At 38.8% G+C, this 144,179-nt stretch overlaps 1 protein-coding gene across 6 annotated transcripts; it reads right to left on the bottom strand.

Moving 5' to 3' along the window:
* Nucleotides 1-34,995: 34,995 nt before the first annotated feature.
* On the bottom strand, nt 34,996-106,894 carry PBX1 (PBX homeobox 1). 6 transcript variants are annotated; one of them, XM_053468739.1, is made up of 10 exons: nt 106,329-106,893; nt 94,328-94,401; nt 53,267-53,511; nt 51,450-51,640; nt 50,732-50,867; nt 48,841-49,000; nt 42,971-43,042; nt 40,546-40,658; nt 38,293-38,382; nt 34,996-35,450 (listed from the first exon to the last, which is right to left on the bottom strand). In XM_053468739.1, the coding sequence occupies exons 1-10, from the start codon at nt 106,517-106,519 to the stop codon at nt 35,358-35,360; spliced, it is 1,365 nt and encodes a 454-aa protein (XP_053324714.1). In that variant the 5' UTR covers nt 106,520-106,893; the 3' UTR covers nt 34,996-35,357. The 6 variants fall into 6 exon arrangements, with proteins under 6 accessions (XP_053324714.1, XP_053324716.1, XP_053324717.1 ...); XM_053468741.1 differs by having other exon boundaries at nt 48,952-49,000; XM_053468742.1 differs by lacking the exon at nt 40,546-40,658 and having other exon boundaries at nt 106,329-106,894.
* Between the last annotated feature and the right edge of the window lie 37,285 nt (nt 106,895-144,179).

Here is a 144,179-nt window from a genome sequence, read left to right as displayed (position 1 = left end):
TTATGTTTATTATTAGAAAGCAGGCATTTCCTCTACCCCTCTATGCTTCCCTTTCAAGGTTTGGGAGGGGGGTACTTCGAGGCATTTAGCTGCCTTCTTTTACATAATTGAAAACATTAACCTTCTCATTTGATGAAAAACACATCTTTAAGCATTAGCAGTGAGAACAAGCCTGGGAGACACGGAAAGGACGTGGGGTATGTATATGATTATATAGTTAGTGATACACAACCATAGAAGCGGCACTGATAAGGTGGTGCCTGGTTTTGTCCCTGGGCAAATCACAAATGTGTCTCTGCTCTATCTGTTTGGGATGTCTTAGGCCTGTGGTCACACGGCCAGCTCAATGTGGCACTTCATTTCCACTCTAGGGATATTGAGCGATGACCATGTGAAGGCTTTTGTGCCCGGCAGACATGTCCTGCTGCCTATATATAGCCACCAACAAACATGGGACCAGGGTGAAAATAATTCACAGAGACAGATAACTGCAGCCAGTGGGCAAGGGGAGGAGTGCGAGGTGAGTAGGGGAGAAATAGGGAGAGAAACTGTAGTAGGAGGGAGGAAAGTGATGAAACAATGGATAAAGCAGTGATAGGGAGGCAAGAAAATAGGAGAACATGGGTGAAGTAGACTGGAAAAATCATAAGAAAAAACATATATGTGAAGGGCAGAGAAAGAAAAGAGAGCATGAAGGAAAGAGATATACAAGTAAGCTATACTTACATTAAAAAAGTGGCAACACTTTGCAACAATAGCTAGACAAAGAACATTTGGAGTTTCTTTTATTTTCTTTGTATGTGTTACTGAAAAATAAATAGAAGCAGCAAGGGCATTCACACAGGAACACAAGGCAAGATCAAAGAGATAAGATTTACCATTTTTCCACTTTTCTATCATCCTTGTTTTAACCAGATCCTTATCTAATTGTTAACATATACTATCTTACAATTGCTTCTGATTGCTTCCACAATCTGTCATACAGGATCATTCGGCAGAAATTCCAGGACAGCCCTCATAAAGATTAAGGAGCATATGAACGAGCCAATAAAATGTACCCGTCAATAATACTTACGTTTTCAAAATTAAAAAAAGAAGAAGAAAACATACCTGTTGGACAAATTTTTTTTTAAAAAAACATACCCTTTTCCTTCCTTCTCTTAAATATGTGAATCTATAATTAAAAGGCATACAATAACCTAAAACCCCAGCTTCCCAATTACTCTCAGTACTAAGATCTACAGACTGCAGATGGAAGCATGTGGCCCTCTAAATTCCAGGGTAATGTCAACAGAATGGCAATAATAGTCTAATTCTGCTCATTGAAGACTATACTTTGAATGAAACAGGGATGACACATATAGTTGTATAATAAAGCAACAAGGATCAAACCAAATCTTTTCATACTCTTATTTCCACGGTTCCAATCATCTATATATTTAATTCAGGGTATTGTCTTCCTTCTTTTTATGTGCAATGGAAGGTGGGCTTAGTATTTGTATTCATTGGGAAGTCTAGTTATTGGCAACTTTATGACCTAAAGTTCGAGTCCCATTGCCCACTGTGCAAATAAGTACACGACCAGCATCCATTCCTGTTATGTCTGTTATGTAAGCTTCCTGGAGAAAAGTCTTTGTAGACGATAACAGCTCCAACACATGCTGAATTTGTTTAGTATACTCTTAGCTCTCCCAATATATATTGTTTGAATGAGTCATCTTGGAGCAATAGCATCATTCTTATTTCATTTAGCAAATAAAATAACTCATGTACTCTTGGCAATCCCAATGCACTGGGAGCTCTTTGGTTTTGTCGTAGAGGTTGTAGGTCTTAGCTGCCAGCTGAATGGTCATCGACTATACAGTATAGGTCTCCAGGAATACACTATATAGCTCTACTAATTTGGAATATACTTAATAGTTATAAAATGTTTTTTATAGTGTAGGGTCCTAGTACATAAACTTAATGGATAATATATTTTGGTGGTTAAATCTGCTGAAAAAATCTTGGGGTTCATCATCCTGTCTCATGTTCCTTGCCTTCTTTTTCTACATGTCCACTTACTTTTTTTTAAAACTCTAAATGGTTTTCTACACTGGCTGCTCATACCCTTTAATTTTTCCTCCGTATTTTCTTGTAATCTCCTTGTTCCCTTCACCCGTCACCACTACTCTTCTCCCTTTATTATAGCTCTTCACTTATCTCATAACTACCCTATTAGTACCCATTTTCTCAGAAGTTCTCCTGCACTTATCAACTCTTACTTTCCTTTTTTAACTGAACCTGTCTCTCTTCACCTGACCTTTCCATCTGTGTCATTAATCTCCACTGTTTTCATCTTATTCTGACTTATTTGCCCTCTACCTCCCTGATTTTGTAACCCCACACTTACCTCTCTATCACATTTGCTTTTGTTCTCCCTTTATATTTGTCACTAGCTCTCCGATGTCCAATGTTTTGTCCACCATCCGCCTTATTCTCCTGAACTCCTACCCTCATTTCCTCTGTTCATTTTCTTCTCTCCATTGGTCCCATCTCTCCGTTATTCCACCGAGGCTTATCCTTCCTGGCATATTAGTTCCTTTCGTCTGCATGTTTCTAACAAATTATCCACTATTTTATGTTCTTGTTCTCTGTCTTTGTAAACACCCTGAACTCTACCTTCTTCTCAACTGTTCTGATGTGATTTTACCCTGATTTTTTCCTGCTTCTGTATTATTCTAGTGAGATCTCCCTTTTTTCTCTATTCCTCTCCTTCCACCTTTCCTCTGAATTCTCCCATCTTCTCATCACGTGGTGTGTTTGGTGAATGTGTCTCAGGACAATTATACATTCAGAAAGCTGTTGCTTCTGTGGGTGCAGATTGTTGAGTATTTGCATATAATAGCAGCAATTTATCGCTTGGTAGCAGTGAGTGGCTTTTAGATGAGTGCAGCTGTTTTATCTATTTAACACTGACAAACAAATAGCTTTATGTTTCAGTGGGATGTGCAGGACCCTTAACTCTCTCTCTTCTAGATGAAAACGAACACAGCTCATGTCAATCTGCCAGGGTGGTCAAGGATCTGTACATATTATTTCTGTATATTAAAAAAAGGCAAGAAAGCTAAAGCTTCAATAAAACCATTCATCTGCACCAATTCTTTTTCTAGAATGTAAATACAGCACCCCCTCAACCGCTGTTTTATAAGGACAACTCACGCTGGAAATGATCCTGCCTTTGTTTTGTATGTAAATGAAGTGTAAGCATATTAACGAGATGAGAAACCAGAGCCTAATTACCACCAGAGCCAAAGAAGCTTCAGAGACAGATTCAGCAGATAATTACTGTCATTGGACTCCAGTAACATGTTGGAACATTATTAATTAGTGTTTTTTAAAGTATAAGATACAGCAGGTTACCCTGCTTTCAGCTTGGTAAAGAATTCCAGTCCAGATCATGATAAAACACAAAAAACTAACAAAAAAGATATTTAGGTTACTTAGGGTGCCAAAATGATATGCTCACGTGGGAGATTTAGTAAGTATACATTTTCATTCCAGATCCCTATGTGGGTTTATGATGCAGGGGAATGGAGCCCGAACATATACATTTTTCCTCGCGTAAATATACATACATTCCCTCACATGAAGAGATGGCCTGGGAGGAGTGAAGCTCTCACACACATCCCCAGGCCCTGAATTCTATTCAATGAATATTTATCCAGCACACGCATCATATGCATTCTGAAGAGCAAACTCAGGTTTTTCATCCAAGAGAACAATGATTACTATGTTGATGACATAAAACGTCCTCTCGCTGCAACTCACATTACGTTACATTTTGTTTATATAACACCATCAGGAAAGTAAAAAAATAACGAAAACATTAAAATTGATAATATACTAAATTGACAATAACATTAACACGCATTGAGACATACTAACACACCCATATATTGCAACCCACCTGGCAAATCCATTCTATAGTGTATGGCTACCGCCAGTATATATACATGGATGCAAAAAGAGAGAAGTGGGAGACTGCATGCACCACGCAGGTGGCTCCACATTTGCTATTTGTCGGCTGGAGGGGAAAAAGTTTAGTCTGAGAGTTTACAATCTGTTAGGAACTCACCTATAGCTAAAAAAATCATAGCAGATCATTATCTTTACTATAAAGAATAGATAAATAATGTATATCCTCATAACAGGAAGGTTAGACATATGTTATACACATAAACTAGGTTACATTTATATTGTTTATTTGAAACTGTATACACACCGTGCCATAGTTTCATTTAGTGTACTAACATTTACTGTATGAAAGTGACATATCTTAATATCAATCTGGTGTATATATGTATAAAAAGTAGAACTCGTTATCATCTAGAATGTGACGGCTTCCTCTATAAATGATCAAGATATGAACAGGCTTGTTTTGGGACTCAGTAATCCCCATGACTGCACCAGAAGGAATTCTGTCATTAATGAAGAATAATTAGCAGTTGCCTTTGTATTTTTATTTTATTTGCCATTTTCTCGATGTCCCATAAATTAACCTGTGAAGGGAAATAATTCATTCATATTTTCAACCTTGCCTATTATATAAATAAAATAATCTCTAACTATTTAATTTAGCAGTCCAAAAGATGTTAGCACCCAGCAGTCGACATAGTATATTTCTGAATATACCTTGAATATGCACTACAATACTACTAACGGTAGAATTATTACAAGTTTCCATAAGAAATGTATAAAAGTTGAAACAATTGTTCAGTGAAACTGGATTCATGAGACATTTAATGGCAATAATCATAAAGAAGATCTATTACTATTTTTTTCTTAAATCGAAACTGTTTGAAATGAGGACGCACTGCAGACTAAAAGTACAGTATAATTACATGGCTGAAAAGACTGCAGGCTGTGTTTTTACATGATAACACTCTCCTAACACATTATCATTAGTGCAGGAAGCCCATTTAGAGATATTAATATATACCTGTGAACAGAGCAACAGAGTAAGCTGCAGGATTCCTGGAGAAGGAGGATTTTAACTCCATCATCAGATTACTTATTAGTATTACCATGAGTAATTTGTTCATTCTGCATATTCTTAGACCATGCAAAGGAACAAAATAAAAAGTAAACAACTAGTATATATGGGTGATATCACATGACTATGTCAACTAATGCCTTTGGTTTATAGGATTAATGGAGTAGCCATGACAGTAATTAAGTAGTCCCCAGTGGGGATCATGAGCCAATGAAAGTCTGAAGCTGAACGCTGTGGGGTGGCTCTATGGTGTAAAGTGGATAGGTAGCCATGCCTATGTCTATTTCCTGCATTGGCGCCACCTACTGCTAGAGATGGCACTGCTCCTTCTCACTTTTTGCTACCCCCGATCCCCATTTGGACACCCGATATGTTGCAGAGCAAACCATAGTGCAAACTATAGAAAAGTGCAATGAATGCATTTAATAATCAAATCTGAGAATTTTAGGGTCGTAATCTCAAATCTCAGGGGTTTTTTTACACTAATCTCAAGGTCAATGGGCAAATTCTCAGGGTCACAGTCCAAAGTTGATTCCTGTATGTTCTTCTTCAATTACAACTAGGTCTATTCTCACTGGTACATCACTGCTGAAGGCATGTAAATCACTTAACTCAGAATATTTTTTCTTCCCAATTAGTAATTTTTTTTTATAATGACCAATTTAAAACAATTAGGTTACTATAATTTGAGATGGCCTCTCAGGGTCTGGGAGTGGTCATCTGGCCCACTGGGCAAATAACCTTTATTATCGGTCCTTCAATGTGCGGCCGTCGGCTGGATACACGCAGCTGCCTGTGGGGAGAGTATAAAGGCGAAGCATGCAGCCGTGTATGTCAGGCCAGTGGCCTTAAAACACCAGGGACACTTTTTATCCCCAGTCGAGCTCAGCTACGTCACATATGTTTATTATGCTAAAAGGTGAAAAGGGCTGAACCACTTTAAATATCTAGCAAAGCCGCGCTGCACAGGACAATCTATGTCAAAAGCACAAATATTCAAACACATTTCAAGGGATATCACAACTAGAACTCACAGTGTATTATTGCCATGCATTAATATTCTATTTACTGAGACAAGCTTTGTTTGACTGCTGTTAATGGGCACATATCCTGAATTGCACCAAGTAGCCCATTTAATCAGCCTAAAAATTCAACAGGGCCCATCAATTTCTCTACTATGTTATTAAAATTCCTGCTTGTTAAGAATAATTAAAAGCCACAGTCTGTTTCCCCAACGGATTTCATTTTCAGTTCATATCTGTTTCTTTTTTTTTTATACTAGCAACTCAGATGCCTTAAAGGAGAAAGGAAGGTTATTTCCTAAATTATATTAAATTTACTGTCCCGTTTAACGGGTATTATGTTGTGGAGTATAGGTTTGTTATGTCTGCAGCTGTGAGCCAGGTCATGTGCTGAATCCTTTATAGTTTTCTCGATGCATATACATATTCCTATCCATTTTTACAATGTATAAGCAACATATGAGAGTATGTATCCAAATATTAGATTAAAACAATTGCCTTTAGTATACAGTCCTGGCAGCATGTTGGTAAAATAAAAATAATATTGTATTGTTTTGAAAGCAGTAGGGAAAGGAACCAGAGTAAGGGAAAAACGCCAAGAAATACACAGACGGTCCTTTGGTTTTAAGGCCAGTCGTAAAAGGTATATTATGAGACACTAGAAAACCTTACGTTCCTTCGGTGTTTGAGGTACTGTTTATTCCTTTATTCCTCTTGATCTTTACAGTGAGTTCTGTGCATTTTTTTCTAGAGGCAATAGCCATTATTTATCAATGTCAATGTAGAGACTACACATTTGAATCTTAGCAAATATAATGTTATTGTGTACATCGGAGCGACAATATATGTCATAAAACATCTCTCTTCTTTCATAAAATATTGAAAAATCCACCAATTTCCCTGCTGTAGAACCAAAACAGTTATGCACCTCTACCACCAAACTGGAGACAAATTGGGCAATCAGGCTCCCTGATGTGCCGCTGCTGAATAGGCTGGTTAAAAGTGAGATTTCCCTAACTGGCTCGTTTACACTATGGAGGGCTTTGGCAAAGTCTCAATATTGTGCTGTTTCCATAATGGTGCACCCATGTCAAAGATTGTATCTGTATACTCATCCACAGGGGCGTACCTAGAGTATTTGGCACCCCACACACAAAAAAAAACTTAATGTTGGCAAGAAATCTGAATCTGAGAATCACTGGGGCCTTGCAGACATCTATGCGGCCCGACGGCCGACTAACGCATACATTAGGAAAAAAGGTCTCTGCCACAAAGAGCTTACAGTCAAAGTAGTAGAATCTAGTGAGCGATCAGTAGTGTACCTAATAGGGGGGGGTGGCAGTCCGCCTCGGGGTGCCACTCATCATGGGGGGTGCCCGGCGGCCCAACGGCTGCCTAACACGGGCCTGCACTTACTGCAGTGGTGCCTGCGCACTGTGCAAGGAAACTCTTTTCCCACCCAGGGGGAGCAGGAACCTGGGCGGGAAAAGAGTTTCCTCTCACAGTGTGTGAGCTACGCAGTGTTAGGCAGCCATCGGCACGATGGCTGCCTAGCACCACGGCTCGCCCACTAGGTTCTACTACTTTGACTGTAAGCTCTTTGTGGCAGAGGCTTTTTTCCTAATGTATGCAGACATATTGAACCTTCATTCATGATGCGTGTATGACTGCTGTACTTATTATACCCCGTTTATTATACTGTACACTGTAAAGCAAGCACGTATGTTACAGCTAAATAAAAACTATTTTGTAAGAAATAATCTGACAAAATCAGGTCTTCCTTACAAACACACAGAAGCTGCAAAACAAGTAATTAGAGCAACAGCCACCATTCAAATGTAAATAAGGAGCTCAACTTGTGTTCAGCAACTGATTGTCAATAAAAAAACATCTGTTTAAAAAGTTACCATAAGCTTGTTATGCTGCCTATATTCTAGATCTACACCTGTTCCCAACAGCTTCTTTTACAATCAAAAATGATCCTAGATGACACTATTATCTGTGTGTTTTTGACGGACTGGCATAAGGTGATGAAACAATCAGGTTTTAGGTACATATTTGGGAATTTGCATGTGTACGTTAGGCAGTGTCAGTGCCATGGCTTGGAGTTATGTGTTGGTTTATGAGTCTGGGTTCAAACCCAGTAAGTGAAGTTTACAATGTGGGACTGGCACCTCACCTTTGTTTTCCACTACTGTCCCCAAAGGTCCAAGACTTGTGCAAATGGACCAAAACAAAACCAAAACATTCTCCAAATCATTTTTGGTCCCTTTGCACAAGTCTTGGACAATTCGGTTTGGACAAAATTTGGAGCGCTTTTTCAATTTAGAAACAAAATATGTTGTAACTCACTCATTCACTCTCTCTCACAGTCTCCCTACCTCCTCCCCCCACTGCTTTCATGTCCTTTTCCACACTTCTTGTCTTGCCTCTTCTTGTTCTTTGCTTTTCCAGTCTTCTGTAGTCTTTATTCTTTCCTGGTCTCCTTCTCCCTGCTATCTGCTCCAGGCCTCCCAGGCACCGAGGCTCCGCCCTGTTGTGGGCGCCCCACTGGGACAGCCTATGCCCCATTCTTCCAATCAGGAGGAAAGGGTGTTTGAGGAGTTTCCACCCTTTTGTAGAAGCGCTCCAGGAGGTACGGTTAACTGAGCGGGCGGCTGGGTGGAGAAGCAGACCAAGGAAGAAGAAAGAAGAAAGAAAACAGAAGAACAAAAAGAGGTAAGACAAGAAGTGGAAAAGGGCACACAGAAGACATTGAGGGAGAGAGTGAGAGAGAGTGTGAGAAAGTGAGAGTGAAAAAATTTAAGAAATACAAAGAAAAATTGGAATTGTAAAATTTAGTTAAAATAATCATTCAAACAAATCCAAATGTACGAAGTCTATATGCTAGGATGTTTCTGTGTAAGAGCAATAATGAATGTGTGTGTATGTGGGCAGGCATGTGTGTATTAGAAAAATCTATTACTATTTTTTGTTGTGGACCATTGTATACGCTAACACATTTAAATGTAGGTGAACTAGTTAAAAACGTGATTTACTTAGTACAGTAACTTTAAAAACGTCCGCCATCAACCATGTCTGCGCCTATCGCTGGACCCCAATATATTTACCTGAAAGCATATATACTTGTTTCATGATTGCTTACATGCTTATTGTATTTAACTATCTCATAGCTAGGTTGGACAAACATTTCTACGCCCACCTAAACCACAGAAAATTGTTCCTTTTTTAAGTGTTAAATTGTGATTGCAAGTCTGTCTTGGGCATTATCATGGATTTGACACTCTCGTTATCTGTCTGGGATTGAAAGACACTGGACTTCAAGCCACAGAATGAAGTGCTGTTGATGTACAAGTGCAGCTGCAGTCTGAGATAGCAGCTCTGTGAATACAAAGCCATAAACACTCTTGGCAGAGGAGGAAAGAAGCCGTTTTCACCAGAATAGTCTGTAATTTGGGACTGTGTAACCCCATTAACCATATGGCACAGAGTGTGCCAGAGCTCGAGCATACGTTGTGCAGGTAATGAGAGGAACAGGGCTCGGAGCATATGCTGAACATGAGGATGGAGCATAAGATCTGCAATAACTTCCATATTTGAACCTCAGAGGCAAAAAAACAAAACTCGTAACACTTCCTCGACCACTGATACTTTTTCAAGAGCTTCCAATGACAGTAAAATGTAATAACGTTTCAATCAGTACAGAGGACTTGCTGGAACATCGCCTCTGGAACAGAACTCCACAATCCACATTCCATAAATACAACGAGCCCAATTAATTTACAATAGAAAAAGAGTACAAATGATATGCCAAAGGAATACAGAAATGTCTGTAAAAATATTTTGTTGCCGGTTACCTTAACATGCCACTGCATGGCACTGTTTTTAATGTGTTTTCTCTGGAAAAGAAGCCACCTTTGTTAAAAAAAATACACTCTATATACTTATTATTGGTCTGACCTTAACATTTGAATGGGTTGCAGGGAAATCTGCCCCTGGTCAAAATATACTGCGGTCCAGTCATGCATTTCATAAAATGCATGACTGCATCAACATGTCCCTGTCAGAAATCTATAGAAATCTATATAGTCTATATATTGGTTATGCTTCATTGACTGTAAATAATACATGTTCCACAACAATCTTTTGTGGTGGTATTCATACCTTAGAATTAGCCACTAAAGTCACGTCACTACCAGAGATGAAGCGAGTGTACCATATTTATGCCATGATATTGTAAATGTCATATCCAGTGATTCTGAAACATTATCACATCCATTGTGCACATTTATACCAATGATTCGGTCATTAAGGTCTCTGATCTTTCTCCAGAATATGTAATTGTACCCCCCCCAACATTAGAAAAAAGAAAAACTGATCCCCAGAGTAAGAAAGGGCATTGAGGGGCAGATGCAGGGCAGGGCACGGGGGTGACACTGGCAAGCAAACACATCCAGTCACAAAACTGAATCCCTTCCCCTATGTTAAAAAGACATTCAGGCGCAAGACTGAATTCCCTCCCCAAATATTAGAAAAAATAAGAATTGATTCTCTCAGAGTAAGGAAGGGCATTGAGGCTCAGATGAATGGCAGAAAACAAGCCAGAACTAGCAGATAGACGCATCCAGCCACAAGACCGAATCCCCTCCCCATGTTAGAAAAAAGAACAACAATTTACCCTCAGAGTATGGAAGAACATTGAGGTACAGAGGAAGGGCAGGCACTAGCAAACATACTGTGCTCCCATATTAGAAAAAAGAACAAGAACTCCTCCATCTCGGTGAGGATGGACATTGGGGAGCAGGGGCAGGGCAGGGTACAGGGCAGGCACTGGCAGAAAGACACATCCAGATCACACAGGACTGAATTTCCCCTTATAATGAAAAAAAGGAATTTACTTAGTTTACTAAAGGAAAAAAGGGGCTGAGCTGCAGCAGCAGAGGCAGCGCAGGGTACAGACAGGCACTGCCAGACATACACATTCGATTACTTGGTGCAGGACTGAATATTCCCAGCAGTAAACATTAAACAGAAAGGACCACTCGAGTGCGAGGGAGAAGCAGTAGTAAAGCATGATGCAGGACTCCCTCCAATATCCAAAAAAAAATGGCCCACCCCCGAGTAAGGAAAGAGATATTAGGGTAGCAGCAGCAGTAAAGCATGTGGCTTGCACAGGCACTGGGAAATAGGCCCATTCAGCACCTTGATGCAGAACTGAATTTCCCCCAATATAAAAAAAAAATGACCACCTCAGAGTAACTATGTTTCCAGAGCTTTTATTGCGCTTTTAGGAGAAAAGCCATTTATACCACTTGTCACACAATTTGCATGAAGAAGAATGCTCCTAACGCATCATCAGCACAAAGAAAGCTGATGTCATAATTCAGGAAGTAACCGGTGGAAACAACTATGTTTCCCTGGGCTGAAATGTGCTTTATTCTGTAAAAGTTCTGAGGTGGACAGACATTTTCACAGACATTTCACCAACCTCTAGGACCAAAATTCTACCATTTATAGCAATTTGGTCAGGTATAATTTGAACGTGTTTGCAAGGGTTGTAAGAAGTTTAAACACAAGCACTTGATATAGAAAATCAAATTCACTAAGTATCTAACTTCTAAGGAATATGAAATGTGGGCTGTCATTCGAGATGAATAGGATGTATTTTTCTTTCATGGTAGTGTCCAGGCAAAGATAAGGTATATTCAATGCAACACCTTAAGGACAAAAAAGATGACATGTTAGCCTGGCTGTCAGGTTCTTGCTTCCTGCCCCTAAAATTTGAACATTCCAGCAATCAATGAGCTATTATATTCACCCTTTCAAAAATACCCCAAGAAAACATTTCCCGTTTAAGATTAAAATCTATGTTTTAATAAAAGTAATTAGAAACAGATTAATATAACATATACATTTTCTGGTGAAGTATTACTCCTCCATGTGTGTTAAAGTAAACATTGTTGGCCACAATCACAAAATTCCCGCTTTTCGTTATCCATGCTTCATGAATTCTTCACTGTCAACCCTAGTAACCATAAACCATATGAGAATTTCATAATTGATGAATAGAATATAGAATACTGTATATATTGATATAATTTAATACAAATGTATCAGAAATATAAAATTAATAGAAAATGGCACCCCTATAAAGATAAAAAAAATCTAGGTTAGAAACTCAGCTTTCCTAAAACAAACACTTTCTATTTGGCCCAAGTATTTAAGAGTTGTATTAATTCTGTCCATATGGAGATTATAACAGCGTAACCCTATACCACTTGGCCCCTATGATGTTTCTTTCTTTGGACCAAGAATCACATGCCATGAAATAATTCTTCTGAAGTCCTACACAAGATGTATTTTGTTTATTTATATAATGTTTTGGTGGAATTTTGACAGGACTGAAAGAAAAGCTCCTCAGGGAAGATTTAAAGTGCAAGGTTGAAATATTCCATAATAAAATTCAAATAATCACAACTTTGTTCCCATCCAAATATAGATGAAAAGGCTATCTTAACAGCATTGTAGACACTGTGCAAAGGAAAACATTGAGATGAGGATTAATGAACAGAAGTATGCATATGTGTATACATGTAAGGGATAGCAGGGAAGGGATAGCTGCTTTCTGGCGAGCAAGGATATGATGTCGCTCAGTGGATGCCCATACACACACATATACACATACACTGCCCTTACAAACACCTGCCCATACACACACACATATACACATACACTGCCCTTACAAACACCTGCCCATACACACACACATATACACATACACTGCCCTTACAAACACCTGCCCATACACACACACATATACACATACACTGCCCTTACAAACACCTGCCCATACACACACACATATACACATACACTGCCCTTACAAACACCTGCCCATACACACACACATATACACATACACTGCCCTTACAAACACCTGCCCATACACACACACATATACACATACACTGCCCTTACAAACACCTGCCCATCTACACACACACACACACATATACACTGCCCCTATTATACACATGTATATATATATGTGATTTATCACTGGGCCCCTAGAATGCTGGTCCCCTGGGCAACTGCACAGTGTGCCCATGCATTTAGACGGGACTGAACGCATGAGCAGGTTCTATGAATTTGTGATAAAATGCAGCTGCTTTACGTCAGCATATTATTTGTGGATGTATAGGAAGGAGCAACTGGTATGCCTCTGTCTAGTCACCTCCATGCAGGGCTGGTGCAAGGATTTTTGCCACCCTAAGACCCACTAACAGTGTAAAACAGTATGTGTAGTGATTTGGATATATGATGCAATGAAGCAGCTGAACATATCACCAAAACAATTAACAATCCTAAAGGTCTGCTCCAGCCCTGTTTTTATGTAAAATGCATATCAGAGACCATCTTTCATAGACTCACATATTAAACCAGCTGCATGTGAAAGACACCGCAAACCAACTAGAAGTTTGGTTGAATGGAATATGTTTATATGTCTGGTCAATCATCATTCACAGAATAAAGCAGTGGTATGCTTATGATTTTTTATAAGTGAAAAATAAATGTATTTTTCTGAATAAAGTATCTGCATGTAACAGAATCAAGCAGTGCTATGTGTGGTTATTTTCATGAAATAAGTTAGCCATGTGAGATGGTGACAGAATGATGCTGATCAATCCTGTGGGTGAGTGCGTAAATTTGTGTGTGTAACAGAATGAATCCTCTTAGAATTAACTCAGCAGCAGTGCTTTCCTCTTCAGATGAGGGGGCCTAAGTATTCCTATGCTTCTCTTGCACATTTCCCGTTGATCCCATTTCACGGTTAAGTCTGTGTTATGAAGCTCGCGTCTCTTTCTCTCTCCCCAAAGTGCCCTTATCGGTAATGCAACAATAGCTAATTCAATTAGCTGGTCTGAACCGCAGCCAGCTCCAGCTAAATTTGGTTTACTAGCTGCTTAATGTTACATTACAGAATTGCTAATCATACTTATCTGCAGACAATTGGAATGCACGTCTTACCCAGGATAATTCAAGGGTACACAGAGAAGGAATCTCTTCTCCATAGAGAGAAATCATGATATCTTAGTCCTTATTTCAAATTGGCTACAACCCTTATTCTAACATACACTTAAAATATTCTCCTGCTTTGAAAGTATGTGAATCCACAATGTTTTTCTTTCGCACGGTCAGATATCTCATGCACTCTGAGACCCAAACGTAATCTTGCCTTGTTATGCCTTTATTAATTTAGATAATGTGCATATTTTCTTGGAGAAAATAATTCATCCATTAATTAGTGTTCACAATTCCACTACCAGGAGGGTACAAAAGTCTGTCTGTTAGCTATTGATTCTGGGGGCGCTGGAAGTCAACTACAAGCCCACGGAAGCCATCGGTCCATATACTATATAAACAAAAGAATTTGGACACATCTCCTAATTATTGGGTTTAGGCGTTTCACTCATTGGTAGCAGAACTACCGTATTTGCTCGATTATAAGACGACCCTGATTATAAGACGACCCCCCAAAATCTGAATATTAACTTAGGAAAAAAAGAAAAAGCCTGAATATAAGACGACCCTAAAGGAAAAAAGTTTTACCAGTAAATGTTAATTCATGTAAACTATTTTTTTTAATAAAAGCTATGATTGAGAAAAATATATATTTTTTTGTTTTTATTTCTTGTATTTTCGAACCTGTCCCCCAGTTACGCACATCTGCCCCCAGGCTTGCCACACCAATATGGCACTGTGGCCCATGATATGCCTTTTAACCCTCTATATGCCACTGTGCCCCATGGTATGCCTTTTGACCCCCTATGTGCCACTCTGCCTCCAGAAATGCCTTATACCCCTATATCCCATTCTGGCATTTAGGGGGTTAAAATGCATATTATGGGGCAGAGTGGCATATAGGGAGGTATAAGGCATTCCAGGAGGCAGAGTGGCATTAAGGGAGTTAAAAGGCATTATATAGAGCACTCTGCCTCCAGAAATGCCTTATACCCCTATATGCCACTCTGGCATTTAGGGGGTTAAAAGGCATATTATGGGGCAGAGTGGCATATAGGGAGGTATAAGGCATTTCAGGAGGCAGAGTGCACTATTAAATGCCCCCTTAACGCCACTCTGCCTCCTGAAATGCCTTATACCCCCCTATATGCCACTCTGCCCCATAATATGCCTTTTAACCCCCTAAGTGCCAGAGTGGCATATAGGGGTGTAAGGCATTCCAGAAATGCCCTACACACACACACACACACACACACACACACACTTACTTACCGGTGCTTCCAATTTCCTGCTGTATTGCCGGGGCAGCGGGTTGACGTCTCATTCCGCGGCAGCCGGAAGGAGGTGGAGTTGGCAGCGGGGGTTTGTATGCGTCCGTCGCAAATACCTTCCCCGGCTGTCAGAGATCAGGAACTCTGGAACTCTGATCTCTGATAGTCGGGGAAGGTATTTGCGACGGACGCATACAAACCCCCGCTGCCAACTTCACCTCCGGAAGCACCGGTAAGTGTGTGTGTGTGTGGGGGGGGGGGTGACGACAGGAGGATCCAGGTCCCCTGCAGCGGTGCGGGGGATCTGGATCTTAGTCTCCTAATCAGACCTCTATTTGAGGTCTGATTAGAAGACGACCCCGATTATAAGACGAGGGGTATTTTTCAGAGCATTTGCTCTGAAAAAAACCTCGTCTTATAATCGAGCAAATACGGTATTAACTCAAGCACATAGGCATGCCATCTCCATGGACAAACACTGGCAGTAGAAAGGTTCATACTACTCTCTCCTTCTACTCTCTTCCTCATCTTTCTCTCCCCCCTTTCTTCTCTCTATCTTGCTCTTCCTCTCTTTATTTATCTTCTTATCCTCTTCTCTCCCTGTCTCTTTTTATTTTATCTCTCTCTCTCTCTCCTTCCCTCTTTTACTTCTCTTGTTTTGCCTCCGTAACACACAAGATCCACTCGGATTGGTCGCTATCCCACTCAGTATTGCAATTTCTATATTTGACAAGTGGTTTGTGTGTATTGCCCCTCTGTTCTCCTCAAGCAAGTTTGTGTTGCCTGCCACCAGCTGTTCTGTGAAGCTTCATAACACTGCCCCCCCGCTCACCACTTAGTCCCCCACTCCATGTGCCCTTCATCCCACCACCTCTGTCTCCCACTCTGTACGTGGGGATGTAGAAAGTTGGCTTTACCAACACTTCTATTCTGTCAGTGAAGGAAGATATGGGTGAAGAAATAAAAAAGAAACAAAAGAGAGGGAAAGGTAAGAAACATATCAAAAAATAAAGTGGAATGGATAAAAAAGAGAGAGAGAAAGAGAATGGGGATAGGGAAACTAGAAAAAAAGAAAGAGCGAATGATAAAAGAGAGCAAGTTAAGAGAGGGGAAAAAGGGAGAAAGAGAAAAAAGAGGGAGAGAAGAAACAGGGAGAGAGTTACGTTGGTAGAGAGAAAGGAAATGTCTCAATGTCTCCCTACCTTCTCCTCTGACCGCTTCTGTGTCCCTGTTTTTTTTACCCACTGCTCTGCTTCTTCTCTTGCCTCTTCTTGTTCTTCTGTCTTCCTTCTTCCTCCGCTCCTCCTTCCAGAGCTTATGCAAAAGGGCAGAGCCTCCGACACATCCTCTCTCACGATAGGAGGATTGGGGAGAGGCTGTCTCAGTGGTTCCGCCCTTTTGTGTAAGTACACACACAGGCCCGAATAATGAAGACGAATTCGTGGAGAAAGAGAAGCGTTTCTGAATCGAATATACATACAAAGTAAAGCAAGAGATCAGTGCATACCCAATAAATCGTATTTAAAAACACCTATCTGATGCATGAATACTGGGGATTCCATTACACTATATGGCAATATATTGCTTATCCCATCACTGTGTCAAAGTACCCCAATATTGCAGAGTTTTATTTTATTTTACTTACTGAGGTGCCTTCCAACCCACTGAGACTCCCATGCCATTAAACCCCATCTCTGGAAACCATTAATGAGGCACATGTGTGGTAGGTGGGGTGCTGAACCCCAAGGTTTGGTCAGAACCTGTAAATATGGAGGGAGAGAAGAGAGAGAGATATACAGTACATGCATGCACACACACACACACACACACTATATAGGCATAACAGAATTGCTGAATCTTCAAATCAAAAAGTAACAGAGGACACCTAGGATTTATATTTTAACAAACAAAAAAGTCCATAGCAGCACAGTGCTAACCATAATCTAGTGGTCACTAATCATTTAAGACTTTAATAAATGACCCCAGGATGTTAACACTGACATGATCTGGCATTTCACAAAACCAAAAAATATACGGTATCTATTTAGCAAAATAGTCATTGGGGAGGAGGACAGGGGAGCACACAAACTATTTAATTGACACACGACTCATTTATTAAATGTTAATTAACTAGAAGTACATTTGTCAGTAATGCATTAACCAAACACTCTTAGTATGTCATAATAACATTTTTTAGACATTACAATTAAGTAGATTTCAATAACCACCTCACTTTTATGAAGTTAATTACAGCTGAGTAATTAAATTAATATGACGGATAACTCAGCATAGTTTTAACATGGAATTCTTGTGTTAACACTTCTATTTCTTGCTTCTCAAAACTGCAAATAAAATTCATATCTGAAAAATGTAAAAGTAATAGTAAAAAAAAAATCACAAAACAAAAACGGCCTATAACCAGTGTTTAAATGTCATTATTTCATACAAGATGGTGATTTTTGGTTTCTTGGAAATAAGGTGTGGGAATGTATTTTGGCTGTTACAAGTGTGCACTCGTCACTCGAAAAATAATTATTTTGGCTGCCCCTCCACCTTACGTACATGGTGCCTGTGTACCATAATGAGTGCCTGGATGTGATGTGATGTCCTGACTAGGGCTGCAACTAACGATTATTTTAATAATCGATTAGTTGGCCGATTATTTTTTCGATTAATCGATTAATCGGATAAAAAAACAATATTTAATAATTTAATGAAATGCCCTGCACCACACTCTGCCCCATCAGTTTCCCACCCGGCAATCTCTCTCTCTCTCTCTCTCTCTCTCTCTCTCTCTCTCTCTCTCTCTCTCTCTCTCTCTCTCTCTCTCTCTCTCTCTCTCTCTCTCTCTCTCTCTCTGGCATTTCACAAAACCAAAAAATATACGGTATCTATTTAGCAAAATAGTCATTGGGGAGGAGGACAGGGGAGCCGCTACGCTGGCGGAGGTAAGTGAAAGGAGCCGAGCGCTCCAACGACAAATCGATCACTCGATTAATCGATAACGGAAATCGTCGACAACGATTCCCGTTATCGATTATTATCGATTTTATCGATTCGTTGTTTCAGGTCTAGTCCTGACACACTGCGTGTGTGGTGTAAAGTCACTGTGGAGGCTGTCATGTTCCATAGTGTGTATGGGCCAGCTACAAGGGAGATCTCTGATCTTCCCAACCAGCCCTAGCAGAAGTGGCGCAGAGGAGCCTGCAATCCGCCTTCAGCTGAAAGGCTGCTGCCACCTAGGTCTAGCTGGCCTCAGTGAGAACACGCCACTGTTGGTACATTTGGCCCATTTATGGCTTCACTAGCTCAGATAAGGGTCCGGCTCATTACTACCACCAGCTGGTTCACTCGCCTTCATTTACTATTTAAATAAATGTAGCTGATAGCATAATTAAAGAATTAAATTGTTAAAAGTAACCGCCAGCAATGTTCTACCGAGGACACACAGACTTATCTGGGACTGTCTACAACCTAAATGCAATACATGTGAGTTACATTTAGTGAAAGTTTCATTCATATTCATGTTTTCATAGAAAACCACATTTAGTGCAAAAATAGTAATTTCTTCACAGAATTAGGAAACATACACACATTTCCTGCAAAAAAAGCTGTTTGAATCCAAAACTCTGTGATAATTGTACTCCAATATTTTTTTTAGATTTATTGATTTCTCGGCAAGCTGCTAGCTAATTAGGTTAAATATTTGGCCATTTTGTATGGAACATTTAAAATTAAAACTCCATCTGAATATATCGAACATATTGAGTTTTCAGAACAATTAAGCCAAAATGGGTTATCGTTTTATTCCTATTACAAGCTATTGATTTGTATGGCACCATCATATTCAGCACTGAATGCTCACATCTGATTTTATTTTAAAATAAACCTATACATACCAATACGTACCATCCGATTCCACAGCCCTGGTTAAACAGGACATACCTACATGCCTAATCTTGAGGGATTGTTTGAAGGACTAAAGTCATAGGGAGAGTCTGCTTGGCCGGGGAAGGTCATTCCAGATTATGAGAGCAGCTCTTGAGAATTCTGGTAAGTGTGCATGAGAAGTGGAAATCAGAGAAGAGGACAGCCAAAGATCATCAGATGAGAGGAGACACTGGGTATTTGAATATAAGTGAGGAGATACACGTAGGGGAACTGCTACGAAGTGCTTTGAAAGTAAAAAGCTTTGAATTTACTCCTGAAACACCCCGGCAACTGACAGAGGGAAGATGGGATCTTGCAACATAACAGAATCAGCAGAAATGCTCTATACTGTCTTACATGTGCAGTTATTTAATGGCTACCAGATCTCAAAAATAATGATGTAATTTAATCTTCAGCATTTATCAGATAATATATATATATATATATATATATATATATATATATATATATATATACAGGAAAATACAAGTTCCCTTGATTTTCACTCTGACAACATGAAAAGGGCCATTTGATGAATACTACACAAGGGTCCATGATTGCTTAGGTCCATAGCCCAGAGAGGTAGGACCTCATAAGTTGTATTTAGGTCTCTCTCCCTTATAGGTAGGACAGCAGCGGTTTTATACCACTCAACATTTTTCAGAGAGACACATCTTTAGGGAGTGTGGTTAAAGGTCTGGCTGGTCTCACTAAGACTGGATCCACACAGTTGAAGGAAAGATCTGTACCACATCAGGGTCCAAATGAGTTTTATTTAGGGGAGAGGGCATCTGTGTACTAGGTCAGTCTGGCCACCTGATTTGTCATCAAGATAAGGGCTAGGAGACCAAGGTCTGTTGGTGTTAATGCCATAGATAGCAATAGTGGAGGTAGGCATGAGCTGAGACAGGAACATGCCAGCCCTGGGCCCAGGTTATTTTGCAGCCTGAGAGCTGAGCCAGACATGCCAACCCAGTAAAAAAAAGTCTCAATACTGAAGATGGGGAGATGTTTCACCCGGCTTGACTCCATCTTGCACTTTTCCATTCTTGATAACCTGGACGCAAGGATACAGGGAAGAAATCTAGTAAAATGGGATAAAACTTTTTTGTGGCTGGAGGCTGTAGTAAAGATTGAAGCTGGTAGAAGTTTTAGGATAGAAACAATAAGGATGGGCATGATAGTTAGAAACAAAGAATTTGACAGCAGATAAGAACCATTGAGCACACCTAGTAACTCCATGAAGAAATAAAACCATGGAGATACAAATATAATGAACATGAAATGTAAAACTACTATGGTAGAGTAAAGCATGAGGAATTATGAACATTTATTATTATTATGCTTTTTGATTAATTTTCTACATTTCCTGCAGTCTATTGCTGATCTCTAAGCTAATGCAATACTGGTGCCACCTGAGATGTAACATTTGTCTTGTTGGAGTGTTTATGAGGACAGAGCAGCTGGGAGCTGTGTGATATTTAGACTGGTATTAGATGGGGCGTGTTGGAAGCTGATAATGCCCACCGCTGATTTCCACGTGAATGGCCGATACAGTTAATTTCCTGCAGCAGCTGTGGCTGGGCCCGGTGATACCGTCGTGTTATTTAGAACTGAAAGGTCAGCAATGAGACTGAATAATAATTGACACAAATTCCGTGGGGACTTGATGTGCTTGAGGATGAAGCATTCTTCTTTAATTTTCTTCTGTACCCTGGACTAATATTCTATATCTTTTACTAAACAGAGTTTAACGCCTTAATGGTTCTTTTAACCTCTCAACAGAACATGGACCAATGACCATACAAATATTGAAAACTACAGGCCACAGAATATTATGGACTGTTTAGATAATGCAACTGTATAGTATAATCTAGTGTGATTTAGTATTTCTGGGGAAAACTGAGAAAACAAAATAAGATTAAACTATATATATTCATATGACGGCACTTTCTAAATCAATAAAAATAATATGTGAGAGTTTAAAACAAACATATGTCTAGAAATGTTCCTGTATAAATGTATTACATTGTATTTTTCTGGGGCAGCGCTACAGTAATATTGTTTTCTAACAACCGGTATTCAAACTCAAGGGCAGCTGTGTTTAATCAGCAGGACGTGTAGCTCATACTCAGATATACAAACTGGGAACACACAATGGAAGTGACTAGGGCAGGCTCCGGAGAGCAGGTTATGTTCTAATACCAGCTCACAGATGGCAAACAGAGGTTCACAAAAACACAACATGTGTCACAGAAAAAAGACACCATTCCATGTGCGCTTCGTTGGATCTTCCAAAGTTCTTCGTAGTTATAATCCCCTTTACAGCTGCTTATAAACTCTGTCTATATGGTTCAGTTGAAGTGTGTATCTTTTACATCTTTTCTGGCTGCAGGGCTTGAAAGCTGAAGACTTTCAGTTGTCATTCAAATGAGAATAATGATAGTTATAGAGACCTGCCAGTGTCTAGCCCTGCTTTAAGGTTTCTTTTAAACTCTGAAATCCCTGAGTTATACCTTGATATCACATAAAGAAGTTCATCTAAAACAGCGTAATAAAACTTTGGTCCTCAAGGACCGTTGACAGGTCAGAGTTTTAAGACCATTCCTGGTGGATCACAAAAATGTCAATGAAAATGAATAGGCCACTAGTAAAAATGCTTGTGTTTTAGTACAGGCCACCTCAATATTTGTCCTCTTACCATCCCTGCAGGACAAAAGTAGTTTGGCCTTGATCCGAAATAACCCTCAATAAGTTCTTCTATTGCTCTCACATAACTCGACTATAACTTTTATGACCTCATGTAAGTGATACTTATAATTTCTCCATTTCTTTTCTTTAACCCAGAAGTGTCATTGACCATAGTGAATACCGCACATTATTATTACTGAGCTGAGAGCTTGCAAGCAAAATATTAATGTTTCCATTTATATAAATTTTCTGTCCTTCACACACTACCTTTGATACTTAATGACCTCTTTATCTATGTTAGAAGATGATATGTATAGATAATATTAGTAATATTGTAGCTCATCTGTATTATGCATTCTAGTGGCCACGCTGAATTCGATTTTGGATTGTTACGTCTTCCTGTTGGTAAAAGCCTACTCACATCAGCATTAAAAAAACATTTCTATCCCTCACACCCAGATCATAGTGCCAACCACTGTCTCAATAAGATTGGGTGCAGATGGAGAACCCTCTACATAGAGCTTGGTGCCAATGGAAGCCATTGTGTTCTATATAGTTAGATCCAAACATTCCTGGCTCATTCATAAAATCCCATTCTAGCTATAACTTCGTAAAGTACTTGCAAACTAGATAATAAGATATTCATATCACGTTTTATATTTCACTCTTATAAGTAAATGTTTTTAGGTATGCTATAATATTTACAGATGGCAGTCTACTGTTGAGCTTGACTTGAATCTCTTGTGATGCCATTTTAATTCTAATAAACATGTTTCTGCCAGGTTTCTAACTCATCTGATTTTATTCGAGATCGTCATGAAGTGCAATATACATAGTGAAAAAAATGAAAGGAGCGTACTATACGATTCTAGTATAAATGCAGACACAGAGTTACTGGTTGTGGCTCATGGATTTCATTTTTAGAGAGCGGAACTTCTGTCCTTTCTGTGAGCCATATTGACTTTAGAGGGCTTTGGCAATTTAGCACTGCAAGCATTCGTTGTGCTATAGGATAGGCATATTGTCACATGTTCTGGTGATTATCAGTTTCAGAACCATCCCTAGTGGGGTGCAGGGCCCTGACTTTTGTGCCCCATCCCCGCAATTGACATGACAATATCATTAAATCGCAGTAAGACAAAACTCAAAGACTGAGAGAGGCTAATGATTTCTCATAGCTACTATCAAGCAATCAGGGGTGTTGCTCGGCTTCATACATACGGGATGAAGGCCAATAATAACTGAAATGTGCTGTACTTGCATGGCGTCACAAAAATGTTTCCTATCTTTTCCACAAATCCTTCATGGATATATGCAGCAGTGCATGTTATTAATAAATATTCCTTAGGCACTACTCCCTATAGCCTTTCTGCAGCTTCCCTCCTCGTGTCCCAGCAGGTTCACTTGTATCATTGGCAGCTTTTAGGAGTATCCAGGTGTCCCTGTAACTGCAGTGTCCTGTGCAGCTGGAAGGGGGCAGTGAAATGTGCCTCCCGTCATAAAAATCTGTGTCCTTCGTTTCTCTACATGGTAGGGCCCCCTGGCTGTTTTCAGTGGAGAGATCAGTCTACTCGCTCTAGCAACTACTCACTCAATGTAGTACCATACACTTACAAATGCACTCACTCTCCCAGGCTCCACAAACCCTAGCCTGCAATGTTCCCTCTAATTTTTAGTACTTTGTGTGCACAGAAACCTTATGTTGTGCATTTTTTTCTCCTGTTACAAAACTATGTGCACTTTAAATGTTTGCGCACATATAAACCTGAAATTGTTACCAGATACTTTTTACACAGCCTCTCTCATGGATAATATGTCCAGGACCCGGATTGCACCGCAAGGACTTGCCCCAGTACCAGTATTACACACAGACAGGGGACTTACCCAGATTGCATCCACATTAGTTACCCAGTTGCCCCTTCATCTCTAAATTTTCTCTTTATCTCTCAACCATCTCTTCGATACACCTTCTCATTATCTCTCCTCTTCTTTCTTTTCATTCTCTTTATCGTCCCACCCTTTCTCTTCCTTTACTCTCTTTCCTCCTCTATCTTTTTACGTCACCCTTTCCCCTCTTTTACCTTTCTTTCTTCCTCTTTATAGCTTATTTTTATTAGCTCTCCTTTTTCTCTCCCTCCATTTATCTGTTATCTCTCTTTTTATTTGATGTCCCATTGTCATAAGCTATCTTTCTTCCCTTTCTCTTCATCTCATCTCTCTGCCCCCCTTCTCCCTATCTCTTCCCTTATTCATTATCTCTCCTCCTTTCCCCATCTGTCATTGTTCTCTTCATCTCTCCACTTCTGTCCCCTTTCCAATTTTTTTTAATCTCCCCACCGTTTCTCTTTCCCCCTTCTGATTATCTTTCCCATTTTCCCATTCATCACTCCTTTCTTCCCATCTTTCTCATTATCTCCTCTTCTCACCTTTGCTCCCCTTTCTCATATCTCCCCTATATTTTTTCTTTATCTTTCCATTTCCTTAATTTCTCTCTCTCTTTTCTCATTATTTGTCGCTCCCCTTTCTCCCCATCTCTTGCCTTCCTGGAGTCCTGTTGTGGGAGAACGTGGTCTGTTCCTAGAGGCCTCTGTTTAACTACTCCATCAAGGTGTGTGTGGCTTCCCTTCTGAGTGCCGGGATATGATGTCCTTAGGTGACGATGGGATCAAAAAAAATTCCCAATGCTAATTCGAAAGATGCTACTTGAGTTAGATTCTTTAGTGAATATTAAATGGCATTTTGAGGGTCTAAATGAGGATTAAGTGGATATTTGGGGCAGCCTGGGAACATATTTTAATTGTGACAGTGAAAAGATGAAAATGAAAAAGATGAGTCGCAGGTTCAGTAACAGCGTATGTGTATGGGAGTATTTGATGATGGAGGTAAAAATGTGCGGAAGAGCCTTGTGAATCTCAAGAAAGGCATAAGCTTAATGCTTCTTGCCTTAGCCTGGCTCAACAGGTGAAACATGATGCGAAGCTGGAGCAAACCTAACCCCTTCCTAACCTTAGAATGTACTATTATGTCTTGAAAACAAGTGGCTGTAAAAGAGCGCTAAAATAGAATGGTGCATTCTTTCACATCAGCATCCAATTTAACATCAGCAGGAAGATCTCCCACTGATGCATGGGAAATCAGGCTGTCTGTTGACAGCATGGTCTCTCCTTTCTCAGCAGGAGTCAGAATTGCCAGCTCAGAACTTACAGAGACAATGTGACAGTGCTTGTATGAAGCACTGTTACACTAAAGGGCTTTAAATGCACAAAAACGAGGTTCAGACATTTCCTTACTGCTATATCAGAGCTGAGACATCTAGAGGGATCCTTTAACTGGACAGAGACCCCTGCTGCTAATCACAAATATCAAGATCAGGAAAACTGGGCTGTGATAAGCAGGTAGGGAGATCAGAGTGAGAACCTTTGTCTATGTCAATGGCGTGTAGTGGTTGCTTCATCACATTTCCACGGAGCGATGTTTGCTTGCCATGCTACTTCTAGACAAAGATGCAGGGAGGAAGACACTGAGACATACAGTATAAACACAATACAGTGATGAATTCAGGTGAATAAAATAAAACCTTGGGAGCTGCCCTAGGCCTGACCCAGGGCAGTATCCACAGCCACCCTGTCTGCGGTGGTCATCATTACTGATAAGCACTGGGACATTTCATAGGATTACAGTGTCTTTAATTGAATGTTACAGATGCTGTGCCCACTCAGCACAGTCCTCCCTACCATAAATTGGCTGGCTGGGGAGCCTACTCTACTTAATGGTCCATTTAGCAGCCACGCACAAAGGGTCTCAATGCCTATCAGGCCAGAATACTTCACTGGATGTGGGAAGCCTGGTAGACTGAAGAGGGAGTAGGAATAAAAAAAGGGGCTTTGTTTGATTTTTTGCCATATTAGCAGCCATGTCATTCTGTATGTGATAGAAGAAAGGAATGACCATTCATCTACACTGTGTGTAAAATTATTATGCAAGTTGTATTTTTGAGGTTTCATTTTATTATTGAACAACAGTGTTCTCAGTCAATCCAAAATGTTGAGAAACCTTAAATCTGAACATTTAAGAAAGTAAAAGTGAGGATTTATTATGCAACTAATTGAAAAATGATAATTTTCCCATCTTGTGTGTTTATTTTCATCTATTAAAGTGAGAATACTAAACAAACAACTCAAAATTTACAAATAAACATTTGTGACATTTAAAGAAAAAAAATCAGTGGCCAATAAAGCCTTCCATTCATGGAGTCTGTCAGTTTCTTGATCTGTTGACGATCAACTCTTTCAGCAGCAGCAACCGCAGCCTCCCAGACACTGTTCAGAGACATGTAGTTTTCCTTCAGTGTAAATCTGCTGTTTAAGAAGGGCCCACACGTTCTCACACTAGGGTTTAGGTCAGGTGGGGAAGGGGGGCATGTCATTATTTTTTATCGTTAAGGTCTTTACTGGTTAGCCATGCAGTGGAGTACTTTGATGCATGCGATGGAGCATTTTCCTTAAAAAAATCATGGTCTTCTTGAAAGACGCAGACTTTTCCCCTGTACCACTGCTTGAAGAAAATGTCTTCTAAAAACTGGCAGTAGGTTTAGTAGTCCCTCTTCAACCTGAAAAGGTCCAACTAGCTCATCTTTGATAATACCAGCCCATACCAGTACCCCTCCTCCACGTTGCTGGCATCTGAGTCCAAGTGGAGCTCTCTGCTTGTTATTGATCCAGCATGAGCCCATCCATCTGGACTGTCAAGAGTCACTCTCATCTCATCAGTCCATAAAACCTTTTAAGAATTGGTCTTCAGATACTTCTTGGCCCAGTCTTGATGTTTCAATTTATGTGTCTTGTTTAGTGGTGGTCGGGTTTCAGCCTTCCGTACCGTGGCCATGTCTCTGAGCACTGAATACTTTGCACTTCTGGACACTCCAGGTAGATTGCAGTTCTGGAATATGACAGCACTGGAGGATAATGGGATAAGAGAAGTTGTTCGCACAGAGTGTGAGCAACACACAGGGAAGCAGCGGCCCCTGCGGAAGTCTGTGAGTGGCACAGAGAGCTCTACAGTTCAGGTAAAGGGGTGGGGGAGGTATGTGCGATTGAGGGAGGGAATGATTATCTATGAATGAGTATATGAACGAGTGAATGAATGTTTGTGAACGAGTAAATGAATGAATATGTGTAAGCATGGATATGTAGGTGGGGCCAAACCACAGGCAGGTTATTTGGGGGCAAAGGTGGCAAGTCCTATGCTTCCAACCTGGGTGTTGGGCAGACCTGTGGATCCTGTGGAGGCTATGATACTAAAGGGGGGCATCACATAAATCAAAACTAAAGGGGGGCTGGGTGGTGGGATAAATATACAATGTGGGGCTAGCTGGGGGCAATACACAAGGGTGTCCACATCGGGTACATCAGGGTGACCACATTGGCCATGTTTTCCAGGGCACATATAACTTTTACATATTGCTGACCAGCCCAGATAAAATGCCGCCCTGCAGTATGGGGGATGTATAGACAAATGGAAGGAACCAACTAGTCAGATATACATCCCTCATACTGCAGGGCAGCATTTTATCTGCACTGACGGCATCAATACACAAGGGGGGGGAGCTGGGGCCATTATATAAATCAATACTAAAGTGGGAGGCAGGCAGGGGGCATAAATACACATATAGCCGGCTGGGGGCGATACACAAGGGGGCAAAAACACAAAGGGGGGGGGTCAATGACAGAGCAGTGTGGGACATTTTTTTTAATTGCTCAGCCCGTCCGGCTGTGAGTGCCAGTGTGGCAGAGCCTGTCCTGGTATGTGTGTTTGGGTGTCGGTGTGGAAGAGCTTGTCCTAGTGTGTGTGTGTGTGTGTGTTTGGGTCTCGGTATGGCAGAGCCTGTCTTGGTATGTTTGTTTGGGTATTGGTGTGGCAGAGCCTGTCCTGGTGTGTGTGTTTGGTCATCTGTTTCCTGGCACTTTACTTACTGTAGGAATAAACTGAACTATTTAATTTTTACTTATACAGAGATAAAACACCCTCCTGAATTTGTAGTCACTTCAGAGAACAAAACTTTCTCGGCCCAAAAATCAGTGAGAGGAAAAGTAAAGGTTTTGTGTTTACACTATTTACTCTTTCAATCTGCATATTTTATTAAAAAGGATTAGTGGCAGCAAATGGTGGCTTCAGGTGTCCCGTATATATGACTACTGACTACTGATGTACTCCCAATGCCATCACATTACATCAACATGTGTTAGAAAATCAGGAAAAGATTGGCATGGATGGTGGGCTCATTCTTTGGCGCAATGTGCCACTTCACTTCACCCCCAGGAATTAGGCTGCCAGCCTTCCCCTGGCCACACATCCCCTCATTACACAAATATACATCACCTGATATGCTTAGATCAGATAAGCAATCAAGTTTATACAGCTTAGAGTTGAAAAATATAAATAAAATTGATGATATGGTAAAAATACTCACTTGCCTAATAATTGTGCACAGTATATAATGCTAATCCTGTTCTTTTGATAACAGAAATTCTGTTTTTAACCTGACTTACCATTTACACAGTTAAATGAATAGACTTCATAGTAACAAGATAAAAAGAGGTTTATGTCATAATGAGACTTATCACCTCTTTGGCATTGTCTACCCCTCCCATAAGGCAAATGATACCTATGCAATAGAACACATAGCGGTCTTTCTTTTCAACATAAAACAGACTAGAGTAATCCGGCTCTAAGCAATATCTCTCTCTGAAAGCCTATGCAGTATAGTGCTACCAAAAATAGTGTTTGTTGTTTGAGTAACAGAGCAGTGCTGAACACGCTGCCATTAGCTGAATATTTATCTGCCATTTACAAGGTTAAAACTTAGCAAACCTCACTCATGATTTCAGGCTTGAAGTTATAACATTAAGTTTTTAGGGTATTATTGATGCAACAGCGTGATCGTACTCATGGTGGATGGGTACTTCGAAATGCATACCTTGTGTGATATTGACCTTTTTAGAGATTGACCTTTTTTATAGCTGATTTAAAATACTAACTCTAAAGTAGTGTGAACAGAATAAATGTGTAGTTTATAATGCAGCAGAAAGAGGGAGATAGTTCGGCCACGTTACAGGAGTTCAGACCACATCTGGAGTATTGTGTGCAGAAGGATATGGCTATTCTGGAGAGTGTTCAGAGGAGGGCTACTAAAATGGTGAATGGTGTGCAAGATCTCAATATGTATAGCCTGGATGAATGAAAGTGGGGACATGTGATATAATCACTTGAATATATAAATTGACATTACAAGGTACATAATCTGAAATGAGTAGTTTAGATTATACATAAGAACATTTATATATATATATATATATATATATATATATTGTATTCTATATTAGAACAATAATATTATCAGAACAACAATTAAAACAATAATGATCCCTAAATTGTAACATGGCTCCACTATACAAATATATATTATGGCTAAGACTCATTTGGGTAATCATCAGCCTTTACAGCACATACAGTAAAAGGGAAGGCTGGAGAGAGGTTAGGTTCAACCTAATGGCCTCATAATAAAGCACCCCAAAAATTAATGTGCGATCACACTGTGCTGGATGTGGAAGAACACTTTACATATTGCCACCCTTCATAAAGCCAAGTGAAAGTGAGATAGAACTGAAACCCTCCACAAAAACTTCTGTCAAATGCCTACCATTTTCAGGGTTAAATGTATTTTATGCAGGGCTAACTCATCCCTTCATAATGCATATCAATAAGATGAAATATTTAATCTTCAACTCACTCTTTAGTGAATAAACTCCCATTTCGTGAGTGAATATGGCACAGCCAATTTGAAAATTTAGGTAAATCACAATTAGAATCAACTACTCGTATGCAAGTCATCAATTCTTCACTGTCAGTTCTTAAAAAATTGATGACCATACTGGAAATAATCTTTCATCCAAACGAGGATGTACCACAACGGTACGCGATACTTAAACATCTTTTTATTGGTGCCTGTGTTTTAGACAAAACGTATAATAGTTTTGTGAGAGTAGACCTAGAGAAGGGAAACGGAATATACACTCACTGGCCACTTTATTAGGTACACCTTGCTAGTACCCTTTTGCATTCAGAACTGCCTTCATTCTTTGTGGCATGCTTTCTACAAGGTCCTAGAAACATTCCTCAGAGATTTTGGTCCATATGGATATGATGGCATCACGCAATTGCTGCAGATTTGTCGGCTGCACATTCATGATGCAAATTTTTAGTTAAACTGTTGATACAAGGTAGGATGGATCCATACTTTCATGTTGTTTACATCAAAGTCTGACCCTGCCATCTGATTGTCGCAGCTGGAATTGAGACTCATCAGACCAGGCAACGCTCTTCCATTGTTCAATTTTGGTGAACCTGTGCGAATTGTAGCCTCAGTTTCCCGTTCTTAGCTGACAGGAGTGGCACCCGGTGTGGTCTTCTGCTGCTGTAGCCCATCTGCTTCAAGGCTCGAAGTGTTGTGGGTTCAGAGATGGTATTCCTCATACCTTGGTTGTGATGAGTGGTTATTTGAGTTACTGTTGCCTTTCTGTCATCCCTGCCCATTCTACTCTGACCTCTGACATAAACAAGGTATTTTCATCCACACAACTGCTCCTCACTGGATATTTTCTTTTTTTGGACCATTCTCTGCAAACCCTAGAGATGGTTGTGCGTGAAAATCCCAGTAGATCAGCAGTTTCGGAAACACTCAGACCAGCTTGTCCGGCAATAACAACCATGCCACGTTCATAGTCACTTAAATCCCCGTTTTCCCATTCTGATGCTCAGTTTGAACTCCAGCAACTTGTCTTGACCACGTCCACATGCCTAAAAGTTGCTGCCATGTGATTGGCTGATTAACTATTTGTGCTAACAAGCAATTGAACAGGTGTAACTAATAAAGTGGCCAGTGGGTGTATATACTACTATCTGGTATGCTACTAAAACCATTGTAACACCATGTTAATTACGTCTGTCCAGTTTCCCTTTCCTATATTAACAAGAAATTGTCTATTACCATTCGTTGGCAGAGAAACACCAGAATCTTAATAAACCATTGTATCTTGGGTTCAGGTGATTAAGAAACCTGAGGAAATCAGCTTCATCATGTTCCTTTAACATCCTTCAGCACTCGTATCATAATTATACCAGGCAAAGAACCTATAATTGATTTAAAATGATTAAGGAAAAAGTGGCATTAGATCCTATGTACGAGTTTCACTGCAGAGATCCCCTAATCATATAACGTACAAAGAAACAGATGAAATATGAGCCTGATTTAGACCAGTATGGTGCCATAATTAATGGAGCAAAACTATAATTCTCTTAAAATAGACTAATATTGTAGTAGATGTGCATTTATAAGGTTTTAAAAAGAATGTTCAGAACACCGAGTATATAATGCTGCAACAAGGATTGAAAAACAATTGCTGGGGGACAAGGAAAAACACAGGGTGCCCAGATAATGCTATGGCAAGTCTTAATTGCCATATACTAATTGCCGTATACTAAAGTATAATAGCATCTCACTTCTTCATCTCCAAAATGTATGTATCAGTTTCAATTCGAATACTATTGATGTATAAAATCAGGCAACTGGGTGGCACTACCTAACAAGCAGCTGTTTAGTCCCTCTTTATATCTTGTAGTTTTAGCATAGAAAGTTTAATATTTTTTATAAATACTACATAAGACCCAAAATGTATGAATGTGTATGTGCAAATGGGTGAATGAATATTTGTGAATGAGTATCTGTGAGTGGAGTGGATGATTGAGCATGTGTGTGATAGAATGGATGTGTAAGAGGGGGCAAAGATAAAACAGTGAGGCTGTTTGGGGCAAAGATGGCACAGGCATGCTGTTTGGGGACAAAGATGGGAAGTCATATGCATCCAATCCGGGTGCTGGGCAAGTCCCATGTGTGCAATATGGGTGCAAGTTTTTCATTTAATTTATATTATACTAATTTTTCTATTTGGCTGCGTGAATTTCTTTCAGCAAGAAAAAAAATGCAACAAAATACAATAAAATGAGGGGTGGGAAATCTGGAACTATTTTAATACACCACAGCGTAGAGTCTTGTGAAACCTTAATAATTAAAAGTGCTTAGTAAAGATATCATTGCAGAGAAATGAATCAAATAGATTTTAGATATGTCACATATAACTAGAATTCTGTGAATGACAAGAAGCTCAGGGGAAACCTGTGAAGTGCAAAGCATGGAAAAACCCACAGATGTTTAAGACAGCTGTTGAGTTCCCTCTGCCTTGTGGCGAGATATTGGACTGTGGTGTATTCCTGTAGATGTGAATTTCTTCTGTAAAATGTGTTTTGGATAGAGCTGTGAAATATTCCACGGAAATGTATTTGTTCAAAGTACTGTGGCGGAATCAGTCTGTGGACTATCCCACCAGATGTGAAGATCTCTCTAACAAGTGTGGAAAGAGCTGTGGACTATTCCATAAGATGCAGATTTCTTTGCAACAAGTGGTGTGGAGAGACATCTTTGTTAAATATTTTACTGGTTGTGAATTTCTTCAGTAAAATGTTTTCTGGATAGAGCCGTCTGTAGAATATAATTACTACCCATTAATCTTGCCCACAGAGGTGGCTCTTACAGAGAGTTGATTAAGCAGTTTGGGTCTACAAGCATTGGTGTTCCAAAGAATGGAGGGATGAGGCACAGACTTCTCATTACCTTTATAACACCATAATGTATCTTTATAAAACAGATCAAATGTTCCTTTGTCTGTGTCCATATATATATATAACTTTTCTATCACTTGTATAACAAGAAAGTGCACCAAACGTATATTAGTCCTCCTAAAAACCTTAAGCCACCTTTGCCTGTTCATATTAGTGAATCCTACCCAAATCCACATTATTTATCGGGTTGTGTTGTGATTTCCTCAGACTACTCACTAGATCAGCCAATATTGTTTCTTGTTTCTTTCTTATCTATCCAATTGCCACCTCCCTTGCAACAATACAGCCAATCCCATGCAAGTTCTGTCTTTCTGCGAATGCATGTATATTAACATCTTTGAACGAATAAAACATAATATACACTCATACGGTACAATCCAGAAAAATAAGAGAACAAAACAGGAAAAAAAAAAGAATTTATTTCTGTTCTCAGAAAAGTTATTAAACGTACATTTTATGATGTACCTATGTTTGACTATTCCAACTTTTTCCCAACATTTTTTCAAACTTTTTTATTTTAGTTTACAAAATGTGTTTTGTTAGCAGAATCTTTGAATCTGCCTTACTACCCCCCTTGCTGCCAGAGGGGCAAAATACAGAATATATATCACAGACTCCTCTGGCCGTAAAGGGGTTTATATCTGGAAAAATGTCCCACCTGTTCCCCTAAAAGCATCCCAAATCTGCCCCAAACCCTGTGCCCGCCCCATCTCCCACCCTTTAGAAAATAAAAATTAAAAAGAAAACTAAAAAGGTGCCCAACTACATTTCTCTAGCATTGCGTTAACTCACAAACGCGCGGTGTCAAAAAGAATAAAATAAAATCACATGTAGGTAGTTTTGTTTTTTTGTGTTAAAACTAAGCAAGAAATATGAAAGACATAAAATAGAAATCAGCAACCTATTTCCATGCTAAATGGGTGTGATCTCTGCAACAGGACTTTAAAAAAAAAAGTTTTTTTTTTGTTTTTGTTTTTTTTTAATAATAAACGTTATTAAACCCAGAACAACTTTTTGGCTGTTTGACATTTTTTCTTTGTTTTTTTCTTTTTTTTTTTTCCATTGTTTTTTTTTTTCTTTAGAATATACAAGAACATCCAGCATCAAATGTTTATCTCAAATATAACAATCGACGATACACGAGTTATGTGAAACCGCAGTGAATGTTAATAAAGCTGAGCACTTCCCTCTGTGTCCGTCTTCCATCTGTGCGAGTACATGCGATTTTTTGGTATCAAACGTGGATTTGTGACACATCATGTGCGTGCCTTTGGATAACTGCCAGTCAGGAAGATTTATCAGGGCAAGAAATGGCGTCCATGTACGAGATGAAAGGACGGAGTAATGTCCGACTACACAAAATGTGCAATTTAGCTCTGTAATGAGTGATGATTTGGTGGAGGGAAAAGCGGTTTCCAGAGCAATCTCTGAAGGACGGAGTGTTGTTGGAGTAGGTGATGTACAGGTGATATCTTGGATAGAGGTTAAAGCAACCTACATCTGGGGAAAAGAAATATTTGACAATTGGTGCAGAGGAAGGTTCAGCAACATCAGAAGTTTTAAATGCGATCTTGTCTAATAGAGGGTGCAATGTTTCAGAGGTTCTGCTGTAAGATCAATGTTTTATATTTCACTTGAGTGAAAGATGTTTGAAATAAGCCCAGATAACTGTGGTGGAACAATGCTGTTGAAGAAACCAATGCCTTTGGATAGAGTGATGTCTTGAGGCTAGGGTCTGAATTAACGATGATCCAGTTGACAAAGCACCAACTCAAACAGTGTGGATCCTCAGAAAGCAAAGTGCTAGGTAGGGCATGTGATGACATCTAGGAGAGCAATGTACAAACAGGACATCTGAAGTTGGAAATCCCAGGAGAAATACAGCCATACATATAATAGCATAACCATCCCTCCACTTGCATATAGCACAACTCAACTATGGAATCAAATGTAGTGTTTCTTCAAGAGAGCCCAGCTTTTCTAGTTGCCAACAGCAAGGGATTGTCAAGATGCTGTGAGAAGTGTAGGTGGGAAATACCAAAGGGAGAAATGTCAAATAACCAAGAGGGTTCATAGGGCACAGGAAGGGGCAGAGTTCAGAGCTACATCTCCAAATGCAATGGAATATCTGGACATATCCAAAGAGTGCAGTCTGCGACAGGAGGAGTAGTTAAAAGACTGGAGAGCTGGATCTTTCCCCAATTTTCACCTCAGCTACTGGTTGGGGGAGCAACAGGAGGCCAACTCAAGTAAAAAAATATCATTTGAGGGATTGAACTTACAGTCTATGTTTTCTTTTATTTTTTGTGTGTTTCAATTCGCAGCTTATTTAAAGATGGCTGCTCCCGTGCAAATGGCAGCCACTTTTAAATCACCACTTCTTGATGCGGTAACCTATCCGCAGCAACCTGCCCCTCCCAAATTTTCTCTCTTCTTGTTAAATGGAGGGTGTGAACAAATCAGAATACGTTTGATAACACAGAGTGGAAAATGGTACGGAGAGGGGTGATGATCCTAGATGAAGTATTGGGGAGGCTTTAAGAGCCAATGTCACAAGAGGTCGTTCTGTTTGCTGCATTTCCACAGGGGCCGTTTGGAGTAAGAGGGAAAGGGATGGAATCTGGCTTTCAAGAGTGGAGATTCAGGAGCTGCTCAGTTGGAGGTATCGGAGTGGACACTGCCGGGTCCTTCCGTAGGGGAAGTCACAGACGAAGGGGTAGCTGCATCCTGCCACCCCCCATTAGCCTGTAAAAACACAGGGAACAATGTTGAGGGACATCACGTTCAATTAATGCACAGCAAAAAGGATATAACTAGTATTTACGTAACATTGAAAATGTAATAAAACACTCATCTGAGATAGAAATGCACAGCCTGCCAGATCTATACCTCCAGAGCATTCTCCAGAAATGAGACAATTGGACAAAATAATAACAATAAAACACATTCTGAGATCAAAGTTGCATTTAGAAGAAGCCAGCGATGAACACCAATAAAAGTGTATCCACTTGTATAATATGTTGGGTTCAGAAGAACATTTTGAGACAATATGTCATACAGGTGTCTAGATGATTTACAAATGAGCATACAGCAATAAATAAGAAAATACATTTCCTTATGAGAAAATGAATGTAGCAGCTAGTTAGAGGTCTACCTAGTTACTGAGAGTGAACACCTGTCTTGGAAAGGGCAGGTCTTCAGTACATACACCAGTGATAAGCTACCTCAGTTTCCTTTTTTTGGGGAAGTGATGAAGTCCTGAAGGGATTAGTCCCATTCCAGATGCTATGGGACAAGCCAATATGATTAGATGCCCCGTATCTATAGCGAGGAGCTAAAGCAATCAAAGTACCATGCTTTGTCCTTGGTCCTCCACTGTTTCACGGGTTCCCCATACCAGTCATGTCCAAGCTGCATGAAATATGTGACCCTGGATTTTATGCTACAGAATACTGATTCAAGGACACTGTCTGGAGTTTTGGATCCACCTCTGAGTTGAACCTGGCAGCATCTCATTTCTCAGCCTATCATTTTATGGAGGTCATTCTTTGTAATGACAATGGCCTGGTCTTGTCCCCTCCTCATGCTTCCCATTCGTTTCACATCTGTAATTGCCATGTCACAAGTTCTTTCTTTTTCTGTTCTGCTTAGTTTAATAGCAGAAATGACTCACAATGTTACGTGGGGTAATTACAAACACATAGTGTGAGCAGGGGGATGCAGGATAGAAAGTAAAGTCTTTTATTTTCATAGTAAGTTACTTTGCACCTGTGATTTATAATAAATGTCCAAAGAGTAGTGACTTATATCTTATATCATCAAATGCCACAAAGGAAAGGCATCTTTCCCTAATCACTAGATCCCAAAAGCAGTATGTCTCGCACCTTACCTTACATCTTATAGAAAGTTCAAAATATAAGGTAATGGAATTTCTATAGAAATTTTTAGCATCCTTCAAATATGTGGTCTAAGGGTTTTATAATATAGGTTTTATGTTTCAAGATTATACTCTTTTTAGTGGAATCTCATTGTTTTTCCCCTATCTTCCTGCTCCTTGGCTTGCGGGACATACATTTGACTAAATGCATCTCCTGCTTACCATCGCACCTATAGAACGTACTCACCACCAGTGCTGGCTCCAGGGGAATATTCTGACAAGGACAGGTGTGCTGCAGCTCTGGAGCCACAGGAGCTTTTTAGTAGACTTGAGTATTTTTTTTGTGGAAACTGTAGAATGCAAATTAAAGTACTTACCAAGTACTTTAATTTGCATTCTTTGTTGGTGGCACAATATGGACAATACGCAATCCCTTTAAAAAGTCAATGTGAACTTCATTTGAAGCAATAAATTGCTTTCACATTGTAAAATACACCTCTATAATAAATATTGTTCATAGGAAGCAAACAATGTAACATATACAAATATATACTTAAGAGAGAGAGAGAGAGAAAACACATAAAAAAATATTTAGAAAGGTTTGCTACATGATTGTGCACACATAAGTGTGTAATATATATATATATATATATATATATATATATATATATATATATATATATATATATATATACACACATACAGTATATATAAACTCCATCCTACCTCAAATGTGTGTATAATGGCTGCGTTTCATCGAATGCATTGTATAGAAATGTATAACTATGTACCCCAACGGCTCTCTCGTTCCCCTCCGCAGCTTTGTGTGTGTTTTCACTTTGCTTATGTCCGATCTCCCCCTCCTCCCTACACTGTCACGGCCTTTGGATGGCGGATGGCTGATCTGAGAAATGTATTTGGATTGCTGTCCCAAATCTGCAGCCGCTCTTCCTGTGTCTGTCTTATTGATTTCACTTCATACGACACGGCTTGTCGCTATGAATTTACATGTCATTCCCAGCCGCGAGCACTGCCAGGAATACGTGTTCATCTCTATCCCCCTCCAAACAAACACACAAAATGCATCTGTGTGTCTCTGTACGTGAGTATATTTAAAGGTGTAGCAGGCATTGCACCTTTAAAAACCCATGCCAAATGATTCCGCAAGCAGGCTTTTTATTAGTATATATATATAGATAGATAGATAGATAGATAGATAGATAGATAGATAGATATGTATCTCGGAACATATGATTGTGAATCTTCCTAAAACAATACACACCTAAGGTATGGAGATTTACTATTTAGGGGGAAATTTATGCCCAGGTTTAAGCATGAAGATTTTGGATATATGAAGACATTGCACTCTTTAAATTTGCTGATATGCTTGTCCAGAAATAACAGGATTAAAACAGGCCGATTCCACGCTCGTTCTGCTGTGGCCATGCTATGTGTCACCTGTTTGGCTGTTTGCCTCGGCTGACTGTAAGTGGCCGCAGGTGCCACAAGGAAGCTGATTGTGTGTGACAGGCCTTGGCTCCAGCTGCCCGCGCTGAACATTATTTGTGGACAAAGCGCTGGCCGCTGGCGTCACCGGCACTGAGAAATAGGTGACCGTGAAAGGGAGAGGAGAGTGTGCAATGTGGCAGTAAGGGCCCTGTGGACTTGAAATAATTGGGGGGAGAAGAAACAAGAGGATTCTTTGCTTACACTGATGCCCTGCGGACTGTACATCTGATTCGCTGTCAGAGTCTCACTGTATCCGCCTGTCTGACTGATAACATGGCGAAGGGTATCCACCTGAAAGACAGGAAAAGTCCAGTGTGGTTAAAGGGGAACTGCAGTCACAGAACACTCAAATACTCAACTCACAAAAAAAGTGCTGACAGAGAAAGCGGACAGAGCAAAAAACAGAAAAAGAGGCCGTGACACTTGAGAAGAGATTAGAGAATTAGAGAGGGCAGTGGCGGACAAAGAGAGAGAGAGGATATCAACAATGAATACAGGCAAAAGGAAAAAATGGAATAAGGAAAACAGAGGAAAAAGGGAAACACAAAGACATAATTTTAGTTCTAAGGTCTAATCGGACCTGCAAGCTACAGAAAGAGACTTGGTGGAGGCCTAGTAAGGATAGAATAAAAAGTAAACGAATGAGATATTCACCACAGTAAGGGGGCAGAACACGGAGGGGTTATCAAAAAATAGGGAGAAGGGGCACCGATACTGAAACACTGAAAAGCAATGTCAGGGAAATGAAAACATTTGATAATACAATGTGGAGATGAGTTTAACCATTCGCTGCACAAATCATTTATTCATTCATCAACAACCCGACTCTATGGAGAGGAAGAAAATCTACTAATAAAGGTCTATTTGCACGTCATTGCAGAATATGAGGGTAAATATGAGTAAATAGCACTAATAATAAAGTAGGGAGTTAACTTCCACAGATTTTTTAATAAACCCATCCTGAGGTGGGGTTTAGTAAAAATACCCACAATGGCTTGAAATGGTCTGCAAGATCTTCAGCTAGAGCTAGTCATTACCTTGATTTGTGGTTAGCACGAAATCGTTTTTACTATGGACCAACATGTGAAATACTGGGAAAAGACACGCAACACTCTAATTTACATATTATGTTATCATGTATATGATCTTGGGTTTTCCTAAATAGCTACATTAGTTATACTATATATTTTTTTAGTTTGGATAACATGTATTTTATATAACTTAAATATATATATTTTTTTATTAATGTACATTAACAACATTCAGACAACCCCCCAAATTATATTCAGATAAGTAATATGAGGCTTTAAAGAGCATGGAAAATATGCCTGTTACACTTAATTGGACACAGATTAGGCTCTTAATTTTGTATCCGCATCTCTAAATATAAGATACGCTTTGCTTTGGTAGCCAATAGAGATGCAGAGCCCTGTGGGTTTGTTCACTCTAGAACCCTCCTGCCAACGTCCACTTTTCTGGTTAGTCCATTCTCATTTCCAGGCTTTCTTGTTCTGCTGGAATGTATGGACCACTCCATGTGTAACTTATCTGCACTGATTCTTTTAGGCTAAATGCTTACTTCCTATGACTGTTTAGAAATAGATATTACAACGTTGCCAGTAAATAGTCAGCACCCATGTCAATGCGTGCTTTCCTATAACTTGCCAGGAACCGCTATCCACTATGGTAGTGGGTGTCTGTCTTTTTGTATCTTATCTTCCAAACAATATACCTAGGCACACTGACATCCACCTAATACAGCCGCTGGTCCTCATGTGTACCAGGACTTCTCTATCTATAACTTGTCAACACACAAAGAAAATAAAGAAATATTACTGCACCCTATGCAGGATACACATCTGTATTGGGTGTAATGTACAACATGCATTCAAGGCTGCATATCAGAATTGTATGGTTCAGAATATGGAAGACAATGTATAGTAGTAACGTGGGATGCAATCTTTAGGGATTGCTGTACCATAAGCCCCCCATTCAACAGACCTTGCTCAGCATCCATATTTGATACCTGTACATTCACAGGAACGTACTAGTTTGGACAGAATGCTAGAAATGTGGATCCTTATACTGACAGCGGTTCCAGAACTCAATAAGGTTTATCAATACAGGGTTCTGCTATCGTACACCTCTAACCTGAACGGATTACTGGACAACCATCATTGTCAGTACCATAGTGAAAGAAATCCTTGGTGTGTCTCTGGTGAGCACAGGTTTGCTTCATAAAGCAGTCAGTTAGGTGGATTCAGATATAGTTGTTAGGAGAATCTCTAAAACACACCGCACTCTCCAACTCTACCACCTCAAACAGTGCTATGCTAGTGCAGTCTTCTCTTGGTAAACCTGCACAGGATTCTGTGTGTGCTACTTCTTTCACACCACCAAATGCTGCCAACGCTTTTCTCCACCCATGGCCATGTGACATCTGATGGTCCCTACCTGTGACTGTACGTTGGCTCCAACCTGGGCACCTTGGTAAGAATCCCCATTGAGAGACTGAACGCTCATGAACAAATCTCCAGAGTTTGACATGTTAAAAGAACTGGAAGAACCTGGAAAGGAAAGAGTGAGGCACCTGTATCAAAGAAAGTAGGAAGCTCCAACCTTGGAGACAGGAGGCCTGGCATGCACAGTTAAAGAAGATGATATACGCAGGAGCAGGAGAAAGGAGAGGTAACAGAAGAGTCAGTAATATTAGTTTATGGGGTTACAAGGCAAACTGAGATAGACAAGGATCCAATAAAGCCATGGAAAGAGAGATCTGTGAGTCAAGGAAGGTTAGATGAGGCTATGTTTAGTATGATAGTATATTTATTCTCAGCCGCAGAGGATTTTGTAATTTGTTAGGGTGAAAGATTTGTTCACTGAATTTGCATCAGTACAGATGAAATATCAGACCTAATATCATGGGTGCCCAAATTGGTAAAAAATACAAAAACATGGCCAGGTGATTAATTTATGCGAGACTGATAAACCCAGAAGTCACTTTGTCATGAATATTTAATGTAAACCAACACCCTCAACAGAGTATTCTGCACGGGTCCCTTTTAGTAACAGAGAAACTATATATACAAAGTATAAAAAGCTAAAAGACTTATGGTCAAGAAGATAACTAGTCTACCAAACTTCGAGCTTCTTTCTCGTATACCATTTCACACATTGCACTGTCTAGCACTGCACTCTTATCAGCTATAGTAACCATAGAAGACTCTACTGGAATATTGCTTTCACCTCCACCAAAATATTGTCAGTGATTTTGAATCAGCCAACATCGGTATATAGAGGAATTGAATGTAAAATACAAATTCTCTAAACCAAGAGTAAGCCAAAAATAATGATAACATCACCAATTCATTTTCTAACTCTAAAAAAACATTATACCACACATATATGTTCCTGACACAAATAGAGTTAATATCCTCAAAACGTAAAACCTGTAAACACTTCCATAGATGTACAAATCAGTACAAATGACAGAAAGACCACTATTATGTTGTACGATCTACTGGATTAGGTCTCCAATGACCTATGGCTCTTATCTCTCATAGTCTGTTATTTAAGCTTGCCTATATTTTATAAATTAAAACAAAAGACAAATCAGCTCAAAATCATACCTACCCTTGTTAACAGGTTGTAATCATCAGAACTACATTCTACTACTTAATAGTAAACCCACTAAAGGAAAATAAATGGAAAAATACTATAGAGCTTTCTCATCAACTTGAAACCGTAGCTGGATTAGATAACATAGGTGCTCGATATAGCTAGGCTCGCAACAAAATTTGTTTCTAATTCCGATCGGAGCTTAAAATATATATTTGGTAGCACCGTTTATCTGCCAGTCACCGTTTTTACATATTACACCGGTTCTTATATTCATTGACCAAAGTGATCTGTAAAATATTACTTATCATACTTCTGCCTTGATGTGTTGTTAGTTCCCCTCTTATTTGAATATGGAAAGTTCCCCCCTCTCTAAACCAGAGTTCAAGTCACTCAATTATTGTTGTCATTGCATAGTCTCATTTTTGGAGGCAAAAAGGTAATTTTGAGTTTATGCCTACTGCAAAGGTGATGGACTCATAGATCACTCATAGTCTCGTAGAGAAAAAGTATCCATTATTCCAGGCTTGGCCTCGGCTATCTCACATTCCTTGTATTTTATTTTTTTAATGGGCACTATTTATTACTTTCTTCCTGATTTTTTGCGAGGAAGAATATGACTTGGTTGTGTGTAGACACTACTAATGGCGGCAAGGATGTTGAAATACCAAATCACCCATAAGGTCACATATTGTGGGTGAATAAGTAAATACAAAGAAAAAACAGAGCATATGTGGCAAATCAATGCTAAGCCCTATTCAGGGGCAGAAGCTTCATTTTTAACATTTAAACACACGTTTTAATAAAACACACTGTCCTTAGAACAATAATGGTACCTATGCACACAGATGTACTATATGCATATACAAACACACATCTACATGTATGTGCATAAATATAATTTTCGTTTCAGAGTGTTCAAACTTTTTTCCATTAAAATCTGAGCTGGTGAATACAGAAAAAAGTTACATTCCAAGTACAGTGATCAGTGTGTTGAGACCGAAGAATTAAAGTTTCCTACCCCGAGAACCTAAATATCTCTCAATCCCAAGAACGAATTAAAGAAAATTGTGCTCTTGCTTTCTTACAAATCAGCATCATCCTAGCACCAAGCCCGCAACATGGACGGACATACATGGATGGATTATGTTAAACGAGCATCCAGAATGATAAATACCAACAATGGAGACCACGATTGAGTCACAAAACTGAAGAAGACCAAAGTCACGTGCACGTGTCCCTGTGGACCATGCATACTAACCGAGGTTCTGTGGTGAGAGGAACTGCATTTTGTTTTGAGGTTGAACAGCCCCGCGTTCCGTCTGTTTGCTTCCTGGATGAAACACAACACAAAACCAGCAATTTCAAGGATATCAACCCTGGCCTTGTCACTGCAAGGGGAAGCATTTATCTACAGGGTTAGCGAGCAAAATGAACAGCCTGAGTCTCAATGACTAAATGGCTTCCTGAATAGCAGGTGATCTGTAGACATTTATCATTAAGGGTGATTTCAGATGGAAGGGTCATGATTTTACTTCTTTAAACAATCTTATATTATTTAGATATGTATACTTACTTATTACCAATACTGACATGCTAAATTTTAAGTAGCCAAATATTTTCATATTTATATTACAAATTTTGGCCTAGGGGAAACATTTGCATCTTTTGATCACTTTGTGGCCAAATATGTTATTTTTGGGACATCAACATTATGTGCATATATTATTATTATTCAACTTTAGACAACTTTCAGTCTTCCACCAACAACAAGCAAGAGCATCATAGCCACACAGAAATCAATATGTTGCATTTTTCACCAGTCATTTTGCAAATTCACAAAAATGGAAAATGTAGGAAAAAAAATAACAAAATAATTGACACTGAATACAGGAATTAACATTGAGGGAAGACTAATGTCCCTTGAAGGTTGTTTTATTTTATTCCACCACCAGAATTCATAGAAGAATCATCTCAGAATTCATAGTGGATTTCAAACAGACACTAAACTGGAATATTGATTTAAGTGATGATGCTAGCGAGTAGCAGTGATGCATTCTGGTGTATTAACCGTGTTGAAGTCTAACAGTGTGGGTTTCAGATATCACGGCATATAGGTTTACATGGATCCGTGTCATCATCTACCCGTGCTAATGAAAAGGGCAACAACGATCTTGTGTAGAGATCCTGTTGGTGGTACTCGATGAAAGACATAAAAAATACACTGGGTACCCACAAAAAAAGGGAAAAATGGCTTAAACATAAATAGGGATTCCACAGTTAGCAGTAGGGCATGAATTGTCCAGTTATATAAGTTAAAAAGTATTGAAACGGAAATTGACTTAGATTTGTACCAAGGCATACAGATACCGTATGTGTTACATGGGGAATAAATCTGGTAAGTAACTGGCACACCTGTATCTCCTATACTACTACCTACATTGTACAGCAATATAAATGAGATTCCTGCAGTTCCACTTTCCCCAACTTACAAACATGGTTGTGAACGTTCCTGTTTGTCTACCTCTGGGAATCAAAACCTACCAGACCAGATGGATGCACAGAATAAGCAAGCCCGGGGTTATCTTGCATGTGCAATTATGTCTGTGTGTCTTGTGGAAAGATGTCATTATACGTGCTGTATGCTCCCTAGGGCTTATGTATCCACATTTCTCCAGAATTACTATACACAGGACTATGGGACTCCTATGAATGTCAAGTAACATGAGGAAAGAGGTAAACAAAGATGCATAGTTTGCAATTCATTTAGAACAATAATTAATCTTTAGTATAGAACACCGGGTTTTAAGTTTATCACGCTTCCTAATCTATTCAGCAAAATAAGCCACATAGTACCTTAATGTTTGTATATGTCTTCTGTCAAAGATCAAGCAAACACTACGAGATTCAGTGATTTAAGATTACATAAAATATACATTTGTATTATATGGAATGCTTAAGCATCTGGCGCCTTGTAAGAACATGTGCACCACTATATCATAAATCTACACCCAATGTAATAAACAATCTTGCTGTCTAAACAACTTCCTTCTACTATTTGATGGTAGCGTTATCACTAGTGATGTCACGCTAACAGGCCTGTAATACCCAGGCTGCGATCTTATTCCCTTTTCAAATAATGGCAGCACATCTGTGTTCTACCAGTCTTACAGTGCCGGGGGTGAAGATGATTGGCTACTAATAATTATGCTCTCAAATCCTGCAGTGTACGCCATCTGGACCAAGTGATTTATTTACATCCATTTTATTCAGTTGTCCTTGGAAATTTAGAGTTGGCTAGTTAATGGTTACAGTAAATCCAGTGATTAATATAACAAACAAAAATTATGTATTATTTTGAGTTACATACAGAGAAATATGATCCATTGTAAATAGGGGTGTTGCTGTACATACTACAAAATGAAGCAGAACACGAAGATACAATGGCTGCTCCTCTGGTACAAAGCATACGTTGGTAGTACAAACCACTATGTTAATATAACCCCAACAAAGGGACACTGCTGTTTGGTTATTTTAGCTGGTAATTTGTATATGTATGGCTGGCCATATATGATATTGCAAGGCCATTACATGATGCAACCTCTAATTATGTGATCACCAACCCCCAAAATAACCATGTAATTTGTTGAATTATTTATTTAATGTGATTTATGAAGAATGAACCCCCCTCTTCAATTTCTTGATTGATACAGGCATTCATTAGTTAATCGCATCCAGCTCCTCCCCCTGCAGACTCTACTGAAAGCATGGAACATACCTCAGTATGCTTCCTGTACAAGTTCAGTGGAACGCCCATTCTAATCAAGATGAGTGGCAGCAGCCAATCATTTACAGGCTGTGAGAACATGGACCTCAATGGTCATGTGACAGATGTTTACATATGAATGCTTCCTGCTTTGAGTGGAGGCAACCAAGTGAGCAGGGCAATGCGATGAAGTCTTAACTCTAATAACTAAAGAATACCTGCTCCAATATGCATCCAGTGCATGAAAAAAGGACGAAACGTGCATTCACAATTACAATAAAATTTTGGGAACTGGGGACTGTTTCTATAACTAAAATACAAATTTTGGCATATTTTGTATTTTTATTCAAATTTTATGTACATTCTATACGGTCTTTACTACTATGTGAAGGACGCTCTTATACCTAGAGAAATACCACCGACAAATGCAGAAAAAACACAACACGTAGAAACAACTTGAATTTTCATTGTAGTCAAAAGTATTCCACTACTTCAGACTCAAGCACCGATTTCTAATTTCACAACCAACAGAACACAATATGTGGACAAATTGCAGCCAGAGCACAAGGATTTGTAATTTCACATGTGGATGAAAATAGCTATCCAAAGACAAGGGACTCGAATGTTCTGTTAAGTTCTATACATGTCTAAAATAATGCTATAAAACAGATTGTCACAATATTTTTATTTTGGTATATTTCTAAATAAGTCTGCTTTTAGGTTGGTCTAGTATGGAACAACCCATCGTCAACCTTCCAAATCTAGCATGAATTTTAATGTAATTTTTTGTATTTGAGAAGACTTAGCCTGCTATTTTGTTACAGAGGTATTTCATTAAATTAAATTTATTTGGGCTTACTGTTACTTCAGTGAATTATCATTCACAGCTATAATAAAACCATCCACTGGTGCTTTTCATTAAAAACAAAACCGTATTAAACAATTAATTAGACATTGATCAATTAGCCACATTAAAGACACTACTGAAAACTTAACAATCCTAACAAGGATGTTTTTGATATGTTGCAAGTTCAGACGCTTTCTTGTTGGGTGGGGGTTGGATGGCTAAAGCTGATCATGCAACATCCTTCAGTAACATGGAAGACATTACTTTCGCGAGCCACTAGTAGGCCGCTACTAAATTTGGTCTCTCGGCAGGAGAAACAAAATACTCCTCCTATGAGTTAGAAAACAGATAGAAAAAATATTTCTCTTAAATATGCTCATGGACAACCTAATTACGGCATACTTTAAGAAGACGTTAAGACATTTTTATGCTTTAGCCTTAGAGTCATAATATGGAGGAGTGATACTTTCAATACTGATACTAACAAGCAAGCGCCTCTATATATTCAATATAACATTGCTCTTATGTAATAATTTATCAGGCAATTAATTGTCTCATTTTATATTCTGTACACAATGAGGGTTTATACATAAGGAGCAACTGTGATGAAAGGAGCAATCAGCACAAACATTCTAGTAAAAGGCCCAATATACACAACAGATAATGCCTAGTATACTGTAATGTTAAAACTCTCTAAAAACTTTCTGGCCTAGTATCCGAGAATATTTTTCTTAGTCTCATGCATTTAGGAAAAAACTTTAAATCTTAAAAATTGTTAAGCTTTAGCAACAGCCCAATAATAAATCCTTTCATAACAGACACCAAGGTAAATACTACTTTATAAACTGCCAACCTCAATAAAAACACGTAGAAGACCTTCACCCAGTCCCACGGCAACACTACTTTATACACTTATATAAAGAGGGACACAGCACAATCAGACGATCAATACTTTAGATTATTACAACTTAATCAATACAGTTTTTATTAGGTCACAAACCACAAGCTCACATTCTGCAACATTACATGAACAAAGATTATCTTTTCATTAACTTATACCAAGAACTATAATCTACCTACGCTAGATTTAGCAGCATATTGTACTCTTGAATTGGAAAGGGCGATGTTATAAAACACCAGAAAATCAAACTATATATGTTGTTATATATAATTATTTGTAGGCCATATTTAAAGATGGAGTGGGACGAGTGCTTACGTGACAATCAGCAACTTAATAATATGGGAAACACATCTTAATAGGGAAGATTAATTAAATGGATCCAGAGAACAGGATGCATGTTTACTATGGGATCAGCTGAGATCTGTAACAAAGTAATTGCTTATTTTAAACAACAAAACTAATTTTATTAAACTGTAAAGTGTAGGATTAACAAACATGACTCATCTGATTTCATCACAGCGGTAGAGTTATCATCCTATTTTCTCCTCCACCAGTCACCGTCATTCTAGAAGACTGTCTATCCCACTTATCACATTTTTATTTGAACTTGTTCTGATCAGCACCACGTTTTTATAGACTTAGTCTGTGCTCTGGAGAAAGGCCGGTTTCCTTTAACTCAGCTTTTACAGAGATCATTAGCCAAAGGGTTTCAACAAGTAATCAAACATCTTCTAGCGTCGTATTTTCTTGACCCAAGCCTATAGGGCAGGTCCACCATGTCATCAACGTACAGAAGAAAACAAAAAGTTGGGTATGCTTCCCTTTAAATGTCGGGTATCACACATATGCCTGACTCCAACCCCACTGCTTCCCGCTTCTAATTTACTTTTAGTGAATGTCTCTCTATAAAGGAGGTGTGAATTGGATTGGATTATTTTTTTTTGCAAGAAACCCAATTGCCACATGATAAGAACGTAGGACCTGATCTGTTGTTGCCATCGAAAGGGTAACATAATTTTCAAAATGTCTGTGTTTTTACATATTTAAACCTTCAAAGGAAAGAAAGAAAATGTGCAGCTTCTAGTTTACCAGATTTATTGTACGTAAGATTTTTCTTCCCAAATACATCCAGATTTAAGGATAAAGTCTATAATAGGGGGCCAGTATGTTTCATTGAAAGACCTTTTCATTTGCCTAGAAGTCATTCAGGGCACTGGCCAAGACCGTTTTCCACAGATTATTTTTTAAAACAAATACAAAAAAATCCCTTAAAAATCACAGTTAGCAAAGCAATACGAATTAATTTTAAAAAACTAACAGTAAACGCCAAAATAATATCATCTGAGTATGGTGGGAATCTAATCTGAAAAAAACAAGCAAGGTAAAGCAAAGAAAAGACAAACAAAAAGCTAAAATAATACAGAGAAAGACAAAGAAGACGAGGACCAGAGAGACGGACAAGGGAGTACAAGAAGTGTGCGCAGGATGGGTACTGGTAAGAGATGGAAGAAAAGTTGAGATGTAGGAGAAAACAGAGCGTATCAAAGAAGGCTTGGAGGTAAAATGACAAACAAAAAACTGCAACAACCAAAAGAAAACAAAAAAACATAAACTAACCAGCAGAACTGGGAGTTGAGGGCGAATTGGCTTGACTTCCGTGAACTGACACATTGGTAGCAGTCACAGCTGTTTTGGCAGCATAAATATTGGCTTCCTCTTGAAATTTACCTATGTTCTTCTTGTAGCGGATTCGTTTATTTCCAAACCAGTTTGATACCTGTGGTGATATAAGGTTTGTAGAGTTATTCCAACGTAATTAAGAGTGAAACAATCCCAAGGAACCTGTGTATGTTGTGAAGATTCAAATGCTACGGCAAGAGGATGTTACAACACTAATGCAGTTAACCAAGACGTGGTGGTAACAGAAAACGACTTCGCGGCCCACGGGCATTCATTATTTCAGCAACTTTCACATTTTATTGTTTAGGTAAAAGCAAATGTTACACATGCTCTAGAATGTTTTGTGGAATAATCTTTATAATTGTTTATTGTTTAATTGTGTGCATTTATAGAAAATGTCCTAACCATTGCTAGTGTCTAAAAAGGTGCCCTCAGACAACTTCAAATACTAGGTTCCTATGCCACATCCTAGGATGTAGACATGGTTTTCTCGAAGTGGGGCATATTACGATAATCAATGGAAGATTAATAAAAAGTAAACAAGTGGAGTGTAAGATCAACTCAGTTTTGCTAAAAGAGAGCGAGCCCTCCAATCTCTCCCTTACTGGTATCGTGCCAACCAATTTGGCCAACATTCTTCCTGGAATTGGAAGTGATGCACGGTGAAACCATCGAAGGAAGTAACTTATTCAGGGGCTCACCCACATATATGAAGCCTTGTTGTGACTTGGGGATGCAGTAAACATTACATGACAGCGCTGACACAAAGTAGAACTAAAGACAGAGCTCCATATTATTCTTGGATATAGATAACTGTACAGAAGCGGTGTTTTGTGCTTAGAGGTGGCTTTGTCTGGAATGTATGTACAAACAATGTATTAGTTGGAGTTGCCCGGGCTTGTCAGATTTTTAAATGTTGCTCAAGAACGAGGCAAATTAAGCACAAAGAACTCCAGACCTCAACGATTAGCATAGGGAATTCAATACACTATTAGAGAACGGATGAGCCTACTGCTTGTGTTCTAGATGTATATTTAAATTGTAGTTGGCTAATATGTTATATTTACTTATATAATACACCCATGCCATAGACAAAGGGAGTTCCTAGGTACTGGTATTAACGTCCTTTCAATGCCTTGGTTGTCCTAAAATAAAGGAGACACAACCTCAGTCCTCACCATACACCAAACATGGTTTTTTCATGCCCTGGGTCTGTGTCACCTTTTTCCCATGGAGAATTTATAAGCTGGAGGCAGTTAAACCCCCAAAAATAGAAAGCGGCTGAAGGCTGGAATGATGTTATAAATAGTGTTTAGTTTGGGGTCAATGTGCTACCTCATTTCTGCAATACATACTATGAGAACTTTCATAAAACACAGAAACTTCAGAGAAATTTCCCAGCCTTGATAGTTGTGTAGTGCTGAGCACACTGATCAGTTATATATTCCATGAATACTGCAGCCTAGCGTACATCTGAATCCTGAAAGTAGCATTTGGTACATAAGCAACCAATTGGAGGTAAAAATGTGTAAAAACAAAAAATGCATGTCCCACAGAACTGGTATACACCGAGCCTAATGATTACATGAGAACCACAGCAAATTTTGCTTGTAATGTATGTCGTCACATTTGGGACCTTCTTCTTTTGTAAACGCATTTTTTAAATTTGCTCTATAGCTTTGAGGCAACTGTTTCTTTTAAGGTGAACTTGCAGTGCTCTGGAATCTGCATTATCGCCACAGCACTGGTGGGGAAATTAGCATTTTGGCTCCTTGATGGAGATATGTTTAAGATTTGGCATGAGAAACTTGGCCAACCTGCCCGTTACCTGTGACACTGTGATACCACACTTCTTGGCTAGCTCCTCTTTGGCCTCCTCACTGGGGTATGGGTTGCTGAGGTGGGAATAAAAATACTCGTTCAAAATTTCTGTAGCTTGCTTGTTGAAGTTTCTTCTCTTCCGTCTGCAACAAAAGATCAGCATGAGTCCTGAGAACACACAGGAGTCTATACACACGGCTTTAGTAAACAGTGAACTGGTAGGCGAGATGAAACATCATAAGTGGCCAAGATATCCTATAGCTAAAAAAATGCTGAAATCCATTGAATGACAATTTACTGATTTATCTATGCATTTTCTTACAATACATAGTTATACATAATAAAGTCAGCTCAAATGTTTCATCTTACCTAAAAACTCAGATTGCTGAATACACCCAATTAAGTAGAGGATGGGGTATGGTGCATGTAAGTGATATTTAGTGTTGACTGGGAGGAGTGCATGTTGAAGCAATAAGGGCTCGCACACACTTTCAGAATTAGATTAAGAAACCACGACTCAGGGTAGGCACATGATCTTATAGACCAGTAACATGTTTCCTGCTATCTGCATCCCTGTCTTCATGTTTGTCTCTCTTTCTTTTGTAGACTAGGCCTTCCTCCCATGAGTACACCAGTCCTGTCATCTCCTCTTACGGGTATAAGTAGTTGTATATGCCTGTCAACAGTATAGTGGAACAGACATCATTTTGTTCTTCGTTACTCACCGTGCATCCAGGAAACGGGAGCGCAGAATCATGACTGCTTCACATGTGCTTTGTTTGAGTTGCATCTGAATTGAGCTGAACTTTCTGTGGATGATTCCCACCATACGTTCAATCTCCTTGGGTGATATGGGCCTGGTCCGGCTCTGCTCTCTCAGTAAATTCATCACGTGGGTGGTAAACTCATTACATGCCTACAGACCGATGATCAAGACAGGTGAGTTAATGCAAGAGTCCCAAAATGCTTAAATAAACTGATAAAGGGTGATCTGGTGAGGTAGCAAAAACTAAATAAAAAAATAATAAAGTTAAAATAAGCGTAGGTGTCCCTTCCTAGCGAGATCATAATTCTGGGTATTATTTATTAAAGGAGTTGGCAGAAGAGTTTGCAGGAGATTTGAAGTTAGCTCTCTGACTATACGTTATGAAGAGTCGACACTAGCAAGGTTCTTCAGCGAGAAGTGTTGAGCTGGACCTATACAATGCATAATTAAATGTGTTAGGAAACTTTGAAGAAATCTTGCTATCTAACGTTACTTTTTACATCAAACTATCCAAGCTCTTACTGCAGTAGAAGCTCACTGGGGTTAGAACATAATGAAGAGCCTTCTACCCCTCTATCTATTGCCTCCTACGATTTGCTTTGCAGCACACTTACTCTAGCTCATGAACCGCCAGGAGGCGACTAGCAAGTACAGACATTGGATACATGCCATATTTTGTCAGGTATTGCTATATGGCTCCTGGAACTTTAAAAAGGTAGTATCAGGCATTTGGTAACTACAAGAAGCCCATACAAATTGGAGTTTAGTAGTCAGTAGACTTGTGCATTCTGATTCAAATTCTGTGATTCATACAAATACTGAAGTGGACAGAAACAAGGTCCTTTCACGAATTAAAAACGCCCCCCAAAATTTGTCTGACTCGTTTGTGGTCTATCTGCACATGTCTAGTATTCAGTTCCAATTTGCCTCTATGAAAAAATAGGGAATGTTTCATTCTCTAAAGAAAACAAGTATAAGTAGTTAATTTTAGATAAGAACTAGAATTCAAGAAACAATTTAGGTATCCATGTCCTTCATATATAATACATGGATATAATACATTCAAATACATAATGGTAAGTAAGCTTAAAATATGTACACATGGATACCAGGGGGTATTGTAAATTAGCAGCTGGAAAGCTAAAGGCACTAAGTATCCAGATATAGCTTGGAGCCTAGCCCTCCCTCATTACTCTTCCAGGGGGCTCATGAACATACCGTGGCAATCATCACAGAGAGTCCTAAAACCACCCTAGCATGAAATAATTCGCTGAAATGTACATTGTTTTTTTTTTTAAATGTTAAAGGATACTTTTTATTTAACAACGTACAGAACAATTCTCTAATTTCAGACAGAATTATGATTCTTGGCCCTCATTTTGGAGCTGTGGAAATCCATTTGTTATTGTAAGAGACCTGGCACCTAATGGGGCTACCCTCTAATTGACTGGAAGGTTGTTATAATAACTTCATAGCCAATAGGAACAAGCAGGCTGCTGAGTGACCATAGCGGATGCATTTATATAATAACTTCTAGGCAGATCTAACTGGGAATTCCAGAAGAAGGCAGTCCTGCCGCTATCAAGTCCTTTTTACAACTGAAAACAATTAGTCCATTATGTTCTAGCCACAAAGAATTTTAGTTTAGTGTCTTAGTAAGGTACACGTGCGAGCATAATGTACTCACAAGCTGAATGTATGGTTTAAGGATTTGTTTTATGGGGCAGACCAGATGGACTGCACCCCAGCATTAAATACCAGTGAGGTCCATGTTACCTGTTCATATTTCTCCAACTCTGTGTGATAGATCTGTCTTATCTGGGAGAGTTTGGCTCTGTAATCAGAATGTTCCACTGAGTTGTCTGATCCGGCTCCTCCTGATGCAGCAGCAGCTGCTGCCGCTGCTGCAGAGCCTCCTCCTTTCTCTGGACCTGCAACTCCTTCCGCGAGTAGCATGTTATCTAACCGCATAAGCTGGGGATCTGCTGGTTCCTCCTCCTGTGCGCCTCGAATACTGAGCACTGAAAGAAGAGAAAAGAGGGATTTTAATTAAATATATATTTTGCATAATTTATATAAACATTTTAATAACAATCAAGCTGTAATATTAAAATTCTACATGCAACACAAAATGAATCTATTGTCCATTATGCTGCAAATTTCCACATATAAAAATATTTTTAGCCTTTACACAGAACACTAAAACATGGTATGTTAGACTTGTGCGTTTGGATTTGTTCAAAACTAAATTTGACAAATTCTGTTTATTCGTATAAATGTCTGAAAATGAGGCGGGACCCCAAGGAAAACAAGGGAGAGGGGGTCCAAATATCTGTTTGCATTTTGTTGCTTTCTCATTCACTCTCGCTCTCTCAATGTCTCCCTAGCTTTTCCACCGACCCCTTCCATGTCCATGTCTCTTTTTCCGCAGCTCCGCATCTTCTCTTGCCTTTTCTTGTTCTTGTCTTCTTTCTTCGTCCACTTTTCCCTGGCATCAGCTCCATTAATAAAGCCTCCTGGACTGCTTTAGCAAAGAGCAGAGCCTCCGCGCACACTCTATCCCCCTATTGGAGGAACAAGGGAGATGCTGTCCCCGTGGCTCCGCCATTTTGCACTGGACTCTCTTTCTCGGTAGATCCATCTGCATTATTCTGGCCCCTTGGAGTACCTCCTAAAAAGGGCGGGGCCACAGAGTGCACCACGGGGGCAACCTCTTTTGCATGAGGACTCTAGGAGGCCAAGTTAACAGAGCTGATACCGCAGAGAAGTGAATGAAGACAGAAAACCAAGATGAGGGAAGAGAGGAAGAGGAGCCGAGTAAAAGGAGACAAGGACACAGACGTGGTCGCTGGAGAAGGTAGGAAAACATTGAGGGAGCGTGTGAGAGCGTGAATGGGAGTGAGTAACAACAAATTTTGTTTTCAAATGGAACAATCGAAATTTCATCCTACCGATTTGGCAGGAAACAAAATTTGTTCAAATTGTTTGTGGTCTACTTACACAAGTCTAGTATCTGTACAGAGTGCTGGGAAAACCATGAAGACTGGTAAGACACTTTTCCAGTTTTGGATTAAGAACCTCTTGGATCCCTAGGAGCATGCGTTCCAAGTGCACGTTCACATAAACACATACATACCAGCGCACGCACAAAAAGCCTGCCTCCTGGCTAGAGTATCCTGCCCAGTACAGCTACTGATATGTGGCTGCAGTGGGGGCTTTAAATTAATAGTTAAATTACCCCCACTGTATTAACCTCTACCATTTCCATTGGATACAGTAACACTTATGCACTCTTTCACCGAAGAACATATTGTAAACTTTTGTAGTTGACTATAGTAAATATATTTATATAATTAGTAAAGTTATTTTTATTTGATTTATTAAAGTCTTAGTCAAAATGCTTAACGAAGAAAGAAATGTTGTCCAACGTGTAGCTCCATGTCCTAGAATTCAATCACGTATTTTACAGTCCCCACTAGAGGTCTCCTTTTGGATTCATGAAACATCCTACGTTCATTCTGTGCCGTAGAACACCTCATTTCATGATTACACACATGCCAAGAGAAGACCTTTCTAAAATCAACTGACATTGATACTATTGAAATACAAACAGTTAAATAACTCACGTCAGATATTTAAATAATAAAGCTGAATGCATTAACCGGCTGCAATTAAAATCAGTGACTGATCCAAGAACCTTAACTGTTTCATTACAAGAGCAGTGATTGTTGCATTGCTTTAAAATTTGCTTAACCCTACTTTGAAAAGACTAATGATATCCCAGCTAAAGTTCATACAGGGATCCGATTTCCCTGCAGACAAAAAGGAAAAGGATCAGAAATTATTTAATGCTAGAATCCTTATCCTTATAAGCTTGTAATCACTTATGTATTGGTTTGTCTTGGCATGTCAGTTTGTTGCACCCTCTGAATGTATGTACCTTTTGAAGTGCTGTGTAAATTGTTGCCGCTATAAACATAACATATAATAATAATTATACTATACAAACTGCACATCCTCAGCACATAACAAGCAAAGGATCCTGGGTGTTGGAGTGCACTTTACATATTGAAAGAAATACATTACTAGTCCAAGAATATGCAGATACCTTAGTATTAAAATACAGCATACTATATGTTGGCATAATATCACAGAACAATAAAGTCAAAAAGTTTCCGAACATATCATTCTAAAGGAAAGCGATTGGTTAAGGAACAAAGCATAACCTGCTTTCAAATTACCCCCAGGGACAGGGCAACAAATATTTTTTTGCCATAAGGCAAACAAGGTACACTATATTGATGAACTATGACATCCATGGACCAGCACCAGCTATTACAAACGCAAGCTCATCAAAATATTAGCACTGGGCAAGCTAACAGTGTCTCAAGACTAATGCCGTTCTTCAGGAGGCCATATCCCCTGGCTATGGGCAATTGCAGCAATTTACCATTCAGAAGATGTGTTCAATTTATTGATACTTCCCACCGCTCAGCTCCATTGCTGGCGCTATGATATCAAGTGTGGGGGTGCAACAAGACAAGATGCATGGAAAGCGTTCCTATTAATTATCACAGAGAAGGGGAGTTAAGGCAAGAGCATTATATGTGTATTATATATATATATATATATATATATATATATATAAATAATGTTGACTCAACTTATCAGCATCTACTTACCTACTTATATCTACTGGTGTAATAATTGATTTTTTACAGCACATGTAAAGCTATAATCTTTGATGAACTAAACCAAAACGCAGTTTTGTGCCCTCTCAGCAGGCCTCTATCTGGCAGCCTCCTGTACACTGGCACCCTTTTGAAATGTTATTTGCATGCGGGCTGTGTGCGGCCCAGACCTCCCTTTCACAGGAAAATCTCCTATAACAGTGACGGGCAGAAAAAAAAAGCTATGAAATTGTAATTAAAACCAGGCTGAAAATGCTGGGACAAGAAAAAAAACTAAAATTTCTCAAGTCTCAAACATTCCCAAAGACTATCAGGGGATTTAGTTGGCTCACTTAGGGTAAAATAATGCTCACCAGGTTTAATAGATCACTTATGAAAGGAGAAATAAAATACGTATCATTAATACAGAGCCTTAAGGTATAAATGGTGCCATATTATGCATAGCAAGTGTCCAAACGGGGCAACTTTATTGGGGGCATGGTTAGACGTAGGACAGGACCGCAGATCTAACTTTACCCATCTGGCCACCCTGCAGCACTCTGGTGAAATAAGCTTTGGGGTGGCCACGTGGGAACTTTTGCAGTCACAGCTTACTGGATTGGTCAGGAGAAATCAAAGGATTTCCCCAACCAGCCCATGTTCCTCACCGTTTCCAAAAGTGGGACAGCAGGGGAGTTTGGCAGAACACTGCCAGGTGGGTGTTACGGGCATGAGTATGAGTACTGAGCACAGGACAGGAGACCTGCTCTATGCACTAGGCCCCCATATGCTCACAATCACCCTAGCAGAAATTCTGACATTTCAAAAATTATAGTAACTTCATTCAGTGTATACCTAAGCGATATGTTTAGTATTACAGAGGGAAAAAAATGGCTTCCTTTTGGGGGTTAGGCTAGCTCCAGATATACCTAAGGGGGAAGAAATTATGATACAGGAACCAACATGTGCAGCTTCTTTTTAATAAAGGCACTGGAACCATCATCTTAGGTAGGAAGATAAAGTGTTAAGTTGAATTTTTGTATAACCGAAACCAACTTGTGTGTATGTTCCAAAGTTCTAATAGCCTTTGTCTTCTTACTGTGGAGTGGAAAGTACACGCAGGTCATATATACAGTGTGACCGAGTGTTTATTCCATTCTCCACACAGGGCCTATGATGGATCGAGAGCTAACCGCTCCCCCCCGACCGGTATCGTTCCTCTGTTCCTGTCATTATCCATTCACTCGTTCACGTATCTGAAGACAATAACATACCAGAACAGACCGGCCGCCGCCTGCAGGAAACTCTCGTGTTGGTGTCAAAAGGGAGAAGGGAAAAAAAATCATAATTGTACAATAAAAAACCCCAGCAATTTACGCAAATTGCTATATCTGTATTTTTTGCGTGTTAGGAATAACATTTCCTTGAGGTGACGCGGATAAAGCTTTTCTTTCTTTTGAAGCCAAATTGCATGGGTCGTTCTCTGTGCCAATCCACTTGAGAAACACTAACAAAGGCCATTTCTGTGTTAGGGACGGATCGGTGGCAGCTTTTCATGAATACATGAGAATAATTTGGTCTGCTGCATGCTGAGAGCTGGGGCACAGCTCTACATACTGTATTACTGGCGTCTGCTGGGAAAATATCCAGACAGAGGAGAATGGAGAGGGGAGGGAGATTGGGGGGGATTAATAGTGAGATAAAAGAGGAGGGAAAAACGAACAGAAGAAAACCAGAGAGGGAGAAAAAGAAGCTGGAAAAAAAAACTAAACGTGAAGGAAATTTAATATATCAGACTAAGAAACATATCAATATAGGGGTCACCTGTATAGGACTGGTGTCATGGAAACAACATTAACAACACAGCAGCATCATAAATATCGTCACAGATACACCTAAAATCAGCATCAAACACACGCACACCGTGCCACTGGAGCTGAAAACCGTATGTACCTGGCATGCATCTGAAACCCCACGCACAGGGATCGCTCTTGGTACTTCAAGCCAGTAACAGCTGATAAAATGATGCCCGATTTGGCAATGGCCAATCCAGGCCTAACTAAGCACCTACAATAAGCCAATTGAACCATGTACAGTACCGGTATGTCAAGCAATTTATTATTATTGGTGCGTAAATAAAAATTGGCTCATAAAAGAAATATCTGAATTTACAGGATTAAAAATATTCATGACTGTGATGTAAACGCCGTTTATTGAGTTACTCTAGAAACTTCAAAACAATATCCACATTGTGTGAACACAGCTTGTGGATCAATGGTGGAAAAAGGTGATTATGGCCCAAGTGAAGCCATTTCTACTTGATTCCCACTTCCTCATCAGTATTCCACTTGTCCCCTTCATTCCACCTACCAACCATTTTCATCTCTCTAAAATCGTACAGACCACTCATCCTACTGATTGAGATGTTGGAACACCAGGAATCTGGTGAATTCATGAATTCATGTATAATTATTAATGAAAAAAGGCCAGTAATGGCGACCCAATAAATAAGGCAAATCCCAAACATGAATCCCCTGGAGCATTAGCCAAAAGGTCACATTCCACATCACCTGGAATATTTTTCGCAGAATAACCTTTTTATTCAGGTGGGATTAGTGCAAGTGTCCATTGTTGAAGGTTTAGGATCTTTATGTGGAGTAATATACCCACGGATTTAAAATGGCCTTTTAAGTGAGAAAGATCTCCCTGTTTTGAATTGGGATCAACCAGTAAAAGGGTTATTGGGTTTACATGAATTTACTTATTGATTATTTATAATCATAAGCAGTTGAAGTATCATCTAACCGGGTGCTTAATATGGGAATAGTGCAAGATTAAAATGTTAATAGCCCTGCTAAGAGAACAAACTGTAAAATAAGGCTGTAGATGGTCATTATGAATGCCTGAAATAAATGCGCAGAAATAAAGGGCTAGATAATGAAGATGCCACTCAAATGAAGAGCCACTTTAAAGTTTCCCGGGGTTCAGTCATAACGAGTGTTCACTTTGACGAGAAAAAGTGAGTGGTAATGCACAGCAGTTATAATGAATAGCTTGATAATAAAGAGCTGATGTAACGAAAGCCTGTGTAAGAAAAAGCTGTCGTAATAGTATCTTGAATTAAGAAGAACAGTGGTGCTGAACGAGCCACATAATCCAATGGTTTGCTAATGAGGGCTTTCTCTAATGCTTTATTGCAACCAACGGACTGATGCAATCAACAGGAACACTCCGTTGACATTCTCCACATTTTGTGGCTAGACGTGAGAGTCAAGCAAAGCCCCCCGCCACCGTACCCAAAGACACACCTTGCAGTGGTCAACTGCAGAGCATTGCAGGAAGGCAACACCCAAGCCGCAATGGAGCTCTATTCTGCAACAGCATAGACCTCCAGCGGTCTCACAGCTGCCTGGGCTAGTAAGGTGAGAAAAGAGAATCTCCACAACAAGTTTTACCAATTGAAGGAAACCCTTTAAGACTTTAATAAAGTCTTGCGCAGTCTAACAACAAACACAATAAAGAGGTTTTTTTATCTATGTGTGGAATTAATATTTCAGCACATCTACCCTGTTATGATACTATATTACGTGCGAAGTCTTGAAGTATGTAATTAGCATTCCTGTGTACAAACATATTTACATTTAGACAAATGTCCGAATGTCCCTGAATGGACTGAAATGCTGAACAATATATATAGTTACTGGGGCAAATTTGCAAGCTAGATCATTGGCGTTTTAGTCCACTTGCATGTAGGTGTCAAAAAAACATATAGATATATTAACCAGAAAGCAACCATGGCTACCTCAGAATCTTAAGTTATTGACTTGTTAATCAAGCTACCCATGTATGGAGAATCTTAAAGTTATTTGACTTGTTAATCAAGCTACCCATGTATATTCACTGTAGCTCCTATAGGAATTCCTACATTGGAGGCCCTAATGTGCTTCCCTGGCTAGGCCTTGTGTAACCTTAATGGGACAGTCTATTTTCCTTTTGTTAATGCATATTATGGTCATTTTGCATAAACATCAATCAATTCTTCTTCATGCACATGAGTGCATCTGTTCTTTTACTGTTGGAGTTAGTTCTCTGTGTCTCATTTTCCTCCTAAAGTCAAGAGTCTGATAGTATTTGACAAAACATTGTCAACAATATCCTATCCCAAACAGAGTTTCAGGAACAGTAGAGAGGAGGTGTATTAAACTGTAGGCCTCAAGGGCTGCAAATTAATATTTTTCTATATCACACCTTGAGGACATAGAACATATAAATCTGGTGGTAGACAAGAGTCATTTGACCATCTAGTCAATTTATTTTCCTAAAGGCAAAATCTCAAATCTTATTTTGTCCTGTGCGTTATATTTGGCATAGTCTTCTGCCTATCCCATACAGGCAGCTCAATAGTCCACCAAATATATATAGGTACTCCTCAACAATGACCAACCCATCGTAAGTTGAACATATTTAAGAATTTGCATATCACTACATGTACTGTGTCTGTATCATCCTTGGGTAATAAAGTCAATGTACTGAATGTGCATCTCTATTGCACCATTGTACATTCGAAATACCATAGGTTGAACCCCATCATAAAGCGAGGAGGATCTGTACATAATTTTTCTGGTACAGTCTGTGGAGCCTGAAGTTAGACATGGATTTTTAGGAGTCTACAGAAAATGGGCTAACCTACACAATGTCATCTAACTTAAGTATGCATTAGAAATGGTCCACCGACAGAATTCAGGACCTTTTTCAAAATAAAGAATTAGGATTATTGATTTCTAATGAATGTCATATAACTGTAAAATCACTATATTGCCTTCCATGCTGATTACTCCATATTTAAAACTGCTCTGTTAGTAAAACCATATATATTCAGAGTTCCATCCTAGCATCTTGAGTCAGTGTAAGATATAACTATCAATACAGCATACGCCTCACCATTTCAGGTAAAGAGTGGCTTACCCATACGGCCACGATGGTGCGCGGCTTCAATGTATCATGATGAGGTGACAAGCGGGGCTGTGTTTATGAATTTCACAGAATGGTGGAACAGCCAAATCCAGATTCTCCCTCAAGAAGCAGGATGGTTGGAAGGTATAATATTTCACATGTATTTAAGGTCATCATTGCCAAGAAACCAGCAATTTGTAGGTCACTAAAACGAAAGTGACAGGATTGGAAGAGAATTTTTGGATCTCCCCACTCAGAGGTGCTTCACTTTTAATGCCAAGTCTTGTTAGCACAGGTAAGCAGGTCTCTGGCATTTGCGTGGAGACAGAGGGGAAGCCTTGTTGTCACCAGTCACTGCACAAGACACGTTAAGGTGACAGTGAAGTGACATTGTGTATCCCAGTTGTGGAATACTTCCCCTGTTATGGATAATGTGCAGCGTCATGTGTATGCATGTGTGTGTCAGCTTTCAAAAGGCTATGCACTTTTGACTGGCATTGAGTTTATGTGAAAGTAATTAACAGTAATTAATCCTTAATTACAGTAATTAGCAGAGTCGCAGTAAATTAAGCCACATCTGGAGCATACAAGGGTTCTGAATGGAATGGTGCACATGCTACAGACTAGGGAGGGTCAAAATGAAGAGTGGTAATATGGTGAATAAAGGGGTAAAAAGGATAGGGAAAATATTGGAATAAAACAAAATGGGGGTAACTAAGGAACAACTGGAACAGGAGAAAATAGGTGGTAGAAAGGCAAATACAATGCTCAGGAAACAGGAGTATTATGCAGCAGGAAGAAGCGTTTGATATACACTCATTCATATACGTAAATGCAAATACATTAAATCAGCACAGGAATTATGGGGCAGAGAATAATGTTAGGATTCACGGTCCATTTAACAGACGTTAATGAGTGAATATGTGACCAACATGTAACGGTGAACAATTAAAAAAGAAAAATGGGATTCTATTTGATTGAGGTGTAGGGGACCAGACGTATATGCCACCAGAGTAATATTCTGAAATTTAGCCCTGAACAGTGTTGCCTATTTGAAATTAGGCAATCTATGTGTAACTTTGGAACGCGCTCAAAACCTCATTTAACATATTGCATTACAAATCTGTTCATTCAGCTCAAGAAGAGACAAAATCTGGAACCGCTTCATGGGATCTGACGGGCAGTCACAAAGATCACAACATTAAAAATTAAGAAAAATTAGAGAGAGATAGAAAATCCCTGGACACTTTGCCAATAAGTAGTTACATCTTAACAAGTCTACAAATGTTCATAATACTTATAATATGGAAAGCGAAAGTGTTACACAGATATTGGGGAGTGCAGCTATTATTCTATTTTATTATATGTGAACATGTACTAGGGGCTATCCCATAAACAAATCAGGACAGCCGCCAAGAATGTTAAGCATACAGTATACATATATAAATATGAGATAATACATGACGACACTAGATCAGCTTGTAAAAATCATGTAGGGTACACAGGATACCCATAGAGTAAAGAACTAAGTGTGATCCCATCACAAATTACACATACCCCAAAGACAGAACACCACTTATTTAACACCTGAATAAATTGTAAGCCACTAATTACACAAATGGGGCATCTTATCCCATAGCTTTCAATTGTCCAGGTATCCATGCATCAGCATGTTAGAGGAATTAGAACTGAAGGAATGGTAAATCTGTCAGATAGTGTCCTTACCAGAAGAGATGACCTGGTGCTCTAACCATCAGAGTGCACACCCTTCCCCCATCTCCAAAAACCAATGTCCGCCTGGCATATCTCTCCAAACCCTCGGGATACATTTCTAAAGCTGAAAAGGTTTTCCCTCATCTGGACTGTTCGAATTAATTACACACTTTAATGACATGAATTATTAATTTGATTCTGACTCTGAAGCTTCTGATTATCCTGCGCTGCCGACTACACAATTCCAGCTTCATTAAAACATCACCAGCTGCCTCCCAGACCGGCATTAAATAGTGAGAACGATAATCAGATTATCTCCCTGGCAGAGAATACCCAGTACAGGACTCAATAACACAATATGCTCTTATTACTCTTATTTATTTAAATAGCAAACGAAAGTCACAGCTCCGCCTGACCCAAACAACTTGTGATCTAATTACCTTAGATACTGATGTTGACAAAATACTTTTATATTGGCAGTAGATGCAAGAAATAGACTCCCAGTTGAGGTACCTAGAGCCAGTATAAAGGACACTCAGCTTCGCAATCAATATAACTCTAGTAAGAATATTCAAGAACATGTAGCAGCCCCCATCTAGCAATCTACCCCCAGCATATACCCAAAACCTATAAATATGTTAATATCAATACTATTATAGTCCTCTCTTTTGAGACCCAGTCTGGCAGATGTCATGTGAGACCAAGAACAGTCAATGACCTAGTGCAGTGACCCATCCCATACAGCGAGGAGATGTCACAGCACATCAAAGTCTTCAAGGCTGGAACAGAAAGGCTAGCAATCTAAGCTGGTGCTTGAGCGGCCTTCTTTATTATGTATAACCTTTGGAGGTTACAAGGAATACTGTACAGGCTCTTGGGATGGCATGTGAGGAAAGAGTCGGCCCTTTAATCACAGCCTGAGGGCAGGAGCACAATTAAAGTTGCATACATCTCAGGAGGAGGCGTCAGGGACACAACAACCCCTGATTATAACGAGCTGTGAAAAGGTCAAAGCCTGTGGAGATTGCGGCTCTCACTGTATACTCGGCCACAAATACACTCGTTACACAAATCACACATGGGCATTTCATATGCCGGCTCTAGGAAAACAACACGCTCCTGGGGACATAGATTTTACACACTACATATAAGGGGCAGGGCCAGGCATTCACAGGTAGAGGAAGAGGTAGAAGTTTCCTCATCATTACGGCTCGAATGACAAACTATTATGATGAGCTTCAATCTAGTAGACATTCTTCTCTTTTCAATCCTTATTCCAGAATATTGCATGCCATGACTGAACCAAAAACAGGGCTCCCCGATTAGGGTCACCACATCGGCCATGTTTTCCGGGACACACACAAATATCACATATTGCCGACCAGCACAGGTAGTGCTGCCCTGCAGTGTGTGAGATATATAACCGGTTAACTTGTTCCTTAAGAGCTCTTACTAAAGAGTTAAATCCAGAATACGAATATGAAAAGAAAAATAAGTACGGTGGCACCATTGGGGACAAAAAGCCTCATTGTGCAGATCACAGTGGAAGCCCTATTAGTGAATGACTTCTGATAATGACACATTAAGAGCAGTTGTCTTTAAGTGTCTCTAGAGTAGGATTTACACACATGCTAACTACACGCAAAATGTAATTACTTACTAATTTTAATCGCTCGTTTCAAGTGAAAATAATTAGTTGGCATCTAAGGCAATCATTAACAAGGCAGCATAAATCTCTATATATGAATACACAGACGTTAATACACTTGGAAAATGAGAAGAATACACTGGCTTTAAATGTAAAAGTCCTGCAAAATAAAGCATATTTCATTATTTTTAAGTAACTATAAAAGCAGGATTTTGTATGCAAGACACACACAAGAGTTTACGAGCTTTGTTACATTGTAACATTTGCAATACCATTAGAATATACATTCTACATTACACGCCCAAGAAGTTGTTTTTCTAAAAAAAAATATATTTTTTTAAATAACAACCTTTAATGTATTTATCTTTAAAACAACGCCTAATTGTTATTACTTAAAAGACCGGTCGGATCACCTACGCAGTCCACATGCACATTGTGCATTACAGCACAGCTGGATGAATGTCTGAAAACAGGTGTCAATATAGCTGCCAACTGTTTTGAATTTGCCAGGAGAGTCCTGACTGGCATACTTATTGCGATTATTAGGACAGAGACAGGTGGAAAATCCCTCAACCCATTTAATGGAGGTAGAGTGTTACTGTGATATTACAACAATGCCATCATATTGTGTAAATAATAAGAATGACAAAGCCAATACTAGACATTTGTCAACTATGCATCCTGCGCAAACAAAAGGCTGGGAATAAAGCTCAGTTAATTATGTACCCATTGGAACACTTTAATACATTAACTTTGTGATTTATTATTTTGGATCAGTTCATAAGATGGTTATATATCTAAGGTTATTTTAGATCGCGGAATATGCATGCCATTAACCACCCCAAGCTATATTTGGCTGAGCTAGAAGAGAACTATCATGAACCGAAACCTTTTGTAGAATGGGCTTGAAGAATCCTGAAATAGAGCCAGAGTGGATAACAACGAGGCTGGAATGAGTGGATTGGGGCCCATACAATACAGGCCATTTATATACGAGTAATCAGTGTTTGTGTCTGCTCCAAATATATATAAAAAGCTAACAAGACTATGTGCACAGACTGTAACGGATACAGATCCTCCAAACAGCTTATATTGGCTGGGTCTGGTGGTTCATATCAAGCCAGATCACAAAATGCTTCTGGATTAGGACTCAGATGTTTTATGCTGTGACTGAATACTACGCTTAATACACTTGCTGGTTAGTACTCGGAAAGCCAAGGAACGGATGAGCATTTAAATATCCAATATTTGGATACGCACGTATTTATAAAGGAAATAAACAATGATATAAAACTAGGAGCCAATATATAAAAACAACAAATTTTGGTGAAATTAAATGGCTTGATTTTTCAATTTTATTATTAATATTGCTTTATAGAGTGAAATGCTTAATATGTCATAAGGGAATAGTGTAATGCCTAATTCTATCGGATTTGTCCACTATTTGCTTTTTCTCACTGAGAAACAATATTGTTTCCAAAGAGCAAAAAAACAGACAAAGACACAAACATAATGAATCATGCAGAATATATTGGACTGTCAGTAAAAGCACATTTAAAAGATAGGAAACCTGTTATTTCAAATGGAGAAATATGCAATTTGTCAACAAATAAGAAATTACCGGTATATATAATATATATATATTTTTTTTGTACACAAGAACACACACAAACATGCACACACATACGCAAATTGAAAGTAATTGTAGCAAACTTGTGCAGTTCTAAAAAAAAAAACAAAAAAAAAAAAAAACAAGCCATAGCACAAAAAAAAAGGTAAAGAGATAAACCGTGTTATTCCAGCAGAGGTGCTCAGTGCCAGCTTGGCACAGATGCCTCATGTGATTGATACTTTGGAATTAAAATAGTCTTTCGTTCAATAATGGCTCAATCTGGTCCAAAAAATATTCTTATGGCAAGTGTCCGTTTCCAAGAAAAGCTTCACTGATCAGCAATACTGAGAGAGTCCAAGTATATGGTGGCAAGCATGCGCTCATCAAATTCATCATTTGGGGCAGCGCAGAGAGACATACCAAGTTCGCTGGAGTCCATTGACTCCAGATTTGTTACACTGTTTGGAATAGGTTTCACTGATTTGATTTGAATTGAGACCAAGCTATTGAGGATAAGGTGGAAGACTGGTGTGTCCAGTAGTTATAATATTGCAACTGCATACATTTTTCAGCTGGTCGGGCCTAGATACATTTTAGGAAATACCCAACCATCCTTTGGCGAATAAACCCCACTATCTGTTCTGTGAACGGTGTATTTCTTCATTGTCCTAGTGTTTGATCCGTTTTAGACCATGACAAACTGGACATGTGAGCTACACATCATAGGTATTCAGCCAGCACTTGGTTGCAAAAGGGTCTGTCTAGCAGATCGGTCCCAGAAAATTGATGAGTTTTGAAAGGTCTAACTAGGTCTGGAGAGGAGATGGGCAGAAGGGAGAGGACATCTTCACATAATAATGCTGTTCAGATGCTGCCTCCCAGTTAGAGATAATAGTATCCCTTATCAGCAACCCACTGGAAACGTGCTGCTGTCTGATTAGGATGTGGTCTGAGCCAAAGCTATAAACAGCTACTATCAGGGTTCCTGTCGCAGTAATCCAGCTAGTATCAACAAAAGGACCACGCTGGGGCATCATCCTCACCACACACCATGGGGAGGGACTGGGTACGCATCTATGGTGCTTCGGCGTGCATTTTTCAGATGTGTTTTTAACAATAAAAAAGATGTGCCAATTCTTTTGAAGAGATTACAACAAATATCCGCAGAATTCAGGAATAACAGATGAACAGTAAGACTTGTGAACCTTATTCCCTGTTTTGTCCCTGACTGATAATTTTTTTTTTACATTTTACAAATTTACATTTTAGTAAATCAATTCGGTTTTTTAACACAATTAGTGTACATTTCAGAACGATCACATGTTTGTACTGAAAATTATAGCATTAAAAAAAAAATCTGCTTTTAATATGGTTTAGCATGAAAAACCCAACTAATTTAAAATTAAAAGAAAGAAAATCATGTTAGATATATCATGTAGTGATTGAACTATGGGTCAATTTAGATTATGGTTATACAAAAATAAGAAAACCAAAACAAAAAAAAAACAAAAAACTGGCATCTCAACATACATCAGAGCGATGCACAAAGTAATTTTATCTATAACTTTGGTACCCGTTTGTATGCTTGCATATCTATTTTCTATATACCTCCCAAGTGTCCAGTTTTGAGCAGAACAGTCCCAATTTTCGGGGAATTGCCCCAATATCCTGTTAGGCTATTGCGGATCTACCCTGACCACCCCAAGCTGGGAAATCTATTGAGGTCTGTGCTTTTGCAGCACAAAAATAGCAGTTATCATGGTATAACTAGCAATGTACTGAAGCAGAGCATCTCAATATAGTGTCATATTCAGGTCTTCTGCTTTAATATATTCCAGGGTCCCTGTATGGGTCCTGCCCACCCGCACTCAAAAAAGGTGTCCCGCTTTGGGCACCTGAAATGTTAGGGGGTATATTTTCTATTCATATGGCATTAATTGATGTATTTAGCACTTCTCAGTTGACCTTACGATCTAGAGGAGGGACAATAGCAGCGGTGGGTGCATAGATAAGGATACGAGTCGGGTTCTGATTACACAGAACCTATTCTTCTCAATGTTTTGCCTTTTCATTTCATTTATTTTGGTTGAATTTTCATGTCGGTTCTTCTTGCTTATCCCTCTCCAATGCCGCTTTCACTCCTGTGTCCTTCTCTTCTAATCTTAACCCTTGTCTTTCAGTGCTTGATCCTTCATTTTTTCCCCCCTCTAATTTCCATTTCATCCGTCTCTCTGATGCTCCCTTTGTTGGTCTTAATCTCTCTCTTCCTTTCCCTATCTGTGAGTTCTGTGATAAATGAATATGTGGTCACGCTCTGGAATGGTTAGGAATCAGTGCCCTGCCGCTGTAAGTGTTTGCAGTAATTGTGTCCGCTGGGTGAATGGGAATCCAAGCCTTGAGAAACAGCGGAGAGGCCTCCACTCGCACAGCTTCCTGGGAGTAATTCAGTGGGTTTATGGATGGGAAATTAGCTCAGGGGCTGGTGATATTGAGCGGAACTATGGACAGAGGAGAAAATAATGATAGAAAATGCCGGTGCCAAAGAGAAGCAGGAGGGACACACGGAGCAGCCAATTTCTTCTTGCTGAGAAACTGTACAACCATCTTGGAAAACCCTCAATGGGTTATACATTAGACCCACAGGTGTTTTGGCTATTTTACATAGGAATATTATTTACTCTTATTTTTATTTAGAATAGACTAATTAATATAATGAGAGTGTGTGGAAAAGAAAAAGTAAAAATAACATTGTATTTACATGGTAAAACAGTTGGATAGCGAAAGATGAGAATAGAGAGCAAAGGGTAGGTTTGGACGTCACACGCTAACCCTTCTCTTAAATCTGTATTCTGCTCCCATTGTCAGAGAAGCTGTGATCGGAATACCCATCTCATGAAACATTCAACACATGCTGACTTCTCTGCCCGAGACAATTTCTCTTCCTTCTCTAAGCTTAGGGAGAGGAGTCCATGTTACAATTTACTTTACAGTGCCATCGTACTCTTTGCTATTCTGGTGGTGCTTTCGACTCCTTGTTCCCCTCTTTCGGTTTTGTTCCCTTGCTCTGGCTCCTGTGTGGGTCAGACAAATAAATCTCAGGAGGGAACTGGGCAAGGAAATGATTTTCACCCGACGGGGAGAGAGAGAGCATCAGTTCAGGTCTGCGCTAGAGATGGGAATATTAATATGCTTTGGAGGGGGGAAAAATGGCACAGTTAACCTATTCGTTACTAAAAGTCCACAAGTTCTAATCATAACAAAAGCCTTACTTTAAGGGTACTGTTCCACCCACCCTGCTGAATTTAATACTTTTCTGAATAAATGCAGAAGCAGAAACATCATGCCAGAAATAATTCTTAAATAGTATTTTTCGCAGGGAACCTTTTATAGACATGTGACACAACAGCTAGAAAAGATAGACCGTTGCCATAGAAACGTTTGTGTTGTTGTATGGGATTAAACCTTAAAAGATAAAAGAATAAAATTACAGATCTGCCATTTCTTTAAAATACTTAAATGCACTACCGATCTTTTGTCTATGAACTTCTTAGCAGCAACTTATCCGCACACACAGTTCTTAAAAAATCTGCCTCACCATTTAATAAATGATTTACTACATGGTACAGATTGATATTTAGAAATAAAGTACAGGAGTTATGCACTGCTCTTTACTCTAGGACATTATGGGTTAAAATGTTGCACTGCCTGGAGTGATAGATGTGTCCGATGACGTACAGTAATAGCAATACCAATACATTTTGAAGAACCTATGGTATTATAGGGTACCCTGGGCCACCCTTAGGCCATCAGAAACCCATCACACTGACACACTTATAAATACATTACACTCATGATATATGCATGATGTAGAAAACATTGATAAACCTTTACATGCACAGTTACATACACAAACAGTGACTCAACCATTCATATACACTAAAAAACAAACACTGACCATTATACACTTACATATACTATCATCACTAGCACAAATCTTATTTTTTTTGCTCGGGCTGGTAAGGGTGAACGGGTGTAAGTGTATGGTTTACTTGTAAATCCACATATAGCCACCAGAATGTTTACAATGTCAAGGACCATAGGCAGCATTTCTCCTTGGATCAAGAAGCTCTAAAATATTAATGTTATAATTACCCCTCTAGGACAACGTTTTTCTAGCGTGTATAGATGCAACTCTTTTAGTCTCTCTTCATAACGAAGATCTTCCAATCTACTTTTAATTTTAGATTTAGATAAGGACCGGTGCCCAGAATCGCACCGCATATCCACGGTGAGGTCGTACCATTGACTTTTTTTAAGAGGCAAGTTGATATTCTCCTCTCGTGGATCAATACCCCGTTTTATACATGTCAATATCATATTGACCTTTGCAGCTGCTAACTGGCATTGCGCACTTTTGCAGTCTGTCGTCTAGAGTTATTCCAAAATCCTTCTCCTTAGTAGTTTTTCCCAGTGAGATACCATTTAAAATATATGATGCATTGTTGTTATTTTTTCAAATCTTAATTTTTGCTCCAAATATTATATACTCTATTTCTTTAAATAAAAAAATGGAATAGTTGTCACCTCAGCTCGCACGCACTCAAGAACCCAAAATGTCAGTAACAGCCGGCTGAGAGATCTAAGCGCTGACGGAGAAACGGCTTTCCAGAGAAGCGCGCGCGAGAAAAAAAAACAGAATCTAATAAATTTACGGTTTTATATACTTCCTTCAATTCTAAAAGTCTTGTACAATAAAGTTTAAAATGCCACTACAGAGCTATAAGAGCGAGCGTATCCAGCCAGCCCTGAGAATCTGCGCTGCCTCCAACTCTTCCCGTTATCCGCAGGAGCAATAAAGTTTTATATGTTTGAACTGACTGTAAAAAGGTTTGAATGGCTGTAGCGGGGGAGCGATATATCTCTTTTATTGTTATTATCATATTCCCCACAAGACCCCTTGGCCAGTGTCAATTCTTCTCGTATGACACCTCTGTGCTGTCAGCAGTTTGCACCCCCTCTGCCCGCCCTCCCCTCCATACTTTGCTGTGAGTTATCAGCAAAGCTTGCTGGGAGGGGAATAACTACAGCACAAGCCCTCATCCCACCCTCATTCTGTTCTCACCAGTAAAACACCTCAACCTTCCTTTCTTCTGCAGTTTATCAGAGAAGGGAAGCACACGAGAACGAACACTGACATTTAACACTTTCCCCCATGTCGCAACTAAACATTTACAATACAATGCATGTCGATTTCTCTCAATTTAATGAGGGCATGAACACTAACATAACAAAACCCGTGCTGTTACTACCAGTTAGTCCATTAAATAATCCTATATCTCGCCAAGTGGAGAATACATTGGACACACAAAAAAATATCTACCGAGAGCAACATATAAAAAAACAAGCCTCTATAACGAGTGTTTTTCCACATCATAAATACCACAAGACCACACATAAATTATGCAATCAACATACCGGTGTCCTATAACTGTAGCAAGTTGTTCAGGATGCAAAACAGGTTAAAAAAAGGTTTTGTACTCTGGAAACCAGAAGAAAAATTTCAGTATCCAGCTTACTAAAAACGTATAAAACTGTATTAGACACCCCAAAGAGGTAATAATTCAAAAATCAGGGTAATTTGGATGCTGTAAACTTTGATAAAACAGGCTGGCAAATGCCTGGAAAATCTAGAAGCCTAGACGAGATAAAATGCTCCGGACTGCATCTAGATTGTAAACGCGTGAGCGGGGCCCTCCTCACAGATTTCTGTACGTCTAATTGTTATGTTATTTACTACTTGCCCCGTTTACACATTGTACAGCGCTGCAGAATATGATGGCACGATATAAACCAATTAACAATCTAAACCACAATGCTGTACTGGGATTCATTACTGGAATGCAATGACCACTTACATTTTACACACCAATACTATGTAAAACGGTGACTAATATTTAAAAAAAACTTTCTAGGTATGGGAAGCCTACATGTGTGAATGCCATATCAAGCATGGTAATGGTTATACAACCATGGAAATATGATCGACCCTAAACCCACAAAACACACACGTGTATAAACAATCATACAGCAAAAGCACTTACATTTTCCATACATTTGCTACAATTACTTCATCATACTGCCAAAATAATGAACTAGGTAAATCAGTTCCTTCTGAAAAAGTGACCCAACTTGAAATAAACGAACAAAACCAATAACAGTGAACTCATCTTCTATGTAAATACAACCATTTTTTTTTTATTTTTTTTTTAAAATCTACACTTTTGACTGCAAATTCACTGGAAGCATGTTGAAATATATAAACGCTTTTAAAGGGCACCTGTTTCCAGGGGGATGAGGAGAGTACACAACATAGTAGCATGGCCATCCTTCACAAATGTTAATCAGCATGGTCAACATAAGAAAGCACAGTGGACCATGTAGCAAAGGGTCATTAACCTTCACAAGCCAACTGATGACTAGAAACAAAATTACTAATATGCTCAACATAATAGTTTTTATTGAAGGGTCCTTCTTTAGCCCATTAAAGGAAAGTGGAATTGCCAGCTCTTGCCTGGATTCAGATATGCCAAAAAACACTACATGGAATGTGAACAAAGGTTTGCATTTGCCTCTTGAACCAAATGGCTTGTAAAGCTACTACAAAAATGAGTAATACGGATATATTTAACATTTTTATTTTGTTCATTATTTATTGTTCATTTCTGAAGGTTAATATTTCTACAACAGTATGCCGGTCAATTACAAGCTACTACCAGTAGCTAATGTGCAAACTGTTGGAGAATCCTAAAATAAATGTTTAAAATGAAAATGTTAAGAATTATTTCACTTGTAAAGAGTTAGTAACCCGTATAAATGTGGAAAGTAGCATGTGTATAACAGTTTCATATTCTAGATTAGAGAAGAACTTGATATCTTATGATTTTGGAGCAAAATTCTAAATATGGAGAAGTCACCATAAAAACCAAGCACCTGGTCTTCATAAGTAGCCCACATTGTATTCTTTGGTAGGAGGGCAAACTCTGCTGACAAAATGAACATTCCAATGTTATGAATCAAATCTACAAAGAAATGGTTTTACATGAACACAAAATCAATGTTCTTGATTGGACATTACGAATCTCAGACCACAATCCAATAAAACATTTGTGGTTTGACTTTACGAAAACAAAGAAATCTGAAAGCAGCCTGAGTTGCTTGCTGGAGAACAGTCAAGAATCACAGTCAATAACAAAAGAGGGGGTGCAACATCCCCTAATAAACACTGCAGTCGAGCGACGATGAAAATAACACAAAGTGGCGAAAATGTTGTGCACAGGGAGGTCAATGCTATGCAGAATTTCTTAAAAAATAGAGCTGTTTCTGTGATAAATCTTTTGTTAAATTTAATGTATAGATGTCAGCTTAAACTTCAAGTAAAATGTTTTTTTTTAAATTATAGGTAGGGATTTCATTTTTGGTTAGTATGATTCTATGAATATTTGTGGAATGAATCTACTAATCACATGACGACGATGGCACCACATGTCGTACCTGTTCACAATATTCCTATGTACAGTGAATAATAATTGCACAAAAAATAAACACACACATCTATTTTTCTTTGCATTTATTTGTCATTGTCCATAGGATTATTATAAACGGATACATTTAATTGCCAAAATGGGTTTTAAAAAATGATTTAAAAAAAAAAAAACATAAAACAGTTAACACATATGACAGTCATTCCAAAACGAGAATAATCCATAGATCCATTTAGATTTTCCTGCTGTGAAGATGATTAATCTCATCATTCTCCTCGGTCCTCAGATTCACAGTGGAATTTTTATCACAGATATTGATGATTTCTGACACGCAGCATCCGTGTCACCAAGTGGCCCCTCTCTGCCCCTTTCAGCTCCAACCCTCCCCCTCTGTGCACTCATTAGGCCTCTATATTACACCCCATTGTGATGGATATTCCGTGTGTTTATACATCTACCCATTCCCCTCTGAAAGGTGTTGTTTTTAATGTCCTGTCAGCACAGCAGACCTCACACCCCATTCATTTCAATTCTGCCTGTTAAACACTCTCCGGCTCCCCATCGCTCAACACAGAGTACTAAAACGCACGGCCGACACACGCTATTAAAAATGTATGCTCAAACGGAGGTTGGGACATAATCACAGTTACAAACAATATATATATATATATATATATATATATATATATATATATAAGTAGTATAGGCTGTCCAACCATGGCTTGTTGTTACAAAGAAAAAACAAAACACCACACCAACAAAATCACAACATAGTATATAAACAAGGTGTAACATAGAAAGACACTAACCATGTTAATGGTTAAACAAACGTAGAGGCATTAGTCAAATGAGACATGACATAAAAAATGAATGTAAAAAATTCAAAGAAAAGTAGAACATATGAAATTTATCTGTGAAAAAATATAAAAAAGAAAAATGATAAAAAATTAAGTCCTAAAGATAATCCTTTGCCATTTATACACACACACATACATATACAAACGTGCAGAGATACTCATGCATCAGTACCTAATACACACATACTTATATACATAATGTATGTCATTCTTTAATAAACATAGGCATATTGATGCAAACACACATGTATATCTGTTGGTGATTTTTCAACGCAATCTATGGCCGGGTTCTGATCACTGCTTCCTCCAGCTCTGTCAGTTCTGCTATTAAAAGGCGCGTCCTAAATTATTGATCCCCTGTCCCCATCAGTAGCACAGTCACGTCCCCGATATCAGGATCTGAGGCTCTGCGGCTTCTCTGCAGCAGCCCAAGAAATAATTAGGAGGGATTCTCATTAAAGCAGAGCCAGAGGTTGAGGAAGAAGGGCTATGAGGTGTAAGATACAGACCAACAAGGCCAGAGGGTACGGGTAAGGGGGTGGGGTGCGCAGCTAGGGAAGACGGAGGAATAAGTGACAGTTTAGAAGTAGCTAGATAGAGAGAAGATGAGAAAAAAATTGGAAGACAGAACAGAAATGGATATACAAAAACCAAGAGGGTAGAAAAAGGATTACAAGAGCAAAAAAGAAAAAAACAAAAGTAAAAAAAAAAAAAAAAAAAGAAGCAGGTAGGAATGGAAAGAGGACAAAGAGAGAGAAAAACAGAGAACAGAGTGAAAGCGACAGACAAGACAGAATAAAAAGAGTAAAGCATATTCATTCTGTAAAAGGAGACAAAAAGCAGAGGGAGCATTGGAGAAAAAGGCATGCTCTAGTATTTAGAAAAGGGAAGAAAAAAGTAACAAAGGGGAAATGGAGAAATCCTAATACTGTGATGAAGAAACAACCATTAGCAACAAAGCAGGCGTGTGAAAAACATGCAGCCCTCTTTATAATATACGCATTTCTGTAGATGCCGGGGCCTCTAATGAGTTCTGCAGCGATGCTTTGTCTTATATTAGACTGGAAGGATTTGCTTCAGTGTGGCTGTCATACTAACAACCATTTGTACTACTGAATAGGTTAAAGCTTAAAAAAGGGAAAAAAGAAATAACCCTAATCACAGTAAATACTACAATCTTACTACTACCACCACCACCACCACCTATATTAATGCCAGAAGTAGTTTAAACATACGATTCAACAAGATCATTCAATGATCTGTGTGTTTCTGACCAGCACCGACACACTTCAAACACCTTAGCATCAGGATAATACCAGGACTCGTTAAGGACTTGTGTGTTATGACAGTGCCATTTTGTGGACGGTTTCTACTTTGTTGGGAATCCATGAAGAAAGTTTTTTGTTTTTTTTATCAGTGCTCCTTTAACAGGGTCACACTGTTGATGACACAGTCCATCCGTGCACCTTCATTAGAGGTAGAGGTTGGTTACAGGCAGGCCCAGAGGAAGAACCATTTACCTACCTTACCCATCCAACCACCTCACCATGTATTGAAACATAATTCTGGGATATCACATCATATTATGGTGCTCCGTTTCAAAACCCTGCAAGGTAGGAGCTGCGATTAAGGTCTTTGCTTAGAAAGCTTAGACCTTGATCAATTTCACAGCTCAGTGGGCCCATAGGGGAGATCCTCTGACTTATCCTTCTAACTGGTCTATGATCACAAGGGACAGTGGGGCAACTGAAAGCTTAATAAAAGGACACTTGGACAGTATGTCAGTGCCTTTTTATGCACCCCAAAGCTAGAGTTATCTGTGCTCCTTAGCATGCATCAGACCATGGATGTGACATCAGACAGCAAGTGGGAAAAATAAAGCAACATAAAGCAGACATATTACCCAAAGTCAGGGGAACTGGTGCCTTTTTGTTTTGGACCATCAGAGCATCTCTTTATTTAGTAGTAGTAGAAGGTCATTATAGCTACAGTCTGTAAAAAAGTGTTTGCTAGGCTGAAATGGAATTTCCAAATTCAAATTATATCAAGTTAAATATAATTCTCAGAATCAACAGCATCCCACCCATGATGGGAACATTATCATAACTAGCCCTTTCACTTAGCCAACTTTCCTTTTTATATGATTAGAAAAAATAAATGGAACGTGGTAATATTTTACCCTTCCGATGCCAGCAAGGTGAACAACACACGAAAGGGAAATTATATGTTATATGATACATAAGGTGACAGCTTTCAAAAATCCAGTAACATACTGAACGCTTAAGTTTGTTAAATTAACCCTCAAGTGACATGTTAGTCTCTTGTCCCCCCCGCCCCCCCAACACATTTCCACGACGTACAGTAATTGCACATGGTTGTATTTTGATCCAGAATCCTGGTGCATCTGGCTACATATGGGATGCTGAAAACGTGCGATGTAAATGCTTGCACGTGGCATACCTAGACATATGAAATCTCTTGACAAATATGATGTGTAGCGCAGAAAGAGGAAGACACCAAAGCAGCAGCTCTGATCTCCCTCGTTAATCAAGGACTCTGATTTATGTTGCATAAATCAGATAAATAAACAGAGAAGGAGAAAGCTGTGATATTTAATGTCAACATCCTGTATTTTATAAGATAGATTCCTCTTCACACGGCTAATGAAACCATGCAAATCCAAAGCAGCGTGCACTGCATCACCTCCCCGTGATTATCTTACTGCCACTTAATTTAATGAGCCAGGAAGAGACACAGGGCAAGAGAGAGCGTCGTACCGGCAAAGGAGAAAGTTTAAGAAAGGTAGTCGTTCAGGAATGAGAGTAAAGGCTGCTGAGGACAAGAGTGAGAGGAAAGAAAGGTCAAGTGAGGAGAAGACGCAATGGGGTTAGAAGAGGCCTCCAGCTGGAAAAGGTCTAATTATACAAACTAAGTAAGGAACATAGTACAAGTGTTCACATTTTCTTAAAAATACAATATGGTGGCATGTCCTCATCACATATGATATGTCCAATGACTATCAGGCACTACTCAGTAGGCATTACTCCTAGAGTTTATTTTCTAATAACCCAACCATGCATACATAAAAACACACAACTTTATCCTCCAGCCCTGGCATTATACACCTTTCCCGTGATGCCCCCAACATTTCTTTCTGGTACTCCCCATTGCCATTAGATTAACTACTAGACCTTTTGCGTGCTAACAACCCACTGGCTGCTGGCCAAACCCCACAAACTCTGCTGGTAAGTATGTGTTCATATAAACACCTGTTTCTAATCACCTGCACACCCACAAGACACCTCCACGGTGTTCACAGTCACCCACATCCTCCTTCGGCTCTGGCACACCCCCACTCACACCCCTATTCCTCGCACACCCACTTTTTAATGCAACCCTCCCAAATAAAGGGAATTAGAGGCAAACACACACATACACGCAGCGCAAATGCTCCTGCCAGGCAGAATGAAATCCACATTATTTTTAATTAATCCTTAATTAAAATATATTACTCTGCAGATTCGGCAAATCTCTCTTAATATGCAAATGTGGCCCATTCAAGGATATTTACATATCATTAATTAAAACGGAGCATTCTTTCATTCTAACGAGCAGCAGGGCTGTGCCAGGGCGCGGGGAGGGTGCCGTGAATAGAGAGAAAGGAAGATTCAACAGGTCTGGCGGGATGGGGCTGTTTATTATACACAAGGTTACAGCTTAAACATTTTTCAAGCAAACCTGAAAAAATAACCCTCTCATGTATGTGCCCCCCCTTTCACTAGTGCAAATGTGTATTGCCATGTGCAGAAGGAGCAGAAAAGGACTAGCATACATAGTTTTATTGGCTAATTTGTTGTTTTCTCCATAATATCCCATGCTGTTCTGTGGTTAAGTAAAGCCAATCTCTATTTTGAGAAGGCCTCAGTCATGATCAGTCTTCTTCCACCAAAGATGACACCATCAGGGTACCCTACCCTGCTTACACTGCATTAACCCCCTCCTTCTTTTAATAACCGTTCCTAGTAAAGAGAAGCATTCGGTAATACTATGTTGCCCTTTCATATGTTGAACGAGCAGCTCTCCATGCTTCTCATCTTCCCCCTCCAGCGACCCCCACTTCCGCTCCCAAGGGGCAACGATGCATCTACTCGTATTGAGTGGAAGGGGTGTTGCGGGGGCCGTACATCATCCTGCTCATCATAGGGCTAAATCAAGCCTGTGTATCGGTAGTTCAGAGACACTCTCAGTTCAATAATGAGTTAGTTCCCAACCATTAAATTGAATGAACATAATGCTCAGTCTGGTATGCTCTGCATTTTCAGATGTAGGATCTTATGTTAATCTTGGGGCCCGGGAGTATTTTTGTGAATTTATGCAAATGTTTATAGTAAACTCCTTATTTATCATTTTTTAGTGACAGGTCTAAGAAGCAAAATTATGAATTACTTCAGCATCCCATCCAAGCAGCATTTAAAATAATTAAAAAACAAAAAAAAACCCACAAACCATCCTATGGCTTTGCTTCTGCAGACCCTCTACAAGGTAAGCCAAAAGAGGACTAATAAGAAGAACTTGGATTGTTATTATTTAAGCAGGTGACATGCAGTTTAAATTCACTAAATTGACTATTATTAAAAGGTCATCCCTGGACAATATATTTGCAGGAAGGACTAAGCTGACCCCACATAATGCGTAGTTCAATCAATGGGATAAAAATGGAGGAAAGAAGACAGAGTCCCAAAATGGCACATTTGGGAGGTGTGATTAATGAACTTGCATACATACTTGATTTGTCTGTTGTGAGCAGAGCCCTCTTTACTTTACATAATGGTTTGCTGCCAACAGTCCCTAATTTTATGTGATAGTCTTAACATACTTTGGCTGTTAGCAGTCTAATTGTCTAGTTTAGAGGCAGTCTTGAATGAATTGTACCCAAAGTAGGACATTTTAAAAGTCGGTGAGTACAAGTGTTCAGTTCGACCGCAAGTACTGTGTAAACAGCTCCTTAAATTCTTAACAATACAGTAATAAATGGTGGCAATGATAACGAGTTAAGAGTATTTCAGACCCATAAACATATAGAATGAGAAGATGAAGACCACATATTTCAACTTCTGCAGGAAAATATATTTTACTCGCCTGGAGTACTGGATTTTTAAAGTTCAATGTGGATGTGAATGAGTGCTTTCATATGATTTTTTAATTTTTTTTTTTATTATTATTTCTTACGTTCCCTACAGCAGATATGGCTTAATGAGAAAACACTGGGGGAATGTTTTCCCGGTTGGATGGTTTCTACAAGCCTCTACAAGTCAACAACATTGAACCAGAAGAAATATATACTGTACACAGTTCACAGAGTAGTTTCCCACTTGATAACTGACATTCCATGAAGTGGTATATGTTCTCAGGAATGTGTGCATCTCAAGTTGGGTGGCCTTGAAGGACATTGATGTTTTTTTTTTGTTTTTTTTTTTTTACAAAAAAGGACTAAAAGGAGTCACGTTACCAATGTGGAAGGACTCTCCAGGGTCCTCTGTTTCAATATGTCCTATTTATAATTCCCCTATAATGAGAATAAGTTATGCCTTGTGAAGGAGTATAGGTATTTTAGACCAAAATGACGTTAAAGCGGTATGATGATGCTGAAAACGGACATCTGAAAATTCTCCTCTCCATGTACTTTCTCACAAAACGGCCTCGGCAGCCTGTCATAGTCCCTGCAGCCTTAGGCTGAACGGTTGCTGAGCAGAAGTAGCATTGACACAATATCACATCACAACCAAGGGACATCTGTGAATCCAGCAGTGTACACAGATACCTAGTCACATACTATTGCCAGTGGTAGTGCTGGGCTCCCCTGTGCACGCTGACAAAGGCTAGGGGGAAACATTAGTGCAAGGGATAGCAAGGCCATCACTCAGAAATCCCCTGTGGATCAGGAGTATAATACATGGAAATTAATACAGAAAAAATGTGCCCACTTTAATGAGCTGCTCCTTCCCCCACTACTTTATATGGGGGAAGGGGAAGAGTAGAGAACTAGAAGAGATAAGGAAAACATGATTATTTTTCCAATGTTTAGCGCTTAATTCAGATTGAAAAGACCATTGTCTGTGTATTAAAACAGTATGCAATATGGTAGATTAAAAACACTCCCTTCATTATTAGAGTTTTCAAAGATAGCCCATGCAACCGCAGACAGTGCTAGTTTATCCATTCCAGGGACGCACCTAGGCGCCTCTGAGTTTTGGGATGGATAAAGTCTAGGCTACGGTAGCCAGGAGGTGGGCACCTGGAGTGTAACATTCTGTATCTCAGACCCTGCAGCACTCCCACAGCAGCTCTCACCGTGCTCAAGGAGAAGTGGAGCTACGAGGCAGACAGATAAACGTAAATAATTGTGTGTGTTTATTTTTGCCTTTGCAAAAATCATGTGCCTAGGGGCCATAGATCGATTAATCTGCCACAGACTAGAGTGCAATGTCATTAAACCACATAAAAAGGTTGGTGATTTTGCACTCTGACCTGAAGGCTTCAGGTGTCACAACTGCTCACTGAGCCTTTAGGGCATCCTTTGATCCTTAGTTTAGGGGAAGGGACTACTTTTCACCTGCAGAGGTTATTTAAACATACACCCAGAGTCCCAGGCAACATTGTAAACAAAAATATACATATTAAATAAATAAAAACCTTATGAAGACGCTGCAGCTCCAGAAAAACACATCCTTTGTGGTTTCACACCACTGTTGGGATGCTTGAAGCAGAACTCACCAAGCCAGCACTTGAGGCGACTGGTAGTAAGTATACCACACATCAGGAGATGTGTTTGGCTAAAGCAAATGGCTTTATGTAGAGTCTTCCCCAATGCATTAGCAAGGTTGACACCCATATACATTAAAGTGCATATGACAGTTGGAGCGCCCCTTTTTTAATCACTTAACTTGTAGTCTAGTGTGTTTTAAATAGGTCAAGTCCACCAGTTGCCTATTCTGTCCTAGGCATCCTGTATAACAGGGAGCCAATCGCTTTCTTTGGTGATTAGGCTCCCTGTAGTGCTACCGTCCAACGGGCCGGTTTAAAGGGAGATCACCGAACTCCCTAACTTGCTTATAAATATTATGAAGGACCGTGGTGCGTCGGCAAAGCATCTTTGTGTCTGCTCACATATTGCAACCCTATCATCAATTTGTGTCCCCCGCTGTATCCGCCTGTCTACCGGTGTCTGACTTGGGAATTATTTATAATCTTAGTGGTCCTGGGTATCAGGAGAACGGACAGCACACATAAGCCTAATTTTTAAAGACTGTTTCCAAGTCTAGTATATTAACCTATAAAGGATCAGGTTTACAATTTTATCTTACCAGCCATAAAAAATGTTAATTAGAACTGCATATAGGGAAAATAAACGTTATAAATGAGATTAATTACATGTACAACAGTTTTGGATTGTTCCAATCAATGCATGTCTTCTAATCGGGACAGCATTAGGCCCCTGGAATAAATACTTTATAGTACTGTTAAATGTCCTTTAGTCTGCAGGAAGAAAACCTCTGCAATGAGGTGAAACAATCACATATGATGTCATCATATCAAGTATCTAATGAAACCTCTGGAAATTATTACAGTTATAGTATAAGGTTACAGCTCCAAAATAAAAAACTTACGACATCAATATTACAACATCCCCTTTATTACAGACACATCGCCGTTTGTACGTCAGCACGAGCAGCGAGCGCAGCATGTCGTTTTATGTGCACTTTATGGTTTTATTTGGCAGGTTTCTTTTCCCTCCTGTCAGAAATAAAGATGGCCACAATTGCCTGCATGTGCACGGGATTCCTAGCGTCTTCAGACCCAAGGGCCCAGGCGCCCAGCAAGTGACAGTTAAGCTAAGATGCAGTGAAGGGATCCATTAATCTCGCTCTGGTTTAAATACTGTATATTAATTTGTGTCATTTTTACTAAGTCGTGGGGAGACGGTTATAGATTCGCTCTTATGCTGCTCCCCCCACCATCTCCCGCCTTCAGACCATTGGGATATTCAAATGGAACAGCAGGAGAGCTCAGGACTCAACAAAAAGCTCCCGTGAATTAGCAAAATCCACTCCCGGGGTGTTGGCATAGCAACTGTGAGCAAAAGGGGGACGCAGTGATTAAGAAATTAACATTTCCTTTACAAGGAACAAAAAGAAGCAGCAGATAAAAGGCCTGGAGGGAGAAGAGCTGCTGATAGTGAACAACAGGAAGGGGGGCTAAGAGAGGGGGCACATGAGGGAAAGTATATGGAGAGAGAGAGGGGGAGAGAGAGAGGGGGAGAGAGAGAGAGCGGATAGGAAGAAAGAAGAGAGATGAGTTAAAAGCTTGGGGTGGGAAAAGTGTTGCGGCAAAAGGACAGCAGAAGTCAAGGTAGCAGGGGCATATACAGTATTACTGTAAAATACTGCTGGGGGGTCATAAGAAAAAACATTGTATGGAACATGATAAATAGGAAAAAAATGAGTAAGTGGTCTGTGGAAAATAAAACATGGGGCACAAATGGTGTGTAAATTATGAAAAACACAAAGTGGGACTGAGATGGTGGGGGCATCTACTAAATGACATCTTGTAGAAAAGCGGAGGTGAAACATTTAATCTGGCGACATTAAGGATTGGTAAAGAAGGGCCAAGCCTTGTGAGCTTGCAATAATAGCCAAGTTGGTTCTGTATATGTTTAGAGCTCAGTGGGATGGAATTTCTCAGCCCTCCGCAACTCGTATATGCATGTTGTTTACAGAATAATCCTTAGAGAAAGAATGGAGGTGAAGCTAGGAACGAACAGATGGTATTAAAAGAAAAGAATGTGTAAGACAGGACAGATCCAGAATTGAGACAGCTAGCCATATCCAATCGGTATTATTATAAGATAGGGAAAATAAATAGAGAAAGCATAAGAAGAACTGGCAGGTAGATTTGGTGGGGAGAAGATATTAAGGGGGAATGTAAAAGAATAAAATACTTTGAAAAAAAGAGATTGTACAGAAGCTTATTACTTATATAGATTCCCTGGATAGTATATAAATAAAAACATAAGCACACTTGATGATATCATGAAAACCTGCATTCTGGAGTTGAGGACCACAGGACTAGGGCACTTATAGCCAACCATAAACTCTACAGCTACTGAACTATAAATCCGATGATTACCATAACCCAATGGAATATTTAAACAGTTAGGAAGATGCCAGCTGGCTACCCCCTGGTGTAGAGTGATCCTACTCATCATGTATGATGCATCCCTGGAATCATGTTATGTTATGTCGGGGGGTCAAGAGCAGGTATGTTGTTTTTAATCTCAAAACTGTGCATGATTTTGTGTGATTTTAAAATTTGCAATTATCTCCCCTATCATTTTCCTGCTGTGTCCTACAGAGATCTCCTACTGTCAGGGTACTAAATGCACAGGAAAATTGTCTCTGTCACTAATGAAAAGCAGCAACAATTTTAGAAACGTTGATCAGGTCAAGCCATTACAGCATTAAGGAGTACTAAAAACATGGTTTTTATTTATGAAATGGTATAAATATAGGAGATCCACTACTGAAGATCCGTTGGACAGCCATAACGCTAGAACGCTATTGTCTAACATGTTTCTTGAGGACCACAATCCCAAGGTTTATTGTGATGCTGTGTGACTGTTGGTGTATTGTGATGCTGTGTGACTGTTGGTGTATTGTGATGCTGTGTGACTGTTTGTGTGTTGTGATGCTGTGTGACTGTTGTATTTGGTTAAGAAATGTCCCAAGTGTGTGTCGTAGAACATGGTATTCAAGTAAGTGTTTGACAACCACAATTCTGCCGGTGTTTTCATGAAAATATAACCTATTTCTATAGCATGCTACTAACCAATGTGCTATATATTATCCAGAAACTTTCATTGGACTGGTATTTAAATTTCCAGTTCTGGGACATAAAACAGTCTATAGACTAATAAAAATAATAGACCGTGAAAACCTACTGCTTCTTTTAATGCAAAAGGAAAAAACTTTTGGGAACATGGGCAAATCTGCAGATCATACGATAAACCTGCTAAACGCTAAACTACATAATTATCTCAAACCCTTCTTTTTATCGAATATAATTTGTTGCATTTATTACTTTTATAACTGAAACTTAACCTGCATTAAGAATAGTTCATACGGTCATTGGTTACTGCTGGAATGACATTTATCAATGTCCAGGTGTCTTTTTCTAGGACAGCTAAGGAAACACAATGTCACTCAGGGTCCCACTACAAAATGCGGGTGGCGTTGCACACTTTGCAGATCGTACCGCTGGTTCAGACAGTTGGAACATAAACCCAATTTTCAGAATACTCCCAGCAAATGTGGCATCATTGCCAGTTATGGGTTAACATTTGCGGGAAAACGCAAAACACCGAATCACACATACACAATCTGAGAATTCATGTTCTAGAATAAACATAAGCTGTTTCGTTTCTAACGGATACGGTCACTTCAAGTGCAGAAGTCAAGAAACACAAAGGACTGCGTATAACACCAAAGCCGAAACCTTGCATAACCGTGGAAATGTATGTATCTAGGACAACGCAAAGTACGCAAAGCTAAATACTCTACTACTGTCCCACAATTACAACTGTTCCAGTCAACTTTTATTTATTTACACAGCCCATCTTACAACACATACAATCAAAGGGTCTGACAAAACTAGAATTAACTAGACCAAGACAAGCCGATACTTTGCAAGCTTATAATCTAAATAAGCCTTTAATCAAATAAAAAAACAGAAAAAGTGGGCCCATTCATACAAACAAATCCATTCATGTTCACCTTGGAGCGTTTACCACTGTGTGTCTCAGGCAGTCATTAAAAATGAACATGACCTGGAAAACACCCAGAATCGACACCCCCCTAACACACAAAGAGCGCTCCGTACAGACTCTTGCCATCCTCTCAACTGCTTCACAGTCCATTACCAAATTGCATATAGTTATATATTCCACTAATTAGGCTCCTAAAATATCATTAACATGTCTCTTGATCATTAGCATAATGTATGAGGCGTCCTTGGTTAGACAGGCCTCGAGTTTGTTAAGTGGGTAATGAAAATTCAAACAGAGGGTTTTTAACACTTCCCAGCATCCTCCAGGGCCCAGAGGAATCAGTGACAAGGGAAATGAAATGCAGAAAAGGGGACAAATAAATTAAACTAGAACTAGCAGCAAAGGGTTAAACCAGAGGGGCAGGTGACACTATTTCATCAGCTGTTATTTTACATGTTATGTACACCGGATTCACTGCCCCACAGGTCTTACAGCCAGTCAAGCTATGCCAGAACTCCAACAATCACAAGCGTTGTGTACATGATGGTCCACATCAGACACAATCAAAATTCTAGCTTTATTATCAAATCTGTGCACATTTTATTTTTTATTGGAAAAAGAACTAAACACTTCCAATGGCCCTGCCACCTGCAACAACAAAATGAGTGTTAAAACTGGAAAAATCGTGATCTTTGGTTCTGAAAACTACGTCCAGCCCAGAGGTACCCCAAGTACTTGCCTTGTGTGCCCTCACGGCCAGTCCACACCTGATTAAAGCCCCTATAAAAACCATCCGCTGGGAGATCTATTTAAGACACCCCCTACATTGGAATGGCATTACATCACACACACACAAAAGTCACCTCTCCCAAGCGTGTAACACAACACTATCAAAACATACACAGACACGTGTCATGGCTTGCTCTGCATCCCATAATGCTGCCATAAATCCTTAAAACACAAAAGGGCTGGTGAAGCAGTCTTTATCTTTACTCAATCTATGTTACTCTATACACATAGAAATCTGTTAAATCGGGGGGAAAAGGATATCACTGTTCTGCTGGGCAAAAGAGCTTGCAATCTAACTTGCATGGATTTAGTAACTAGTGGTGCAAAAGGAATACAATATTGACCAATTCATGCTAAGTAAGACAATGTGCCCTCAAGTGATTGTATCTTTCTGCAAACAAAATGTCTTTATAAAATAGTATATACAATTCCAAAAGGTGTATAACTGGTCTTCAAAACGACTTTGAAATCCCTCATCAGCATGTGCGTTCTTGGAGAGGGTATGGAATAGAGCGGCAGCCGGATCTGGCAAGGAGCCACTGACAGGGGAGTCACAATGTACCTTGTCACAGTACAGAGCGGGTGCAGTCGGCCGAACATTCCAACACAGACACGACTATTTGCCAACAACACCAGTCAATGAGAGACAGAGCAGATAAGAACTTCAAGAAGGCATCAACAACACACAGAATGCACACTAAACATAATAGCGCTTCAACCCTGCCAGGCTAAGGGTACATTTCCAGCCTGCACACAGTCTCATATGCAGAGAAAGCAGAGGCTTTATAGAGCATATCTCCCAAGAGTCACGGTTTTCAGGAGGCAGTCACGATTTCCAAGCACTGTCCTGCTGTCCAGCATAGCTGTCCACTTTTGCAGACAGTGGGGATCATGGGCTGGTTGGGGAGATCCTGTGATGTCCCCTGACCAGCCCAGGGAGCTTCAAAATCAATGGAGGTCTATGCTGTTGCTCCCATGTGGTAAAATGCTCTGAAGCAGAGTGTGGCAACGAGGCTCGTCGCTTCTTTGACGTTTCAGGTCACATCCAGATGCCTTATGAAGTATATGTTTTATATATAAATATATATATATATATATATATATATATATATATATTATAAATATATTGATATTATGTCCCAACTCGACCACCCCATATTTACATCAAGCCTCCAGTGATATGAAAGTTCTGTGATGGTAAGCCACATTCTGGCTTTTCATTTAAAAGGTTCTATAAATGCTTCAGTAAGATTGGTTGCATCTGTAGATAGATATTTACACACACTCACAGAAATGCACATCTGTTTCTTCCAAAAATGCTTTAAGTATCTTGGAAGCAGATGGTTTATAATTCCAGGACAGGCTTTTCTCCCTCCTGAATTCCTGGAATGTTTAACAATAAGAAGTCGGGGAGAACTGGGCCTGCTCTGCAGGAGGAGTAGATATAACTAACAGCGTAATTCATTTAATCACTACTTTGTAAAGACACAAGATGAATGATTAAAACCAAAAATGGAATATGTACAGCAGAAAAAGCAACAAAGACACAAGGAAACAGATTACTAGGGGCAAGGACATATAGAATCCGCAAACACACTGTATATGCCCGCAGCGCTAATAGCCTTGAAATTTCGTGAAAGCAGGTTTGAGGCAGGCTAGATCCAGATGCCTCAGCCTTAGCTAAGCCACATAAATATACCAAGCCCAGCTTGGTAGACCACTTCACACGTGACCTCTCTTCTCCAGTCATGGTTCCTCAAGGTGTCTACATGTGAGGACCTGGTCTCCAAAAGGAGAATAGGCTCTCAGGCAAGGAACAGTTCTGACTTGACTCATCCCCCACTTTGGCTAGCTTGTCATCACTTGATGATTGAAGATAGGGTAATGTGTAACACTTGATGTAGAGGGTGCTTGAAGAGCATCTGTGGGCCCAAAAGCAGAGTATTACCCAGGATCTTTTTAACTAAAAGCCTAACCGTTAAAGAATACATGCTTTCATTCTGTTTAATACTGGCGACACTGGTATAAGGATTATTCCATATTGCTAGAGATACAATGGAATTAAAGTATGAAAAGATATGGTGATAGGTTTGTCTCGTGATTTGGGTTCTGCAGACAATTTCCATTGATGGCGCAGAAATATAACAGTAACAAACAACAACCTTTTGACTCTTATGAAATTAACCCTGCTTTTTCATAGGGAAGATGTTCTACTGCCATGTGGTTTAAGCTGCTCTGTGACACAGTGTCTTATATAAAGGAGGAGTTTAAATCCTGTGAGGAGATGGATACTGTTTCCTTTGTGTTTCTTTTCTTCAATGTCTGCCACAGCTGGAATACTGATCTGATGCCTGAGGGATCGGAGGCTCTCCATGGCCGCTCTCTGCATGTATTAATAACAATATTATGGTGTTAATAAAACACTCAGCCCTCACAATGAGTGTTGCAGAGAGCCTATTAGCATAACAATGCATGCGTTGGGAGCTGCCTCTCACAAGCCCTATTATCCAACCACATTCTATACATTAGGCTCTGCTCCTGATCTGCAGAATTACATTGTGCGAGAGAGAGCAAGCAACGACTCCCACTGAGTGCTAACCACAGAGTAGAAACTAAATGAGGGGCTTAGATTTCTGAAACCATAGACCACACTGGTGTCAAAAAGCACCAGGACCACAAAACGAAACTGAAGATAAAGTGTTATATTTAGTACCGTTTGTTAAAAAACTAGGGCTCTTGTTTTGTTTACACCAATTTGTCCAGCAGAGAGTGGAGAATGACCGAGGAACAGCATAGGTTGCAAGATTATATTGCCTAAAAGCACAGATTTTGAAACATCTGAAGAATTTAAAAGCCACATGTATTCAGGTGAGATCTTTGTTCAATTTTTTAAGCTCCGACGGAAAGATTACATTCTTAAGCATATACATAAAAAAATACTAAAAAACAAAAAAAACAGAATTAATGTTTTGAGGAGCTATGGCTTAATGAAAGGCATAAGGGAGAGAGATGTTGAAGAATATCAGGAATGGATTAAAAAAAGAACGTGAAACATTGGAACAAGAGGACATTCATTTAATCTCCGAATACATATTTTTTTTTTTAAAGCAATCGACATTACAGATGCATAAAAAGAAGGAAAAAGACCTAACCCAAGAAATAACGTATCAGCCATCAGATGTTACCAATATCCTGGACAAATGAAATATACTGTACACATCCACAGGAGATTTTAATAGAAATAACCATTACCGCACTGAGAACTGCTAGATTCCCTTACGTGCTTAATCCATTAGGGTATTATGTCCGCTATCAAGCACAAAACACTTTCTATAACTGCAGAAATGTGGCCTTAGGTCTCATACTACGTTGAAGCTAGTAATGGTGGTTTACCATAACATTTCCTTAATGCACCGAAAGACAAATCAAACACAACAGCGAGACGTCTGCTAACATGGTAGGGCTTTCAAGTCATGAAATATATGATCTTTATTTCAACTAAATTAACAATAGAATGAATAGCTTTGGAAGGAGATGTATTTTTTTATTTGTTCTCATTGTATCCAAAATAGCAATCAAAGTTATAATCCAGTTCATTTAAGTTTTACAAGGAAAGAAAAAGCCATCACATAATTTTCTGCAAACAATTCTACACAGATGCATTTTTAAAACTCACATTGCTACAGAATACTAAACGTCACACATGCCTAAAAATGTGGGTGTCAAACACAAGAATAAACATAATAATAAAATATGTTTTCAAGTAACTTGAGAAAAAAGTACTTCCAGGGTATCCTGAAAACGAATAATTCAATTCAAGATATTTTTTTTTTTTTTAGTAATATTTTTCGGAGTCGCGTCTTCCTGGCTCCTGGGATTTGTCAAACCCGAAGTTGGATTATGCAGGAGTTTTGTGGAAAGAGTTAAGACTTCTGTGTTCCTTCTGCAGCAGGACTGGAATTCCACTGCTCTATAAATTGAGATTTGCTCATAAAACCTTGACAGAAAGGTTCAGGGGGAGGTTAGACTTAGTATTAGGATCTGGGAATACCAGGTTTCATAGTTTGGATTGGGATTTGGGAATGTGAAGTTACGCAGTATATTCCGAGATGTGGTAACATCAACTCCTGTCTTGCATGGAGGCATCAATGCAAGTTTGCCCACTTTATAATAAGTTTATATAACGTGGGGGGTCACTGGGTTGCTAACAGCCTTTTTAAATGATGGGTTAATATATAAAAAAAAAAGAGCCAGTTTGTGCTGACCCACAGAACCCAAAACAATGGGTTAGAAAAATGGAAGGTTCCTTCATGTGCTTGTACTGTCTGAATCATGGTGGTGGGTTCTTCACCCTGCCTGGGCATTCTGGTTGCAGGCCCATATACGAGTAGGCCACCATAGGAGCATATACTTGGCGTAAGTACTTGTTACCGTAAACCCAGCATAGAAGCAATGCTGAACATGAAGCTGACACCTCCCTAGGAATACATACATGCACAAAATGTACAAAGACTCCCCGATATCACATATCTATAACTGCATCCATGTCTGAATAACCTACTTGAAAAAAACATTATTATTTAATCGAATATTCAGACATATCAATGAAGCTATGGGGAGTTTATGTCTGGCTCCCCTCCAGTAGATAAAGAATGCTTTCCCCTCCAGTAGGCCAACAACCTGGGCATAAAGCTAATTATTCCTTTCACACAGATTCTGAAATCAAGTAGGGTGCCACAGGTCCGAACACTATGAATTTCCAAGCAAGCCAGCACTGTTGATGAAAAAGCTATGTGGCTCTTTACAGAAATCTCGCTCATATATTACAACGGAACCAAAAGTAAAAAAAAACAAACAAACAAAACATAAAATGCTTAGACCGTGAACTAATTTTTAGTTTGGGGCAATGAATAATATAACCTTTTCTCTGCAGAAGGATTCAAAGTGTTATAGGGAAGAGTATATTTTCTCTACTCCTCCTCCTTTGGATGGAGTTCTGTCTGCCCTTGAGTTATGATGACAAAGGGTGAAAAGTCAGGGAAAAGCCTAAACCGCCATAAGCGAACTTTGGATGAACTCGGAGAGAGAGGAGGAGAGTCTGGGAGGTGGAAGATTTTTTTTTTTTTCTTCACAATTTTAAAAAGTTGGACAATGGGAAAAAAAATGGGCAACACAGACAGATCGCAACAGTAAGAATGCACATGGCAAAGATGACACTGTGCAATGAAGAAGGTTAAGCCAATTTGTTAAAGTGAAATACACGTACACACACACACACACACACACACACACACACACACACACAGAGTGTTCTATTATTAGATAGATAAGAGTTAATGAGCAGGAGGCTAAATGGTAGCCTGGAATGCCGTAAAACAGGTAACGTTTCCAGCAAGCTGCCTGTCAGATGAATTCAAGCTTGACTAGGTGGACTGATGGCCTTACTATTACCAGGCGAGAGAGGGAAAGGCGGCAGGAAGAAACGGAGAAGGTAGGCTGCGAGGAATGTGGGAAGTGAATGCAATGAAGAAGAGAAGTTGGAAAGTGGAAATTTGAGAACAGAGGGAGACTACAAGGAGAGCATTAAAAAGGAATGTTAGGGGGAGAAACTCAGAAGGACAGCAGCTTTAGTAGCTGGAGAAAGCAAGAGAAATAACAGGAAGGAATACAATGTTTAACCTCCATAAACAAAATTGATAGACTAAAAATTCACTGAAGTCTCTTTACCATAAAAAAAAAAAAAAAAAAAAAAAAAAATCGGTCTGTAGTGTATTATCATCACGTTTAACTCACATGCTAAAGGTCCCCAGATCAAAAATTGCTGGCAATGGTTTTTTCTTTGTAATGTAAGAAAATACCGCTTTACGGAGAAAAACCTTCCAGTAGACGTTGTAGAGGTTAATATAGCAAGGGAGCGTAATCATGTCATGGATAGGTATAAGGCTATCCTGAACACAAAGGGAAAGCCCAGCACTGAGTGAGGCCTGAGGTTTTACAGCAGGTTGAAAGACTGGGCAGATTAGATGGTCTGTAAAGCTCCAATTGCTGGCCCAATAGGTGATCATAAAGGGGAACGGGTCAGGGAAGGGTTATAGCAAAACTAGAGCTGCAGTCAACAGCCGACTAGACTGTGCAAGCTCCAGACTCCAACCATTTGTCATAAATAACGTTCCCATATTTGTTACACAGACGCCTTGGGTTTTACATGAAGGAAGTGTACTATGGAGGTTAGAGAGAATGAGAAATAGGGGGAAGGGGAGTCAAATAGACTCTGGGAGAGCAGCCATTAACAGACGGTGCTGTGGCGATGATGGGAGATTCCACAAAGACCCAGCATTCGCTAAGTGCATGAAATAAATCTCAGAGACTCAAATGATGTAATAGCTCCATCACTGCTGGGATCAATGAAGCAATAGCAGTGATGGCCAAACCTACCGTATTTGCTCGATTATAAGACGACCCTGATTATAAGACGACCCCCCAAAATCTGAATATTAACTTAGGAAAAAAAGAAAAAGCCTGAATATAAGACGACCCCAAAGGAAAAAAGTTTTACCAGTAAATGTTAATTCATGTAAACTATTTTTTTTAATAAAAGCTATGATTGAGAAAAAGATTTTTTTTGTTTTTATTTCTTGTATTTTCCAACCTGTCCCCCTGTTACGCACATCTGCCCCCAGGCTTGCCACTCCAATATGGCACTGTGGCCCATGATATGCCTTTTAACCCTCTATATGCCACTGTGCCCCATGGTATGCCTTTTGACCCCCTATGTGCCACTCTGCCTCCAGAAATGCCTTATACCCCTATATCCCATTCTGGCATTTAGGGGGTTAAAATGCATATTATGGGGCAGAGTGGCATATAGGGAGGTATAAGGCATTTCAGGAGGCAGAGTGACATTATGGGAGTTAAAAGGCATTGTATAGAGCACTCTGCCTCCAGAAATGCCTTATACCCCTATATGCCACTCTGCCATTTAGGGGGTTAAAAGGCATATTATGGGGCAGAGTGGCATATAGGGAGGTATAAGGCATTTCAGGAGGCAGAGTGCGCTATTAAATCCCCCCTTAACGCCACTCCAGAAATGCCCTATGCCCCCATTTAACACACACACACACCCTATACCCCCATTTAACTAACACACACACACACACACACACACACACACACACACACACTCTCTCTCTCTCTCTCTCTCTCTCTCTCTCCCCCCCTCTCTCACCCCCCTTCCCCCGCTCTCCCCCCTCTCTTACCGGTGCTTCCAGCCGGGGCAGCGGGTTGACGTCGCCTTCTGCTGCAGCCGGAAGGATGTGTGGCTAGCAGCGGGGGTTTGTATGCGTCCGTCGCGTATACTTTCCCCGGCTGTCAGAGATCAAAGTTCCCCGCACCGGTGCGGCACCGGTGCGGGGAACTCTAATCTCTGACAGTCGGGGAAGGTCTATGCGACGGACGCAGACAACCCCCGCTGCTAGCCACACCTCCTTCCGGCTGCAGCGGACGTTGTCTACGCGGATCGCGTAGACGTCAACCCGCTGCCCCGGCAACGCAGTAGGAAGCAAGGAAGCACCGGTAAGTGTGTGTATGATGGGGGGGGGGGTGAGACAGGAGGATCCAGGTCCCCTGCAGCAGTGCGGGGGATCTGGATCTTAGTCTCCTAATCAGACCTCTATTTGAGGTCTGATTAGAAGACGACCCCGATTAGAAGACGAGGGGTATTTTTCAGAGCATTTGCTCTGAAAAAAACCTCGTCTTATAATCGAGCAAATACGGTATTTTCTGTTTCCCTATACATTAGTAACTCCGTATCTAGAGATAATGTAATTGAAATCATATGATAAATATACAACACAACTTTTTTTTGAGGGGGTTCTGCCACCTGATTAACCTAATTAAAAGCAAAAAACATGGATCATCCAACAGATGCTCCAAAGCCAAGCCTTGTACTTTAGCTCATACTTAGGACCTTGTGAATCTATGGCAGCACGGACAGGACGTCTTGCATGTCTTCCAGTGCATGACTATGGAAGGACCCAAAACCTCACCTCCCTGTAAGCTATCTATGGCTCCATTCCTCTTGGGATCAGAGCCTCATTCAATTCATGTACTCATGAGTCTCGCATCTGCTATATACTACGGGTACAATCACATCTGAGACTCTTAAACGCCTACTCCCACCAGGACAGTATTTCTCATTTGTAGACAGAAGTAGCCCATGCCGGACATCCTTACCTGTCTTTTCTTTGATTTCACATAGCACATTGAATAGCGCAGGCTTCATTCTGTGGCAGTTCAGCGCGTGCTTCCTGCAATACATACAAAGGAAAGTTAGAACTGGGGAAGCGCTGGATAGGAAAACAAAGTGGAAGGCGAAGGTTACAAAAGGTACGAGTACAGTTTCCTGCAGAAAATAGGACTCTAAATCAAACGTAAATCAGTAGAACAACCTAGAATAGCTAGAATACCCATGCAGCAAGATATAAAGTACACATAATAAACATTTCACCATTTAAATAACCGGGGTCCACCTTTGGATATGGCAATGACACTGGATTTGGCAACCAAAAGAAATTAAAAAGTTATCCTGCATCCATATTACTACACGCACACACACACACAGCTTGCAGGAGGCTTTTTTCTCCTTTTTCCAGCCTCCTTGTAGTACTATGCTGTACATTTAGAATGAAGAGCTTGGTTGGCCCTGTATAATGTATTCTTAAACCAGTGAGGGTTTTTGCACTTTCCATTATACAAGGCTAGCCTTTCTTTTGTAGGAGAAACTTGCCGAGGTTTGGATTTCATAATGCATGGTTAAGTTGGCGAGTTGAAGCGCCAACTCCCCTGCTAACTATTTAGTGAGTTCGGCAACAAATGCATGCCCCAATCTTACCCGATGTTCTGTAATGCCACCACTTCAACCCAACAAACCAAAACCCACCACCAAGTGACTTGTGCCTCATTTTGGGAAAAAATGATCTAAAGAAAAAAAATCTAGTATTACAAACCTGAAGCTCCATAGTACTGTAGATATCGTTACTTTGGCCCTAATAAAAAAATCAGTGATCGCAAGTTATGTGACCAGTTGACTAAAAGCATAATCCACTCTTAAAAAGGTAAAATGCACATATTTATATGTTTCTAAAAATGTCAATTTCATTACAGAAAATGTTTTAGAGTCTGCAGGAAAACATTACATTTAGGAGAAATAGTCAATAAACGGAAGGGAAACGGGAAAAAAGTTTTTCTGCTGAATGAAAGTAGTAGACGCTGTTCCGTTCAAAAGTTATTACTAAAAATGTTGAGCCTTTACTCAAACAGGGCATTTTGAGAAAGATTCTGAGGGTCAGTGCCCTTTGGCCTTTTAATTTCCTGGTGGTGCGACATGTAATTGTTGTGTATTGTATGGAAATCGGTCAGTGACGAATGCCCAGGTTCAGACATTCATAGCTAAAACAATACCAACGCAAAAAAAAAAAAAACTCCCCTGAAAGGCCTTGTTTGTACCCTAATACATTTTTGGATGAAGAATTGCCAAGGAAATCATTTTTTGAAGGAAAACATGAAAACCTTTCATTGGATTAAATGCGTTTTAAGAAGCTTTTCAGATTCTATGGCAACAACCTATCAGTATCTGCTTTTGAGTCACATGACAACGATGTGAGAGACACCCTGACCATCATATCTATTTTAATGCACATGACAGCTGAGCGGCCCCTTTAAATAGTTATAGTGTCCTTGCAAATGCATGGGGGGGGATTGAGCTATATGCCAAATGGCCCGTAAATGTATTATTCCTGAGAAGGGTTTGGGCATTCAATAGTACTGAGGAATGATATGCAATTAGTTACAAACATGTTACATTTAAATCATCTTTAAATTATAAAATGGTACATGCATATACATACGTAAAGCAATGTCATTAAACAAAAGGGGCATTTCTGGGGCGTTTGGCGGGTACGGGACTTTGTGTAATGGATCAGGGCAGCTATAGGAGAGAGCTTCATGGTGGAGGGTCTATCGCAGCCTCCCAATCCATTATTTGCAAAAGTAAGAAGATCAAGAAAGAGTTACAAAATGCACTGCTGATCCTTGGATGTCACGAACTCGGCTTCCTTGGAGTTATTTTCTCTGTCTAACGATCTGTGTCAGATGGAAAAGGCCGGTTCCCATATTAGATGCAGGCAGAAAATTATTCTGTACGAGATGATAGAGTGCTCCCTGAGCGTCTTCAAAAATACCCAGGAACAGAAAGCTTTTTCCATAAAAATGGAGTGAGCCACAAAAATACAAGAATCCTATAAATAAAAGAAACTATAAGGAAATGGCCGTCCACCCAACAAGCAAGCAACGCATGACACTACGGTTATCGATAGTGAGAAACCTTCCTGTAATCTGCGCATGCTTCACTAGCAACAATTCCCTACAAAATATTTGCCAGAAAGTCTTTTCAGTTACGGTGGATATAAAGACAGATATTTCAAGACACAAAAATTAGCAGATTTGGGGCATGCAGCTATCGGATGCCACATTCTATGTGCCATCGGCTGTTACGGGACTACAACTCCCATAATGCTTGACCTCCGGCAAGTCAGCGATTCCTTAAAAGCACTTAAAATACTTCAAGACAGCATCAAGAACATATTCCTTAACACTGCCTTTAACGTGTTAGATTTTACTTGTCCTGATCACTCAAGGTTTTTTTTTTTTTATCGTTACATATGCGTGCATTAGTTTTAAAAGAAAAAAAAAAAGCAAGTAAAGAAAGAAAGAAAAAAAAAACAGCTGCAATTTTAGAGGAAATGATAGTTTTGCTGCCTAATGCCTGTAAGGAAGAATGGAATAAAATAACTCTTCGTCTGCACTCGGCTTCTGTGGGCCTGAAATAAAAACGAGATTTTGCACAGAGGATGCAGCCTTTCACGGGAGAATTACTTGTGCTCAAAACTCAGAGGATCATAATTTATTGATTGTACTTCTCCCAGTTATGTTATTACCTATAGTAAAAATGGCATATATAAATGCTTGCCGTTTTACCCAAGTGTTGGAAATGAAGGAAGCTATTTCAGATATTCACGGATAGGTTTATTTGTAAAAGCCGTATATTTCAGCGCATAAAAAACACAGCGCTTCCTTTATAACAGTTCAAACACCCGAACAACAACAAATAATAATAATAATAATAAAATTAAAATAAAAAAAAATTAAGGAGAAAAACTAAATCATGAGCATACATGGTACCATGTTTTTAACATCCTGAATTCTTAAAGGGAATCATTTCTCACTTGTATTTTTCCGATTGTTGGTAAAAGAGGTAATCAATGTAGAAGAAATCTGGGCAGAAGCTCATAACCCTTCCAGATCCTGCTATAGTGTTCCTGAAGATCGCCATAATTTTTTTTTATTTTTTTGAACCAAAATGAAAGCATGGAACTGTAGATTTGTTATCTTTTATAAAGCGTAACGGGAACGGAAGGCCCAATTAACTGGAGATATTTATGTGAAGAAATGTATCCTACAACCCTACTGTATACAGTTGCCCCGAGCTCCCAGGGGAAATTTGGTCACCCTATACTACACATTTATCTACATTCATTAATACAATGATTTCGTATAAGGCTTTACTATCCTTGAAAATACTCCACTGATTGAATACAGGCAAATCAATAAAAGGCCAAATTATGTTGACCCCCCCTGGCAATAGACTGGTTCCAGGGTATAGAAATTGCTACAAGGTGCATGACCCTAAGAATACGACTGAGATTACCCTTAAAAACCCAGGACATGCACGATCTAATCTGAAGAGCTTCCAGGAACGCTAAATGAACAATAGACTGACACAGATAGAACCGTTCCAGCGATACTCGGCAAATTTCATCAATTTACCCTTCCCAGGCGATCGCGTAGGGGCCAGCTGACTTTATAATAGGGGACACATCAATACTCAGAGTTTGTCCTCCTCGCCCTTTATATATATCCAGAGTAGTTCAACTAAAGTGCAATTAGAGATATCTAGATTGTAAGCTCGTTTGACCAGAGTCCTCCTTAACTGTTGTTTCAGTAAGTCACATTTTTATGTTATTTTATGTTACTTGTTTTGTCCCGTTTACCCATTGTGCAGCAACGCGGAATATGAAGGCGATATATATTAAATAATCAATAATAGTGACCCGTGTCTTTTGTGTTCAACCTTACTATGAAGAAAAAAAGATCTAAAACATCTTGTATTTAAATTATCTGGAAAAAGGCAACAGTGCAAAGGCTAAGGTGAGTTCACTCCTACCAACTCCTCTGAGGAAACCCCATCTGAGACCCACGGCACACGCAGACAATGATCATTAATCAAAGTATGGTTAACGGCACAAGCAGAATTACCACCCATGCGGTATTTTGCCACCAATATAAAATAATTGGCTTACGGCCAATAATAACTCTAGGAGAGTATTATTTCCCCAATAGTTTTGATTTTTGCATAGTGTATCATTTCTGGAATTGAATAGATTTTAAGGCAACCAATTAACAATCTGAGCAGATGCGACCGGGACAAGGCTGATAAATGTCACGGTGCTCACGGACTTTCAGGTTTACATAGCACAACGTTTTTTGCATATTGAAATATTAATGATATATATATTACACACATACATACATTTATATTATATATCATTAGCATGTCTCAAGGTATAGCTATAGAAGGTTTCTATCTACCATGTTTTTCAGTAGTATCGCCATGTAGCCTTGGACATCACTTAATGAATTAATTTACCGCTGGAAATATACTATTTTCTTACAAGCAGGAGGCCACATCATGTTTTATTAAATTCACAGTACAGGGCCACATTACCGTTCTTCTATTTAACACAGTTTCTGGTTACTGTAGTTTATTGTACGCCATAATTATAATCTGGAATCATGTTACAAGACACTCGGCTCTGGATACGTTCTTCAGACGGCTGACTGGTAATGCGAAAGCAGTGAAAAGCCTATGTGTTCTTTGAAATTGTATCACTGTAACGAAAGGCTATTGGCAAAAGTGGACTTGTGCTTGTGCATTGTTACTAGCGGAGAAAACAAGTCTACGCGGCTTTCAAAACAGAACGAAAAGCCATAAGGGTAGAAATACAGAACTCAATGGCAACCAAGAACAATTTGGCACATTTAGTCTGTTTATTTTATTCATTTAACAGACTTGATCAGCCCTTGGTCTTGCCTTACACTCAGGACAAACGCATGCTTGTCCCATGCAGGTTTAAAACTAAAACCTTCTGCTGGGTGGCTGTTCCACTTATCTACTACCATCCCCTCAGTAAAGTAAAATGCCTTCATTTCCTCGTACTATAATGCCATGTTTAATTAGAGCAAACCTTGTCAATGAGAAATGCTTTGGAACCATCAATCCAAGTTTCATGTGTTAATTCAGATGTATGCTTTAGATTGTAAACTCACTGAGCAGGGCCCTCCTTACCTCTTGTTTCTGTGAGTCGAGTTGTTATGTTATATACTACTTATTATGTCATTTTTACCCATTGTACAGCGCTGCGTAATATGATGGCGCTATATAAAACAAATAATAACCATGTAACCCTGTCTAGTTGTAATTTCCTAAAAGAGGAATTTTAACTAATGATGACATTTAGAAGAGAGTGAAATATATTCAGAATTAATATACTAATAATACTTTATTATTTTGTGCGTGAAATCAGAAAGTGAGTTAAATGATCTTTAATGTTAGCATCATCAGTTGAAACATTATTTAGTAGTTATTATGCACCTTAATAAATTACAATATCTAATAGACTGCCTTGATGCATTAAGTTAGGTAACACAAATATAACATACAAGGGCTTGTCGGGAAGGAGTTGGGATTATTTCAGACTCATCGTGGCATGTCAGGGACCAAAGGACAATCCTTTATATTTGCATGGTGAACATCAACAGTATCAAATGTCTCTTTGGAGACCATGTCAAGCTAACGAGCGAGAATAGACACTCACAGAGATGAACTAAGCCTTTAGTCTATATCGTCGACCTTAAGTGACAAAAATGTATTAGAATAAAGACCTCCTAGCCATTAGAACATAAAATGCCGGAGTCTCAATTGGTTAATAATCAATTCACATCAATAGGGGACATGTTATTTGGCCTCTGTGGGGCTAATCTACAGTTGGCAGTAGGCAACGATAGTTGAGAAGACCGTAACCACCAGCTACCCATTCATACAGTATGTTAGGGCTGGACAAATTTGTATTGAACTTTGGAGCCAGACACACCAAACCGGGAGCCAGCTTCATATTTTTTTTGTAGGGACCAGGAAGTCCTGCAGAACGTCCACAAACACTACCATATTTTTTCTGCCAAGGCAGCCACTGCTAAGCCCAAAGATGAGCTTTTACTACAGCCATTCGTGTCCCAACCAAAAATAAAAGTTTCTAAAACTACCGTCTTCTGAAAAAATATCTATAAAAAAAAAAAAACTAAGAAAAACATTTCAAATCTCAAACGCAGAAAGCCAATACCCAGCTCTCCATCCACTTTGGACCTACGCCGTCTATGGCTCTTTAATAGCTGTAGACACACCTGTTTGCATTTAGGATACTGGCAACCAAGAGAAGATAAATAGCATGACACAGAAGAATACAATTTACGAGGGGGATCTCTGCGTGGAAGGGGCCAGTTCTGTGATTTTTATGACAACGTACTTGCAGTTACTAAGGTAACACAAATATTGAATATGAGAAACAAGAAAGGAAAGGTGAAAAAAAAGTTTTGAGGACCCTAGTGCTGTGATCTTTTTAAATATATTGTGATGGGACTTCAATTTATATGACAACATGGCGGTACACCGCACATGGCATTGATAGCTTAGTGTAATACAATTATATGTAAAACCATGACAGAACGCACTACAGATGGGTGGACACGTTATAGAATTCCAGAAATAAGCCGATACATGTGTGTGTGTTACACACACACACACACACACTGTGAATGTTACTAAACCACAATATGGAATCTGCAACTTTTCAGTACGCCAAAGTATACGGAGTATAGATCATAGGCACAGGGGAGAGAACGACGCACTAATCCGATAAGGAAAACCAGATTGCCCACTTCACAAACCTCTAAAGCACTAAACACGTTGGACTATATTAACCAACTGAAGTCAAATATAAATATCCGGAAATCCATTACTACTGCTGGGTCTTGGCACCTCGTCTGAGATCTGTAGAAAAGCATAAAACCATGTTTTACGTTAAACACTACCTATTCTTGATATGCAGATTGGAAGAATTTTACTATATATATGACCGCAGCACAGAATTTGCAGCCGCTCAATGTATATTATGGAGAGAACGCTCTACCACGTTCTGAACACACAAGGAAACAATTCTACCGACTTTGTCACCATATCCAGGATCAAACACAAAAAAAGGATTTCGATATTTTGTAACTAAACAAATAAAGAAATGTCAAAATGTCACCGGTCAGTAAGAACTTTTACGTGATGGAGAAAACGAGACCAAAAAAAATATATATGATCCACAATAAGAATTACATCTATCTGTCTAAACTTAGAAGCGGGGTGGTAAGCAGTCAATCCCCCGATGATTGCCGCCTCTCATTTCCAAAATAAATAGAGAGAACATATGGAGTTAATTAAAGCTTAACCTTTAGACAGCAAACAGGGTACAAATGCAGACCTTACTATAAATAGGTAAAAAAAAATAGATTAAAATATATATGTTATAATCAAGTTCTAGAATGTTCTTGGACAGCTAGCCGACATGCATATTAGGGATATGTTTTTTGGATGAATGGGTAAAATTCAGTCATTTAAATCCTGATGTGGTATAGTTAGCGCTCATGCTCACATAGGGATTTGTTAGTAGGGTCTAATCCTCACTAAGTCGGCTAACCTTAATTGGTTAATTTAAGAAGTGCGAGGATATAGAAAACATAAAATAGAAGACTAATAGATTGTGAAGAATAAAAAGAAAATAGTGTTATAGTGTACACATCATATAAAAAAGGGCATAACCCACAAACTTGCCTTTCCATAAAGAAAGGAAAAACGTTTGTGACAACTGGGGGCCGGCACATACTTCGACTGGGCAACGGAACGCATGGGACACGTTTCTACCATGTTACCGACCCGCGTTTGAATGCAGTTTATTCTGTAAACAATGAGTTTCCACTTAGATGAAAACAAAAATACCTTGGAAATGATGCGTTGTGAAGCGCCGAAGGGGCCCTAGTGTGGTAACGCGGAAATTCTCAACACATCCCACTAAGTGAAGAAAACTGCGATGCCTTTGACCCCCTTGACTCCAAGCCAAATGGATTTAAACACGAAATCACATATATTATGAGGTCAGAGAGCTGGAGTCTAAAATGCTTACCGATTACATATTTTCTGAGAATTTGGAAACCACCACTACGATATCATATGAAGATATCGTAACGGGTAAACAAACGGTTAAACTGATTTAGAAAAGCTAAACACGTGCATTCTGTGCATTACAGAGCAATGCGACTGTATTAATATTTGAAGGCATACCATTTCTATTATTATGGTCTAGTATTTGTATAGCGCCAACACGATGCGCAGGGCTGTACAGCGAATTTATGCACAGGACTGATCTAATTAAACATAAAAGCAGTGAAGGGCCTCGCTCGCCAGAGCTTGCAATCTAAAGACAGTTACCGATTCTACTCCTATTTATTGTGGAAGGATATATGTACCTGTGATATACAGAGAAGAGCTGTTCACGTCTTCAGATGTGCCTTCTTGTGATGTTCAACCACACACACAGCACCTACATAATCTGACTTTCCTACTCGCACGCAGCGTGGAATGTGCGTTTCCATGTTCTCCTCCCTGTACTCCCCACCCATGTTTTTCCCCCCCGCACTCTCCACCTGAATTCAACTTTCTTTCTATGGGATCAATTCTAACTTGCCAAGAAAAAAAAAAAAAAAAACTAATAAGCCCTATTGCATTCTGCCGTACGGCATCAACACGACAAATAACAAATTCTTATTGTTTAAGAACAAACCGGCCAGGGTTCTAGATCACCCGGAATACAAACGGAACCTTTTTTTGAAGGCCTCCAGGTAGATTCAAAGCCTCCTAAAGCAGCGAGACCTTTCAAAAACGCATTAACGTCAATAGCTTTGAAATAACCGTGACCGAGCAGCGAAGGGTCCAGCAGGGATGACGCTGAAACGTAACAGGTTCCCTCCCCAAGAACAAACAGAATAGCCAAGGTAACGCACGGCAAGAACTATCCGGAGTTAAACCGCAGAGTAACAGTGTGTTACCGGACGTGGTGTGTGCGTGCGAGTGTGTTGTTTCGGTAAACACGTATCTACACACACACACACATTTATAATACATTACTAGCCAAAAAAAATATGTTTTCATTTACGTTTAACATATTTTCCATTCCATTATTTTTTTTTGCACACAGGACAAACGGAGAAATATAAAATATCCGGCTCTGCACCTAAACATAGCAAACCCCCACATAAACTGCAAATGTCAAGATTTATTACGCAATGTAGAATCATTCACAAATATATATATAACAGTCCAAAATGTATACATCCGCTACTTTATGTAATAAAAAATATATTTTCTGTGGGTGATTTTAGGCAGATTGCTAATCTACCCTCAACTAAAGCATTTCAAAAATATACCACTGAGTGATAAACATTAATTGTATTTTTCCAGCCTTTTGTGTGTTTTGCACCTACGTTCTGTATAATAAGATTTTAAACCAGAATAATAATAATAAATCAACAGTCCAGTATCTGTGCTATGCATAAAATGTACGGATACGTTCGCTCATATACGTCTCAAGTAAACATCTCTTGAAGGTCTGTTACAGTACGGTGTCTGCACCTTTCTCCATCTCGTATCACTTCTAGAATACACGGTAACATAAGCAGTAATTGTGCACATATTTGTTTATTATAGCGCTATATATATATATATATATATATATATATATATATATATATATACACACTACTGTCCTATATAAGGTTATAATAAGGAAAACATTACATACTGTTCTGCACAATGATACACATATACAGTAATCATTTGCCCATATTATGTATACATATACATTTTACCCTGATGCTTGCATGCCGAAGCCTCTGTAAATATTTGTCTTTGTCAGTTTAGGTTTGTCGTGTAGTGTGCAAATTATTGGCACTATATAATTACCAACAATGTTAATATAACTCGCACTATACAATTATCAATAATATTACTGTATAGTCTATTGTAGTGTAATATATATATATATATATATATATATAATATTTTTTTTTTTTTTTTTACACACACAAGATACCATGATATTAATGGTTAGTGCATAGTCTATTGTAGGGTTCTGTAAAAAAAATAAAAATATAAAATAAAAATATAAAATAAAAAACATACCCCATAGTAGTTTGCTTTCTTTGATATATTTATTACAATAATACAGCCACACTGCGTCCTGTAGATTGTAAGCTCACAAGAGCAGGGCCCTCTGCTTCTGTATCAGTATGTTTTAACGCGTGTTAATGTTTTTCTCGCTGTCCTATGTTGTAACAGCGCTACAGAATCTGCGGGCGCTATATAAATAAATGGAATGTCGTTTATTTGGTCTCCATACACACAGAGCTAGTCACCCCTAACCCTTGATTTAAACGGCTAGCTTATCAATGTATATATACGTGTGTGCGTGCATTCTTATACACGCTCACTCCTTAACTGGCATCTAAAATGGACCGCTGCTTACATTAAAAACAAATCCCTGTGCAATGTGACCTATATATATATATTATGTATATAAAAAAATAACATACATTATATGAATGACGTAGAAATTGCTTTCGTACCCGCTACACATTAAAGCACTGACACACACACTATTTTTGTTACATTCCCGAGAAGTTAAAAACCTATACTGCATGCGAGCTGCATCTCGGGCCACAGCAAGAAAAACAGAATGCATTTATTTCACATTTCACTTCCGATATTTATATGAAAAAGGATAAACATATACATTAAAATAGGTCGAGTCTGGAGGGAGTGGATGGTATATATTATTTTAATATAAAGAAAAGAGGCTGTGGTTAGAAGGGTAATGGGCTAAATGGAATGTAAAAAGAAAACAAAACAAAAGGCCTCTCAGGGCTGATAGGGGAGACTTAAATATACCAAAAAAAAATGACCTACAGCCCATAGTCTTAAACTGAAGAGGTCAAAGGTCAAATGCCATCTGGGACCATATAGAACTACAGGCAGGGCCAAGTATTTTTGAATTCGACAACTAACAGATCTACAGTTTTTTCCTGCAAGTTCAAAAAATATTAAGGGGTTTTATATCGCCCGATGATCTGCCCCCCTAACTTATCATCCTGATGAAGGACCGGCTTGTTTCAAATACTTTAAGAAAATCTAAAATCTCTTCTTGCATCACAGTTTGAGATGACCCCTATATCACAGTTCTTGGGACCAAAAACATTTCCTATAAGGAAAAACAGTAGATCTAGTGACCTTGGGCATGTTTATCTTCAGTATAAGAAGGATGTGACTATTGTATGTATTGTGTGTACTATATTATAGTATGCATTTTATAATGTTTATATATAATATATATATAATAAGGTGTATTAGATTTCTCTCATAGAAGTTATTAGAGGCCCTGAGGGCAACACTCTTAAGACACTTTAGAAAAACTTCAGAAGGCATCATATTTGCAGGGCTCGGTCCTTTTGTTTTTATCACTTTCAATTTATTTTCTAAAATTGTTTATTTTTTAAACATAGGCACAGAATTCGAGTAAAAGGCTCGTGATTGATGGGTATGGCAGGAGATCGCAATGTACTCGATACATTGTAAACACGTAGCTGCGGTGTATATATACATTTATATATTTATAAACACACACATAGATATATAGATATATATATTAAAGTATAAATAAGCTGCAGGAGAGGAGGCAGATACATAGTTTGCCGGTTCTCTGCTTTCAGGTTTCCAGCAAGGATCGCCTTCGAAGCAGTCGCGTTGCGCAGCAGTGTATGTGATGTTGGCTGCTGGAGACAGTGCCAACTCTGTTCGCACACATGGCACGGAGTCTATACATCTATATATTCAGGCGATCGGGAGACTCGTGTGCGCAAGTTGCCGGCTGATCGCAGTAATGTTTGTAAATACATGGAGTCTGCTCACCTGGCCTGTGCTTCATCCAGACTCTGGTCAGTGATGGTCATGATCTGCTGTAATATATCCCCTATGTCCTGCTTCCTGCCTCCCTCCCCCTCGGTGGCTCCAGTGCCATCCTGCATGTGCTGGGACAGGCTGGGGTGACCTGCCATTCCCACCCCGGGGTGGCTATGCATTAGCCTGGGCTGATCATCCATCTCCAGGAGCGAGCCCTGCTCTGCAGCACCCTGTGTGCTCTGCAGCACCCTCTGTGCACCCTGTGTGTGCTCTGCAGCTCCCGTGCTGTTGTAGCGGCGCACAGGGAACTCTTATTGTTCTTCTCTCCCCTGTCTTTGTTGTGGGTCCCTCCTTTTAATCCCAGGGCACAGGAATCCGTCCAGATCCGGACAAGTCAAGAAGACGTGCGGGTAGGATCCAGGTAGAGCCGAAAAGCTCCCACCGATGGGGCTCCGGGAGGGTGGGGTCTGTACCGGAGCAGGGAAGTTCCACACAGCTCGGTGTCCTGCTTTTGTTTGGGCTCAGACTCTGCTCTCCTCCCTCCCTCCTGTGTCTATCCCTCTCTCCTCTAGAGCTGACACACAGCACAGAATGGAGAATGGGTTGTCCCCCTCCTCCTTCGCCCCGCTGATTGGCGGAGAGGGAGGTAACGCACCTCCCTGTGTGGCACCAGATTGGTGGCCTCCCAGGTCACTCCCCTCCCCCTCTTCTGCTTTTCTCCTGTCAATCACAGAGGTTCAGAGGTGGGGAATGTGAAAGAGAGAAAAGAAGAGAGAAGAAGAAAAAAGGAGCCAGAAGCAAGAGTCTTAAAGGAGCCGGGCAGTGTTTGTGCGTACAGCAGGAGAGTGCCCAGCACACAGGCTAGGGATAGACATGTGGGGACATTCATACAAACAGGGTGCAGGGGAGGAATAATAAGAATATACATAGAAACATAGAATTTGACGGCAGGTAAGAACCATTCTGCCCATCTAGACTCATATCTTGTCTTAGATTCAGGAGCTATGTGCCTATCCCATGCAGGTTTAGAATCCCTTACTATGTTATCCTCTACCACATCTGTTGGGAAGCTGTTCAACCTACTGACCACCCTCCCAGTAAAGTAAAACGTCCTTACTTTACATGTAGATATACACAGTAATCGTGTAGACAGGTATGGGTATACTCAAAACATGCAAGCCTGGTCACCTATACATGCAGACATAGTAAGACACGCACACACACCGATACGGTCATTTAGAAATATGGTTACAAACCGATATGGCATCTAAATCACAGCGTATCACAAAGCGTTATAAATATATATAGCATGACTGATGGTGTGACATAGTAACCCAGTTACAAGGAACTAGCGGGCTGATAATCACCCCATGACTGCAGTATAAATTATTTCATTCAGATTATAATGGGTTAAATAAATCGCGCCCTCTAGAAAATGAATGGACTTTTTTTGTCAATAATCGTAAAACCTATAACTCAGCTTTCTTTTTTTAAGGAGGTTTAGAGAGGGTAACAAGGTTGTCGTGTAAATGTAGTTCTGCATTAAGCATGCGTGATTCATTTTATATAGTGCCATCATATTCCACAGCGCTGTACAACAGGCAACACAAAAATATACATTTCCTCTGTTTTTATCTGGGGGGGGGTTCACCGTAGTTAAAAATAATTTGATTCAAGAAAATGTAGTCAAATAATTTCCACCCGTTTTCAGAAAAGCCTCCCAATGCATTGTCTCAACATAACCTCATAGCTACACAAAGGCACACGCTAACCTTTTAAATGTGATAAATAATAACTCTATGTTCCCCCCGGGTTATCCTCATGCCTTAAAATTCCCAGGTGTTTCCTTGAAATCTATGCTGCCCCTTATACCAAGTTATATGTATTATTATTTTACAAGGGACAAAGTCATAACACTTATTCCATCCCATCTTGCTTGCTGTAATACCATTTTCCTTGGGGATTTCTCGAGTACCTTTATAAGTTCAAGTCTGTTATCACAACAGGTGACAAACTTACTGACCCCCCGCACTGGTCTTCTATGGCTCCCTTTATAGTCATTATAGTGACAATTTATATACATACATATATAATATATATATATATCTATATACATACAAATATACACTCTTAGATTGTATCTGATCTTTTAAGCAAAGCAGGCTATACGGGGCTGGAAGAATGAATGTAAACACAGGTAGAATGTTAATCCTGGGAGAACAAGCAAATTACAAACAAGAGCAAGTGTGCTCTTACAACACATCCAACTCTTTATTTTTTACCTTCAGTGGAATTCTGAAACAGCATAGAAGGGATTTTTGGGAAATTATTTCAAATATATATATATATATTTGTCTTACATACAAATATTTATAGAGATTCCATAGAACTTTTGGCAATACGGTTTCAAGGCTCCTAATCGAATACACGTGATCGATTTTTCTATCTGTGATTTTGAATATGCAGCACTATTTTACTACAGCGCTACAACACAGTAATTACCATAGTGCACTGCATAATTCTGTACATTTCTGTTAATGAATAGACTGCACTATATAAAGACATATATAATCTAGAGCTGCAGAGCAAGGGTAGAAGGTATAATCTTCAGTAGGTGACATTACTGGAGATATGATCCAATAACAGTAAATATATGTGGCTCTTTTTCACCAAAACTTGGACAGCACTGCCATAAAGATCTGCTATTCTTCCAAAACATCATGGTCTTCTTAGGTGTCCACAGGGTCGAGAAGAAGGCATATACCTCCCCTTCCTATCTTGAAGCTCTTAAAGCCATTAATATCTCAGCTTCTTTTTTTCATGTTGCCAGATGGGTCATCCTTATAATATCTATGTCCGCTTGCAGATCGATCGAGCTGGATCCATCAGAGGTTTTGAGATGTTGTCTAACCCACTTTTTTTGTCATGTGATAAAATGGGGGGGGGCCTGCATTGTTGATGTTGTTTGCAAACCATCATGAGAAACCTCATAGTTCTTGAGGTGGAGTTCACTGATCTCTTCAGAAGACATCACCTGTGGAATGGACATAACCTTCTATTAAACTGTAGAAATGTTTATACAAAAGCTATGTACTGAATCCATAGGCTTCTATTATCGATTATTTCTCCAAATATTACAACAATAGTCAATAGAATCCTACAAAGCTTGAATAAAATGACTAATGTGCACTAGAGAAAACCGATGGAATAGCTTTATATACTTCATGAGGCAGTAATTGGATATCCTCAGACAATGCTAGGCTCTGGGTAGATGATGTTACTGACCCGAGTCGTTAATTTCTAGCCTTTTCAGATGATAATCTCTCCCTGCTAAGAACTATTTTCCCCTTGGCGAACCTATAACCAAGTCTGTAATCAGCCACAAAAGAGACATCGGTTCAGACCACTGGGTGTATTTACAGCCGCTCTCAAACAAGTATCTGTGAGCAGAAATATCACTGTCATTACATTTTACAGGCCACCGTAATTCGCTATACGGCGTCTCCTCAAAAAAAAAAGACTACGGGAAATATTTAAAGTGTTTCTGACTGCTGAGGCCTGGTGTGCAGGAATGAGACAGGGCTGCGTGAATCTATTTGAATATGTTTGCACGGGGCTGTGGGTATTTATGTTTGTATTTAGACAGTGACTACAAGTATTATTGGACATCTTTGTTTTTTGCTTTTACAAACAACTGGCTTATGCATAATACAAGCTCTATCCACGCATCTCTGTTCATGTTTGTCTATATGTGTGCACACTAATAAATGTATCTGTGCATATTATCACACATGAAAGACCTCAGTAAGATGTTCATGCTCTATATGTATGTATCCACTCAACATATATACCCTATTTGCTCAATTATAAGACAAGTTTTTTTGCTCTGAAAAATACCCCTCGTTTTATATTCAAGGTCGTCTTATAATCAGACCTCAAGTAGAGGTCTGACTACAAGACTAAGATCCAGATCCCCCGCAGCGCTGCAGGGGATCTGGATCCGCCTCTCTGGCAGCCTGTGAACATTTGCACTCTAATCCCAAAAAGTTACAGCATCCTAAATGTTCACATAGAATATTTTATGTCTACATTGAAATTAAAGCATTTGGCTTGCCTAAGTAGAACGTGAAAAACACCACCAGCGATATGTAGTGTTTTCTATTTGGATGTATGTACATATTCTGTTATAGGAAATATTCTACATTTAAAAACAGGGAGAATAAAGAGAGCTATACCCAATGTCTTCTCTCTGTGAGCTGTCATCCTGTTCCGGAGTCACATTTTTCTCAGAGGTTCCATCTATTTAAAATTCCTATCCCAAAGCTTCACACATTTTACTTGTCTCTCTCCTGTTTCTGTCAATACACGTCTGGTTTAGGGAAGTTTCTGTTTAACAAAGTCCTTCTCCTGATCTCTTCTCTTTCTTTGTTCCTTGGGACCATTTCGCTTCCAAAATGGAAGGTTCTCCTGAATCTTCCTATATGTAAATAGGGTACCCACTATTCAACAAGCTCAATCTTATTGTGAAGGACCTTTCCCCATGCTAATATATTTCTGAAATTGAAACTGTAGATCATGATCTTCTCTTTTTGGTTCTACTACCTCTTGGCGCCTCCGATCTTTCTAACCGGCATCTTTATATGATAGGGTTTATGCTGACCCTACCCAGTATCCATAGTATATTGTACCTGATGTTGCATCATATTGTGGTTCTCAGGAGAGAGGATGGCTGAGAGTGTTGACCTGGGTAGACCTAGGGTAGCACCGCGCCAAAATACATCACTGAGTTTATATGATTAAACATTAACTTAAAAGTTCCAAAAATAAGCACACCTTTTCTCTAAAACCAATCCCCACATCTTAGGTGATCTTAGTTATCCTTTGGCCATTAGTGCTTGTGACTCTGGTCTCTCAGCTTATTAACCAATGACTACTCAACTAATTTAAGTGAAATATATAAAAAATATTTTTCAGATTCAAAATGTAACGCACGTGCACACCTGCTTTACTTATTAGCCCATTGAATCACATTAGCATCCTTACCCAGACCACCATTTTTATGTGGATATACACAAAATTACATATTCCAGCATTAGGATGCTGCTCTTTACCGTGACAACATCAAAGATTTAAGCTGCATTAAAGACAGGCTGAGGCTTCTCCACGGTGAGTGAGTTGTGTGTATTTCTGGGTGTGTGTGCCTGCTTATGTGTGTATGTGCCTTGGTATGTTAGTGTGCGTCAGTCTATGTTTGGGTATGTTAGTGTGTTTATGTGTCAGGATATGTTAGTGTGTGTCTAGGTATGTTAGTGGGGTGACTGTGTGGATATGTTAGCGTGCACATCTGGATATGTTAGTGAGAATGTGTCTGGGCATGTTAGTGTGTGGGTATGTTAGTTTGCGTGACGGTGTGTGAGTATGCTAATATGTGTGTTACCATGTGTGTGGGTATGTGAACCCAGAGAAGGGGCCTTTTCTGTATAATTGCTCCAGGGCCCAAAGCTCCTTAATCTGGCCTTGTGTATAAACCATAATTAAACCACTGAAATTCCTGGAAGGTCAACTCAGCAATTTAAATTTACATTTCTGGAATAACACAAATTTGTATAGGGAGTATAATTCCCATTTATGTCCTGCACGATTCATTTTTTAATGAGTAACCTTGGTTAAAGGAGGCCACGGTACCGCGTATGTATGCAGAGGTACCAGACTATTGTGGACTTAAAAGTATGCAGTAAAATAAATTTTTTGATATATTCCCTTTAATCTGTCAACTGTCAGAGGTGGTCTGCAATTCAGTACACTGTACAACAATGATCTGCAGATCTCAAAGGCAACAAAGGGGTGATCTAGTTTATTATACAGAACATTTCAAGCACAAAAATACATTAGAAGTCTCTCTGAGTGCCTCCATCTCAATCTTCCCCTCCCCTCCTTCTCCTGTGTACCCCGACAAACCCGCAAAGCAATTTCTGCAGCTAGATAGGCAGTGCATGTATTGATCTACACAAGGAAATTGCTATTGACTGGTGCTTCACATTCTCACTGTCTCTCTGGATGTTAAAACTGCCCTTTTACATTCGCAATCCAGAATGGATTATTATTTTAAGATTTCATTATTTTTTTCAGCTAATACCATTCTCATGTTGGAATATATTGATATCGCCTTAATTGGTAAACCTTGTCTGCTTTGTTTACGTATGCTTTGACAATGGCAATACGTGAGTAATTTGGGAACGAGTTTAATCACAGGAGGCAAAAAAAGTAATAATAAAGGCAAAGAATGATGAAAAATGTAAGGTATATATAAAGGACAATGACAAAACAGGCATTAGAAAAGAAAGTGGGAAAGAACAGGAAAAAAACATTCCAACAGAAATGAAGTGATATGGACAGGGCCGGAGTGGGGACGACTTTATGGCCAGCCGCCTGATGACATAAGTGCGGCCGAAGGCTAGATATGCGGGGCTACATGTTATGTTTTATGCTTGCGTCTGGGAATATCCAGCAGTCCGTTTGACTGTCGGCCGGCTGCCCACCAAACATTTGCCCGCTCTACCAGAAAACTAGTCCAGGCCTGGACATAGAAGAAAAGCTATAAATAATAACGTGCCAATCAAGGCAATTCCAAATAAAATGTCCCATGTCCTGCAGATCATTATTATTTACTGATTATGGGTAAAAGTTTCCTAGCTTTATAGCTGAGTTGTATTTTTTTGGTTGGTTATTACTTTAACATAGAGCCATTACCATAGATGAACTTGATGACTTAATAAAGGAAGCCAACGCATTGTCAGTATGTGGAGAAAGGGAACGTGTGAGTGTTGTTAGGCACCACATACGGTTTTAATAGTTTCTAATGTAGAATAACCAGAAGAGAGAGCATGTTTATTTTTCTATTTAATAAAATGGCATTGATCCGAGTTCCTTCAACATTTTGAACCAATAAGTAGACAGGGCCCAATAGGTTTTGGAGATCAGTGCATGGATCCCAGTGGCACAACAAAAACTAGCTCTTTCTTTAAAGGATCTTCAGACAATTGCCAAAGATCCTGTCTCTAAATGAATCTGTATAACACCGTCGTGTATCAAGGAGCCTTGTTATGATTGATGTGTCGTAATTTACTGGGTAGTGTGAATGGTTTTTATGTGCTTCGAGTTCCCAAATATGTCATTCTCAGACAGAACCTACTTACAACTATGGTGAAAGCATATTATTATTTTATATTATTCTATATTCTATAATGATTTTATTCTTTCTACAATAAAGTGAAATACCCATCATTTCAAAAGTCCAAAATGGGCCAGTTTTGGTTTATGGGGTATGGATGGATACATGACTAAGGGTGGGTCTTTATTGATACTTTTTTGTGACTTTCTGACCTGTTGATAGCTATTTTGTAACCTGAATGAACATTTAGAAGAATAATATATTGTACTTACATAATTTAACTTACAAACACATTTTCTGATGTTTCTTGATATACCCATGCTTAGTGATTTCGGTCTTAATGGAGGGTTAGTCCCATCTAAGTATGGACACTTGGGAGGTGTGCAAAGCTGCATTCACATCAGCATGGATCACCTTCCAGGCTTTTAATGTCCTTCAATGATAAAAGAAATCCATCAGATTAAATGGGAGAAAGAAACAGAATCTTCCTTATTTGTTATTTAATTTTTTTCATCTTTTTAATTTTTATTTAACAATTTATATTTATAAGTTATTTTAACCTGTTTACATTGACTCAGCAGTAGACTAGTAAAATTAGCTTTTCCTCTGAGCCCTTTTACATCAAAGTCAGGGACTGAACACTTAACGCTCCTGCCAGCCAAATAACACGCATTAAAGCACGGAATGGGTTAGAACTGCGATATGTGCTTAGGAATATTTTCACCCATAGGTTGTGCCAAATCTGGGCACAGGGAGTGACGACTGCTGTGCCGCTCCATGCTGTAGCAGGGGATCAATATGTGCAACAGACTCACATTGCTACAGGCATCAAGACCTAATGAAGCCGCTACCACATTCTCACCAGCCTGCTACTAGAAACATAATTGAGAAAGTCATAGAGAGATGAAGTGGAAAGTGAGAGATTAACATGAGGAGGTGGCAGCTGATGCTTAACTGCATTATCCGCACTTGGAAAGGTGTAGCTATTCTTGTTAGCCCTATGCATTCTTTATTTGTGTGAATGAATGACCAGCTGCATATATTTGGATTAGAAGGAAAACTTGGATTGTGATTCTGAAGAAAAAAACGATAGTTTATTGAAAAATTCCAAAATTCAATTTCTCATTTTAAATCACTAGTTGGCAAAATACAAACACAATACACATATGATAAATAGGGGATAATACTTCATGTACAACTAGAGGTGTCTGATTTAGGATTTTAAATATAAAATTTGTTTTAATCATTTTTGGTTTTGTTTGTGGACGAAAATATGGTGCTCTTTCTAAGGGTCTCTGTCCATCCCATTTTGTTGTGGTTTCATTCATTTTGGTTTTCCAACTTTTTTCTTTTCTCAATCATGTATTAAACACATTTTCATTGAAGCATATATCATGAAACATGCACAAAAAATAGTTTTATTTTTTTTTTTTTATCTACCTTATTGTATATCAGTTACTATAATCTCTATTACTCTGGGAAATATATTTTACAAATAACAATTAAGATCAGAGTTTAATTTTCTATATCTCATTCTCTCACAAGATTTTGGAGTGTTTCTGTAGGAATTTTTGCCTATTCATCTAGTAGAGCATTTGTGAGGTCAGGCACTGATGTTGAACTAGAAGTCCTGGCTCGCAATCTCTGTTCTTTGGCGTCACTTATAAATGTCCTATTACACAGCTAGAAATTTTATTCTTTTCTATGAAAACAGCTAAGTGACCCCAAACGGTTGAATGGCACATATATATAAAATATGAAGTCTTCAGAGTATAAATTACCTATGCATCCCACAACTGAATCAGTAATCATGTCCAACCTTGTACCAATATGATGTACAGTATTTCATAGGTCCAGTTTCTGTTTATTGCTTTTAAAATAATAGGTTTGTTACATCACTTCATTTAGATGCTGTTTTTATATTAATGCATGATACCTAAAGATCACTAAATTTCGTAGTTTGTCATCCTTAAGATTGTAAGCTTACAATTTGTCTTAGTCTGTCAATTCTCGTCTTGTCGTACCCCTTGAATATATGTTTTGTATTAAGCGCTGTGTAAATTGTTGGCGCTATATAAATAAAAGATAATAGTAATAATAATAATAATAATACACCCTGTTCACAATAGTCATTCTCAGGCAATATAAAGAAAAGACTAATAATCCAACAAAAGTTTCAGTTGCGTTCACATTTAGGTATTTACAAAAGCATCACTTATCAGGAATTTCAGTGACACAGGTTTGGAAACAATGAACAACATTCTTCCCCTGTTTAAGTTTTCTTAACCTTACCCAGAGTGAATAGAACATGTCATGGCATGAATATAAAGTATTAAAGGTCCATCTTCCGAAAGAATCCACTCGAAATATTTCAGAACTGACTGACATTTCTTTCTCCATAACAGAAGCCAGAGAGGGGCTGTGTGAAGAAATGTAATATGTGTACGGACTTTGGTGTTTTTTTTGTGTCTTATTCTAACGTCAGTAAGCAAATATTACCAAATGTAAATGTACGATTACTGAGTGACAAAGTAAGAAATATGCTTTTATTTTGTTTTTTTGCAAGGCATAAAATTCTCCATATTCAGTAAAAACGAAGTAAAATAAAGACATTGAAATATTTGATAAAGACAAATAATAGATTGAAATACAGCAGTCCTTTTAAAACATAAAAGAATACTTGTCTAGAAATGTATGTGTACATACTGAATATTACATATTACATTTAGATAGTTTGTAAGAGTTTCATAATGCATGAATATGTGGATGCATGCTGGTGGATGCATGCTGGTGGTTAAGCAGATGTCAGAAGTCAATGGTCACAGTGGGGCTATTGGTCTATGATACACTATATATAGTTTGTGTGATTCTGCCCATGGCCACATGGACCTTATTCTGCATCACATGTGTTGTGAATCAAAACGTTAAACTATATGTAGCTCCATAATTTTGTGTTTGTGTTTGAACATATGATAGCTATCTACAATTAGGGATACTTTACATGGAAAAATATTAATGGCAGCTATAATCCTAGAGACTATACATAGTCAACTAATTTACCAAAATCTGAAATGTATGTTATAGCTGGCTAAGATGATAGGGGCAACTTATGTATAATTTTTAAAGAACAGTAGCATTATATGAAGGCTCAATCCAAGGCTTCTTGGAAGACCCTTTTGTCATGAGAATGGCGTCCTATGAGCACTGGTAGAGTAACACTAGCTCCACCAATTATATTCTCTATTCAAATGTTACTGGTATCTTTTTATTATTGGCACAAACTTGGCACAACAGAGATGGACCTCATAGCTTCTTTTCAGGGGTCCACTCAACAATGCAGGAGTTTACAGGAGAGTTGCAGTTTAACCTCATCGACTTTATTATGATTACACTAGGCCAGCCCCGGCAAACTTCTGCAGGAATGGAGGAGCTGGTCTTCATAATGTACAGCTCAATCGGTGATGTGACCTCATTGAATTAACAATACGTCTTACAAGGTCTACCAAACTCATCTTGGAAAATACGTTCTTGCATCCTGAAGTTAAAAAGCTGAAAATGCAAGCCTTATGCAAAGTCACCCGAAAACTCCTGATGTAGTGAATAACCCTTCGCAGGCAAAGAAAAGTTTCCTCTTTCAAATGTACCATCGTATAAGTGCTTTGACAAAATGAAGTAATGAAAATGGGAGAGTATGCTCCTATTTAGGGCTATCAAACAACTTGCTGAATGATGACAAATGACAGTTGATGACAAATGATGACAAATGGCACTTTAAGATGAAATACACCACTGTAAAGTTATACTATCAGGTATTATCATACAGACTTAGAAAAAGGTACAACGAATTGCAGTGCTTTTGCCAGATGCTATGTATCCAAACTTTATTTTGAGGGAAAGTGGAATTGTTTTCCTTTTCTTTTTTGGCTCTGAGAACATAGATGCTTCGAAAAGTTGATATTGACATACTCGTTTATTTAAGTCACCATAGCTAAGTTACTTTGAGTTCTGCTAAAAAGATTGATGAATTGGAATTTATTTTGCTGTAAGAGAGACACATGGACAACAGAATCATTCGGTAGGAGATTCCTTATTAGAACAAGCCATATTTTCTATACATCCAGGGCTGGTCTAGGCAGCTGACTGGGATGGCTGAGTTAGGGGTCCACAAGGAGAGCTCCAAGTCCATGACTTAACTCTCTATTACCCACAAAATGAGGGGCCAGTAGCTCAATGGGGGTGCGTAATACAAAACCAAGCGAACTTGCGCTACTAGAGACGCACGTGAGAGTGAGTTTTCCTGGAAACAGGAGCCTATGAAAGGTAAGTCCATGTGCGTTACTTAGTTAATGGACAATTTTGGGGTTTTGATTATTGAAAACAAAACATAAACCTATTGTTCTATGTTGTATATATTCACTATGCTTCTGGTAGTAATTCTGTCAAATTATTTGGGTTTTATGATAGATTATCTTGTAAAAGTTGCCAATGATAGAATGTCAATTTAACTTTTGGAAGAAGCAGACATATCTGTTTTATTAAATCTGAACAAGACACTAAACAGGAGATTGATTTTACCCAACATATGAAGTTATATACATATACGATAAAAATATAAGTATATACAGCTATATCAGCAATCTGAATACTGATGATACCATCCATACCCAGGCTTGATCGATTGTACTCTTTACTGCCATAAAATTTGGTTTCAGAAGAACCAAAAATGTGGAGTGGAAATGGTTAAAAGGAAAAAGATCATGGGAAGAAACTGGATTGGAGTTCATTAAAAGACAGCAAAATATATAACAAACCCCCGGTCTTGGCTTACAGATCCTAAAAAGGCTATAAGCCTAATCTTTTTTTTTTTTTTTTACGTCTTCAGTACTACAAGGTCCATTAACATATTCGGCAGCCAAGCTGCGCTGATCTCTGTGACAACGAATGGATTCAATTTCAGTATAGAATAGAAATACAATAATATGATGTTGTAGGCAGCCCCTCTTTGTGCGAGATCTCATCCTTTGCTCCCTTCTCATCCAGCAGAACTGACAAAACTAGCTGAAGCCACGTTGATTAACTAGGGAGAAGATTCTGCTGTGTCAGATACACGGAGCATTCTGGGAATTGTTCTGTCACCAAAATATCTCCCTGGCACGCTTAAAATTCCTCACTAAACCTGACATGGACTCAGGCTATGAGCTTTGGAAGCTTATTACAAGGACACCTAAAACATCACATAGTTCTCTCAGGAAATAATTCTCAAACACACACAAGCTTGCAATCTAAAATTAGCGGAATACTATTTGTTTTATTACATGTGACTTTAAGAAAGAAAGAAAGGAAAGAAAAATAAAAGCAGAGGATTTGTGACACAATAAGTATTTTACATTCTTACATCCCTAAAAACAGCATGCTTAAAAATTAGGAATCTAAAGTTTTCATTTTAATTATTCTTGCTTCTGTGTTGTTGCGATAAGACTTTAACATTTTTACCTGATTGTATATACGGTAGGTGTAAATTGGGAAGATTTTTAGCTGTTTTTTTCATCTCTTGATATAATACTTGAACAATTTGCAGGAGGTGGAGGTGGCAGCACCATCACAAACCAACTTCATAAACTTTGCAGACACTTAAAGGGTTTAAATGACGCATGCTGCTTTAGAGAGTTTACTTTATCTCATACCTCCTAACATTTCAAATGGCCAAAGAGGGACACTTTGGTTTACACGGTGTTGTTAGAAGAAGGGCTTTACGAAGACATTTTAGGTACTCTTGTACCTGTTGATAACTATTTCTGTAACAGAGTAAGGCAGGAAAATGCATTTTACTTACACAATTTAATGCATGCTTTGAGGTTTCTATACGCATCATTGTGACGTTTATGGCTGAAGGACATTATAATACATTCTTATGCAGCCAAAAACAGTTAACAGTTAGCGTCAACATATTGTGGCCTAGTAGACTTGTGAATGGACGGATTACAAGAGAGGTCTCTGATCTTCCCAACTGGCTCCTTTAGACTGCTTTAAGAAGGTACCTTGTGACTTTATGTCACTCAGTGAGGATGTCAGCAGTGGAGAGGCCGACTGGACGAGCTGCCCTGTGTTAGACCTCGGGTGGTACATCACTGGATGATAGAAAAGGGGGAGATTAGGGGAAGAAAGGATCTAGGTCCCAAATACTGTCCTTTCTATAGAGGGACATTTGGAAGAAATGCAAACTACTGACAAATATTTAATTTAACTGATAAAAATCAAGCATACTACACTACTGCTCATAAAACACAGTAATTAAAGGGACTGGCTTAATGTATATATATATATATATATATATATATATATATATATACATACATCCATATAAAATAGATATACACATATAGTATATATATATATATATATATATATATATATATATATATATACACACATACATATCAAAATAGATATACACATATAGTATATATATTTACATATATAGATATACAAATATAGAATATATATATATAGTGCCATTTATATTTTTATGTTGTACACATAAATGCATCCCCCTCCACTTGTTCAGTCTATACATCTCTCACCAAATGATCGGCAGCCACAGGCAGACAGTGTACAGACATGGGCAAATACAAAAATAATACACAATCATTGCATTTGCAAGCCAACGGGCCAGCATGCCATTTAAATGATGATAGCAGATTTACAAATGGATTTCATTGACAGGAGTCTCTTTTAATACAATGAAACACAAGCCAGGACAGTAGATAAATGATTATTCACAATGTCATCCTATAAAGAAGTTTCACATTACCCGTACTATATTATTTTATTAAAGCCAATTCCAAAATAAGATTCAATCTTAAGAGAAAATACAGCAGCAGCTTCAGGTGCAGATCAATAGCCAAAAATGCCCCCAGTGGAGCTTGCAAAAGTTGTGAACGATAAAATTCAATTTTTATAGAGCAATTTAGCCGGGTAGGAGTCATTGACCCTGTTAAGAATAACTATCGTTGGGGGAGAATGGGAAAAAAAAGAGTATTGCTAAAAGTAAAAATAAACACAATCCACAATTTATATTTCAGGGTCACAGGGCAAATCCTGCGGGCTTCTGGGAACTGACACGCAGGATGCGTAAAGAGGAAACAAGCTAAGAGAATTATGGTGCCAGCGCTGCTCGCACAATAAGCCAGGAGTGCTGGCTCTGTCTATGAATCGCATGGTTTATGTGTCGAGGCAAAGACCAATTTGCACCGATACAGCACAGGATGAATGTTGGAATCTGCCATTTGCTACAAAGCAGGGAGGCTGGAATTACCCACCTACTCTGCTGTTGATCAGTGTCCTACGGGTTAGATGCAATACCCTCATGATCCATTGAAATGTGCTGAGCAATATTATTAATTGAATTTGTAATGGAATCAAGAATTTATGGGCCGGTGAATCTTTAAGCCACTGAAACATGGCTTCATTGGCAAACTGCATTCAATAAATAAAGCTGAAAAAGAGAAAGTTGTCCCATGGCTTCTTATTTATAGATTAGACCTTGAATCGTAGATGTCTTTAACAGTGATAGTTGCTCTGTTGTTTGGTCCCAGGTAATCATGTAGGTCATAATAACTTACAATTATATGTACGCTAATGCAACCATCTCTCCAAGCTTAACAATATCTTATTGACCAACATTTATGAAACGTCTGAACTTAATTTGCAGTTGATATTATTGTTATTATCCTTCTGCAGCACCATCTATTTATGCGGCTCATAACAATGCATATAATCCAAGTGGAAGATGAGACTAGAATAGAAAGACTAAGAGAAACTGAGACATTAGGTAAAGATCATTCAGTCACTCTGAAGGTAGTGGGTGAGCATTTTTGTGGAACTTTCAATACAACTGTATCACCTCTATGATCATGATCTGGATATTCATCTAAGGACAACATTTCTCAAGGGGCAACTATGGTAGCCACATATGGCCACCAACCTAGTCTGTACTATGTAGGGTGTTGGAATGAAACAAACTTATACTATCATTATAAAGCAAGCCAGACACAGACAGTGGTACAGCTCGACTCCCATCACTATATACAAGTCAGACATTGACAGTAGTACAGCATGATTCCTATCATTATAAAGTGAGCCAGACATTGATGGTGGTACAGAATAACTGCCACCACTATATGCTGAGCCACACATTAACAGTTGTACACTATAACTCCCATCACTATATACTGAGCCACACATAAACGGTGGTACCACATAACTCCCGTCACACTAACACTCTCTCAACACACTTACGCACACTCTTTCTTAATGTCTCCCTACCTTTCCTGTGTCCCTGTCTCTTTTAATGTCTCCCTACCTTTCCTGTATTCCAGTATCTCTTTCTGCAGCTCATATTCTTACTCTTCTGTATTCATCCACTTGACAAGGCCTTCAGGTCTGTTGGTTGGCGCGTCTTCAGTGCTGGGCACCGGGATATGAAATTAGTAGCTGGAACGCATCATGAGGGATCTGTAAGAGGGAGATCCATGAACTTCCCAACCAGCCCTGCTCGTCCAGAGGCAGACAGTATAGTCCGTCTCTGGAGGGGCGCACACCCTGCACCAACCCTGGTGGCACCCCACTGATGAGTGGCATCCGGGACAGACCACCCTCCACCCCTCGCCCCCCCAGGTATGCCACTGGAACAGGGCTGTGTCTGCATAGAAAAAATCATCTGATAATTACTAGACCTTCAAACCTTTGTTGCAACTTAAATACAGAGTTCCAAAAATGTGAAATAAGAAGCACAAATAAAGTTCGCACTGCTAGGATTCCAGTCTGTACTAGTTTGGGGCTGGATCTAAGTCTCTACACTGGAATAAATACCACTGACCTTTCCTACAGTGACAAATAAACATTAACTGTACTTATGATGCAATGACACCTCAATGTGTACATTAACCATTTATATTTAGAGATTCTAGACTACTAATAGTATTAATACAACTACTAACCATAATAATAAGGTGCCACTACTAGTTAATGCACTTGAGGTTGCTTGTGAGGCATGTCTATGATTTGTTTTTGTTTTTTTACTACAACGGCATTTCATCCTTTTCAGACAGTCTGCACATTCAAATCCTTTATTAAATGTTTAAAAGGGGAAAATAGAGGTTAATAATGATTTCAGTGAATGGTTATTCAGAATTGCAAATGAGTTACAATAAAATAAATTAAAATAAAGGTTTCTATTGCAAAACACAATTATGAGTGGGGCAAGTAGCATTAACAGGTTCCCTGTCTTCAGGGGTCATCTGAGTATCCTATTGTCTTTGATGATAACACAAAAACTACAGCCAACAGAAACTTCCAGGTATCCCGGATGTTATGAAAATGTCAGCATATGACAAAACCAAATGCAGCTGTTCTAGGTGGCTTAGTGGATCCATTTTGCTGGAGTCTGGAAACTAATAATGTATTTACTTAAATGTTCATACAGAGAAGAATGAGGGATTCCTCAGATACATGGTATTGACCAACATGCAGCAGCGCATTAATAGATGCCTGTAATGGGTTAAACATACATCTATAATTTTTATGATCTTCTTAAACCCGTTGTCATGGTGATAATGATAACACCGTTGGCACTTCAACTTTATTTTGGTTAAAAGTAACAGTAAAGCAAACCCTCAATTTCCTTCTTCAAACTATATTGGAACGGCAGCTAGAAAAAGGTTTGATTTTCAATCTCTTCAGATTTCTTTCACACAGACTGCACGACGACATGTTTGTCTTAAACAGGCATTTTACAAAAAAGTTAAAAATCAGAAGTACGTATTTTGTCTTGTATGTTTGGATCACTGTCCAAGAATCAGATAAAAATCTCATAATTCTGCATGTCACCCTCACAATCCAAAACCATTGTGGCCTTTATTGGTCATAACTATGCATTCAGCGTATTATGAGCTGGCCAGTGATATATCATAAGGATAAGAGTATTCTTATGTTAATTTGGATAAGATTATTACACATTTTTATTACAAAATATTGTGATTGACAGACTTTGGAGTTTCATAACCAACTGGAGGGATTTTTATTTACAATATTATACCTCCCAAGTGTCCTTGTTTAGGAGGGACAATTCCTCCTTCAGACCCAAATCTCTCTTTCCCTTTTGATGTGTCTGTTTTTCTAGGAGCGCCGAACATTTGGTGAGTATGAGTATATGCCAGTGATTTCCAGTTTTTCCAAAAGTGGCAGTAATGGGTATGGGAACAGACAAAATTGTGTTTATAAATTAAATTTTGCAATTAAAATGTTATTCTTTTATAATAGTAACATAAAACATCATGGCCAAGCACTTACCTTTACCAAGCCCAATGAACCAAAAGTGTCTCTCACTGGCTGCATGAAATGATCAGTGGCTTGCAGTAAAATAGACAAATAGGCAAATTTGGGTTTTAAAAACAAAAATAATAATGAGCATTTCATCATTCTGGAGTTGGCGCCCACTTCATGATATTCATAATAAGTTGGCTACTTGGAATGATGCATTTGACGCAGTTATCATATGCATATGATGGCTGGAGCGTCCTGTATATATATTTTTAAATATACAAAATAATTAAGAAATTCCTAATTAAAGATTAGCCAATTAAAATGACTGTTCCGCTGAACTCAGTGGCAATACATATAAATGTAAATCACAACTTTGGCTTCTTTTTTTTATTTAGGCCCTGCTTATGATTGCCCATAAACCATAATAAACTTATATAGCAGCACACCAATTTGTTTTTCTCAATTTTGTCGGAAAACATATCAATAAATGTGATTTACATAGCTGTTATCATGTGAAACATGCCCACAATGGAAATAGTAACAGATGAATAGAATAGTTGGTTTTGTGTGTGTTTAATTGGTGATTTTGTAATATTATTATTGTTGTAAAAGTTTATATTCGGATTCAAGTGCTACAGAAGCTCTCAAATCATCTACGACCAAATGATAATGTTCCTTTTTTCGATTAAATAAAAAAAATGGCGTTATTGCTATTATTCCCCTCTGTTGATCAACTAGATCAGTGTTCACCAAAGGTCAAATACCATCCACATCATATACTATGATATCATATATATATATATATATATATATATATATATATATACATACCTGGGAACTCTCTGGGTTTGACCCAGAGGTCTCTGGGTGAAGCACCGCTTCTCCGGTTCTCCGGGTCAACACCCGAATCCTCTGGGTCAACACCCGAATCCTCTGGGTCGTGGGGGCTGGGTCATGTGCAGCATAACGATGGAGGATTTGTGAAGAAAGAGAGGTGCAGAAACTCTCTGTGGATCTGACTGCATTAATCCGGCCTCTTGGAGTACTTTTGCAAAATGGCGCAGAGGGGGTGCACGGAGGGTTCACTCTTTTTTGGACAAAGAAAGAAAACAGAAGAACAAGAAGAGGCGAGAGAAAAACAGAGATAGGGACACGGAAGTGGTTGATGGAGAAGTTACATTACATTTATTTATAGCACCAGCAGATTCTGTAGCGCTGATGAGAGAGTGAGATGGTAAGAGAGTGTGAGAGAGCAGGAGAGAGTGTGAGTGAGAGTGAGTGACAATGAATTTTGCTCCCGATTGGAAAAAGCCTTTCAGTGTCCAAAAACAAATAGACCAAAAATTAAATAAAAAATTCAATAGGGCATGAGTACAAAGACTACTCTTGAACTACTCTTTATACATAATCCCCAATGTGTTCTAATTATTATCAGTTTGGCTGTGGATAAACTGTAACTCTCATCATGCATAGTCAACTAAAAGCGTAGTATTGTAGCATTATACAAGTCTAAAAATATCTAAGGGGCTACTGCCGCAGAGTCCTGCGTAACTCTATATTCATAGTCGTTATTATTTGAGATATATATGTGTAGATTGGATTGCCTGCACAATGTGATCTAATTGCCTGCATAACTCTGCACTATGAAAAAGTATCTGCATGTAGACATCAGTGTGCAGTATGATGTATGCATGTAGGCATAACGTATATCGGGGATATAAGAGTGCAGATAACGCTACACACTGGAGGCTGTTCAATTCCCTTCATAGGAAAGTTATAAATAGCTCATAACACATTCTGCAAGGTGTGAAAAAGACATCTGATTTCCCGGCTCCGTATCTCTGGCTTTCCTATTGTAATGCAAATAAATACAGTGCAAACAGCAGCATATAGAAAGCAATACGTCAAATAGAGGAGGGTAAAGGACTCCTGTGTTAACAAGAATTTTTTGAAAAGTATAAGATCTTGCTGACAAGCTGCATTAAATATTAATTCCTCAGTCCGTAGAGACCTTGTTACGCTTGTGTTTTTACCAGCACAGGTTTCTGAACAAAACCATCCAGCTGATTCCATCCCTTTACCTTTGTTCTAGTTCAGCTGCTATAGAGCAACAGGAAAATTTTACTGGCATGCCAGATAATTAACGTGTTACTTTTTGAATGTTAATGCGTATCTGGGTGAGTAGCAGAAAATCTACCGTAGGATACCGTTTCTTTGCAAAATATTAGTGCAGAAATAGCATAGGCATCACTATTGTAGCATTCTATGTATGTACAGGTTCAGTAGATATACCACGAATAGTTATGAAATCATTGTATTGGTTGATGTAACAGGACAGTATAAGACATTATAAGAGGTCAACTCATAAAGAAGAGGTATAGTAAGAGGCTACGTATTATGACTCGTTTCCAGTATAAATACAGGGATAGATTTTAGTTTTTTTACAGTAAGGGCAGTAAAGCTCTTAAATACACACATGAAGTGGTAAATTGGACTCACCTTTAGCAAGGCAATATCTTCATGAATGCGTGTTTTAATTTAGGTTGTTGACCCAGGGATTATTGCCTTTTGAAAAATGAAGGATTTTTTCCCCTATTTCTGGACAAAAAAAGGGTTTCTTTTCATCTGGATCAACTCAATTAAGGATATATTGGAAAGGTTGACTTCAATATGCATTTTCATCCTCACTAACGATATAACTCTGCAACTATGGGCAGAGCAAGCAATAAAAATAAAGGCGATAGAAGGAGAAGTGTACAAATAAAATTAAGAGGCTAGTTATACTAGTATTAAAAGGCTACTCAATTTACTCAAGGGGATAATGCTTACAGTATGAAAGGCAAATTAACGGTCGCAGTACAATGAGTACAGATAGGAAGAATCTTCATGAATTGGATGAGATCAGTATAATAAGTCCCCATAAGGAATCTGATATAGTAATGATCTGGTGGTCAGGTGGGTGCATATGTAATCCAATAATTAGTGGCAAGAATAAGTTTTTATAGCAAATAAATATAATAAAATGGTCCTCAAACTCAAAAATATTAGAAGTTATTTAAAGATATGAAACAATAACTTGTAAATTGACCATGCAAAACCAAGTAGAATTGGTATAGGGTATAAAGGGATAACATCTACGATTCAGAATGTACAGTTTAATTAGGATAAAGAACATTTAGAGGTAAAATGAGATTATGAAAATATTACGGTGGCATTTAGCAGAGATTAACAGTATACCTTACTACAACCTTCAGGGCAAATATGTTCAGATGTTATAGAGGTGAGATCAAGATTATATTAAGGGGCTTGACTATTGAATGCTATGTTAGCATTCAGATGTGGCATTAATATATTGTTTAGCAAAATATCTAAAGGAACAATGATGCTAACAGTAGCTTCAACATCACATTAGGAGTCAGCTTAATGCAGGTTCATAACTATACACACTACAAGATAATGCTGCCTGAGTTCCTAATGGAGTAGGTCATCTATATCATTCAGGCTATAGGGATTGGCCCTATTAAATCGATAATGGAATACTGGAGAACCTATTGATTTTTCAGACAGACCGGGAGCAATATGAAAGCATTTGTGGGTTACATCCAGGCTTGGACAATTCAGTTATCTAATTAGAGTAGAACTTGAGTTCATTTTCCTACTCGATTTAGGCGTTTGGTCAATATATGTTTCAATGCAGCTTTAAAATTCTTTGCACAGCTAAAATTCCAAACAACTGATTGACAACTACAGGCAAAGACGTGACAAACGTTAGTTCACGTACAGCGCTGTTCGTTAGTAGACTGTAGCAGCGCGTAGAATGAAGTGGCAAGAGATCCGTAAAGCGCTAAGCTGCCAAGAATGATGTAATACATCTCAGGAACTTTGAACCAATTTGTAATATACATGTATAACTGGGTCATCTGGTTTCCCTAAAACATGTGCGTTCATTTATTCTTTTCTACAGATGCCCCTGTCATTTATACCTCTTAAGAGATCAGCCCCATTAAGTAGAGTTTCCAGAATATTAGCATGAGTATAAATCAGAGTGCCTTGCTATCTTTCATGTCGATAAACTGGGCTTCTTGCTTCTTTTTACCCCTGCCCCAGCTGGTATTAGTCATCACCAGCCCTAAGGATCTGCTAGTAGGAATGATCTTTATTGAGCAGTGACTCCATTGTTCAATAAAGTCACTTCTGTGACACACAATATGAAGATATAACTTGAGCACACTCCCAAAAATTGCACAAAAAATTATTGTTTATTAATATTGCACAATGTCTCACATTTCCACCATATGTTGGCGTAAGCATCAATCCACAAGCAAAGCGGTCTTCAGGGCACAAAAATAAGAAAAATACAGAATGTCTGATAATAATGTCTGAATACATCTTGTTTCCCCAAACTATAGACTGCCAAGAGCGTTGTCCACTTAAACACGATAAGTGCTCTGGGCAATATGTAGGTCAGTATCTAACCTATGGTGCTTGTGATTTTATTTTTTGTTATGCCCTGAAGAATAGAAAAGCATGGTGACATAAATGCCAATATGAGTCCATGTGCTTTTTTGGCAAATAAGTGAGTTTTTTGTCCAAAATTTGGAAGCATGCTCGGTTTATTTCATGTTGTATATTATCGGGAATGAGGGTCTTCTGCAGGCTGCACCCCACCTTCATTTTGAATTTTATTATATATTTTCTATTGGTATTTTTATTGCTGTAATGGATGATGTCATCAAACAAAGCCAAGATCTCATGTATGTCAGCAACCAATGGAGCACACCAAGCTGATCCTGCTAAATGGTGCTAAAGAACAAATATATTAGAGACATCCCTAGATCACGTAGGTCAAAGAGATATTACGCATTGTATTCCACTTAACGTATTTAAAATCCTCTGCACACCCTCCTCATATTCAAATGGTTAAAACCAGCATTAATAGCTGAAAGCTCCCTTCTGTGACACAGATATGTATATAGACATGCACACAGACTGGGAGGAAGCAGTGAGATCACTGTAAATAAGGAACTGTCCATTAGTGTCATATTAAACTCCGTTCTCATTTTATTACAGCCTCCAAAACATCTATAAATGTAAATGAGAAAGGACTGACGTTGAAATGGGAACACCTCGGCTGCGCGTGTCCCATTTATTTATTTATTAAGCCGTTCCCTTATTTATTTATTTTGCATCTGTTTCCCTGTTCCCCCCTCCCTGTGTAATTTGCATTAATAAAGAGGCTGTTCTGCGTCGGAATGTGTTTTATCCATTTTTTTAAATCCCAGGGCGATCCCCCAGGAACAGCTAAGGGAGAGATCCGCCTGTCAGTGCAGACAAGACGAATGATTCCCCGTGTCAGCACCGCGTGGTTCAACGATGACAGATTGAGAGGAGCTGTCCCTCTGCCGACAGGCGTGCTTCATTTTCAAATTAATAAATCTGAATAAAATATTTTTCCTTTCATTACAAGCAGGGCCCGTCTGACAGTTGCTGTGACAGGAGGGAGTAGAAGACTTGATGAGAACAGCTTGCCCAAAATCCACCTGGATTTGCTCGTGTTTTATTTTTACCTGCATGCTCAGCTCTCTGTATCTCTCGTTCCATCGCTTGTGTCGCTTTTACTGCGTCTCACTCTCTTTATACCCCTGCGGTAGCATTATCTCCTCTGCTTGAATAATGTCACCTTCATCATCTTTATAGGGGCACATTTCATGTGTGGGATTCACTACTCACTTTTCTGATAGATATGAGTGTCTCGTGCCAATATATCTCGATTTTTCTCCCACACACACTCTCTCCCGTGCGTTATCTATTTTGTTAGCATATATGCATATTGTATTATATAATTCCAAACTGTGTACATAGTTCATTTCACTTTACATACCTGTATATTTGAAATTCAGTAAGCACTATGGGTACACAGGTATTGTATTGGATACAATAGGTAGGAGTATTAACATCAGTATAGAACTTGGAGCTTACTTTTGAAAAATTATTCTCTCTATCTATCTATCTATCTATCTATCTATCTATCTATCTATCTATCTATCTATCTATCTGTCTTGATAGTTCAAGCTTAAACAACCTGAAATACCCAATAAGGAAGAATTCCAGATATATTTGAGGTTTTAATTTCAGTCTGGCCACAATATAACTATTGTCCAATGACTTCAACCTACCATTCCAGGCAAGGCTCTAATTTCTGATCTTTTCCCAATGTTTTTATGAAAAATGTTTGACTTTGATTTATTCTTTGGGTTTAAAAGAAAGGTCTTTAAAGTTTGGACTCTATAGTTGTATTGTCCATAAAATATCCTTAGATTGAATAGGATATCTTATTTTATCTGGAAGGACACAACAAGCTTAACAATTATACCATCTTGCATATAGACCCACTAATAGCTGAAAGTCGTGGTGTTTGTATGTGTATATGTCTGTATATGTGTTACAGAAGAACTATGTGTGACAGTAGACTGTGTTGATATAATAAAACCAGATACTGTATTTAGTGCTGCCCCTGAGGGGTTAGAGTGACCACTGGATGATCGTTTGCAGATATTCGCAGTTTCAAGATATGGCTGAAACAATATTTAATGTCCTTAATGCTGGACTGGAATATCAGAGGACTAAAGCTTTAATAGCCACATTTGTAGTCAGGCACTTAAAAATCTACCTTGTTTCCCACTGGTACATTCATACTTATGTACTGGTAGGGATAATGGAGCAAACAGCAGTAACAGATAAAAGAGTAAAAAAAGTCTATTTACATCCTTCCCTCTACATATATTTCTCTCCTGTGTTTATTGCTGAATGAACAGGTGTCATGAGTCTATATTTTACGCCCTACTCTAGACATGTCCAAAAGGAGAACAGACATTTATTTACCGTCCTAATTGGTCCTCATTGGGTCAGCCAGTATATGTCACTATTATTAAGTCTTCATTCTCTTTTGGTACAGACCAAGGCCAAACTGTTAAATATTACATCAGTTAATAATGATCAGAGAAGAAGGTCATTCTACCTTCTATGTGCAATGGGAGATGGATAACATCACACATCAGTCCATTGTAATTAAATTGTTCTTGGATGGTATTTAGGATCTGTGCTTCTTCCCTCTTGTCTTTTAGGGAGAAGTAAAAAAGATTCATGGTGTCAATAGCCAGATCAATATATTAATAAAACAAAGTACATGTTATCTTATGATTCAATGGTCAAGTGATGTCTAAGGAAAAAAATCACCAGACAACATAGGGTGGATTATTCTGACAAATGTTCCTTTTTGTGAGATAAAGGAAGATAGCTATGATACAAGTTTTCATTGAAATGGACAATCCAGTGACCCCATGCAGCCCTATTGTCTAATGTCTATTAAACATTAATTTCAAGGGAAGCCTCAGGTCTCAGTGCACTCTCCACCTGATGTATCGGTTTGTCTTAGTGTGCCAATTCTCGTCTTGTCATACCCCTTGAATATATGTATTGTATTAAGTGCTGCGTAGATTGTTGGCGCTAAATAAATAGAAGATAATAATAATAATAATTGGAATGCATATGGTGGCTGGAGTGTATCTTTAATATCCCTAAGTGCCTTTTATTTACTTGTTCCCTTAAATAAACCTGCTTAAATCTCTGAAACAAAGCTGAGTAACACATAGAGATCTCCAGTAAGCTAGAGTTTAGGACTAAGTAAAGGAGGCACCTAAGCATTTGAATATTGAACATGGTGAAATGTAAATAAGAGACGATCATGTGATAAGAAAGCAAGAAGACGTGCAGATTGAGACCCGTTACCATCTGAAGGATCAAGATCCCAGGGCCATTTGATCACATTAAGAAAATGATAACATTTTACTGAGCGTTTTGCATTTTATTGCTAAGGAATAAATGGGAATATTCACAGCAGTGGATACTGTGAGTGACGTTTATGAGGCAGGTCTTAAACTCTTCCAGAGATATATTCAAATAAGTCTGTGAAAGATGGAAATTTGCAAATAAAAAAAAACATAAGGGAGCCTGTGATTCTGAAAGTAAAAAAAAAATAAAAAAAAAAATCCATACAAAACGCCACAGAAATATGATTTAGCATACCCTTTTCTGAATGGTTTGTGTTTATATACATATTTTTATATATGTATATATATATATATATATATATATATATATATATATATATATATATAAATACACAAATACATAGCCCAACCCCCATCATTCATGCTGTCTGTTTTTCTTTATGTCTATCTACCATATAATGTATGAGAAACATTTCATTTTTCATCCTTTTTGTTGTTATTTTTACCTGTACCCTACACAACCATTAGAAACATTAAACTAATTCAGTAAAACTACCTCTCAATTGTGCTTTTTGCTTTTCAATCAGTATAATTTTGTGGGATAGGTCTAAACATAGGGCAGTATTTTAGCTGAGGAAGACTGAAGTCTGTAGCAAAACGAGCATAACAAGTAGCTTCCTGTCATGAATTTGCCTCCATTCATCTCATTACATCCTTTACGCAAAAAACAAATAGCAATGTATATACAGGTAGAGTGTCCCTTATCCGAAATCCTTGGGACCAGAAGTATTTTGGATCAGGGATTATTTCAGATAACGGGTCTCCTCCAGTGTTGGACTGGCAGCTAATAAATCACATTCATGTCAACACACGGTACACCACACGCACCAGCCCTATGTGCATATGCCTCTTATGCCCGATGGCCAGAATGGGCCTGATTGCCTGTGTTTACACAGTGTCCCCAGTCAACCCCTGCCGTCATCATTGCAGAGTACGGGGGTATGATGTCATTTACTAGCACTAATTTCCAGGACGCAGGTAAACTAAACGGCACTGTAATTGTCCATTGCTGGACATTAGGGGTAACTAAAGGTCAGGTTAGGTGAGGGAATTTAGATATTGGCAGGCTTGGTCAGCTAAAACCAGTTTAGTGTTGTTAGGCAGGGAAAATCAGGTACCTCAGGTGATTGGCTGTGTGCTTCAGCACGAGCGCCTTTGCGGCGGGAAAATTTGCGTTGCTGATTGGTGAAATCAGCAGCATTCACGGCGCGAGACATTTTAATTTTAAATAAATAGCTGCGCGCAAAAGCTCTTCTTACCTCAGTTTTAGAAATCTTGAAAGCTGTGCTGCACGAGCCCCCTTTTTTAATAGGTTTCATTTTGTCGTAGTCTTTAGAAGGGTAAAGGTCGGTGGACAGAGGCTTGGTGGTAATACAATCTGGCTAAGGAAGGGCGGATTGTAGCTGGTTATATGTTAAAAAAAAATATTGGTTGTTATTTGAATTGGTTATATGTTAATGCCTCTTAAACCCTTTAATAAAGCTACGGCCATTTAAATCCAATATATACAGTGTTTGTGTTTCTTTATTAAGGTGTATTATGTTTATGTACATGCAATGGACAATGTCTTAAAGGTGCAAAGTGCCTTTTGATGTATTCTATGGAGATCTCCCTTGTAACTGTCCCATTGAACAGCAGCATACCTTGGTCTGCCACCTATTTTGTGGTGGGGCACTGCCGCTGCATCTGCTGCCCTAGGCCTAGTTGGCCTCGGCTAGAATACTTTTCTGTATATACTCAAGGCTATCATTTAAAAACCCTGTGCTGACAAGAATAAAACCAGAAATAAATCAATAGGTCAGCCGTGTTATTTAATAATCTAATTGTGCATGTTTATGAAAAAAGAAACTAGTGCCAGACATTGCTACAAATTGGTGCCCTCCTAGCGCTTCTAAACATCTTAACAAAGCCAGAACTGAGCAATGAAAGTATTTACATGCCATCTGTAAGTCTCAGCAATCTTTACAATTATTTTCACAGCAAAAAGATATGCTGGGGGAAATGAAGTATAATATTTTATGGCAGTGCTGTAGCTCAAACATCACTGATCGGATCCAACTGTGACACATGCGTCTGCAAACTGCTGCCCACCAGCATATGTCGGAATCTGCAGTCTTCTTTTCCACATCCGCCTAGCGCTCTGCTATTAATCATTAACCCTATAAGGGACTACAGAATCTCATTGTGTAACTTCCCATCAGGAGAAAATCCATAGGATTGAGCATGCTATATGATATCAAGGAGAGGATTAACCTATTGTGAGGTACTTTTCCATAAGTGGTGGCAATGCTTAGTAAGATATTTCATACAATATTATTAGAGGCAGGTGCCATGGCACAGCACAAGATCAATGGGGTCCAAACCATACCACAGTCTGAGTGATGTCTAGCCAGACTCAACCTAAGGATATGCATGTTCTCATGAGCTTGTGGGACAATGTTGCGGTTAGATTGCCTTCAATCTATCCCCTGAGCTGAGTCTTTGAATCCCAAGAGGAAATCAACTTTGGAGGGAAAGAAATCGTAGCGTTAATTAGTAAATGACTAATTAGCTAAAAGCAGAATTCCAAGGGGAATTCCAGGGCACCTAAATTCTGGTCTGTAAAACATGGAATAAGATTGGCATTGAATATCATAAGTATATATTTAGATATAACATATGTTTCTTTGTTTTCATGATTTATGATACTTTCTTATAATTTGACTCCTCAAATCGTGTTTTGCCCCAGAATAAGACTATACTTTTATCATTTTAAATACACTGTATACAACATGAATTCATTTAATTAATGAGATACAAAAGAATGTCATCGTATCAAGGGTACAGTTATAATCACCAGAATTTCAAGTCATAATATATTAGATATATATTTTAGTTAGTATACTGTGAGTTGCATTTCAGTTGATATAGATGAGACAATGTCACCGTCTTAACTATGGATTTAAAGGGCCAACAGCAGTACATTTATCTTGCAAGAATTATTGGCCATAACAGAGGTCTCCTTCAATTTTTCAAAATGTGAATACAATTATTTTTGTGTAAGATACATTGGACTGCTGTGTGGATCCTTACAACAGATATAGACCCTGCTACAACCTAAATGTATGTACTAAAATATATTATTCATGTTTTTTTTGCTTGGATCCATACTGCATATTTAGACACTGGACTTTCGGGGTCACTGTATATTAATTATGCACAGTGTTAATGGTTTGATTATATGTTGAAAAACATCCGACTGTGCTTTGACCCTCGAGGTCAAGAACGCTCATTGGTTAAACTAATAGGAAGACCACAGGATGGAGTTATATGATGTAACTTAATTATAGGTAGAAATTACATAGGATAATAGGTGTAGTCGAACAGGTCAGCAAAAGACTTATGTTTGGTGTATTTTTTCTGCTCTGAGCTAATCTACGTCAGCTTGAGACATCAAGTCTAAAACACTTCGAGACTTGAGAATTGTTCGTATACAGTCATCTCTTTTCTTTATCTAAATGCAGCACAGCTTTATTGTTAGTAGTAAAATGTGAGTCGAGTATGTCCTGGATATATAATATGCAAACGTGTCAAATCAATGTTTTATTGATTAAAGAAAATCAGTCGTCTAACAAAAACCTTTCAATAATCATCAATACAGTATGAAACATTACTGTCTTTTTTAAAATGCTTTTTAATGATACATTTCCATCTTTGGATCATTATGCTTCTACATAGCTGGCACATATGTTAATTAACCCAGCACAGCTCTTGACACACCATTAGAAAAAGGACTAAATAGACTAATATACAAGAAACCAGTTGGAAAGAAAAATGGGGAAGAAAATATGGAATAAGACGTAAAAAAAGAGTTGATTAAATATTGAAAAAAACCTATAAAACACAACTGTAAAAAGTTAATGTTTCTAGAACAGAAGAGTTTTAAGAAGGAAGTAGGGCTAATTACAATATAGCGCAATATAAAAACTTCCTTGCAAGTAGGTAGACATTTATTATTACATGTATGAAAATAGCATCTTTATACTTTTTAACATAACATAGTTTTATGCTCTGTTGATTAACTTCATGTTTTCTTTAAGTGACCTACTTAGGCCAAACACACTATGTTAGGACAGGGTTAGCTATTAAATCTGGACAAGAGAAACTAAACAGAAAATGGAGTCGTTATTTGAAGTTGATGCCATCCCAAAGATACCTCCAAGGTCTTGAAAGTTTATGTAACTTTTTTTGTGTTTGCCCGGTATAAGGTATCAATGTCAAATCGGAAAATACTCAATGTACAAAGAACAGGAGTGGAGAATTCTGCTTTGTCAAATCCTAAAACTATAGAAAGTTCTGTGAAAATGTTGAATCACCATAAAGGTTACAAGTTGTGTTTCTACAGTATGGTAACTAATCAACCAAAGATTTGATTAGGGCTAGATTTCTTATAGGACGTGTAGAATCTGGTGGCCTATCTAGTCAGTGCATTTTTCCTGATCTATATTACATCTAAACCTCTGACCTTCTAGTTTTAGATTTTGGCCTCTTGTGCTAACATTTCTCCCCCTGTGAAATTATCTCCATTCATATACATTTACCATTTTTGTAGCCCTCCTGTGAACTCTCTCCAAAACGTCAATTTTCTTCTGGAGACACTGTCAGAACCACATCCTCCTTCTTGCTACTTATGCCTCTAGCCATATAACCGAGCAACCAAAGCTTTATTGCTTGCTTAACGTAAGTCCTCAGAAAAATTACTACTAAATCCCCCTCTTCTGTTGTCACTGGCAGAACAATACCCCCAATGCTGCATTCTGCCTTGAGAATTGTATGTCCTAAGTGCATTATTTTACATTTATCAACATTAAATTAAAGCTGCCACACTGTCAACCATTCTTCCAATTTACTTAAGTGATTTGTCATTTGTTCCACCAGGATTGTGTACCCTGTGGCAGAATTTTGTATCATCTGCAGAAAGACATACCTAGCCATTTTGACAGTTTTTAATATTGCTAATAAAAATGTTATTAATTGTTACTAAAATGATATAAGACTTAGAACACCATCCTTAAATAGAAGTGGGAGTGAGTATATTTCACTGCCATTTTCCATCATCAATGAAAGCCACCAACACGACTTATTGTTTAACCCCATATTATCTTTACCACTAAGTGTTTAACAATAAAGTGTTTATCAAAAGTAATGTTTATTAAAAGTAATCCTTTTACTTTTGCGTTAAGTTGGTTAGACCTTGTGACACTTATATATCAAGTATGTCTGGCCTTTATCTAACAATATCTGTCTTCTTAAAGAGTACAGTTCTTTAGTTATATAATTCATTAATTTGTTTATTTTCAAATAATTAGTGCAGACAGAGATGTAGCTGGGATTCTCCTGAACCTTATCATTACAAACCCTCTTGACTAGTCTCCTTGACTCCCACAGCCTTTGGGATCATGAGAGGTTGGTTGGAAGACTTTCAGCTGACCTCCTCTTATCTTCTCATCTGCTGTTGGATATCCCCCATCATACCTTATTCTTCAGTCTGTACATATTTTTAGTAATAATATTTATTTTCAGTTTTTATATTGGTGTAGGAAAACTCTTTACAGATCTTTAACAGATTTCTCTTTTTAGTTGGGCGCTAATATGGCTATTCCATTGTGTCACTTTTTCTGTGATGATAAGACTACTACTGTTACCACCATTTTATTTCTTTACTATCTTGCTTTCCTGCCAGGTTGTTCCTAAACGGGACGGTGTTGTCAGCCAAGTGTGGCCCTACTGAAAAACAACACTTTCTGTAATATCTAACCAAAAAATGACATCATATTATATATTTATTTAAACTAACTAGATACTTTTAATACCTCAATGGCAAAGTCTGAATGTATATATATTTTATTGAAGTCATTAAATTCTTGTTCCCCGCTAGAGATTTCTTATACAGAGAATCCCTGACATCTTCAACATCAATTAAAGACATAATTTAGAATCCTCTTTACATAGAATTAAATACACTTATAAATAATAAGGCTGCTGACATGTGGAGGATCAGTTGACTTCAAGATTCTTTTCATTTGTGTCTTTCCAATGAGCTGATTTACAGTCATTTTGTCCTCTTTCATTATGAATCCTCATTTCTGTTCATCTCCAGCCGACAGCAGCGTCCTTTAAAGGTTATTGAATCAATTGTCTGATTTGTTCCTGTGCGTGTATATGAAGAAGACTTATGGCACCCAAGTTTGTAAAATGATGAGTAAAGATGAAAAGCAGAAATGATCAAAATCATCTTTTAGGCTGATTTGTGGGACTTGCTTGAAATATGAGTTATGTGAAATACATATTCATCTGGATTAACATTATGAAAATTCACCACTCTATCTGTTGGAGTAGAACAACCATTGGCTTAATCCAACAGGTTGATGGGGAATGGAGAGGTTGCCTGAACCTGAGATCAGTGGTCCATGAGCTGGGAGTCAGGATTATTTTAGAAGATGAAACATTTGCTAGTGGGCTATCAAAGCATTACCCACTGTATAACAGCAGCTACCTTTCTGACATAGGTGTTAGCAGGTACCAGGAGGTACAAAAAATGGGAAAAGCGGAATAATGTTATACCACTGGGAACCAAAATAGACTTTTAGACTTTTTTTATGAAAAGGGACAGAGAACAGAGCTTTAGTTTTAGATACAATAACAGTTACTTAAGTCTTTTTACAACAAAGATAAAGTACTTTATACATTTACTATAATTTTAACACACATGATTGTCACAGTTTTAAGGAAGGGATACAGACACATCTACATGTATGTGTGCATACATATATAAACATCTAGAGATAGGGACATTCCCTCAAAAAATATATATTTTGAACAGATGAGCTGATGGGCTGTCATTTCAGCTGTTTGTCCTTACAAAAAGTTGCTTTGCAATTAATCCAAAGACCTTGCTCCACCTTTAACCCCATTACTACAACAGCAACCACTGATAACATTAAATCTCGGCTGTATTTTGATCACAGCTGAGATCAAAATTATTTTAATCACCTGGGATACCTGACTCCCAAATTTAAAAGGATCTTTTTTGAAACTTGATGTCATCCAGACCATAAGTGATATATCTTTGAGATAAAATGTGCATCAAAAAGGGTCTGTATTCCAACAACGGCTGTTCTTCAAAAGTAAAGAGGTTTGGATACCAACTCTCCATATTGCATCAAAAATCTACAATTCCCACTTTACATACATTTTTCGTTGTAGATCTGGTCCTTCCTGAATTTGAACAGGATCTCGTGGCAGCATTTGGAATAGACACCATACTAAGTTGAATGTATAGCACCTGTCTTGTACCCTTCCACAGACAATCCATACTAAGCAGTCATATTCAAGGATCAGATGACATTATACACGCTGCTCGTGGCATTTTACACATCAAATGGCACCTCAGACTAGGACCAGTGCCTCCCCTAGCCTTTGCCTTTGGTTTACTGGCTGTGTCTGGGCAACAGCACAATATTTGTTGACTTGCTCTTTTGGTGACATCTTCTTTTAATAAGACGAATCTGTCTCTCCGCATTTTTTTTTTCCTGCTGCTGGCTACGCTTACTTAAAGTGTAAAATGTCAAACTTTAGCATGGATGACAATCTCCCTGTGGGCAGAGAATCAGCCAGTGTATTATTAGCTGCTGAGATGAGGGAGAGATCACCAGCTCTTTATGAGGATGGAAAGACTGGTTAAAAAATAAAAAAAATAAGTGATGGCATGCATTTTAACCCTTACACTACCTGGTTAAAGCACAACAAGGTATAAAACAAGAGACTTGAATTTCTTTTCATGATGACATCTTAAAAGATTTATGACCTTTAGTGGGACATTTTAGGCTTAGGAGACTTCTGCTCTAAACCCATTTTGTGCTATAGCTTCACTCTAAAACTGATGAGTGTAAATAAGACAATTAATAACTGAAGTATGGGAGGCACAACTTCCGCGTTAAGGTATTGCATAGTGAATTCACCATATAAAATCTGCCAAGCTTTTGAGATGGGTTGGAGTTTTTTTACCAAATTTTTTGCAATTACACCTAATCTACTTTTATATACAGCCTATGTTTAGTGCCAAAGCACACTTTCCTATTGGATTCCTGTTTGTTGGAAGAGGTCCTTATATTCAAGGAGTTCTAGCGGCTCTGTCTTCATTTTGATCCTCTTGCTCACTACAGATGAAATATCCTTCTCTCTTAACAGGAGGTAACAGTGTAATATTTTTGAGATGTTCTCCAAAATGGTGCAGTATGAAAAATTTAAATCTGCTTTTCTTAAGCTTTTGTGAGCACTCATGCTGTTTTCAGTTTTTGGGACAGTTTTAGGATTATATTGAAAAGCAGTTCTGGTGTGAAGGTAGTGGAATATCTATAATATATAATGTGTTTCAACAACTGCTCTCCGGTGAAGATAGTGGTTTGAAGGTTTCATTAGTACACATAGCTTACGCTGTTAATGGTGGTTTGGGAAACTCTGGTTGGTTTGTGGCCCCTAAAAACAGCCTGTCTTTACCATTCTTTCTGCCACTCTCTTCCATTTGTTGCAGTTCTGTTGAAAACATGTAATAGTTTAAAAATGTTTTAAAATGTAGAAATTAAAAATACAGCTACACAAAACAGAGATAAGAACCATTCAAAGGATATAATAAATCTAGATTCTCTTGGTTTGTTGGTTTTCTGTTACTCTTGGAAGATAATACATACTCAGCCTGCACTGGCAGAAGGTGACAGGTTTATCTGGACAGGGTAGCCCATTTTATAGAACACTGGCGCTTGTTGCCCAGCACTAACAGACCTGCTATTTCTGCAAATCCACACGACACATGCCGGAGCTCATTTGCATGTAATGAGCCCTAGATACATGGTAAATGAGATCACTTTGCATTTCACTAGGTTGCTATAGATATTTGCTCAGCTGCACTGGAGAAATTGCCTCGAATGTTTGAATGTGGGACAGTGCCATCCCTGGGTTGCCAGCCTACAAATGTCTATTTTTTTCTTGTTGCCCAGTTTAGTTGGCAATTCACTGTCAATTAGTTGGGCCACATTCTTTTGTATGTAAGGAGCTGCTTTTAATAATCTTACATTTACATTTCTATCTCACAGAAATACTTTAAGACTCTGGAGGTTTTCACATTTGTCCCCAGTGAACCCTTAATGTTTACCCCCTTTCTGTATCCCATAAGGTGCAGAAGAATTCTGGGGAATGATGATAAGGAACTCCTAGTTAAGTTTGTAGGGAATACAGTTGTAATCAAGCATAAATTCACCTACCCCTGTTTTGCCTTCAGAGTTATAACATATTCTTGCTCACTTTGTCACGGTTTTGTTGAGCAATTTAAAGACTAAGGGAAGATTGATTTTAGTCACACAAGGTCACTAGAGTTTATGTCCCCAAGATAAACCCCCTTTCAAATGCAATTGTGGTCCTGGGTGTATATACAGGAGTGGCATTCTTCCAGACATGTTACATTTTACATTCTTTCATACATGTAAAATTGCCACTTTGTTAGGTACAGTATTGTTCTGAGCTCATGGACATCATGGGAGGAAAGTGCTACAGGGGACAGAAGGATTGTCCCACCTAAAGAGCTATATTTTGGTGGTATTTGGTGGAGATGTGGGTGGAATATCCCACCACAAGGCCCCATTCTCCTTTTAGTTTGACTTTACTTTGGTTCTTTGGTGGAAATGCTTGACAAATATTAGTGGGTTTCACAATACAAATGTATGTATTTTGTACTTTAAAAATTGTGATGCTACCATTTATTTTAAATACAAATCAGTTTGGTATTAACCCATTTTGACATGCGTAACTTACAAATTGCTCTATTAATATATATGTCCTGTAGTTAAAAAGGATTTTGCCACTAGTATGTGTCACCAGACTGCAGATGTGACATTAACACCAGTAGGTCTTACATTCATTGATACAAAATGCATAGCTGGTTTCAGTTGCAAGTCTAACAAAATCATTTAAAAATAATGATTTTAAGATGACCTGCCACCAAAATAAAATTACAGGGGTATTATAACATTCCATTCCATCCTATTAGTTATGTTTTCTTTTTAAAAGAACGTTCCCACAGGGGTGTTGAAGGCAAAAGCCTGGTCAGATCCCATGGAAACTGCCCAGCATTCTGTACGTTAAAATCCCAGACGCAGGAGGTGGATTCCCACAGGCCTTACTGGCATAAAATACCATCATCTACCATAGCAGAGTGATTTTCGGTTGTAGACCGTAACCCTACAGAGACGAGAGAATGGTTATCAGAGGACTGAAAAAGCACATCATTATTTGGCTAAGGATTTTGTGACAAGTACGGCTTAAATATCAATGTGGTAATCTATGTAATGCTTTCTGTGCATTCTTGCTTGTGGAAACATCTTTGTTAATGCATGTCGACTTCTAATTTTTGACCTCTCTTCCTGTGTCTGCCTTTTCAGTCCTCTTCTCGTCTACCTTAATGTCTTTTTGTGCTTCTTCTATGAGCCATGCTGCTTCGCTCTTAAAGTTTTTCAAGTGCAGCTTTCTCCCAGCTGGCCTCTCCTTCGAGCTGTCAGCAGGCCTCTCTTCTCTTCCACAGCATGTAAGGGATACAGGAGCTGTTACTTGGTTACCAGACGTCAGTATGTGTTTAGGCCCGAGCTTCATGCACAAATGTCACCCTGCCATGAATCATTAAATCCCATTTTCTGAAGATATTTTTGCAGAGTGGGCTCTGCCAAAGAGGATGAAGGAGGTTAAAAATAACATTATGTGAGGGCCCTTTCTCTGGTCACAGGTGCCATCACAAATATTGTTAACAAGAAAACTGACAGTAATGTTTAACCATTGTAGTGCTGGCTAATTCTGTCTCTGTAACTGTTGCTGGCCAGTCAAAAGGTACAGGGATACACAGCCAAGAAATCTCAATCAACAACATTATCATTGTCAAAGTGCTACCTTTCCAACAAATACATTGGAAAACTCAATAGTATAGAATGCCTAATAAAATCAAAGTAGAGGTACAAAGAAATACAAGGGCTGGCCTGGACATGATCAGGGATAACAAGTTAAATAAAAACAAAAATGTGCCCTCATGACCCAGATAAAGGGGTTGTAACATTTTCCTTTAATAGCTTAGTATCTACTAGGCATCCATCAGCTTTAAGATGAATTGGAAGGCCAATTGTGAGCCAGGCCTATTCGTCCAACATCAGTGTCCGCCCTCACAAATGCTCTACTGGATGAATGGGCACAAGTTCCAACAGACACACTCCAATGCTCATGCTTTTGTAATGGGATATCCAACAATGATGGTCAGGTGTCCACATACTTTTGGTTATATAGTGTATGCTAAATGCCCCAGTAGTTTGGAGTCCAGTGGAGGAGGATCTAGGGAGGTTTTCTGAAAAATGGGAGAGATAAAGGTACATTTGAAGTGGGATGGGAAAACACAAGTGAAAAAGGTTAAAAAGATGGGTTATGGTTGGCATAAGGATACATGAAAAAAAGGTAGAGGCAAGGAATAGGCTCAAGTTAGCAGGTAGTGAGGTGGAAGGACAAGGTGACATCAGAAACTGTTGGGGGTGACAGGACTACAGCAGCTGATAGCGGTTGCTTGCAAAGAAAGGAGTTGAGGTACCGTTTAAGTAGCATCATAAAGGAAGATGTTATCCCTGATGACCTTTATTTTTTTAAATGGTTAACAAAGTCTTGGGCAGATAAGTGTATTAATTGATTTAATCAGAGTGGGACCAGTGTAGTTTAATACTGGTATATTTTAAATGTTAAGCTTTGATTGGGATTTTGCACAGGATGATGACCTCCATACCTCACTATTCTTTTTTACTATATCATTTTTTTCCCTTAGCACCTTGAGGTTCGGGGCCGCTGCTTTCTAAACATGCAATATTTAGGATGTGCTTGACATCAACACAGTATTTAAAAATTATCTCTCCCAGCTGAGGGCATCGTGAAATTTTATGAATGCTCATGAAAAATTCATGCAACGTCATAAAGCTGCCATGATTATTTCATTTGTTCTCCTGCATTAAAACTGGAGCAACAGCCGCTGTGAGCTAACATCATGTGTCAAGAGTGGATGTTTCGCATTCCCATACATCAACAGGCTAAATGACAGGTAGGAATATGGGCAGCTGTCCCTCTACTATAATAGTGATCTTTCTCCATTAACAAAACTCTCCACATCTAAAATAAGAAAGAATCTCAAGATTAAACCTTTCAGTGCCCAGGAGCTCGCACACGACTTTGGCACCTAGTGGGTTCACCCACTGTTAACACAAGGACAAGCACAGTGATGTATATTTGGATGGAGATAACAATTTCCCCACCGCATTCACTATGCAAAAAGCATAAATTTCATTCTTAATTTTAGTTCCAGTTCAGAATGTTTGTGTTTTTGTCTGAATAGATAAGGGGACTTAAAAATTAAATTAGCTGAATAACTCCAGGGCTGGATTTATAGCTGAGGTATGCTATATCACC

Source organism: Spea bombifrons, chromosome 6, assembly GCF_027358695.1.
Source record: "Spea bombifrons isolate aSpeBom1 chromosome 6, aSpeBom1.2.pri, whole genome shotgun sequence".
In the NCBI taxonomy this organism is placed as follows: domain Eukaryota; kingdom Metazoa; phylum Chordata; class Amphibia; order Anura; family Pelobatidae; genus Spea; species Spea bombifrons.
The sequence above is the reverse complement of the archived record's forward strand: the minus strand, read 5'-3'. Positions and strand labels throughout refer to the sequence as shown.

What these genes read in the sequence shown, in the direction of transcription:
- PBX1 (XM_053468739.1), bottom strand. Translation starts at nt 106,519, where the DNA reads ATGGATGATCAGCCCAGGCTAATGCATAGCCACCCCGGGGTGGGAATG. An exon ending in TGAAATCAAAGAAAAGACAG is followed by an intron (nt 53,512 to 94,327) that starts GTAAGGATGTCC and finishes CTCTTCTTTCAG; the next exon opens with TGCTCAGTATTCGAGGCGCA. An exon ending in TCCCGTTTCCTGGATGCACG is followed by an intron (nt 50,868 to 51,449) that starts GTGAGTAACGAA and finishes CTTTTGTTGCAG; the next exon opens with ACGGAAGAGAAGAAACTTCA.